The sequence below is a fragment of the Fundulus heteroclitus genome, unplaced genomic scaffold, assembly GCF_011125445.2.
Source record: "Fundulus heteroclitus isolate FHET01 unplaced genomic scaffold, MU-UCD_Fhet_4.1 scaffold_72, whole genome shotgun sequence".
Lineage (NCBI taxonomy): Eukaryota > Metazoa > Chordata > Actinopteri > Cyprinodontiformes > Fundulidae > Fundulus > Fundulus heteroclitus.
In genome coordinates, this window is record NW_023397165.1 from 83317 (window position 1) to 217517 (window position 134201).

General features: G+C 40.8%; 1 protein-coding gene and 2 long non-coding RNA genes across 7 annotated transcripts; 2 read left to right on the forward strand and 1 right to left on the reverse strand.

The window, feature by feature from the left end:
• Positions 1 to 27420: 27420 nt before the first annotated feature.
• On the forward strand, positions 27421 to 28436 carry LOC105915417. Of its 2 annotated transcripts, XR_004930274.1 has the most exons (3): positions 27421 to 27458; positions 27954 to 28047; positions 28252 to 28436. It is a non-coding gene; the product is annotated as an uncharacterized LOC105915417 (long non-coding RNA). The 2 variants fall into 2 exon arrangements; XR_004930273.1 differs by lacking the exon at positions 27421 to 27458 and having other exon boundaries at positions 27465 to 28047.
• A 626-nt stretch (positions 28437 to 29062) lies between these two features.
• Positions 29063 to 33154, reverse strand: LOC118561802. Of its 2 annotated transcripts, none has more exons than XR_004930270.1 (2): positions 33112 to 33154; positions 29063 to 29184 (listed from the first exon to the last, which is right to left on the reverse strand). It is a non-coding gene; the product is annotated as an uncharacterized LOC118561802 (long non-coding RNA). The 2 variants fall into 2 exon arrangements; XR_004930271.1 differs by lacking the exon at positions 33112 to 33154 and adding an exon at positions 29714 to 29759.
• A 599-nt stretch (positions 33155 to 33753) lies between these two features.
• Positions 33754 to 86944, forward strand: LOC105927986 (carbohydrate-responsive element-binding protein). 3 transcript variants are annotated; one of them, XM_036134034.1, is made up of 17 exons: positions 33754 to 34629; positions 35715 to 35821; positions 47442 to 47524; positions 47609 to 47698; positions 48766 to 48807; positions 53320 to 53494; positions 70664 to 70744; positions 72388 to 72539; positions 72675 to 73287; positions 73376 to 73452; positions 76600 to 76843; positions 79192 to 79307; positions 79642 to 79764; positions 80000 to 80127; positions 80322 to 80445; positions 85213 to 85342; positions 85485 to 86944. In XM_036134034.1, exons 1-17 carry the CDS (start codon positions 34313 to 34315, stop codon positions 85631 to 85633), a joined length of 2751 nt encoding a protein of 916 aa, XP_035989927.1. In that variant the 5' UTR covers positions 33754 to 34312; the 3' UTR covers positions 85634 to 86944. The 3 variants fall into 3 exon arrangements, with proteins under 3 accessions (XP_035989927.1, XP_035989928.1, XP_035989929.1); XM_036134035.1 differs by having other exon boundaries at positions 76603 to 76843; XM_036134036.1 differs by lacking the exon at positions 85485 to 86944 and adding an exon at positions 80873 to 80984 and having other exon boundaries at positions 80322 to 80402; positions 85207 to 85288.
• The last annotated feature ends 47257 nt before the right edge of the window (positions 86945 to 134201 follow it).

Sequence of the window (134201 nt, forward strand, 5' to 3'; positions counted from 1 at the left end):
GCATGGGAGGATAGGAAACTGCCACAGAGCTGGAAGGAGGCTGTGGTGGTGCCAATACGCAAACCAGGAAAAGATTGTACTAATCCAGGAAATTATTGAACAATTGCTTTAACGTCTAACATATGTAAGATAATGGAGAAAATGATAAATGAAAGGCTAACATATGGAAAAGAAAGGATATATAGCTAAATACCAAAGTGGGTTTAGGAAAGGGAGAAATACAATGGATCCAGCTGTATGTTTAGAACATGAAATTAGAAAAGCACAAGTTAACAAAGAAAGTGTGGTGGCTGTCTTCTTTGACATAGAGAAGGCGTATGATATGATGTGGAGAGAAGGATTGTTAATTAGACTGTGTCAATTAGGTATTAAAGGACGAATATTTTGATGGATTAAGGATTTTTTACAAGGGAGATTAATACAAGTTAGAATAGGGAAGAATTACTCGAGGAAATATATGGTAGAGAACGGAACACCTCAAGGGAGTATAGTGAGTCCTTTATTATTTTCTATATTAATTAATGATGTTTTCAAGAAAATAGGGAATGGGATGGGGTTTTCTCTTTTTGTGGATGATGGGGCAATTTGGAAGAGGGGAAAAATTTTGAAATTTATTATTAAAAAGTTACAGGATGCAATAACAGAAATAGAACAGTGGTCATATAAATGGGGTTTAAAATTCTCAGTAGATAAGACAAAGACAATGTTTTTTACAAAGAAAAGAATTAGTACAGAGATAAAACTAAAAATGTATAATCAAGAATTAGAAAGAGTAAATAAGTTTTTGGGGTTATGGTTTGATGAGGGGATAACATGGAGTGTACATATACAGAAAATACAGGACAAATGTAGGAAGGTGTTAAATGTTATGAGATGTTTGGTGGGAAGTGATTGGGGGGCTGATAGAAAAGCATTGAAGGCCATTAACTGTGGATTAATTATGTCAGTACTGGATTATGGTTGTGTGGTGTATGGATCTGCATCAAGTTCATCTTTAAAAAACTTAGACAACATCCAGTTTCAGGCTTTGAGATTATGTACAGGGGCATTTAAAACAACTCCAACAGCAGCACTCCAGGTGGAAATGGGAGAAATGCCATTAGAGCTGAGAAGAACTCAGTTGTCTCTGAACTATTGGGCTAATTTAAAGGGTCATAGTGATAATCATCCAGCACAAAGCACTTTAAAGTCTTGTTGGGTAATGGAGAAAAGAGAGAGAAATAGCTTTGGATGGACAGTTAAACAAAAAGCAACAGAGTTAGAATTAGTTGATTTAATGATCAGTCCGACAGTACCACTGCCAGCAGTTCCACCTTGGATAGTACCTGAAACAAAAGTGCACTTTAAATTATTAAAAAAAGAAAAACACGGACAGGGAGTTTATTTTGAATTCAGATACAATACAGAAATATATTAACAGTTATTATAGTTTCATTCAGATATATACAGATGCATCAAAAAGTTTAGTTAATAAGATAGGAGTTTCAGTTATTATTCCAGAGTTTAAAATTACAATAGGAAAGAGGATCAGTGATAACATATCAGTATACACAGGAGAAATGGTAGCAATTCTGTTGGCAGTACAATGGGTAGAGGAAATAAGACCTCTCAGAGTAATAATTTGTTCAGTTTCATCTTCATCATTAATCAGTTTACAGAGAAGTCATTCAGATAGTAGACCAGATATTTTAATAGAAATCCAGCAAACATTATTCAGAATTCAAATGATGGGAATTACAGTTATATTTTTGTGGGTACCAGCACATACGGGAGTAAAGGGAAATGAAATGGCAGATAAGGTTGCAAAGGAGGCTACAATTAAAGAAAACATTGATATCTCAATTAAAGTTAGTAAGATGGAAGTAAAGAGCATTATTAAACAGAAGATGAAGGAAAGGTGGCAAAAGCAATGGGAGGAAGAGAGGAAAGGACCGTGGCTGTACATAATTCAGAGGAGAGTGGGAGAAATGAGATGTGCAGGGAGGAGCGGAAGGGAAGAAATAATCATATCAAGACTTAGATTTGGGCACACAGGATTAAATGGAACATTATTCAAAATAGGGAAACATAACACTGGAAGATGTGAGTATTGTGGGGAACAAGAAACAGTTGAGCATATTATGATATACTGTAAGAAATATGAAGAAGAAAGAAGGGAAATGTTTAAGAATTTAAAAAGGAAAAGAATAAAATTTGATTTAATAGAAATGCTTAGAAGTAATTCAAGAGATAAGTGTTATGTGATTATGTTTCATTATCTTAGACTAAGTCATTTAATTGATAGGATTTAATTATATATATATATATTGGGTGTTTGTTTTGTTTTGGTAGTTTGGTTGTAATTTGTTTTAGTTAGTATAAGTCATTCTGATCCACACTCCATACCAGTTGGTAGCGGTAATGCACCATTTCGTTGCGTGTCAACCGCCAGAAAAAATCATAAAGAAGAAGAAGAAGAACCAATGAAACCTGGCAGAACCAGAATATTAGCCAATTAGAAAGAGAGTAGGGCGGGTCTTTGCAAAGTGGACATCTGCCAATCTGAGCTTTATCGGTGCTCAATCATTCTAACTTTTGGAACAGCATCTCAAACTGGCCACAGATGCATGAATGACAGTAGCGGTGATCAAAGGTTTTCTTTGAGTTTATTTAAACCAGCAGGTCAGGAAGTGGAGCGGATTGACCATCTGACAACAACTTCCATCGGTAAGCAGTCTGTCGCTGCTCCTGCAGTTAATTACTGAATTATTTCCACCTGTCGCCATGTCGCCTGTCAGCGTTTATTCACTGGCTTCCAGTAACTTATCTGATAAACGCAGCGACCAACCAGGGACCTCCTCATGGTTCGTTGTGTGAAACAATGTCCTGCATTTGACTAGGTCCGCCTTGGAAAAAGTAATAAAGAATAAACAATTTCTCCTGCGCTTTTCTGAACCAAAGAAGGCAGAGCTGCAGTCAGAGCAGCTATCAGTCAATAAACAACAGCGTTCATCTAACGAGCCGCTGCGCACCGGGACACTCTTGATAAAATGACAAAGATTTTGATTATTAAGGAAACATAAAAAATAATAATAATAATAATGAAAAAAAACTGTAGCTACAACATGGACTGGAGAGCGGGTTCTAACTGGGCCAGAGGGGATTCTCAGAGAGCTTTTATGACTCATTTTACTCCGACCCTAAAACACCTGCCAGACAAACAGTACTGCAGCCAAGATTGCCTTCAACAATATTTAACTTTACGAAATACATTAATAACATTTTGCTAATTAAAATATTAATATTCAAAAGCAAGTTATGTTTTTTTCTGATAAACCTTGAGCAATTTTATTAAACTTCTTAAAAATGTAACATCCCATCCTTTTCTATACTGGCTTTTCCATACAGGTGTGACGTCAAGCCGTATCTGATGGGGAAACGCAGCTCGACGTCACACAGGGTCGTGGGGGTTGTGGGCTCCAGTCTCCAGTCACTGGGCTAGGATTTAACAGTTTTATTAAACATCAAAAAAGCTAAATAATACCTTTTTATAAACTCATGAGCTGTGATAATTAATTGTTGAGCAACAACATGATACTTTCACACATGAATGTCCAGACCCTTCTGGCACTCACAAAAAAGGAATTTTGTGGATAACTGTTAGGGGTTTGCTGCAGGAACAATTTGTTCAGGAGTAGCCAATGTGCAAAATCCTGAAAGAGGATCACACTTGCTTCACCCCAAATGATGCACTTTTTTACATTGTCGCTGTGCCTACACCAATTTTTGTACAAACATAAAAATAGGCACCATAGTCCTCAAAAGCCTGCTGATACTCATGGTGAAATAATTATTTTGATATCTCCTATACTTTTCCAGCTGCAGTGATTTTTTTCGGGGCAATATTTCAGAGATTTTTGCATTTTCCTCAAAATTACGTTTGTTTCAGGATTTTTTTGAGCCTAAATTAAAATATTTCCAGCAAAAGCCCATAGCTTGTCCGGTTCCCTTATCCATTACAAAATAAATGCAGAAAAAATTACGTCTCTAACCATTATCGTTCCAGAGAAACAAAGTGCTGCTCGCGGGGTAAATCGCAGCTCAAACAGGATCAGAACTCCATGCCCCCAAATTATGTACTTTTTTACATCGTCGTTATGCCTACACCCATTTTTGTGCAAACATAAAAATAAGCTCCATAGTCTTCAAAAGCCTGTCAATAATGCTTCAGTATGCTTTAAAAGTCTGAAAAAAGTGCTGGTCACTTTTTATCGCTCCACTCACTGGGTCTCTGCAATCAGTTTTGACTATATTTTCCTAATCGTGCAGTATGATTAACCATCTCAACTTAACGAGCTGGAATGTTAAGGGTTTAAACCACCCTATTAAAAGGAGAAAGGTTTTTTCTCATCTCAAACACCTTAGGACCAAGGTAGCTTTCTTACAAGAAACCCATATTCGTAGCTCTGATTCCAAACGTCTGTTATCTCGCTGGTGAGGTCAATGTTTTCATTCATCTTTTGAGGCTAAGGCTCGGGGCGTCTCAGTTCTTATTGGTCATGATGTTCCATTTGAACCTCATAATGTGGTTTCAGATAAATATGGACGGTATGTGATTGTCTCAGGTAAATTATATAATACGCTGGTAGCATTAGTCAATGTGTACGCCCCAAATGTGGACGATGCAGATTTTTTCAAACAAGTGTTTTCTTTGCTGCCAGACCTAAATACATACTCTTATTTTTGGAGGGGATCTCAATTGTTGGTTAGACCCTGATTTAGACCGATCTTCAAAAAAACCCAGCTCAGTCAGTAGGTCAGCCAGTCACGTCCATGACTTCCTCTCTGACTTCGGTATTAGTGATATCTGGCGTTTCCTGCATCCTACTCACAGGGAGTACTCATTCTTCTCACAGGTTCATCACACATATTCTAGAATTGACTACTTTTTTTGTTGATGATCAACTTCTCCCCTTGGTCCACTCTTGTGAATACCAGCCTATTGTAATTTCTGACCAAGCCCCTCTTATATTAGCTACGTCTTTCCCTGGTTTTAGCCCTGGAAGCAGGCAGTGGCGATTCAATTCTACCCTTTTATCAGATGCAAACTTTAATAAGTTTATTGAGAAAGAAATAACCCATTTTATTGACACTAATACCACTCCAGGAATTTCTTGTCTCACCTTGTGGGATGCACTCAAAGCCTACTTGTGTGGACAAATGATCTCTTACACTGCTCGTATAAGGAGTGACTCAAAAAGGGAATGTAACGAGCTGGTCCGCCAAATTGGAATTATCGATAAGCAATATGCCCAAAATAAGTGTCCAAACCTATACCAGAAAAAGGTGGAATTAAAAACTAGATTTGACCTGCTTTCCACCCACCATGTTGAACGTCTGCTCTTGAGAAATAAAACCATGTTCTATACCTATGGAGACAAGTCTGACAAACTGTTAGCCAACCAACTTAAGGGCTCTAAGGCAAAGCAGGCTATTTCTAAAATACAGTCAGATTCCGGTCAAATCACAACTGATCCGTTTGAAATCAATACTTCCTTCAAAGAATTTTACACCAAATTGTACTCTTCGGAGGCGCATGTGGATTCCAGGGTAATTTTTAGCTTTCTTAATGGTCTTGATATTCCTACAGTTTCAGTAGAATCCAGGAAGAGACTGGAAGAGCCCATATCACAGGCAGAAATAATGGCGGCTATTAACGCAATGCAGTCAAACAAGTGTCCTGGTCCAGATGGCTTCCCAACAGAATTTTTTTTTTAAATTCTCCACGCTACTCTCATCGGTACTTTGCTCTGTCCTCTTAGTCTTGTAAATTGTGTCAGTTACCTCAGTCCCTTACTGAGGCCTGTATCACACTCATTGCAAAGAAAGGCAAAGATCCGACTAGCTGTTCATCATATAGACCCATCTCACTTTTAAACACGGACGCTAAGATCCTAGCCAAGGTCCTTGCACATAGGCTAGACAGTATTCTTCCCACTATTATTTCTACAGATCAGACTGGCTTCATCAAAAGCAGACAGGGATATTTTAACATTAGGCGGCTTTTTGACATTCTCTACTCTGCTCCTGAAGATGGGCCCGAATGTGTGATTACAATCGACGCAGAAAAAGCATTCGATCGGGTCGAATGGCCTTACTTATTTGCTGTGCTGGACAAATTTGGTTTCGGCCCTGCCTTTAACTTATGGATCAAGTTGCTTTACTCCCAGCCCACTGCAATGATCCGTGCTAATTCCCAAATATCAAGTCCTTTTAAATTGTATCGTGGAACCCGCCAGGGCTGTCCCTTGAGTCCCATGCTCTTTAATTTGGCTATAGAACCCCTTGCTGTAGCACTCCGCAGTTGCAACGTTATATCTGGTATTTGGAGGGGAGGTGTGGAGCACAGGGTCTCCCTTTACGCGGATGATCTTCTGCTGTACATCTCTAATCCAACTGACTCGCTCCCTTCTGCCCTGGCGCTGCTCAGTCATTTTGGTAGTCTCTCAGGCTATAAGCTGAACATCAGTAAGAGTGAGCTCTTCCCTATTAATGAGGCAGCACGAGCCTTGGATCTCACTAATCTCACTTTTAAATTGGAATTTAACAAGTTCACTTATCTCGGAGTCATAGTTACCAAAAAGTATAAAGATTTATTAAAAGAAAATTTTGCTGTTTTACTAAATCAGAATAAAAAGTTACTATTACAGTGGTCACCTTGTCAATGTCTTTGGTTGGACGTGTAAATTCTATCAAAATGGTCATACTACCCAAACTCCTATACCTTTTCCAAACCTTACCAATTTTTATTCCTGGCTCATTTTTTCAGCAGTTGGATTCTGTCATATCCTCATATATATGGCAGGGCAAGCGCCCTCGTCTAAACAAAACCTACCTTCAAAAAACAAAACAGCAAGGGGGACTTGCACTGCCGAATTTCCGTTTCTACTACTGGGCGTCCAACTTGAGAAGTCTTGTACATTGGTCCTTTTACTATGACCATTCTGATTGTCCTGACTGGGTTGTGTTAGAGCTCTGCCCACACAAGGACTTCTCTCCTCTGGCTGTTGTTGGCTCTGCTTTGCCTTTACGTTCTGTTGCATCATCCAACAACCCAGTGTTTAGACACTCATTGAAGATTTGGGCTCAGTTCAGGAGACATTTTGGCCTTGGCAGTTTCTCAGTTTGGAGTCCTATTGCCACAAATCATCTTTTCAAGCCGTCTATTTTAGATTCAGGCTTCCAGCGATGGCACCAAAATGGAATAATTCGTTTTAGAGACCTACTGATAGGTGATACCATGGCCTCATTTGAACAGTTGAAAGATAAATATGCCCTTTTAAATTCTGATTTCTTTCGCTATCTTCAGATACGGCACTTTTTCACTTCACAACTGCCCAAATTCTCAACTGCTAAAAAGACAGAAACCATTGATGAAATTCTGTCGCTAAATCCATCAAAGAAAGGTCTAATTTCTAAACTGTACAACATTCTGCTTGATCTTAAAACCCCCTCTGTGGATAAATCCAAGATGGCTTGGGAAGAAGACATAGGTCTCCCCATACCTGATGGCACCTGGTCCTCTGCTCTTGGACTGGTCAACTCATCTTCATTCTGCGCTCGGTATCGGTTGATCCAGTTTAAGGTGGTACATCGGGCCCATATTTCTAAGGCTAAGCTGTCATCTATGTACCCTACAGTCAGCCCTCTGTGCATCAGATGCAATCTTACAGAGGCCTCTCTTTACCATATGTTCTTCTCATGTCCTCAATTAAGCAACTACTGGAAGGCAGTCTTTAATACATTATCTTGCACATTTAAGACCAAATTGAAACCAAATCCAGTTGCAGCCCTATTTGGGGTCCTTGAGGGCAGAGCTGTTTCAAGTGCTGCCAGAAAATATTCTATAGCCTTTGCCTTACTTTTGGCACGTCGTGCAATCTTACTCAGATGGAAAGATGTCCCCCCCCCATCCCGTTCACAGTGGCTGCAAGATATCATATCCTGTCTAAAACACAAAAAGATCAGGTACTCACTTAAACAGTCTCTTGTTACATTTGAAAATTTATGGGGCCCTTTCTTGGAAACATTTCCAGCTCTCTAATAGTTCAGACATGCTCAACTGCACTGATTCTACCTAGGCGGGTCCTGAGTGTTGTGGAGTGATGAAATAGTTTTGGCAGTGACGGGTGGGGTGATGGGGAAGTGGTTATTTTGTTTTATTGTATTATATCTTTGTGCTTCGCTACCTGATTTGTTTTACTGTAGTTGTCATACCACTTTTTTTATTTGTGAAGTCTATATCTCTCTTGTATGGCACAACAAACTTTTGTATGAACAACTTGTCTTATTGGCTTTTACAAGCCCACCTTGTAACATCTTATAACTGTGCTCTGTTTTTTGTTTATGTAAAATTCAATAAAATATATCTTGAGTAAAAAAACTTTTTGAGCTACAGCCATTTCTTCGAGACAATGTTTCGGGATTTTTTTCATTTTCATCAAAATTAACTCTTTTTTTTCATTATTTTTTGTGCCTAAATGAAAACATTTCCAGAAAAAACACAAAAAGAACAAATTACGTCTCTAGCATTCACGGTTCCGGAGAAACAAAGTGCTGCTCGCCGCCATCTCTCACCCAATGCTCTTCAATGGCCATGTATACAGTTATCCTCCGCCAAATATATGACTGGGGTTTGCGATGTCGCGGGATCAAAACCCGCTGTGGCAGGTTAAGTGTATTACATTTTCACCCCGTAGTATACATATCAAAAAGTGCCTCTTCATCCAGTCAACTGCCCTTTTTGTATAAGCCCACCTGGGCATGTGACCTGGGTAGTCTTGTGGTTAATGCTCCCGCCTCTCATGCGGGAGAACAGGGTTCAAATCCCGGCTGGGACTGACCACAATTTTCACGTTTTAAATGTCAAAGTCATAAGCACTATGAGCCATAGTATTGACATGGTCCTTTTTTCCCTTTAATTTTGTTTTAAATTTACTCTTTAGTTGATTTTATCTTCCAGGGAAACAGGGGGGAAATGGAACATCTCTACCTGGGGCAAAGCTCCACTCTTTCCCTGCATGGAAGTGGAGTGAGCACATGGCCTGTCGCCCATCCCCCACCCACATACACTTCCACGGAGATATATCATACAGAATCACTATGTACAAAAGGATGCATTTTATATGGGACAGAGGGCAGCATTTTACATTGCAGGTCAAACTACAGCCGCTTCTCCGGCCCGTGTAGCGCCGCTGTCTGCTGCTTCAGACAGCGGCGGCTACGGCGGCTGCTATAGCGATCGTTACACGGGCCGGAGAAGCCGCTGTTGCTACTGTAGTGATCGCTACACGGGCCGGAGAGCCGCCGCTGTCTGGAGCAGCACCCGCTTCCTGCTGCTCCAGACAGCGGTGGCTCTCCGGCCAGTGTAACGATCACCACCTCCCCTCCGCCCGTTCACGGGCGCTAGTACTTCTGTGTTTACGCTGCAATGTCGCCGACACCCCCACCCATTTTAACAAGACAAAAACACCAAAATAATCCGTAGTGAGTGATGTTTTTTTAACCTACCAGGCGGGTCTTCCTCTCTGCTTTGTGCTATTGCACAAACATGTCTGAACATCCATCCATCCATTTTCTGACCCGCTTAATCCCTCATGGCGTCGCGGGCGTTGCTGGAGCCTTTTTCCAGATATAAAATAATTGCAGCCGTCCAGTGGTTTCAGGGGCTATCGTGCTCTCTTGTCCGTACTGGCCTGCGTGTTTATAAAGCAGACTCGCTCCGTCCCTTCAGGCTTTTGCTGTGTGGATCTGGCAATCTGGTACCACCAACCATCAACTTACTCTTAAAACGATCTTGTGATACGTTATCTAAAGAAGAAAAATACCTGGAGAACTCGTCATTTTGTCAAATGGCGTGCCAACCAATATGGCCGCCACGCAAGGGGTTCTGGGTAACGGAGTCACGTGGTTGCAAGGGGTCTATAGAACCCATTTGATAGCCTCCTGTCCTACCCAGTGAACCCTAGCGACATTCTCAAAAACATAAGGTAAGGCTGCCATCCAGTGGCCAATGCTCGGTATTACACCTGCTCCTTCAGGTCTTCCATGAGCCCTAGTGGCCCATTCAAATTAATAGCGAAATGGCTGTGCATGCTTTCCCTGGATTTAGTGAGCATGCTCCGCCATGCCATTGTATAATGCATGGGACACTAGGGACAGGGGGGACGAATCCTCTAACCAGAAGTAGCTCTAGGAAGGTCGTACAAACTTCTTCTTCAGAGTCTGTGCTTCCTTTAAAGAGAAAGCTCCACCACAAATTAGGGCCATATCAGATAAAGCATGTCTCTACAGACACCAAGATCACATAATCCACAATTCGGCGCTCACTGCGGGGGCTGTGATGAACGTAGGAATAGGATATTTGCAAGGGTAACTGTTACGGGTAGCACGATACGCACCACAAGGCAAGTGCCTTCTTAAATTTCTTCAGAAATGTTCTAGTTATAGTTTTTTTTCTTTCGTCACCGTTAATACAGCCCGAACCATAGGGTTTACACCCACAAACTACATATCAAAACGTACGTCTTGGCGCCGTGAACCGGGTTATTTGTACTTCACGCTATTTCAAATTACCATGGCGACGAAATTAGCTAAAAACCACGCCAAAAAGTCCCATACAAATCAATGGAGAAAATGCTGGAATTTTACAGGTGCCCACTCTGGCATTTTCAAAGATTTCACAACTCCGAACAACTTCAGCCTACTCACTCAATTTTCACTCTACATAGACAAATTATACACCAAACCGTAGGTATTTTTTGTCTGGATTCAGGAAATGTACCCCTCATTTGTCTCCCATATTTATAGATTTTTGTAGGATTTATAGATTTTTCGCAAATTACCCCGGAGCAGCACTAACTCAAAACCCTCCCCATTCATTTCCTATGGAGCTGTTTTCAAAAATGACACCTGAACATCCCAAACATCACACGTTTTCGCATCGCCACTACTCCTAAACTGTTTGATGTACAAACATGAGAATTTCACACATACATGTCCACCCCCTTCTGCCACTCACAAAAAAGGAATTTTGTGGATTACTGTTACGGTTTTGCCGCAGGAACAATTTGTTCGGGAGTAGCGAATGTGCAAAATCCTGAAAGAGGATTGCTTCACCCCAAATGATGCACTTTTTTACATCATCGCTGTGCCTACACCAATTTTTGTACAAACATAAAAATAAGCACCATAGTCCTCAAAGGCCTGCTGATACTCACAGTGAAAGAATTATTTTGATATCTCTTATACTTTTTTCAGCTACAGCGATTTGTTGGGGACCCTTTTCAGAGAATTTTTTAATTTTCATTAAAACTCCCCTTTATATCATAATTTTTTGCGCATTTATTAAAATATTTCCAGCAAAAACCGATAGCTTGTCTTCATCCCCTATCCGTTACGAAATAAACGCATTAAAAATTACGTCTCTACCATTTACGGTTCACGAAATATTGAGTGTCGTTCGAGGCAAAGTATTCCATTCTATTCCAATTAGACAGACTCTGACGCAAAGTGTCTGCATGCCTGCAGCAAAGGTGTAAGTAAGTTTCCATGACAACAGAGCTATGCTGGCCAGAGGTTACTACAGGCCAGAGACATGCCATTGACATTGCGTGGCAACTTTTGACGACCGCTGCAGTGGCTGTAATGAATGTAGGAATCTGAAATTCGCACAGTCACTTCCTCTTAACATTTAAAATTTTTTACAGTGATTGTCAGGCATGTGTCACTTTTCTGTTCCCTTTTGGAGTTCATATGCTTTCTTATTGGGCCTATGACTCCAACAGGACCTGGCAGGATGCCTAGACATGAACTCCCCCCCCCCCCCCCCCCCCCGGCCTATAAAGCACCACCCACCTGTGGGAAATGGCACTACACACCATTTTGGTGAAATGTTGAGTTCTGGGCCCAGATTTGGTGAGGCTAAATTGCTAAAGGAGGCCGATCTGACCCATGATCTTTGGTGACCTTTGTTGACATTAAGTATTTGCACCCTTTTTGAGGCACTTTCCAGTACAGGATTTGGACCAAACTACCATCACCCGGTGATACTGAACACAACCATGTTAGCACCTAATAGTCAGCATGTTGCTAACCGGAAGTAGCTCTAGGAAGCTCAAACAAACTTCGGCTTGACAGAGTTTGTACTTCCTTTAGAGAGAAAGCTGCACAACAAATCTGGGCCATGTTGGATAAAGCATGTCTATTTTATGACGTGTCAAACATCCATTTTGACCCCTATTTGCCTCTGCTACATGCTGCAGAAATGCTCCAAAGACACTAAAATCACACATTCTACTCAGTATCCCACATGATAAAGGTAATGATAATTAACACAGTCCTGCAGCTGTGAGGGAGTCTCAATGACAACGCTGCTAGTTAGATTCTCCTAGGAGGTCATGCTCCATTGACTTAACATGGCACCTTTGGAAAGCCGCTGCGGGGGCTGTGAAGACCGTAGGAACCTGAAATTTGCAGTCTTACTTCCTGTTAGTATTTTTGACGCTACAGTATGCCCCACGAGGCGGTCGCCTTGCTAAATTTCTTCAGAAATTTTCTAGTTCTACATAAGCTTCCTTTTCCACCATTTCTGCAGTTACTGCAGTTTTGCTTTACTTCCCAACAGCCTCTGATTTTTAGGAAAGTTTTTGTTTTAAGTGCATAAATAATACTTTTCCAGTGTATTTTTGTTTTAGCTCATGGTGTTCATTTCCCATTAATGTTGCATTCAGAGCCCTGGACTCAGGAACTAAAGCAGCACACAGTGGCAACCTTAAACTCAAATTAGTGATGGCAAAAGTCTCCAGATTATTTTTCAAGTCCTAGAGTGAAGTTTTGTTCAGACATTGGATGAATTCCTGCATCAAGGCGGTGTGGCAAGGAGGCGATGACTGGTTCTGCTGAGGAAGATCAGGTTGCTTTGATAGTGACCATCAGGCCGTCTGCATTGGCGGTCTGGTGCCTCTAATCTTCCTAACGAAGATACCCCATGGATTCTCTGTGTAATTTAGTACGAGACAGTTTACAGCCAATCAATTTGCCCTGATATGGTCCTCAAAGCAGGTACTGGAACTATTGGTTGTGTGGACAGGAGCCAAGTCCTGCTGGAAAATGAAATCGGCATCTCTATAAAGGCTTTAGATCTGTTGAGTAGGACAAGATGTTCTTATCCCAATAGATACCTAAGGCACCGACGAGACACTGTGGCCATCAAGTGGGTGATGGCATCCCTTGGGTTCTCAAGTGGACGCCCTGCTTCTTGGGTGTTTCGCTGATAGGCCCACGACACCTCCAGAGGGTTCAGCAATGAATCCCAGTGTCCGAGGTTCACTCCCATCAACCATCACACACATGAGCCCCAGGCCAGGCCCTTCCTCTTGGTCCACAGCCACTGGCTCCCCTTTTCAGCGGCCTTGAAGAGGTCCTCGATTGCCTGCCTGTGGGCCTTCCCTCGCACCCCCATCTCCCTGAGTAGCCTCGATCTTGAGCTGGCTATGAATCCCCTGCAGACTACTTCCACCGGGCGTACCTTCACGTTCCATCCTTGCTGTTGGGCCTCAGCTGCAAGATTGGTGTACCTCAGCTTCTTCCGCTCAAAAGCTTCCTCTACGGCACCCTCCCAGGGTACTGTGAGCTCAATGATGTACACCAGCTTGAGTGAGGAAGACCACAGAACGAGGTCTGGGCGCAGGTTGGTGGATGCAATTTACGGTGGAAAGCACAGCTTTTTGTCCAGGTCTGCCAGCATTTTCCAGTCCTGTGCACTGCCCAGCTGCCCAATGTCAGCCCTACTGGTGAAGCTGGCTTGACCCTCTCGAACAAAAAGTGATGGCTGCTGGTGGGATGGAGGCGGAGGGAGCGCATTTGCACTCATCCGCTGGCATTCCAGCACTGCTGCAAGACTTCTGAGCACCTGGTTTTGTCGCCAGGTGTAGCGACCTTGGGTAAGGCTGGTCTTGCATCCCACTAAGATGTGCTTTAGTGTTGCTGGGCTTGGGCACAAGGAGCATGTGGGGTTGTCGCCATACCATTGGCTTAGGCTTGCAGGTGACGGTAAAACATCATAAGCAGCACTGATGGTAAAGCTTGCTCTGAATGCCTCCATCTCTCATAGATCTTTCCAGGGGAGCTTTCTTTTCTCAACTCCTTCCCATGCCGTCCACCGCCCCTGCTTCGCCTGTGCCACGGCTTAAGTGCGCCTTGCTACTTCTTCTTCCCGCCGTACCTCTTGGACCACCAGCTTGTGCTTCTGAGCTGAATTGACCTTGCTCCAAATTGGTCTGCTAGTGCCAAGGCCAAGACCACTCCTCCCCTCCTGAACATGTCTCCCGATGTCCCGGTGTTGGAGTGCTGCCTTTGCCTGCTTTGTAGCAGCTAGCGGGGTCCACTTCCTTGGGGTCCACTTCATTGGGGTCCACTTCCTTGGCCAAGATGGGTGCTGCTTGGGACACAAGTGGGTCACTGGAGTCCTGGAGCGTCATTTCCAGTCTAACATTGGCACACTTGTACTCCTCTGCCAGGCTAGTGATGGGAAGTTCCAGCATTCCTCTGCCATAAAGCCCAATGCTACTGAGGCACCTGGGAAGGCCAAGCCACTTCCTGGCATAGACGTTGACCAGCCTCTCCAGTTTTTCCACCTTTGAGAGTGGAACCTCATAGAGGGTTAGTGGCCAGAGGAGACGTGGCAGGAGTCCATACTGCATACACCAGAGCTTGAGCTTGCCAGGAAGCAAGGTTCTGTTGATGTTCTCTAGGGCGCTGGCTATGTCCTTCCTGAGCTGCTCTACTTGCTCTTTGTCTTTGAGGGAGGCATCATACCATCCCCCCAGGCTCTTCACAGGCTTCTCGGTGACCGTTGGAATGGGTTCATCACCGATGTGGAAGCAGTGGTCTGACAGCCTCCCCTTGACCATGGAGATGCTTCCGGAGTTGCTTGGCTTGATCTTCATGCGAGCCAGCTCGATGTTCTGTTGGAGTTTTCCCAGTACCCGTACTGTGCAAGCCTTGGTCACAGTAAGTGTGGTGAGGTTATCCATTCAAGCCCTGACTGGAGGCAGCCTCAGCCCAGGTCTTATTTGCTGTCCGCCTACCACCCATCGAGATGCCCGTATTATGACCTCCATGGCCAGAGTGAATGCCAGGGGGGAGATGGTGCAACCGGCCATGATTCCCACTTCCAGATGTTACCATGTTGTGTTGTACTCTGCTGCCGTCACACAGAGCTGGACGTCCTGGAAATAGGCCTTGACCAGGGCTGAAAGGGCTGATGGGACTCTGACGTAATCAAAGGCTGTCCACAGGAGGTTGTGAGGGACTGAGCCAAAAGCGTTTGCAAGGTCCAGGAATACTACGTGGAGATCTGTCCCCTCCTTCCTGGCGAGCTGGATTTGATGCAAGATTATGCTGCTGTGCTCCACACATCCTGAGAAGCCTGAGATGCCTGCTTTCCGGATCGATGTGTCAATCAGGTGTTTTCTTTGCAGGTAACTTGCTAACCGATGAGCAACCACGCTGAAAAAGATTTTCCCCTCGACATTCAGAAGGCTGATCTGGCAGAACTGGTCGATTTCTGAAGAGCCCTTTTCTTTGGGGATAAGGATCCCTCCAGCTCTCTGCCAGGATGTTGGAATCTCCTTCTTTTTCCACACATTCTTCATCAGCTTTAAACACCTTGGGTTGCCCCAGCTCTTTACCCCTAGGGTGACCCCACTTGTACTTTAAAGTGTTTTCCAATTTACGACGCAAGAAACAGAAATCTGAACTTTAACTGGTTTAATCTAGCAAAGTCAGAGAAATGTTTAGACACATCAGCGCTGACGGGCTCCTGATCGAAGTGTAACCTTTTCCTGGTGTCGTTCATCTGTGCAAGTTCTTTTCAGGTGTTCTTCTAAGACAGCCTTTGACACAGAGAGACTTCCACTCTTCTCCTTTGTGAAGAGACTCTTCACAAATTTGAAGGGATCTTTGTAGAAGCGCGATCTTTCCTGCTCTTTCCTTCTGCGCTTCTTCAAGAGATTCTCTGTTTTTCTCAGAGTTACAAGCCTGCCCTTGATCTCTTCCAGCAGTATGTTTATTCTGTCCTTTTCCTCCTCCGTGGCCTTCCTCCGCTGCTTTTTCAGCTGCCTCCTCTCCTTCACTAGCTTGTCTATCTCCGTCTGCCTTCGGGACTTGGTGGAGATTGTCGGAGTAGATTGTTTGCCTTACCCATTCTTTCCAGCTTCTTCAAGGGGGTGCCTCTGACCACTTGTAAGATGTTGCAGAGATCAGTGTTGACCTCCCTCCACAGTGTTTTGTCGCAGGAGTTTGGCCACTTGACTAACGGCCTTCTCCCCAAGATCTTCTTCTCTGTTGGGGGGCATGATGTGCTGGTTTCAGGTTGCTCTGCAGTGCCTTGTTCTTCCTCCTCAGGGGCTGGGGTGTTGATGTCCTGCAGGCTGTGGTGTGCATCCTGCTGTAGAACTTCCATCGACTGACTCGGTCTGCTTCTCAAGAAGTAGTGATCGATGCGACTTCCCTGTTGAACCTTATTTAGGTACTTCCTCTTGCCCTAATATATTTGCAGGCCACGTGTGGTAGTAGCCTTTGTCCAGCCACATACGCAGTTCTGAAGTTTGCGTCCTGCTGTACCTATCGGAGCCTCAGTTATGCTGATCATCATTCTCGTAGTCCGTTCCATTCCTGTGTTCGTTACCGGGTTGTCAGTCAGTGAGCCATCTTCCACTCTTGCTCTCGCAGGCTCTGGGGGTGTTTTCTTCTTAGAATTCTTCGTAGCCAAGTTTCGGTGGAACCGATACACCACACGTGCTGGATCCCGCCACCATGGGTAAGCTAGCCCATGGTGGCCCCGGTGGGGTCTATTCCCTCCTGTCAACTGTCTTTCCATGCTGTCACAAGGTCTTCCCCTTGTTGCCAGCTGCACTTTCACAGCAGTCACTGGTTAACCAGATGATCAGATCTGTTGAGTAGGACAAGATGTTGTTATCCCAATAGATACCTAAGGCACCGACGAGACACTGTGGCCATCAAGTGGGTGAGAATGAAGTGATCTAAAACTTCCTGGTAGACGATTGCACAGACCTTGGTCTAAAATTAATACCAAATTCTGTGCAGTTGAATGCAGGACGCATAAAACAGACAAGTATGCTTTTAGTTATATTTTATCTAGGTAAAGACAGAGAAATAGTTACAGTCACACCAGCGCTGATGGGCCCCTGATTGGCAGGCGGCCTCGAGTGCTCATCACACAAACATTATAAAGGGATCTCGGGACACACCCATACAAGGGCGGTACACATCCAAACTGTGACATCAGCAGGGAAACTGTGTCACCTCCGGGGTGGTATCTGATAGATATGTGCCAATCTTTTGGGTCAGTGCCATGCAGTTCTGGGATAAACAGCTCGTTCCACTTGACCTTGTTGATATCCTAACAGACCCCCTGATGATGTGTCATTATGGCACATTACCAAAGATGATCAACCAGTGGAACGACAGCTCTCAGTCTGTCCCTCTCCCAGAACAGTCGGTCATTCCGTCCAGTCCAAGCAATCCAAGCACGTCAGCTTCCGGCTTCCAGAGTCCATCCATCCGTGATCTCCATGGCAGTCGATAGTGCGGCTCAGTCTCTGGGGTCACACAATCTCTGCTGGTGTGCCCGAAAGGCACTTTGTAAAAAACAGCCCAGTTGTCCGTTAGCCCCCCGTGTTGGTGTGCCCCAAAGGCACATCACAACGAAAACTGTTCAAAGGAATGGCCGGACAAACCACAATGGAAACATCTTAGCATCAATCAGCATGAATACTTAATAATTCAGCATTTTTTAGTCAAGACCACAGTCCAAGCATTTTATCTACAATTTAGGGTTCAACTATTTGAGCTAGGCCTGTTTTAGGTTCCTATGCGCACATTATTTTAAGTTTACTTTAGACCAGATAAGCTAAAGATGTACCTTAATCAAGGCCAAATTCGTCTACTCTACCCCCACCCCAAGAAACCTCCTACTCGGTCCTCCACTCTCCATTCCTATGGACAACAATCCATCACCTTCAAACCTCACAAATCCAAGAGTACCAGTAGGGGGCATCAGAGGGCAGGCTGAGCCTCAAGCAGGAAAACCCCATCTCTCTAAGAAATGGTAAAAAACCCGATAGAGCCCAGTCTAGGGGAATCCCACTCTGGGCCAATCTGAGCGAGAAGACACCCTGTATTGAATCTAAAAATTTGCCTTACCAAGTAATTTATGGATCTGTGATAGCCATCAGATCCTGGTTCTCCACATAAAGCAAAAGGATTGCAAGAACTGTAGGTCTTGGTGTGTGTGTCTGTAACAGAGAGTTTTCATTCTTAGTCATAAAGCCATAGCGATCAACATAATGCAACATCACAGTATAAACATCATAACACATAAAATCAAACATGGAAGTCAGTCGAAAACAGAAAGGAGAAAGAAAAGAGAAAAAATCGGTTTTGTGATATAAAAAGAGTCTGTACGTCAATAACGCAAGTAAAAAACCGTCAGGCCAGTCTGAGCACGTGGCAGACATGAATCTATTCGCGCATAAGTGGTCAGCTCAGTGTTCTCAGGCAACTGCTCCTTCGTGGCAACCAGAAAGAAGAAAACATAAAAAAATCATAGGTCTCTGGCATGTTACTCCCAAACTTCTTAAGTCCTCTTCTTATTCCTCAGCATGGACAAAAACAATTTAGTTGGATGGTAATGAGTGTCCTGTCCTTTTTCAGGCAATAAGCATTTTATCCCCAGGAAAATGCTCTGTTGAGATGGTTGGCAGACACCAGGCCTTGTTTACTGTTGGATAACAGAAACAAGGTGTAATTAGTGTTCTTATCAAGACTCCCAATCCTTCTGTCATTTACCTTCTTCAAACACTTTCACATCCAGATATTTCCGTTCACAATTATTATGCTCTTAGCTTAACCTCCTTTACTGTAATCATTAGATCTTGCATTACTCTTATATAAAAGGAGGAATCTGAAAGTTCAACATTATCTGCAGCAGCATTTCTCTATAATTCTTTCCCATGTGTGTCTCACCTTACAATGTCCAACAGTTGGAAAGATCTCTGCAATAGAGATTTATCATCATATGTTTCATGGCTACTGTGACACGGTTCATCTCAATTTATCTAGCACACAGGGAATTGTACTAAAACCTTTCAGAAACTTCTTACTGAACCAGCTCTAAAATACTTCACATTTTTCTAAAAAGTCCAACAGAAAAACCCTTAAGTTTGTAAAAGAAAGCTCTACTATATATATTTGCAGAATAATGTTGTGATATTAATCAGAAGCAGCCCTATGTACTTCTTATCTTATTTTGAAAAGCTCAGCTAAGAGAAAGGAAGTGTGTGCATGCCCCTCGCCCACACGGAGTTGTGATTGGTTGCTATTCAGGAAGTGGGCGTAGCCCAGGGCGGAGACAGGAAGTAGTTCTGTGAATCAGTTTCAGCTTGACGTGCATCAAACAAAAAGACCTGTAGTTGAATGCGCCCTTCACCTGATGCGAAGAGCAATTCTAATCCCATTAATTCTTGATTTTTTAATCACTTCTGCTTGTTTTAACAGACAGCTTTTGTAAACAACCCTGGTTTTATCGTATGTCCCCCTGTTTGAATCTTGTTTGAAACAAACCTTTAAACGGTAGTATGCTGTGAGCAGTAACTCCTTGTTGCTTATTAAACACATCGCCCCCTGACCATGTAAGAAGCTCCAAACTGCTCTAGGTCTTTAAACCTTTTTCAGTCTTTCAACATTAGTTAAATTGATAATACATCCAAGCATAATTATATCCCCAAGTAAATCAACCCTTCAACAAGTATCTAGTTCTTGTTCTCATGTGTTTAGTTTATCCTTGAAAAACTTTAAGCAGACATTACTCCGAGTGATTTTCTTTCCTTGTCATTTATCCATTATTACTACTGTTGCTTTTTCTACAGTTTGTTCAAATTTAGGATCTGTGTTTTGTTAACTTATATCACCCAGTGATCTATAAATCCGTATTTTATGTTTACACCGTCTTGTCCCAGCAGATTAAAAATTCCCATTCTAGAATTTGCTTGTTTGTTTCATCAATCACTGTCTGTTGTGATCATTGAAGAAATTGTGCAGTTCCTTTAAACCCTCTTAAATATTGACCACCCATTGGTAAATGATCAGCTTTAAGTTTTGCCCTTCTTCTAATTCTTTGTTTAGCCTTAGTATCTGCACCTTAAATTGACGAATAGTGGAATTCTTTGTATAAACACGTCTCTGTGTCCGTATTTGTTTTGGCCTCTATCATTTTGTTCTTTGCATTTTAAGTGTGAACCTGGTCAGGACAGAGAAAGTCATCTCCGATGCTCCTTTTGGCAACCCCAGCAAACCCAAAAACAAAAATGTTCACTGTCAGTGTTAGGTTACAGGTAATCCCTGTGGGAACACGACGTCGTCTCCTTGGTCCAACCTGGTTCCAAGCGCCTGGGTCATCGAAACACTCCACCACCTGCGACAAATCTCTGACATTTTCAAACCACAGCAGCAATTCCTGGGTGTCCACACCCCCTGTCTGAAATGTCTCTCGTCGTAAGCCCTGGCTTTCAGTTTATCTCCTCTTTAGTGTCCCCCTTTAGACCCCATTTACCCCAAGTTGCATATTGTTGAATCCCCATTTTCAAATGTTCTTTTTGTTGAGAGTCCAAGAGTGTGTTCTTGGTGCGTTTCCTGAACGCCAACCTCTCCATGTCATGTTCGTGAAACCTCGTAGTCGAATTCCATCACCTGTGAAGCAAAGCAGTCATGCATAGTTCTTTTCAAGATGTTTTTTAGCACAGCAGGAGTGTCACTGTCTGATGCCATTGCAGCTCTGATGTTCCTCAGAGCCAACCTTCATGCATTGATATCATGTTGAAGCTGTTATCCTCCTATCATCATCTTGTGTCCAGGAGTCGCTTCTGCTGTCCTGACCAGATACCAAACGTCCAACTAATCTAATTGACCTCATTACTTTTCTGCATGTACAAGAGGACGATCGTTAGATTATCCTGGTCTAAAAGACCACTAGGTTAATAGATGACTAAACTATATTTATGTGGGTTTATTTCTTCTGGATGTTTTAACATTTAGTTAAAGAACAACTATTGTGCTATTTTGTGTTCAAACAGATAGTTGTTAAGTCTCCTCACACCTTTTAGGTAACTGCGTATAATTCCAAACTATTTACACTGGTGCTTTAATCCCTAATTTACCCAAGTTATTTATTAGAATAAGGCATTATTCTAAACTTGCAGTTTTATCCATTTGAGTCCTTAACCTTTGTGGTGCTTTACATCCTAATTATTAATTTCTTAGTTGCGCCTCTGCTTACTTTAAGATACCCAGTAAATGCTGTGCTCACAATTTCTCCTTCGCTTGACCAAGGTTAAAAGGTTTAGAGTTTATTCTGCTTATATTGAAAAATTAGCTTGCTCACTCGTTCGTTCATTCGTTTATGCTATTAACTGTTGCTGTAATGCCTACTTTAACTTTTTCGCCCACTAGTTTTGTCATGATCATAATTATCGCTCATTGATGTAATTGCATACAATGTTCTTATCCACTTTCCTTTTATGTTTAAACGGCCCCTCTATGTATCCCACTCCTTACTTTAATCACCAATACTCATAAGTTGTTGAACCGGTTTTAGGTTTAGCATAATTTCTTAAACTTCTCTATGCTCTCATCAGGTAAATTAACATTTTGGTGCAAAATGGATGTCTTTTAGCGGTTCCCCCCTATTTCTTCTCATGCATGATGTATTTTATGAAGCTTATTGTATCTTAAAGGTGCCTCTTTGAATCTTATTCAAAACCCCCTGTGGGGTTAATAAAATTCCAAAACATATCTATATGTATTTTAAATGATTTAAATAAAAACTTTGTTAGAAAAGTAAAAGAAAATCCTTCTTATCAGCGGCCCAAAATCTCTACCAGCTTTGTTTCCAAACCAGTACCACTTGTCCGAATGCGTTTGACCCTCTTATTGCTCGCTAATAACAGCTCTGACTTAAAACAATTAACATCCTAGGGGTTTAATAATAATCTTGATTGCTTTTAATCTGAAAGTTTTCTTCTAAGCGCATCCGCCAATGTGTATGTTTCTAATGTGTGTTTTGTGTTTTAATTATGTGCAGGAAAATCTGATGTGAAATGCAGAAGGGGTGTCTGCCAACTCATCTTTGTTTCGTGTTGCGGTCCATTGAAGGTTATCCGATGCCTCTGTCTTTGCCCCTGCAATTAGTTGTCCATTTTCAGTCCTCATGTCTCAGTTCAGCACCACAACATCGTTCCAGGACGAGCTTTGTCCATGAATCTTCTTTCTCCAATCGTTGTGTCTGAAACCACAAGGAATTCTGCCAGCATTTTGCCAATATGGATTTTGTCCAAAATCAAATTGTCCAATACAAGAATTGTCTATCTTCATCCATAGTGTAGTGTAAATAAGTCGAAAAGAAAAAATCAAAACAAAAATTACAAGAAAACTGTCTCAAAACAAAATCAACCACAGCGTTCCCTCTAAAACAAAATTATTCTTGAAGTTCTTCACCTTTACCCCAGATCTTGATCCCTTAAAAATGTATCCAAGCAAAATATTTTACAGACAGTTCAACCTCTTTGTATAAGTTCATTAATAAAAAACATTTCTCTTAACCTTGTAGCATCACATTCCCCATTAAACCTCTATGCAGCTTCTGCAAAAATTACTGATTTTTTTTGTCCAAAATTTGATTAAAAACTGGATTAGGCAGGAGTCAAGTACATCACCTTTTTCTCCGTCCCCTGGACCACTGTGGCACCGCTTGGTACTAACTTGTCTCTGAGAATGCCTAAGAAAAAAGACTAAAATCTCTCCGTTAGCACATTCCAATTATATATGACCAGGTTTCCTTGCAAGAAAAAAGCAGAAAACAGGATAGAAATGTTAATGTGAGTCAGTGGAGAGGGGAACAGTGGGAAGGGGTACATGAACAATTTCCAAAGCCACCTTCTTACCGCTAGAAGGATACTGAATACTGAATTGTACTTTATAACTAAATTTGCCTTGCCTTGCCTAGAAGGTCTCAATATTACCTGTCATAAGTTTGTTAAACTTAGCATAATTTAGTCACTTTTGTCAATCCCTGCACGTCCATTTTAGATCATGACTTCTTACCATACGGCCTGAAAGAGCTCACTTTCCAGAGTCTTCTGTTGGAACAAAGGTGGCTTTACAGTTTCATCTCACATCATCTGAAAGAAGTAACTCAGAGAAAAACAATTCTGTTAGTGTATTAGGTGACAAAAGAAAACCTGGTCTTTTTAGTGTCTTGGTTCTTAACGTGATGTGTCTAAGTTCTTGGTTGGTCCAGGGGAGGTAGGAATCTCTCGTTCCTTTACTTTCATCATTTTGTATTAAAACTTCTCATCTTCTTAAATTATCTGCCGAACAACCTTAAATGTTGTCACTTTTTTGCCACTGGTGATGCAAAAATTAAAGCAAAGGAATCATTTAACAAAGAAATAATCAAAAATGCACAAAACAATAAAAACCCGAAAGTAAAAAGTCTCCCAAGGAGTGCATTATGTGTGTTCCAATATCTTATAGCATTCTTTTGATTTCTTTCTAGCTCTTTTGATCATGCAAACTTAGTTATTAATGCTTTTCAATCTTAAATGGTCAAGGGTGAAACTTTAAAGCAACCATTTTCTCTTTCAGGCTTTTGAGCTTCTGGTGTTTTTCTATACATGATAAGAGTTTTCCCCGTAATTCAGCACATTGAGAAGGCTACCCAAAAACAAAGAGATTACAAGTAGAATCTAACCCTTCATAAGCTGGCTTTATTTTATTTTTTCCCTCTGACATAGTTTTCGTGCCCCCAGGCCAGAACACACAGACCCAGCCTTGCCATAAACATTCAGATGTTTACATCATGGTCAGATTTGTTTATCATATATATTGTCCTGTTTCAGGTTAAACTGTCCCTCAGCTCAGCATAACTAATAACATCAGATGCTTTTGTAACTGATGACATGCTTAATGTGGCCTTGTGATATCTTGACACTTCTCAAAATTTCTCATTAGCTGCATTCAAATCCCAAGTAAAAAGAAATAAAATAAATTAATAGAGAACCCTTAGAAAAGCAACCATATTTAGTCCCATACAGTTTGTTTAAAGCACAGTTTTTCTCATCTATTTAAATCAAAAATCATGTATATCTTAATGCTCTTAAATTCTTCTCTTTAGGCAGCTGTAAAATCCTTAGTTAAAAATCTCCCATTAAACATATCCCATCCGGTTCCATTTCTCCCAAACATTCTCCCATATGATCCCCATATGCTGTTTGCCATTTTATTAATGTTCTAAAATTACAATATAAAAGCTTTTACTCTGTTATTATTTCAGCTGTCATGAATTCATTGACAAACACAAGCCAAACGCAATCTAATAGCATAACTGAATACAGCCCTAACGCCTCTGGTTGCTGTACTGCATATTTAAGCTCCAAACAACAAAAAACCTTTATCCCCAGTCCCAAGTATTTCCTACAGCCCTGGGATATTTTCTGTTTAAGACACGTTAGCATATCTCAGTGTAACAATTTAATTTGGCCAGATATTTAATGTTAAAAAAACAAACTTTGTTATTTAAATCTCTCTTTTACTTTACCTTTTTGTTAACCTAGTCCATGCTTAAAATGTCATTTGAATTACGGAGCTGCAGTTCTCCCAAAACAAATGATCATTTTGAAACCATGAACAATAATTTTAACCGAATTAATTAATTCACACAGAAGAACGTTTAGTTACATACGATACACATTCACACAGACAAACACGTGCAGGCCTGCTTTTTCTGACTGTCTTAAATAGTTCTATGTTTTTCATAGTTTTTAAACGTCTATAGCAACGCCGAAAGATGTATTTTCAACGTGTTAAGTTCCTGCTTAGTTTAAAAGTGGAGAGCTTGCGCTGGCTACGACCCCCGAATGTTTCGTCCAAACACGGTTTTACTCTTCAGCCCCGCAAGGATACAACTCTGTGTCCCGCAGACACCTGGACGCTTACCCCTTTTTGAAAGTAATACGTTGCATTTAATAGTTACGAACAATTTTATCCACAACGGAAGTCCTAGTCTGTCCCCACGTAAACGCTTCCCCGGTGCAACGCCCTTTTAGTTCCGTTTCCTTTTTTTATTTTATTTTATTAAACTTTCGCTTTTCTTTTTCTTATTAATCCAACTGCCCCGACCAACTGGTTGCACTTTGAACACCCCTTGCACCAAAACCCCCCAAAACAAAACAAAACACAAATACATCGATCTGTAACCTCACTTACACACAAAGACCCAATAGGGGGTTTTCAGCTGACGTCACGCTCACGTGACTACTCAGCGCGTCCGCCATATTGGGTGGCAGTCGTTTCGCACCGTTGACCTGCATTGTATGACGCCTTAGGCAGTATTGGAAGTGAACAATGGGGAAAACGTGTTTAATGGTTGGTTGCACGGTCCGTGGAGGTGGAGATCAACGCTTTCTATCGCCTACCAGCCGTAATAGTGAATCAGTGTGAAAAAAAAAAAACAGCTGTCTGAACAACGCCGTCACCTATGGCTGACACGGATATCCAGGTCCGATTTGGACGGTGTTAAGCTGGAATACGCCAGAGTCTGCGGTGCTCACTTTGTCACAGGTAATTAACTGTTAAGTATTTAAAACATATAAGAAGAATATATTAATAATAGGGCTTGGGCGTTATGACTTATTACTTTCCGCGGCTGTCGTGTTGACTGCCTCCGCCGCCTCTACTGCCTATTACTACCGCGTACTGTACTCCCTCTCTCAGCCGTGTTTTAATTTGATTCATTTCACCTTAACTTGATTTCAACCATGGTAAACCGTTGCTGTATTGTGGGCTGTAACAGCGCAACACATGATCGCCATGGGAAAAACATAGAAACAGATTAATTTTCCACCGCTTTCCTGCCTGGAGGCGCAACCACGGAGAACAACTGTTAGCGATAACAAAGAGTCGGCTCGCTTGGATCGCGGCTGTAAGTCGACCGAACATAACTTTCCACAGTATCCCGATGTCAATGAGAGTGTGTTCTAAACGTTTGAAACACATAGCAGCTAGTTAAAAGTACATTACATGCGCGAGTGGTTGTTAGCGCTAACGGTTAGCATGAGCCAGAGCCCGGCTGAGCGCAGCTTACCTTTGAACGAGTTACAGAGATAAAGAGATCGTCGGCTCGCTTGGATCGCGGCTGTAAGACCGAACATAACTTTCCACAGTATCCCGATGTCAATGAGAGTGTGTTCTAAACGTTTGAAACACATAGCAGCTAGTTAAAAGTACATTACATGCGCGAGTGGTTGTTAGCACTGGCGGTTAGCAGCTACTAAACTAGCATGGGCCAGAGCCCGTCTGAACGCAGCTTACCTTTGAACGAGTTGCTGTGTTCCCACTGTTTGCTGGCTTTATGATCTGCAGCTCCTACCGGCGCCAATACGGTAAATACAACTTAATTTTGCACTGGTCATTGTTCTGCTTAAATAATTAAAGCCGCAAGCGGCGTCGATCGGCCTTGCAGCCAATGTCGATCGGCCTTGCAGCCAATGTGTTGCACCGCCCGCCAGTGGCGGGCGGTGCAACACATTTGCAACACATTTGCGTCGGATTGTTTACATTTTTACCATCTTATTAAAACTCACCCGTCCACGTATGATGGCGATTTCCTTGATGTACATAACCAGATGTGAACTGGTTGTGAGCCTCTAGATCCTTGTAAGCTCTCATTTCCTCAAGAGTGTGCAGAGGGTTTTCACTGAACACCAGGTAATGCACTATGTCGCCGTGCTCTACATTTGGCCAATCATCTGGATTACGGCTAAACAAGGCACCGTGGAGGGCATAGGGGTCCATATGGTCGATCACGGAACATTTCCTCAGATATACGTCCTTATCTGGTCGCTCTAGCGTGCTGGCGTACTTATCCATTCGCGATACGATAATACGTGTAAGACAACTAGAGATAAGGAAGTGTGCCACCCAATATGGCGGACCGGAAGTTGGCCAGTGACGTCAGTGAAAACACCCTATTCGGTGGCTGCGTCCTTCGAAGGACGCATTTTAAGGCCGGTGACGTCACAGCGATGCGCGGAGGCTGTCCCATTTGGCCAAAATTTTGAGGATGCTTAAAATGCAGCCTTCAAATGCGTCCTCCTTTTCCCCGAATTCTGAGGATGCACCGGTACCATCCTTAGCGGCCTCGCCTGCCATAAAATTTCCCGAGGTGCTTTGCTCGCTTTTTTTTTAGTAGTAGTTGAAGAAAAAAAAGAAAGAAGGCGGATTTTCATCAAGACTGGAAAGCAGCAGCAGCGCTGGCAGTAGTGCGTAGTACAGCTTTAAATGTAAGTAGTTTGTTTTTATTTTATTTTTTAACTGAACGTTATTAAAATACATGACGGTAACGGAGCCACCGGAATTTGTAGGACCAGCTATAGCTAAAGCTTAGAGCTAATCTGTTGATACGAGACGTTCAGCAACATTAAAAGCCTTCATAAAAATGTCACAATTTTTGATTTTAACCTACATATTATTGTACTGTGCTGATAGCCATGTCCCTCACAAATCCGATCAATTCATTCTCATGCAGTTTATTACAAATGATTAGAACTGTCAAAGCTTAATGCAGCTGAAGAAATAACATCAGTCCAGCTGTGCTGGGCTGTCAATACTGCAAACGTTTTGTTTGAATACTCAATAGCGTATAGTTAATTTACAGTACAGTATAATAAGGTTTAAAGTATAATTCACTTGAAGAACAACACTGGCGTAATTATACAGAACAGTCATTTTGCCTGTTGACATTACAGAAATATGCTTTACATGTCATTTTGTTCTAGGCAGCAGGGAGCATACAGAGGAGTTGATAAAACTCCGTGGGCAAAATAACCACCTCTTTACCGGGGCCAAAAATACTGCCGCAGTCTGATGAAGGTAAGAGTTGAGACATAATTCCATATACATGTTGCATTTGTATGTAAAATTCACACAAATTCAAAGAAGTCCTGTTCAAACACCAACGTACAAATATAATCTTTTGATCACATCAAATGATGCCCAGATGTCACTTTTTTTAATCTTATAGTTCTGATAGTAGTGACCCTTGTGTGTTTATCTCTTCTCATTTCTCTTGTTTAGAACAATCCTGCAAAAAATGCATCTGTTGACACAAATTGTTTTCCTCTACTTTATGAATGCAAAGATCCAGGGACAGGGCAGGGGGTCAGTGGGAAGCCTACTGCTGCCACCTGGCCATGGTTTGTCCTCATGTTCTGTGTTGCTGTTATTGTTAAATTAAATTATTAAATTGTTTATAAAAGTTATTGTTGTCTGTGTGTTCTTAAAGTCTTTTAACCTTTTACATTATCTGTTTCATCACTTCTTTACAATTTAAGTAAACTTAGAACAACTTCTCAGTGACAACATTAATTTATTTTTAGAGAAACAAGTATTTACAATAAACTATCAAAAACATTTTAACTATTTACAGAAGATCTAAAATAAATATTACTAAAGAACATTATATATATATATATATATATATATATATATATATATATATATATATACACAATTTTGACTGAGCAGGAGTCCCTGGTGGTGCTGCTGGACTGGATGGGATGCCACACAGATGACCTTGGAGTCTTCTGACTGCGAGTGGGACATCATCTGGGGGGTGGGGGATGCCTCTCTCTCCACTGTTCACCACATCGTCCATCAGGGTTTGCAGGGCTGACCCAATCGACGGCTGCCATGTTCCTAAAAATGTTTAAGAAGATGCAGAAAATGACTTTACTACAACTGTTTTCATAACCCTTACATAAGAAAAGCTAAAAAGTGATTATACTTGCCATCTAAATGTAATCGTGGTCGGGTAGAACCTCCTCCAGGGCAGACACCTCGGCAGACAGCTGGTCCCGCCAGGGAGCACCACTGACTGCCTCCAACACGTTCTCCCCCTCCTCATCCTCTGGCATGTCGTCCTGCACTTCATCGTCTGGGGCCATGATGTCACCGGCTCCCAGGCAGATGTTGTGCATTTAAGTTGATGCAGCAGTACATCAGCCTTGTCTGGATAGAGACATGAACATTAAGAACAACAGGATTAGATGATAGCAATGTCATTTTAGCTGATATAATTCTAGTGTTGCTAATTTGTGACGAAACAATTCTGGCCCTTACTTATTTTACTTCATCTAGATCCACTATTTAACTTTTTTTTTACGTTTTTATATTTAGATTTATTTTTCCTGTATTATTTTTTCGTTATATAATTACAAATAAAATCAGGCAGTAAGGGGATAACAATTTAGACAAGTAATGATTTATTTCTCAATATTAGTTTGGCTTCTCAACACAACATTAGTGATAGTGAAAGTAGTGATTTAAGTCAGTTATTTACAGGGTTTGTACACATTTAACTTTTCAATTCAAATGACTAAAGTTACAAACATAAGCCTATATCAAGTCTTACAAATAGATATAACATTTTATATTTAAACATATTCGTCAATCTGCTGACAAGCGTTTGTTTAATAACTGGTATATTATGATCATTAGCAGGTCCCTGTGGCTGAAAATAATAGCAGGTAAATGTTACCTCTCCACTGCGCTCCTCCAGCCTGAGAAAAATTCGTCGCCGGTTTTGCTGCCGCCGAAGCCGTGTAAACCGACTCTCCTCCTCCAATAACAAGTAAATAAAAATAATAATTCAATATCCATTTTTTTGCGTCGTTTATCGGCGCTGGTGCTGTTTTCGCCGGGCTTGGGGTAGACGTGATGACGTCGTGTCGCAACCAGGAAGTGCTCCAAAGGCTAGACCGTCCCATTCATAGACATAATATAAGAGTAGACCCCGCATTGACTGTCGCTGCGCAGGAATTACGGGCGCCACCTTGGGGCGGTCGACTTGATACCTAATCCTGCTGATTCAAGCTGACACACTAATGATGCCTCAGCACTGCGCGGCTCATTTTTGTTTAAATCGAGGGACTATTTATGTCAGGGCTCGAGGGATAACTTTTCACAAGCAAGATGAAAATACATTGTTTATATTTTTGATCAGAATGTAAGTTTTCTAATACTATGAGATACAAAGTTGTTGTTAAACATTAGTGAATAAACAGCATATATATATATATATATATATATATATATATATATATATATATATATATATATATATATATATATATATATATATATATATATATATATATATATATATATAGTGAACCCTCGCTATATTGCGGTTCACCTTTCACGGTCTCGCTGCTTCACGGATTTGCATTGATGAGCCGTTCATTACAGTTCTCATCAGGTGGCGTGTCGGTTTATAAGAATCTTTTTGCCCAGAAGAAAAAAGAGTGACAACTACCGATAAAAATGTGTTCTTCTCCCGAAAAAAAACTCACCTGCACCGCGGGCTTTAGAGGAAAAAACGCTACAGAGCGGAGTCACGGATGCAGCGCCTCAGTCAAAAGAGCAGTGAAATACACACTTTGTATTTTTTTTATAATAATTTTTAATTTTCTCCCGTTCTAATCCAATGACTCGGGTCGCGGTGGGCCGCGATGATCTCCGCAATTTGAAGCCTTCAGTTCGTATTGATTAAAATTATTATTTTACAGCTTATTTGTAAATAATAATAATAATAATAAAACGTTTATATAGTACTTTCATTTGTTAAACAAATGCTTGGGCCGGTAAAAAGGTTTTGTTCTATGGTTTCAATATACTACAGTGTATTTAATTGTATATAATAATTGTAAAAAAATAAAGGTTACTACTTTACAGATTTCGCCCATCACGGGTTCTTTTTGGGAAGTATATGTACATATGTACATGTACAAATGTGTTTGTTTATATAGCAATAAAAAAATTATAAAAAATGTGTGCGTTGCTGTGTTTTGAAACATACATACATCATGTCAGAATATTCTATTTTGTTTTAACCCCACTAAGATTATTTAAACGCACTGGACCATTTGTTATAATAGCTATAGTTTTAAGCTAAACAAATGTGAAAATTAGTTCAACAATAAACGAGTTATAGTTGATTAAAATGGATTCTGCACCTGGTTAACACATTAGACTGAGCGGAGTTGTCGACCGCCCCAAGATGGCGCCCCTAAATCTCGTCAGCGCCTATAGGCGAGAGCGGTCGATGCGGGGTCTACTCTTTATATATGTCTATGGTCCCATTTACCAACGGCTGAGGATCCTCCGGAGCATCCTCCGATGGCTGGGTCCTCCTAAGGCTGAGTAGGCTGGGTCCTTCGAAGGACGCAGCCGCCGAATTGAGACACAGCTACTGAGCTATATTATACACTGGAGCATAGACATAATATAAGAGTAGACGCGTCATTGGGCGGGTTCTGCCTATGCTGCGATGCGTCAGAGCGTCCGCCATCTTAAATGTGGCAAATCTGCAGTTACTCAGTCACTTAAACAGTATCAGAGGGACTTTAATCTCTGAATATACTTTGTATTCGTAGTATTTCTTTTTTGTAATATTACAAGTTTATTTTCGTATCCCTTTAGCTTCATCCTCCTGAATTTATTCTCCTAAAGAATAAAAATATTTAAAATAATCTAACCTGGCCCTATTACTCCAGGAGTGAAATAATTCTGCAAACTGTGATTATTCTGGAAATGTTCCCCCTTAATTCTCATAATATGATGTTTTTATCATAACATTATCACTTTTGTGTTTGTTAGTTTATTTTTACTTTAGGACTTTTTTTTCCTCATATTATTAATTTTGCCTCTTTAATACTCACCCAAAAAGTCTGTTCCTAAAGGTTCACATGTGACACGGTTTTATGAAATAATGAAGACCACAATGTTTAGATTTAACAAATTTATCCTTATATTCATAACACATAAACACACACAAACATATATATATATATATATATATATATATATATATATATATATATATATATATATATATATATATGTGCGTGTGTGTGTGTATTTATTGCAGCACAGGAATGAGGCATCTTCTCTGATTCACGTTCACAATAACAGAACTCAACTTTTTTCTGCCACATACAATATGGCGGTGACGTTGACGTGCGAACCTGCGCCCTATGACGCGTCTACGTATATGATGTCTATGCACTGGAGTGCTAATCACCGTCTGTTTGAACGAGTCGCTTTGAAGCCACCAGCCGCCATATTGGTACTCCCTATTTCCCCCCAGTAACTAGGGAATATGTGCGCTACAGCATCGAATGACGAGGATTTTCTCATGTTCAGGGGGGGGGCTTAAAACTTTTAAAATGTCAAATGCCATATAGTTTTATGTTATGTTCTAAAAATATGAAGTACTGAGAAAGTCATGTGCTGAAATATTTTGCATTTTATTCATTTAAATATATATGTTTAACATTTATAAATATATAAATAACAATATACAAAAACATATTTACATATGTGTATACATATATATACATATATACCTATACACATACTTATATATACATATATATATATTTAATATGAATAACATGTAAAATATTTCAGCACTTAATTTCCTAGTAGTTGATAGTGTTAGTACATCCACTGACTGTAGAATTACCAGTGAATGGTTTTCATACAGCCAGAAAACTGCTTGTTGTTGCAACCAAATCCTGTGGGATTCTGTGAGAGTAGGGAGTAGCAAGATGGCGGCCAGTGACTTCAGTTTTTCGGCAAAATCAGCACTCCAGTGTATTATACAGCTCAGTGCTGGCAGAGGACTGTTTCGGCTGCAAACTGTTGTAAATAAACCCACAGCTATAGCTGAGAGTCCCCCCTAAGCAACAGTTAAACCTTGTAGTGTGTAAATGGAGAGTACAAAGGCAACGCAAACCTGTTTTCACCGTGTAAACAGAGCCAGAGAATGTACTACAGTAATGCAAGTGTATCCAAAGCAGAGTTGTTAACTATAAATAACTGCCGAATTGGTCAAATTTCAAGTAGAGGACTTGCTGTATATTTATGACTTACCTTGTCACTCCTCAGTGCAGAAATACATCTCTCCGACAAATGACGACTTCTTAAAAAGTAATAAAAGGCGCCCCTCCGTCTCTCCTCTTCTCCATGACACTGAAATATCCCGCGAGCTGATGGGTCCGAATTATGTCGTTTAAGCAAGATAAGTCTCTCATTAAAACAAGAAACTTTGCCGTTAAAGGGAGAAAGTTATATAGTTATAGGAAGTTGCCTTGTCAGCCGTCTGTGCGGCATGTTTACAGTGTCCTCCACAGATGGATCTCATGGCTGATCCAAGGTCGGTGGTGTGGGCGAGAACCCGATAGGGGGCGCGGTCAATTTCCATATTTTCGAAACATTTAGATATAACATTTAACATTTAGATATATATTTAACATTTAGATATAGCTTTAACATCTAGATATAGATTTAACATTTAGATTTAACATCTAGATATAGATTTAACATTTAGATTTAACATTTAAATATATATTTAACATTTAGATATAGATTTAGCATTTAGATATAGATTTAACATTTACATTTAACATTTAGATATAGATTTAACATTTAGATTTAAATTTAACATTTAGATATAGATTTAGCATTTAGATTTAAATTTAACATTTAGATATAAATAAAACATTTAGATATAGATTTAACATTTAGATTTAACATTTAACTATTTATTTTACTTTATAAACATATTGTTGACAATTGCATATAAGATCTTGTTTATTGTGAATTTCTGTCTTAAATGTGAGAAAAGGGAGTTAAATGTGAGAAAAGTGAGCTAAATAATCAAAATATATCAGCTATAGAATTGTATCTGAAATTTTACATTTGGCACCCCATAGAAGCCTCGAATGTTTCAACACCCTAAAAACCTTCTGATGCAACTTTAATTGTTGTCAGTCTCATAGAGTGAGCGCCAGCTCTGCTAGGACCACAACAGGAGAAACAAGTCTAAGCCACTGTTTTGATCATGGCTAATAATTAATGATGTAGCGTTCGGACTAGCGTTCCTCCTAGTGCGCCCCCCCGTTGATTTCACTTGAACGCTGCTCGGATCAAGAAGTCGCCTCGGCCGACAGGTGGCTCGGACCCAGAGCGCAGCGGTGCAGGCTGAAGTGTGTGGCGGCTGCTGGGACCAGTCTCTGCCACGCAGGTACAGTCATCCAGCGGGGGCGCCAGGTCCACGGAGCCGCAGCCTGCCATGGCGAGCAACGGCAGCCAGCTGCAGGACTTCTCTGAGTCGGACTCGGAGCCGGAGGGGGGTCCTGCCCGGCCGGCGGGAGTCGAGCCCTCGATCGGCTCTTTCGCCCGCACCCAGGTGATCCACAGCGGACACTTCATGGTGTCGTCGCCCCACAGCGACTCGGCGACGCGCCGCAGGAAGAGCGGCGGCTCGCTGAGATACGACTTCGACACGGTGAACAGGACGTGGTGCCAGACGTACCGGTACCACTCCGGGAGCCTGAGCATCGACCCCACTCTGACCCGCCTGTTCGAGTGCATGTGCCTGGCTTACAGGTGGGTCCCGCAGCGGAGCGGACAGAGTATGTGGAGTTATGTCTTAGAAACGCGACTTTAACTACCTTTCATTCCTGATGCGCACGTTAGTGCTGAATTTGGCATAAACTGAAGCGCCCCAGTTTTAACAAAAAATTCAGTTCCACATTTAGCTCTTGCAGAAATAGTCACTTTATTCTGCAGACTAGAACGAGCCCACGCTTTATTACAAACAGAGCCCCGGGCTCTGCTGGTAGTGAAGAAATGCTGCACAGCAGAAGCTTTTCCAACAGATTTCCCCTTTAAAACTGATCACCAAGGCTGCTGGATGTGTTGTCAGCCTCTTTCACAACAGCCTGGAAAGTCTTCACTGTAAACTGGACTTTGATTCCAGTTGGCAGGAATGGAAAGATTACAGAGGAACCGAAGCAAAGAGGAATAGGTCATGGAAAGATATCCCATTACTCTTTATTTTGCTTCTTTTCTTTTATTTAAGACACACAATTGCTGGTGTTATTGTGCACCAGTGTGTGTTATTGAGCTTGATATTAAGACACAACACAGTGCAGTTGCCACTGAAAGTAATTCAGTTGATGGTAATCGGGAGCCTTTGCAGATAAAGCTAAACCTCAAATATACAATTTTATAAAAAACCTAGACATTATTTAAAGAGAAAACTATTGTAAACTATAATATGCCTAGCTTGCATATGAATCAGAGATTTGCTTCTCCCCTGTGTGTAATCTGCCTTTTTTTTTAAGAAGTAGCTTGTGGGCATTTTAACCCATTAAAAGCATCCTGAAAAGGATTTGCTTGGGCTTCCTAGCAACACTTGGAGCACCTCACATTAGTCTTCGGAGCACTGTGCATGCAGAAAGATCTTAGAGTGGGGAAAAAAGGCAAACATCCTGTCGGAGTACTGAGAAAGCAGTCAATTGGGTGCTATTAGTCAAATTCAGGGCAGGTTTCCCGTAGCGGCGAGGCGCTGAGGCAACAATTTGTTTTCCAATGTTCTTCTTCTAAGATATAACTCATGTTTCCCTTTTTAGATACACCCCATGTGTATTTTGCCGACCCTGTCCTTTTTCTTCTTTTTTTCACCACAGCGGAAAAATAGTTTCTCCCAAATGGAAGTCTTTCAAGGGCCTGCGCTTGCTTTGGAGGGATAAGATCCGCCTGAACAACGCAATATGGAGAGCTTGGTTCATTCAGTGTGAGTCTCCATGTCTTCCACTTCCACCCGCTGCTCATTTAATGTTAGTTGGGGAAAATAAACACAGCTCAACAGCCTATCTAACATGTCTGGTGGTTGGAAAAAAGGGCTCCCCATTAACAGATTTTGGCTGATTTGGGTTATTTTTTTTCACATTTGTTTTTCACACTTTCACATTTTATCATAGCAGACAAAGATAACCCGAGTAAAATGCAGTTTACAAGTGATCTAATTTATGAAGGGAAAAACAGCTGTCTAAATCAACCTGGCCTCACATGATAAAGTAATTGCCCCGCTAGACCTAATAACTGGTTATAGGCTTACCACCCTGGGCATCAAAAATTGCCATCACATGTTTGTGGTACATGACCGGTGATATGTTTATATGGCACTGCAGAGAAACTTTGGGCCATTTTTCTTTGCAGAGTTGTTTTAATTCAGCCACATTGAAAAGTTGCCACACTTCCAACTCAGTCAGTTTGAGGTCATGGCGCAGCGTCTCAATTGGATTTAGGTTGGGATTGCGACCAGCCCATTCCAGAACGTTTGGTATTTATTTATTTTTCGGCCATTCAGCAATTGACCTGCTGGTGTGCTTTTGATCATTGTCCTGCCGGATAACCCCAAAGCGCCATAGCTTGTGGTCCATAAACTGATGGCTGGACATTCTCCAACAGCAGAGAGCAAAAGTCATGGTTCCAAGCGGGGTACTGCCAGGAATTATGGGCCCCCTGACAAAAATAACTAAATCATCCCAAAAGCTCACACGTATATACGTACATTTTCCTGTTTTGGGGGCCCCTGCCAGTCAGGGGCCCTTGGAAATGTCCTACCCCCCCCCCCCTTTTACTGCATCCCTGGTTCTATTTCTTAAAGCAAATCATGCAGATCCTGAAGCAGCAAATCAACCCCAGACCATCACACTACCCACACCCTGTTTGACTGTAGGTGGTTCTTAAACTCACCAAAGCCTTAGCAAAAGCTATATGACTTTTTTTTCCAAATGGGTATTGGGTAATAGCTTTTTTTCTCACCCTTTCTTGAATTTCTTTGGCTCTCTCAGCCCTCTTTATGTTGTCAGACAGGTTTTCTTTGAGTGATTTCTTCATCGCACAGCGACTGGCAGCGACGAGGCCTGGCAGCGACGAGGCCTGGGCATGGGTCATAAAACTAACTTCCAAAAATGAAAAAAGTTTACTGATTAATCACATGTAATTTATAATTTATCAAGGGGATCAAATAGTTTTCGCAAAGAGCCAGGTGTGTTGGCCAGCTTTTCTTCTCTCGATAAATTCAATCATTGTTTGAGAGCTGCTCTTTGGATTTACTTTATTTATCTGACTAACGTTAAAACTGGTTTGCTGATATGGAAAGAGATAAAATCTGCTAGAGGGCAAAGGCTTTTTCACAGCACTGTCCAGGAGGAGCTGCAATCGCTTTTTAAATGATCAAATTACTGATACTATCAGGTGCTTTTTTTTTTCACCAAGGACTGATGACTCCCAACAAAAACCCAACTGGGTAATGAAGTGTGGATTTCAACGACAGGACCTCAAAAAATACAGTTTTTCAAAAGTGCAATGAAGAACAAAAATTAACAGTTCTGCGTTGTGTGTATTTGGGTTGATGACCTCACAAGAGGTAAGCTTATCAGCTGGCAGTAGTAAATATTATGGCAGACGAGTGAATTTTGACAGATTTCAACACAGCACCTGAAGCATTCGGTTTGCTCTTGCATTCCAAGTTGGTCAACCTTTTTTTTTTTTTTTTTCCCCAGTGTCCTGTCTAGCAATATGGCAATAGGAATTGATGTCTCAATGCCAGATAGAGCTCGACAGATTTTGCTTTTACAAGTGGAGCGAACAGCTTTCGCCATAGTGCTCCACTTGATTTATGCTTGTAAATAGCTTTATTATGATTCCTGCAAGGAGAGTTTCAAATTATATGGACATGACAATGGGAGAGTAAAGGAAGAACAAAAAGTGAAAGAAAAGAAAAAAAAAGAGTAGAGATGAAAGAAAGAGGAGATAAAAGGGAGAGAATGATAAAACCTTCTTTGTCTGCTCCATCACCTGGAAAGAGACACAAAAAGAACAGCACAACCAACAGACATAAAGCAACAGATACACTCGAATAACACCTAGATGCCATTGCTAAATCATATATATTATTATGTAAGCTGACATGTGTAATGTGATATTTGAAAAAAGAAAGTGAAAGAACATAAATAAATAAATAAATTAATTATAAGATTACTGTATATAAGTGAACACTTAATACCTGGGACCCAGCACCTGTGGGAGATGTGAAAGTGCACTAGTTTAGGTGAAGATTATCCAGAAATAGCTTGATAGTGATTGTGGAGAACCGAAGACCCACCTTCCCCGAGCACAGAGGCAGGCGTCAGGGGACCCGTAACCCCGGACTCCCAAAGGGGTCCCTAAAGCAGGTCGCCCAGGAGGGGCAGACACAGGATATCTGCAACCCTCCCCCCCCCAAGGAAGGGGCAGAGACGACCCCGAGGAAATCCCCCAGCCACCGCAATGCCGACGCCCTCAAGAGCCGCGGGGACGAGCCCGTGGGCTCCGCCGGCAGCTAGCCCCGCTGAAGTGGTCCCGGCCATGGGCCCTGAGGGCCAGAGGCCCCAGGGGCGCCCCGCCCCCGCGACGGGGCCCCCGGCCGCCCGCGGGGGGCCAGGCCCCGCGAAGAGGCCGCCGGGAGTGGGCCGGCGCACGCCCGGGAACCCGCCCCAAACCCGAAGCCAACCAATGCGCCAGGGGGCCAAGGCGCCCGCCAACGAAGTGGAGGAGGGCAGGACGTGGGGGGATGGGCTCCGCACCTAGCGGAGACTTGAGATGTTCTTGGGAGAGGGAGCGGACCACACCCATACCTGGAAAAAAAAAAAAATGGAAAACTCATTCACACCATCCATCCCTTGTGCCCCACTCACCACACACAGAGAAAAAAAAAAGACGCTGTACACACATTCCCACATAACACTCACATCCAACACTGACCAAAGGGGGGGGGGGGTCACCCCAAATTGACTATACGACTGCTTGTGCCCGACCCCCGGCCCCAGACCAGACGCCCCCCGGACCGGGCCCCCCCAAGAGGGCGGGCCAACACGACCCGCACGAGCCACCCGGCCAGAGCCCCCCCCTCCCCCTAAATACCTAATAAACCCCCTCCCTCCCCCCACCTTGCCATCCCTGCCCCCCGCCCCTCCTGGGGGGAGCGGAGGCATCAGCCCCAGACCTGGCAAGCCGCTGACTACACACCGCAGCCCCCCGCCAAGACCCCGGACACAGTGGCCCGCACCTCCTCCAGGCCCCAGACTCCTTGCCGCCATCGGAGAACGGGGGTGTGCAGAAGACCCCGATCCTCCCTACGCCTGCTCAAATGTTGTGTTGTTGCATGTTGTTCTCAAGTGCGTTTAAAAACTGGGAGCGCCGAAGGGGATGCACGGCACAGCCCACCCCCCTTCCGGAAGGTAGCTGTTGCCAGCGCACCCCCTCCGGGCTCAGAACCCTCAATGTCTAAGTGGGAGAGGAGGTGAAGGGAGCCGTCCGAGGTGAGGCCCACACAACATAAGCCCCCCCAGACGTCTTCCCCCCACCCCCCCCTACCATGGCCTATATGAGTGTGCGATGTGAAAAATGTTTGAAGTGAAAGTGTCTAAGATGCATGATAAAATTTGGGGAGAGGGGCGTCACCAGAAAGTGGCAACCTCCAGTAACGCCCCCTCCCTCAGGACCTACATGTGTGGCGGCGTGATGGAGCAGGCAGAGGGAGGAGTCCGGGGATGGGGAGCAAATGACTGGGAAGCCAACCCAGGGAGCCAGCTCCCCTACTGACTCCAATAGGCACCCCCGCTCCCCGAAAGCCCCACCCAGAGAAGGGGTCCTCGCCAGCGGCACCACCGTAGACCGGGGGCCAGGGAGAGGCCGCAGGGCCCGCCAGCCAACCACCCACCAGGACCAACACCTCAACCCCCCCCAGCCCACCCACCAAGCCTACTTAAACTAAATAAATAAATAAATAAATAAATAAATAATAATAATAATAATAATAATAATAATAATAATAATAATAATAAGAGGCGGGGACTCTGGCCAGCCGGCCCGCACGAGCCATCCCAAACCCCACCCCCCAGGTGAAACCCGCACCGGAAGATGACACGGACCAGGACCGGGACAGGGGGCCGGGCACAAGCCCACCAGAACGTCCACCCCCCCCCCCCCCCCCCTACCCGTAGATTTAATCCCTCCCCAACACTAACGTTCAAACAACTCACCATACATTCGACAGTAGACATCCAGGCTGGGTAGGTCCCTACTCCCCCTCCTTTCCCCCTCCCCCCACTGGCAGAGTGCCTATCCAATGAAGGAGAAGAGCATCTGCCCAGAGATGTTAATGACCATGCCCCCCTACCAGCTCAACGGGCCCCGAGGCCCCCCAGCGCACCAGAGGCCCCGTGCAGGGGCGGACACCCGGGCGCGCGCCGGCCCACACCAAAAGCGGCACACCCCCCGGAACCGGAACCCCCGAGGCCCCGCCGGGGCCCCCGCCCGAGGGCGGCGCGCCCCAGGGACCCCAGGCCCCCAGACCCACCCCGGCCCCACCCAGCGGCAGCACAGCTACCAGGTCAGTAACCCACGTCCGTCAACACGCAGCTCCCAAAGAGCGCCGCAAGCGGCTGCTGTAGGCCACCCGTAGGCCTCCCAAACTCCTCTCAGATGGGGGCAACAGACCCTGGAGCCGGATCCACCAGGCGCCCTACTCCAAGTGCCCCCAGGGCCCCAGGAACCCCTCCATCCAGCCACTGCGCCCTGCAGGAAGCAACCCACCGCCCCCTATTCCACTAAGTGATGCCGTTGATCAGAGGAGCCCAAAGAGACCAATCAGATGTGGAAGCAGATGCTGTCTCTAGATTAATATGATCCAACAAAAGATCTCTATACTGATTGATACTGAGATTTTGTTTACTTTTCCAATTCATGAGGATAGTTTTCTTTGCGATACATAAAGCAGTAAAAACCATGTAAACTATTTCTTTTTTCAGAGGACTTTCCTCAAAATTACCGAGCAGGCAAACTGATGGGGAAGGTGTAATTTTACAGCTCAAGCATTTTGATAAGTCCTTACATATCTGTGTCCAGAACCTCTGGACTGGTGTGCATAACCATAACGCATGAAAATAATTATCAGGATGATTGCCTATGCAGTGTGGCCAGATATTAGATTGTGCCAGACCCATCTTGAATAATCTTTGTCCTGTGTAGTGTACTCTGTGAAGGATTTTGTATTGTATTAGTTGTAAGTTGGTGTTTCTAGTCAATTTGAAAGTTCTTAGACATGTCTCAGCCCAGAAATTTTGTTCAAATGTGCCTGATAAATCCTTTTCCCACTTCATTATAGGAAGAGATATCGAATCATCTATTTTAGTCAGTGTCCTGTATGATTTAGACAGTAGTTTGGGGGGGGGGGGGGGGGTTAAATCTAAGAACTCTAATATATTAGTTGGGACTTGTAAACCACCATTAATATGCTTATATTTATTTTTAATTATAGATTTAAGTTGTTCATATTCCAAGAATTTATTTTTACTAATGCCATATTGCATATTTAGTTTAGCAAAATTGATGAACTCGGTTCCGTCAAGTAGATGTTCCAGATATTTAATACCTTTATTCTTCCAGTATGTAAAGTTTATCATTTTATTATTTTGTAGGATATCAGGGTTATTCCAGATAGGTGTACGACTGCATGGGATAAGGGATGACTTTGTCATTTTGAGGAACTCCCACCATGCTGTCAGAGTAGAACTAATGTTGATATTTTTGAAGCATGTATGCCGTTTTATATTTGAGCTAATAAACGGCAGATCTGAAATCATGATATTATTGCACATTTCCTGTTCTATATCTAACCAAGGCTCATCTAAAAGACTATTTTTTATCCATTTAGTGGTCAACCTTGAGTCAGGGTTAAACTCTGATCCTTCTCGTTGGGCTCATCATATGTCTGTCTGCCTGTTGGTTCTGCAGCAAACATGGAAATTAGGGATGCACCAATTTAAAAATCTGGGCTGACTTTGATATCCAATATCAATACTGCAGGCTGCCCTTCTCAAAACTTTGCCTTGAGAGGGACGAATCCGTCACTGAATGGGTCATGTGACCTAGAGGTCATGTGACCTAGAGAGGCGCTTTACGCAGACTGAGCTCTCCTTAGACCCAAGAGCTAACCTAATGTGGTTCTACCTTTCTCATTCTCGAGTCAAAGTTTGTCATGGCCGAGGGAAGCAACAGAGGAAAACTATGGCTGAGGAGGCCAAAAAGAGAATGTGAGAGAGGGATCGCTCAAGGAAAAACAAGAGGGGATTTTGCAAAAGAATCTGCTCGCAGGTGTTTCATGAAAAAGCTTTCAGGATGCAAGACCCATTCTCTATTTGCAATTATATTATTAGACTGGTAAGTTATCTTTTTGCCTGTTGTTTAAAGAATGTGTCCGAGTCTATCTCTTTCAGTTTTGTAGGAGCTAAATGCTAAGCTACTAGGCTACACAGCATACTATCGTTGTTTTTAGACAACAACACATACGGTATTTTTCAGACTATAAGTCGCACTTAAAATCCTTAAATTTTCTCAAAAATCTATAGTGTGCCTTATAATCCGGCGTGCCTTATATACGATTACTGTAGTTGTTTTGCTTACTGACTGAGTTTATGTAGTACAATGCGCTCAAAAATGTGTCAAAATGTGCAAGTACGTCTTTGGTAAGCAACAAAGCCGCTCCACTCAGTGGATATTCAGAGCATTACGGTACACTGTGTCACTACCTGATCGGCCCCATAACAGGACCTCTGGTCAGTCTACAAGATTGCCTGTCTGTATGGTTAGAGTGGCTCATGTTACCCTGAGCTACCTCTATAGTTATGCTGCTATAGGCTTAGGCTACTGGAGGACATCAGGGCCTATTTTTCTCACTCTACTGATTTCTACTGTTCTACAGTCTACTGTTCTCCACTTTTGCATAGCATTACATTGACATGACTGTTGTCATTTCAGCTTTTAACTTTTTGCTCTCTCTCTTTTTTCTTCATAGGTACACCTGGTCTGGTGTTCTGTTAGCTGTGACATCATCCAGGGAAGAAAGATCACTCGCTATTACCATCTAATGTAGAACAGATTACTGGATCAATGTGTGCTTCTGTGCTTTTTGTCTGTCTTGTTGTGTCTCTGCTCTGTCTTCTGTAACCCCCAGTCGGTCGAGGCAGATGACCGTTCATACCGAGCCCTGTTCTGCTGGAGGTTTTTCCTTCCCGTTAAAGGGAGTTTTTCTTTCCGATGTCGCTTCATGCTTGCTCAGTATGAGGGATTGCTGCAAAGCCATGGACAATGCAGACGACTCTTCCTGTAGCGCTACGCTTCTCCAAGAGTGAATGCTGCTTGTCGGTACTTTGATGCAATCAACTGGTTCCATTATATAGGAAATTTTTGACCAATCTGTATAATATCATTGAATTTTACTTTGTAAAGTGCCTTGAGATTACATGTTTCATGAATTGGCGCTATATAAATAAAACTGAACTGAATTGAATTGAATTAATGTCTAAACTGTCTAAATGCATTCATGTAAGGCAGACGGCGCCCGGAGTACACGCTAGCAACAATACACCAAGTAAGTTAATTCAATATAACATTGAAGTTTATTTTGGCCTTTTCTTAGAAACAGGGCAGTATAGTCCAACTACTCTGTCCTCCTGTCAGAGACGTATAGCTCTCCCTCTCAGGTAGCATGTGTGTACTGTTACGCCCCGACTATTCTTCGACTTTAAATTCCTCCATAATTTCTTGCTACTTCCAACCACCGTTACAGGAAACAATGAAACCCCGATATTTAAATGCAACTTTTTATAAAGTCAAAAGAAAGTTCCGCGCTCCCGGACGTCGAGCCCCCACTTGTTATGCCCCGCTACCTCTCACTCTGGCTCGTTTTATCTGTCTTCTCATTGAGAGAAGATAGGGGTCGTAATAAACATGGTACTAATGTGAATAAGAGGAAACGGTGAACAAAAAAACAAAACAAAAAAAGCGGGCACCTGACGGAACACACAGTGTGGTGGGGACTTACCTTAGATTTATGATCAGAGTCCCCCAACTGATCCTGAGGAAGGGCGAGCCCTAGCGATCCCTCGTCCATCAGACGCTCCGTTAAATAGTTTATTTTCTTTATTCTCTTTGGTCTTTAATATGCAGGTAGTTTTCTTCTTTTCCTTAAAATACACCACTCGTGGTTCTTCAGTGGTTATTCCTAGCTGGAGTGTAACTCTCCCGGTGCTTTTCCTTGTTAGCGTCCAGCCGGTTTCCCAAACAAATCGAACAAAATGAAACAAACTTAATAACGGCCAAAACATCCGACGCTCCTCTCTGGGTAGATCCTTCCCGAGGTGAAGGTACTCCTCTTTTTTTCCAGAGCCTTCCCGCACCGTCCTTTCAATTAATCTTATTTTTTCAAAAGTCCGCTGCTGCTGCAGCCTCCTTCACTGCCTCGCTTGTCACAAGAATCACAATCACACACAGGTGTGACACCAGCCCGGCTAAATGCTTGATTGGCAATGCCCCGCCCCCTCCACCAGTGAACCGTCAAAGGTGCAAAAAATAAATAAATAAAAATAAAAACAACAAACAAGTCATCAGGAGACGAAGAAAAAAATAGTAACATGTAACAGTACGCGGAGGGGCAGAGTGATATTCAGTGTTGTATAGTAACGAAGTACAAATACTTCACTACTGTACTGAAGTATATTTTGGAGTACTTTATACTTTTCTTGAGTATAACATTTTTTGATTACTTTTACTTTTCCTTCACTATATTTCTGAACTTAATCGCATACTTTTACTCCGATACATTTTCAATGTTTGGTTTAGTTACTCGTTACAAAAAAGCGAGGCATCAGCATGTTTTTTAACCTCGGAGTGGCCATCTTTCAATTAGTACTATCTATGATGTGTCAATCATACAATTTAACCAATCAAATCAACGACTGAAGGCAACATGCTGGCCAATCACAGTTGGAGACGGGCGGGTCGCTGGGTCAGGCGTTCAGAGAGACACTGTGGCTCGGCTGTGGTCACCGTCAGTGTTGGTAGAGCAGGATGGATATTTGGTCTGATTACCAAATAATTACATGAGGAGACAAAGAAGCAAGCGAAAGTGAGCTGGAAGCAGCGCTATTAATTTCTGTTTGAAACATCAGCATTGAAGGCAACACTGGAGTAAACATTCACGCTAGGAGGGTTGGCTAGAGAGCTAAGAGCACAAGGAGCATAAGCAAGCAGGAAAACTGCTGAACTGAAGAAACTTGGGTTACTTCAGGCAGAAGGGAATTCAGCTTTGTTCTGATCCTTGTGCTTCCTACCAGCTGTAATTACAGAACCTCTGCTAGTATGAATTTTTATTTCAGTGTTCAGCCTTACGTTAGCGCTCATGTTTATCAGCATGTCTGCTTATTCTTGACTTTTGAGTCATAAAACAGCTCTACAGGTTGCCGTATCTTACTGATGGTTTCCAGGCCAAACCAGCATAAAACCTGCCCAACTTAAAAGAAAAAGACAAGCCCAAATTTCAAACTCTCATGTTAAAAGTACAGAACTATTAAACACATAAGAACACGCTGTTAGCACACTACTGTGCTGAAGCAAAAAAAACCAAATTTGCGCTTACGACTCCGCACAAAATGTACAATCAGTCAACCAAATAACACACAAGATCACTTTAACAATCACGATATATCAACCGGAAAAAAAGAAAACTTTTAGCAATAGCTTCCCAACATGAGTTGTAAATCTACCTTAATATAAACTTAATTTCTCTCACAGAATATAGCTCAATCAAACATTTCTCTTTCACAGCCATGAAATATTTTTAAGTTGTTCAGTAGAACTCAACCCCTCTTGGGCGTTTACATTGACCAAACACTTGATTAACTATTATTCTTTTCTTGTTTTATTATAACAATCAATATTATTCATTATAACTATGATTCATTGATTATGTCAGATTCGACAGATTCGACTTATTTAAAAAATAAAATGATCAGTAAAATTAACTCCCCCACCCAAACATAAAACGGTTTGACCATTAGGACAACGGCTGGCTGCAACTTTGAAAGTTCATTCCGATGCAAACTAAGAATCACAGGTGCACAGAAAGGGGTAGTTGGGGCGGCACAGTGTGTGTTTGAGGAGGAGACAGAGAGAGCCATTCCTAGCGATAACAGACAGTGCAGGTGGAGGGGCTTACTGCTCGAATGGATAGTCTGAGCATAGTGGCTCAGAGACAGAACACAGCATTCATTTTAATGATCCCACGTTATGGCCAACAAAATTGACTGATTCTGATCGAATGAATGTTGTGCGTTTAATGGCAAAAAGGAAACTTTTCTCAGTGATGGCAAATGAACCGCCAGCAGATTCAGAGGGCAGATAATTCCCAAAGTATCTAACATATTCTACCTCCTGCAATGAAAGGGAAAAAATTGTTAGGGTCTGGCTACTATACAGCAGGTCAAAAAAGGCCATATTTTGGCTGCAGTGCTTGCTGTTCTCTTATGAAGAAAAGATCAACTAGTGCCCTAAATTCAATAGATGGGTTGAAAATATCCAGTATAAAATACAGAGATTTCCAGGGCATGAAGTATACAGTTAAGTTGACTTTTTTTGGTGTGTGTATGGTGTGGTGGCAGCAGGCGTAGGGGGGTAACTAAGCCTGGTTTATCAATTAACCATGTTCTTAGTATACAGCCCCTTTGCCTGCACTTGGTTGTGTACTATTTTAAAGTGTATAGCACTGACCTTACTTGAAGAAGGAAAACTTACAAAATGGTTGTATTTTCTGTCTAAACTTGGTCTAAATGTATACCAATTTATCACCAGTTATACAACACTGGTGATATTGCACACTTGGGAAGAATATTTAGTGTGCCTTAAAATCCGGTGCACCTTATGGTCCAAAATATATGGTAAATGACACATGATCCAACATATTCTGGTTCTCTGATGTAGGATTTAATCTAGAGGGGTGAAGGTGGTCTTGTCTTTACAAGTAACTCAATATCTTCTCAATCTACTGGTCCAAAGTGGTCTCTGTTATCAGATTACAAAACACGGAGGGAGTCTGATTCATTTTACTAAAGTGCAGTGTTTCAGGTGGACTTCAGGGGTACTAAACCTGGAAGTGCATGCAAAAATTAAAAGTTTGATTTATTTTTTTAATTGTTCAGTGTGAGATTCTGCTACGTTTTGGGAGGTATTTTACCTTGGACGCAAATAAATGGCACCATCTGTATTTGTTATATAATATTAGCTTCCCATAAAATCTCTCAGCTGTTTATTTAGCATAGTATTATTATCAGTCTTTAGCTACTTATTACCAGCTTCCTGCTACAATTTACAGGTTGAAAGGCAAACGTTGATTTTTGCTAATGTGTACAATCTTATTGGGTTCTTCTTACCGGAATGGACATACATGTATTTTTCTACCATTCTAACTTCTTCTGATGCACTCAATGTAAACTAAGTCTATAAACCTGCTCTGTATCTTCTGCGCTCAGATGTGGAGAAGTGGAAGAACCCAGTGTGTGGGTTTGTCACCCCGCTGGAAGGCTCCGAGGCAGAAGCTCATCGAAAGCCTGAAGTCAGTCTTTTAAATACATTTTAGAACCCGTTGAGCATCTCTTCTTTGCTGAACCTTTGGTTTTCTCTGGTGTTGGGTCAACAGGCAATCATTTTGGAGGGCAGCTACTGGAAGAGAAGGATTGAAGTGGTGATTAAGGAGTATCACAAGTGGAGGATTTATTATAAGAAAAGGGTGAGAACTAATCTTTTCCACAGCACAGTCTTTGCTTGGAAATGTTAATCTAAACTTTATCTGGGAATCACACAGATTTAGTTTTATGTGTTTTTCCTAAATTATATTCTGCACATTTTGCATCTAATTTAGTAAACATTATCCTACATTGATTATACAGCAGTTGGACAACACCTCATTAAATATTCAGTTTGGTAATAAAATGGTTCATTTATTGATAATCTTTTTTTAATCTAGCTTTTGAATATAACATTATTATTACATTTAAATAACAAAAATGACAATCTTTACTCAATAAACAAACAATAAACATTTTTTCCTAAAAATGAGGACATCCCAACCCTGTTGCCAAATAACCAGTTAGAAGCGTTTTGTAGCCATCTGCCAATCTCTGACATCAGCCACTCCTTACCTTCTGCTATGAGATGTTTAAGGGGTTTCTTGCATGTGGAGCCTGTTTCAAGTCAATCTGCACGATTTCATTGAGATCATGATGTGGGTTCTGACTGGGACCAGGACTTCTATTTTTTCAGCCAGTTCTTGGTAGATTTACTGATACGTTTTGGGTCATTGTCATGTTACAGGGTCCAGTTCTGCATCAGCTTTAATGTTTTTATAGGTCCTTCTGATTTCAAACATCCCCAAACCATGGTAGCTCCACCCACATCTGTCATATGTCATAAGGTTATTTAGTTGGAATTCTGTATTTGGTTTATACCAAACATGTCTTCTGTTCTGGTGTTTGAAGGTCTCAATTTTAGTCTACTTCTCAGTTATAAACAAAGAAAAGGGACATTTTTTTAAGTAAAAAAAAACAGCAATATGACATCAGTGGATATGGAGGAGAAAAAATAAAGAAAAGACCACAAACAAGACTAATTAAAGGTTTTTCTTAGCAGAATTTGCTCTTCAGCAAAACTTTGTCAGCAACCTCTGCTTTAATCTATCATTTCCTCAAAAAAGCATAAAGAATCAAACAGAGAATATGCATTTTTGTCCTCCTGACTTACTTTCAGACTTATTGCCTCGGAATCAAACTGTACCACTTTTCTGTTTCTGTCTTGCAGCTTCAGAAGAAGAAGGATGATATTCTGTCAATGCTGCAGGAGGTATGTGATCTGGCGAGTCATTTTCTATTCTTGCTTCAGAGTGTCTCTCTGTGTGTTCTGGAAGTGCACCCTGGTAGAGGGTATTGATTTTTGTCCATCAGAGACTAAAGCTGGCTGACTGACCTGGTCCGCTTTGTGTGGTCTGATGACCTGCTTACTATTCACACCTGAATGCATTATAAGAACACGAGGACTGAGTTTCCTTCTGTTAACTAGATGAGGAAGAAAATACGTTTTAGAAAGAAAGATCCACAGGGGAAAAACATTTCAGCTGTGCGTCAGAGCCTGACATTTATAGGCAATTGACACACTGATTGCCATGAGCTCTCACCAACTCGCGTGCCTTTTGGGGGACTTAATCTCTATTCAAGTGAAATAGCTTTAAAATATGTCTTTTTGTTAAATGTGACCTACTTGCAGCAGGGCTTTGTCAGATTTGAGCAACAGAGGTGCAGTGGGTTTGTTAGTGAGACCATGGGATGCAGAAACCAAAACTGTAAATGTGTGTTAGAGAGGCAGCCAGAAAGCAAGAGGGAACCTCATGAATGACAGCTCAGGTAAAAATATAATCCTCTAAATTCAGCAGTGGATAACAAAAAGCGCTCCCCTCCGGGGCGGAAAGCCTACATTTACCTGAGTTAAAAATTAAGAACCCTAGCACCTAGCATCCGGGTGATCATGCTCTGTGCGGCACTTGAAAAGGGAAGGTATCAGCAACAGGTCAAAGATCGCTGAGCTGGGTGTTTATGCTCCATGCTCCCATGTGTTATCTTGCCTTCCACGTAACATGTTACATCCGGAGCGTGGAAAAAAACACATGCAAAACCAAAGGACTATTATTGCCATGAAGTGCTGTGTGCAAGTTGGAATGACTTGCTGTCAGCCATCACTCGCCTTCAGAGATGTTTGAGCGGTTCCTTGCATGTGGAGCCTATTTCAAGTCAATCTGCACGGCCTCGTTGAGATCATGATCTGGGTACTAAAGTCCAGGGCTTCCATTTTATTTTTTATTATTCTCAGCTGGTCCTTGGTGTTGCAGGGTCCAGTTCTGCATCAGCGTTAATGTTTTTACTGATGGTCACCTGTTTTCGTCAAGTTCTCTCTAATACACAGTAGAATGGCGGACCGTGATGGTAAGATGGTCAAGTCCTTCTGATGCCCGACATGATGCTGATGCTCCTGATCTTATTGAGAGTTTTCCAAGGTGTGAACTCCGGCATGTGGTGATGGGTCAGGTTGGTGAGGGCCGCCTGAGACACTCTCCTGGCCCCTAGACGGCAGCAAAGAGTGAGGATAAAGGGTGGTGCCAGTCAAATTGCATGGCTAGTTGTTCCTCCGGTCTGTACCACCTGCATCTGCAGAGTTATGTAGCTGGTACTCTTCATGGCTGTTCCCTGCAGCAGGTTGGTGCAGGACTCCACTGTGGTCAATCTGGGGTCCAACACCTCCCACGGGGTCTGTGGAAACACTCTCTGTAAACTCAAAATTTGGAGGCTCAGTCTCAAATTTTGGAGAGATTGACTCTGTTGTGGGTTCTTCGTTAAAAACTGCATGCCTGCTCTCTGATTCCACGTCATGCCATGTGTCAACCTGCTGGGGTTGATCATGTGATGATTTCACCTGGGGGGGGAGGGGGGGGGGGGGGGGACTTAGCCTGACATGGTCATACTCAATTCTAGTCAGAATTTACTAAATAATCACTGCTCCATAGAGCTGTGATTATGGGGCGTGTTTCGAACGAACCAGGAAAAAAAATGCCTCTGCACTCAATTGGGTAGACCTACAGCCAATAAGAACAACGGAGTGCGTGACGTATGTTAAGCGACGCATAGTTGTTGTCAACAGAACTCAACTGTTAGCCTAGAATAAGAAGATGAGCGTGAACGAGTTTTGCCGGTGTTGCAAAAAGAATGTAAGAATCCAAGGAGTCATTCAACACACGAAGTTCTCCAAACGCCATATAAATCGCATCGCATTTGTCGGTCCTGTCAGAACGTTATAACACGGTTGGAACGCGACATGCTTGTGTTAAAAAAATGGGCAGACGACGAAGGAGACCAACCTACTATGTTCACAACATGGGATTCATATCACGACATTGCGAGTTATTTACTAAGTCAGACAGTCAGATGATCTCTTACCATTTGTAAGTTAGATGAACTTCGTCCAAGATGATACCCATAACGTTGGCTTGAAAAACATCGAAGCCTAGCATGTCCCTCCACTGGTTGTTCAGCAGCCAGGATTCCGGGCTTCCGAAAAGGAGCTGGCAACGACCGCTGGCTATATCCACCTCGTCGTTCACGCCGAGTTGTATCGCCGTGATGCCCATTTCAGTTGCTTCTTTTACTTGGTCCTCCATGAGTGCGACCAAAGGCGAAACAACAATGACCAATGGGTTTTCATTGTGAGAGATAGAGATAGAGAAAACTTGAAAAATATGACCCAAACAGAATATAAAAATATCCACGCAGCACCTGAACAGACTATACTCAACTTTTCTGCACTGTTACAGACTCCAAGTAGCAAGAAAATGTGGGATAAAAAAGTTAATTTTGTATGACATGTTCCCATTAAAACATCCCTGTATAGAGAGAGCTGATTCCTCAGCCCAGACTTTTATACCTTGGGTCCATACTTTTCTCTCTTCAGAACAGTTTTACAAGTGAGCAGCAGATGCACACTGTAACACAGTTCTAGTGTCTTGTCCGATCTTGTTGTGCGAGAGACTACTGATAATAGTTTCTTAATATCTTATTAAGAGACATGATTTAAATCACCTTAAAAGACATTTGGTGCATCCAAGATGGACTTCAAATTCTGCACTGCATAAACGATTGTGCTGAAGCCAGAGATGAGGTCAGCTTTTGGATGAAAGTATACAACTGTAGTAAAGAGTTGGAGGAATTCACGGGGTAGACAAAAAGGTGACACTGATGATAGTTAGTGCAGCGTGCAAATACGCTGGCTTAATGTCGCAGATGAACAGTACCAAACCTTTGTTCGACCTGAAATGACTCATTTAATCATCCAAAACGGTATGGAACACATTAATTAACTGAAAAATGTTGCATAGTATGCCTTTAACAAATTGCACATGTGGTTTCTTGACCTGAAATGTGGCTGAAGTGATGAGCCACATTTCCCTTTGGCCGAATCTGGAAACAATATCACAAATATGAATGGAGGTGTTTGCTGTAAACTTGAGGTTATATTCGAGGTTTACCTGTAAATTGCAAACATGATTAATAAGTCAAGTCTATGAGCTCCAATTAAACTGATAAAAAATACTTTTACTGTAGCTGAATTATCGAGACGTTGATGTTTCATCAAAGATGAATTCATCCATCCATCCATCCATCCATCCATCGTCTTCCGCTTATCCGGGGTCGGGTAGCGGGGGTAGCAGCTTCAGTAGGGAGGCCCAGACGTTCCTCTCCCCAGCCACTTGGGCCAGCTCCTCCAGGGGTATCCCAAGGCATTCCAAGGCCAGCCAAGATACATAGCCCCTCCAGCATGACCTGTGTCTCCCCCTTTATAATTTAAAGGTGTGTCTTTTGTGGTGATATTGTGATCAAAAAATTTAAATAATTTCTTATTTTTTGGATATGCTCTTTATTGTGAGGTACCTCTCGGAGGCAGGGAACCCAAAACATGTAAATACGTGCTTTCGGAAGTGAGACATTTTGGGACTCTTGTGTGTGTATGTGTGTTATCCCCACTTAACCAACCGCAGTTTGGCTTGCCGGGGCCTCGGGTCTTCGTTTTTACATTCACGTGTGTGCCGCTCTCAGAATTAGGTCAGGGACAAAAGACTGCCGCTGTTTTCGAAATGTCGAGACGTCAAAATGAAACCACATAATGATAACCTGTTTGGAGGCTTGTGTTTATTTTTTGTGACAATGTGGGGAAAGTGTTATTTTTCATAATGGACTCCACACACAGATATATGCATGCAAAACTCAATTCTCTCAGAGGGGATGTCGTCGGCTCAAACGTAATCAAAACAGCTTCCGGCTCAATCTGGGCTTCCCTATAAGAGTGGCTCCAGATCTGGAGTAGTGGGTGAAGAGCAGAAAGAATATCAGGGTGAAATAAAGCGCTGTGTGCAGAAGGGAACGGACCGAGTCATGAGCTGCATCTTCTGTGAGTTTTCTACTTGTTTACCAGAATAAGGTGGTTCATTAGTATAAAGGGGGCATTCAATTATGTAAATTTATATTGAGTCTTGAATGAAATTTAATGAATCAAATTTAATGAATGTATTCAGATACATTGAGCTTTATTTAGGACTATGAGATCTAGTAATTTGGCTCAGTGTTACCAACTAAGAGTGATTTCTTGGTGTGGTGCAGCTACAATCTATCACAGTATGCGAGGCAGATGCCATCAGCGCATCGCTTTGGCCTCTTCTCTTTTTGGCTCTGTTTGTGGCTTCCGATGGCGAGACATTGCTCTGTGGCTTGATGTCCCAGTTGTAAACATTTTAAATTTTCAGCTGATATGTTCCAGGGACAAACCTGCCAGGCCATGCTGGACAGGCGGTCCAGTCATCCCTACCAGGAGCCTGAAGTTGCCCCAGTAGAGGTTCACATGTTTGACCTGGACTGCCTGCTATCCGACATCTCCGACACGCTGTTCACCATGACGCAGAAACCCTGTCCCTGGACCAACGACCGACACAACAGTGAGTTGTCCACACCTTCAAACTTTCAGAACATTTAGCTAGAATTTGTCTTTGAAATGTGTGAAACTGAAGGAAATCAAGCAAAGTGTTTAGACATGGAATATGAGAGAGCCTCGTGGTATTGTATCATTGAGTGCCATGCATTTCAAAGTATCATGGTATTATCACAGTTCAAAACAGAAATGTGCAGTTTACAAATAAATGTGCTTTTGTGCAGACAGTCTTCCCTGTTTTTCCATTCTTCTTTTCATAGAGCCACACTGGGAGTATAACGAGGTGATATTAGCTGATTAATTTGTCGGGCTGTTTCACTGGGTAGAGCCGTGCAGTCAACTGCTTTACAAACATGTTGCTTTTAGCTTGGACCAAGTAGCCCAAGTCACCACTAGTTTAATAAGAGTGATGGGTGTGGTCTCACGCTGAGGCTGCTGTTAGTTTTCTTTCAGCAAAATGGTCCTGGATTAAGATCCCGGCCACAGCCATGCAGAGTTTGCGTGTTCTTCCCACACATGTGTGTGTTTGTGTTTTACCCAGTGATGGACTGGTCCAGGTTGAACCTCGCCTCTTGATCAGTGACTGCTAGAGAGAGGCACCAGCTACAAAGTGACCTTGCATAGCTAAAGCGGGTGTGAAAGATGGATGGATAGAGTAATGGATGGCAGCGCTTTAGATTCTACACATAGCTGCTTTTGTTTATTCATGACCAAATGTATACTTCTAATGGTTGAGCAAAGTCACTAGGGTGATTACTGTTGTACAAGGCAAAACGATGTATTTCTCTGCATTATAGACATTCAAGCATTAAAGAAACCTGTTAAATAAGAAAGTATTTACAGTAACTTACTTTAGGTGCCCCTGATTTAATGAGATTATAAGTACAAGTACATCTCTACTTTTGAGGTCAAGCTTGATGAGAAATCTTAAAAAATCCAAGTTAATATAAGAGCACTTATGTTTATATTTTCCTACTAGGAACACAAAATTACCAACTATTGATGGAATAGCCTATCCAGCTGAACAGTGGCTTAGCTTTACATAAAACTGGACACAGGTGGTTATCAGTTTGCTTGAAACTGTAACTACCTGTTAGTGTTTCAACCAAAACAGAGACTATTTAATTTGAAAATCCAAAACAAGATTCAGGACAATAATTCCTGATCTTCAGCAGTGCTGTCTGGCAAATCTTGGCTGCTCGCAGGTCTTATGTACCACCAGATTTACCGGTCTTTAGTTAATCTAAGTTAGAAGTAGTGTCAATAGGTATGAGACAGATTTATTATTACTGACAAATTACAAGTCCAGGAAGTTGGATTTTTTTAAGCAATACCTGTTTTACTTAAACATGTGATTTGTAGGTTATTTTACAGTGGATATATCTTGCATTTTACAGTGGATATATCTTGCATTTCCACTTTTTTTTAAAATCAATTTTGTTGTGTACTTGGACTCTCTAGGAGTGCAGAAAACTTGAATGCAGTCAGTCCAGGTGCTGCGTAGATATCTTTATATTATGTCTGGGTGATTTTTTTCAATTCATTTAGTTTTCTTTATTCTTTGTAACGATTTTTGAACCATTACGTCACAGTAATAATGCGCAATTGCTAAACAAGGTCATGGACTAACAACTTACCAATTTTGCAAATCCGACAATTTTATTTCTTGCTTCAGTTTTTATGTCCAAGCTGAAGGATGCCAAAGCTATAAGTGGATAAGTGAAAATGTTTGGTTGTTGGGTGTATTAACCCACTCAAATTATACCGTCCCCCAGCAAACTACAAAAATGGTCAAAGGGGGTGGAGTTGAATGCTCTGCAACCTGGAGGGGTTGAGATGGGAAGTGCCTCCTTTGCATTTAAAGAGAAAGCAGGGTTTGTGAGGTGGGCTCTGGGTGCTGGTGCCTGGACCTGAGAGTATACAATGTGTGTGGTGAGTGCGAGTGTGTGTACTGCGTCCACTTTTTTTTTTTTTTTGATTGGAGTGTTCGCATGTGGGGGCACTAGGGTGGGAATGTGTGAATCAGACTGTGTACGTGGTTTTCTGTTTGTCTATTTGTCAGGTTGGGTTTGAACTGCCTTCTCTCCTGGGAGAGTCTTATGGGAATTCTAAACAATAATAACTGAATTCCCATCTTTACTAAATGAAGAGACGGTGGTGATGAAGTTCCAGCACTTTTATTGAGAAACAGAGCAGAAATCACATAGATCAGTGCTTCCCAAACTTTTTGCATCGCGTACCCCTTGGAGCATTTCATCTCCATCCGCGTACCCCCCCCCCCCCCCCCCCCCCCAAAAAAAAAGAAACATTCAACATAGGGATCAGAGTTTTAATAACTTGACTGCAGATACTAACAGTGTTGGGCAAGCTACTTGTCCAGTGTAGTGAGCTAAGCTATCAGTTACTCAACAATAACTTAAGCTTCACTACACAAAAGCTACCACCTATAGAAATATAGCAAGCTAAGTTACACAAATGTGTTAAAAGTAGCTTAACTACATCAGTAGCTACTTAACGTTGTACCAACCTAATGTCAGATCAATTGAAAATGAGTCTGATACACTGGTTAAAAACATTTATTAAAGATCAGCCAATGCCCTAACCCTACGTAGACATTGCTTTATGAGCAGCATGATAAAATACAAACTGAAGTAATTACTGCTAGAAATAAAACAAAAAGGTTATTTGCCTAGTACAGTACCCAGTACTCTATGAAACAAACTACTGTTATTAGTACCAAATTAAAGGTACTGTGTAGTGTTCTCACTCTGTTTGTTCACTAAATGTTGAAAAGAAATTAAAAGCTAAATAATTACGCGAGTGCGCGTTTTTTTACGTCACCGCGCGTTCTGGCTGGAAACGCGCGGTGACGTAAAAAAACGCGCGCTCGCGTAAAATACGGGTTGGAACTGTGCGTTATTGTACGGACGATAATTTGCCTAATCGGCTTGCCATAAATTCCACTGCCGTACGCATGTGCATGTTTCGATAGATACAGACAGGAGAGGCAAAGTAGAAGCTTGCGCTTGAACATGTCCAACCAACAACTCAGATTGATTGTTCACTCTGAATGTTGTTTCAAAATAGCAAACCTGGTTTCATTTCTTAGTTATGTCCTGGATTTTGTAGCGTTTGTGGACGCTACGTCGCTACTTGATCAAAAAATAACGTCACTACAGGAAAGTTACTTTATAAAGCAGTGACGCTACGGTCAAGCTACTGGAAAATGTAGTTTAACTAATAGCTTCGCTACATGTAGCGGCGCTACTGCCCATCACTGGATACTAACTACATCTGCATTATAAAAGGGCATAACATAATAACATGTAACAAACAAGAACAAAGACTATAACGAGCCTGTTCAGAATACAGCCAAAACTGCAGAGCGTGACGGAGTCCTTGTGACTCTAATGTGAGGGGTGTGCTTGAGAGGACGCGCATAACCCCTGTATGTCTGGCCGAATCGGCGACAGTTTCAGTCTTAAATCGTCTTCCACACATAGTCTGTGTCGGTATTTAGTTTTCAGGCTGGTCAGACATGAAAATCCTCTCTCACATAAATATGTAGTGGCGATGGCATTAATTTCTTGACTGCGCGTGTTGCCAGTTCAGGGTACTCAGTGAGCAGCCCTATCCGGCTCATCAGCGACACACCGGACGCAGCGACGGGACCAGGCTGTGAAGACCGAGGAGGACCTGGAGGGCTCTCCCAGCCAGCCGCACACTCCGCTGCGCGCAGCTCCTCCGTGCGCTGAGGCGCTCGGCTCCTCTTCACCGGTGTTACGTCAATCCGCGTTTCCCCATCACATACGGTCCCCCCTTCGTCTTCTTGCCGCTCCGCCCCGCCCACGCGGCAAAATAGGCGCGTGCTCGTGATGAGCACTGAGAAAGCACGCGCTTGTTCGGCGCGCTTGTCTGAGGAACTACGGACACCGTGAAAGCTCAAACAACATGTTTCGGCAAAGTTGTCACACTTTCTTCACGTTTTTGCGGGAAACTAATAGTAATAATACTAATAATTATAATAAATATAATAAATATATATGTTATACATATGATTATAATAAATAATATATATTTTATACATATATTATAATTATAATACATAATATATGTTTTATATATATATATATATATATATATATATTATAATTATAATACATAATATATGTTATAGTTATAATTATAATTATAATATGTTGTATATATTATAATTATAATATGTTGTATATATTATAATTATAATAGATAGATAGCATAATGCTATATGAATTAAAAACAGGGCAATGCAATTTAATGCTCAATATTACCCATCAGATACCGTTTTCCCTGTTTTACAATGGGGGAACGGTATCTGATGGCCATAAATTTCACATCAGATAACGTTCCCCCTGTTTTACAGTGGGGGAACGGTATCTGATGGCCATAAATTTCACATCAGATAACGTTCCCCCTGTTTTACAGTGGGGGAACACTATCTGATGGAGACATTTCACCCATCAGATAGCGTTCCCCCACTTTAAAACAGGGGAAACGGTATCTGATGGGAGATTTATGGCCATCAGATAGCGTTCCCCCACTGTAAAACAGGGGGAACGCTATCTGATGGGTGATTTTAACATAGGGGGAACGCTATGTGATGGGTGAAATGTCTCCATCAGATACCGTTCCCCCACTGTAAAACAGGGGGAACGTTATCTGATGTGAAATTTATGGCCATCAGATACCGTTCCCCCACTGTAAAACAGGGAAAACGATGGGTAATATTGAGCATTAAATTGCATTGCCCTGTTTTTAATTCATATAGCATTATGCTATCTATCTATCTATTATAATTATAATATATACAACATATTATAATTATAATATATACAACATATAATATTATAATATACTATAACATATATTATGTATTATAATTATAATTATAAATATATATATATATATATTATAGTATCATATATATATATATAGATATATATATATATAATCATATATTAGTACTTATATATTATACATCTATTATGTATTATAATATAATATATGTATAAAATATATATTATTTATTATAACATATGTATACATATATATTTATTATATTTATTATAATTATTAGTATTATTACTATTAGTTTCCCGCAAAAACGTGAAGAAAGTGTGACAACTTTGCCGAAACATGTTGTTTGAGCTTTCACGGTGTTCGTAGTTCCTCAGACAAGCGCGCCGAACAAGCGCGTGCTTGCCACGCGCGTGCTTTTTCAGTGCTCATCACGAGCACGCGCCTATTTTGCCGCGTGGGCGGGGCGGAGCGGCAAGAAGACGAAGGGGGGACCGTATCTGATGGGGAGACGCGGATTGACGTAACACCGGCAGGTGTCGTGCCAAACTAGTTATCCCCGCCAGAATGTGTATCCCCTGCGTCGGGAGCGCGCATTCAGCTTGCTGAACGTATAGTCAACTCCGCCTCATTTCCAGCCAATTCGGCGTGAAAATCAAGATGTTTTATTTCTCTTAACGAAATATAGGAATAGTCTCGTTAAAATTGAAAATGTAACACTTGTTAGTGCGATCGTAAGGGATTGCTATGTCGCTTAAAACTAGACTGATCACTTAGTATAACACGTTCTGAGAAAGTAAACGGCTCTGTGGTCATCTCAGATGTGTCACGAAAATATTAGCTTTATGTCATTAGATTGTCGCATTGTCTGTCTGCTGAAACTAAAAACCCACCTTCCTGAGTCCATCACAGCTGTCTACTTGTTTGTTTATTTATTTATTTGTATTTTTGAGATAGACCCGCATGAATGGATCATATAAAGCTGATTCCAAGTGTGATCAAATGAACACAAAATAAAGTTACTACCAAAATTATCAGATGTAATGATAATTTAATTCAACCAAGAACCATATTAAGAAAAAAAGTGTCGCTTTTTAAAAAAATAGAAAAATGTATTTCATTTAAATTTTATTAGAATAGTGTGTTATTAAATATTTGGACTTCACATTAAACGTTTTATTGATTTCAAGCACTGCAGCCCATTGTTATAAGTGCTGACCACACAGTTTGGTCTGAAAGTTTTCATTTCTAAGGAAACCCAGCAGGTTGCATCAAGTCTCTCCAAGCAGCATTTACTGATACAAAAGATATCGGGGTCCAGCCTGCCAGAATATGTATCCCCTTCCAAAATGGACTAAGAGTTTCCCACATTCTTGAGTTTTGGCACATAAACATTTCTTATGATCACCAACAACTGCAGAAAAGTTGAATCTGTTTGCTCTTTAAATGAAGAAGTTACAGGGGGATACAAAAAATATCAGGGTCCAGCCTGCCAGAATATGTATCCCCTTCCAAAATGGACTAAGAGTTTCCCACATTCTTGAGTTTTGGCACATAAACATCTCTTATGATCACCAACAACTGCAGAAAATTTTAAGCTGTTAGCTCTTTAAATGAAGAAGTAACAGGGGGATACAAAAAATATCGGGGTCCAGCCTGCCACAATATGTATCCCCTTCCAAAATGGACTAGGAGTTTCCCACATTCTTGAGTTTTGGCATATAAAACTGAAGCTGTTAGCTCTTTAAGTTTCTCCCAAGAATGTGGGAAACTCTTAGTCTATTTTGGAAGGGGACACATATTCTGGCAGGCTGACCCCGATATTTTTGTATCCCCCTGTAACCTATTAATTGAAAGAGCTAACAGCTTAAAATTTTCTGCAGGGGCTTGTTGTTATAAGAGGTGTTTATATACGAGCCCTTGTTTCTATTGGGAAACAGAAACAAGGTGTAATTAGTGTTCTTATCAAAAAACCCCATTCATGTGTCATTTATTTAAAAAATCCTCCAAGCACTTTCACATTCAAGATATTTCTGTGCACAATTATTTAGCTTCCAGAATTATGCAATTTAATAATAAATTAAAGAGTAATCTTTAAGTTCAAATGTATTTGCAGTAGTTTCCCAGTAATTCTTAACAGAATGCATTCAATGTGTGTCTTAACTTTTATTGTCTGACAGTTGAAGGTTCTCTGCAGCATAATTTTATCAACATATTCGATTCATGTCATTTTCCGTTTTATTTTGAAAACTTAGCTGTGAAAAAAGAAACCTTTCCATTTGGAAGCCTTTTCCAACTTCTTTTCCCTTTTTTAAAAAAAAGAAAGGGAGGTGCAAATCTTCACAGAGAAGACAAAATATGTATACCATGCTGGTATCTGTTTAAGGATGCCAAGGTTCTTCACAACAAAGCGGTGAGCAGGAGAGGTAGAGAACAGGAGCTTTTTGAAAACGTTCTAACATTGTTGAACAACCAAAACTACTTAAGCAAATCAGAATTAGTTCCCAATCTAATCCTAAAATAAAGTAAACCATACATGTGATTATTTGCCATTTTTTAACTGACGATTAAGGACTTTGATTAAGAAGTTCTTGGATGAACGCGTCTCTGCGTTCCTATTTGTGTAGGCCTCGGTAATCTGATCTATGTGTTCTGAGTGCCTGGTCAGGAAAGGTTAATGGTCCTCTGAAGCTTTCTGTTTTCAGCAACCCTGAAAACCCCAAACCCTTTACAGTCAGTGTTAGGTGTCAGGTAACCTGTGGGACTACCTCGTCGTCTCTCTGGGTCCAGCCTGGTTCAACCAGCTGTGACAAGTTTGCAACAAGTCCAAACCACAGCAGCTTGTCCCTGGGTGCTGTGCCCCAGAGGTCTCCACACCCTTTTGTGTGAAATGTCTCTCGTTGTAAGGATATCACCTTATGTCCTGTTCAAGATGTTCTTTGTACAACAGGCGTTCCAATGTGGAAAACATTGCAGCTTTGATGTTCCTCAGAGAAAACATTCATTCATTGATATCACCTTGAAGCTGTTACCCTTTTATCATCACAGCCCCCTTAGCAATCCTGACCAGATCCAAAATGTCCCCATAATTTAATCTAATTAAATTAATATTACTTCTTTTCTGTATGTAAGAGGATAACCACTAATTATCCTGATCTAGAAGCCTTCTAGGTTAATAGTTAGCCAAACTCAGTTTTATGTGTTTTCCTCAGGATGTTTTAACTTCTAGTTAAAACAAACTATTGCGTTATTTGTGTTCTAGTTGAGAGATATTAAATCTCCATAAATATTGTAACAATTGTACACTGGTGCTTTAACCCCAAATTTACCCATGTTAGTTAGTAGGATGTGTCATTATGCTAATTTTGCAGCCTTATCCATTACTTTAAGATGTTCTTTAAATGCGGTGTTTGCAATTTCCTTCGCATCAGCAGGTAGTTTAAAGGTTCAGGTTACTCTGCTTATATAGTGAAAACTAATTAATTTATTTATTTATTCAACTGTTGATATAATACCCACTTAATTTATTAGACTACTCTTTGATTCCATCAAGTTGCGTCTTTAAAGGTTTTCACCTGTATATAATCTTAATGTGTTTCATAATGTGTGTTTTGTGTTTTAATTGTGTACAAAAATATCTGAAGTGACGCAGTGATGCATTAAGTCGTGTCTGCCAAACTTATGTTTTTTTGTCGAAGGTTGTCCGATGCCTCAGTCATAGTCCTTGCCATTGTCCATTTTCAGTCCAATGTCTGAGTTCAGCAGCACAACGTTCTCCTTCCCTTCAAGAGTCCATCCTCCAATTCTCACGCCTGAAAACAGAATGAATTCTGCCAGTATTTTTTGCCAAAGAAAGCTCCATAGGTTGAAAAGAAAAAAAAACAGCAAAGAAGTCACAAACAAACATTTTAACTATAGTGTTCCCTCTAAAATGACAAACATAAAATAAATAAAAGAAAAAAAATAAAACTAAAAGAAATAGTAATAATGAATTTTTTTACAAAAATAAAATAAAATAAAGAAATAAAAAAATTTCTCTCACAAAATAAAACTCAAAACTGGATCAGGCTAAACTCAATGACATCACCTTTTCTCCTTGTCCCAAGTATCAGCCCCCATGTCACTGTGGCACTGTTTTGGTATTCACTCGCATCTGAGAATGTCTAAAAAGAGACTAAAATCTCTCTGTTAGCACATTCCTATCATATTGACCAGGTTTCTTTGCAAAGAAAAAGAGCAGAAAGATAGAACTGTTAATAGCAGAAAGCAACAAACATTTTTAAAACACCACCTTTCTCCACTGGGCAATCTCCTGGCATAACTTGATTAAAACTTAGCATAATTTAGTGTCCAAATATGATTATGACTACAGCACTGCTAGAACTGTCTTCTCAGAGTCTTCTGTTGGTAGAAAGGCGGTGTTTCCTTTAATCTGAAAGCAATAACTCAGAGAAAACAAAAGTGTTAGTAGCACACAGTCAAACCCTGGTCATTTTAGTGCCATTTTAATGTGATGCTCTTGGCTGAAAGGTTTATGGTTTATAATCTGGGAAACTAGATCTATTCCTTCCTTCCCTTTGAAACTCTGTTCAAAACACCTCCAAAAGAAATGAAACAAAGAAATAACCGAAAAACAAAAAATCAAAATGTCTCCCAAGGAGCACAATTATGTCTTTGCCAATATGACATAGGTTTTTGACTTATTACAAACTTTTGATATCCTTCTGGTCCTTTGGCCATGTATATTTACTGTTAGTAATTATTTTATTAACATATAACTTTCCAATCTCAATTGGTCAAGGGTGAAACTTTAAAGCAATGATTTTCTCTTTTAGTTTTTCTAACTTCTAGTGTTTCTCTATAAATGATAAGAGTTTTCCCCGTAAGCACATTGAGAAGACTGCCCAAAACAAACCGAGATTACAATTAGAATTTAACCCTTCAGTAGCTTGCTTTATTTTGTTTTTTTTCCCTCTGACATACTTTTCCTGCCCCCAGGCCAGAACATACTGAACCCAGCCTCACCATAAACATTCAGATGTTTACATCATGGTCAGATTTGTTTATCATATCTTTTGTCCTGTGTCAGGTTAAACTGTCCCTCTGAGGTTCGACTCAGCTCAGCGTAACTGGATAACATAAGATGGTTTCGTAACTGATGGCGCGTTTAATGTGGCCTTCTGATATTTTGACACTTCTCAAAATTCCTTTTTAGCTGATTTCAAATTCAAAGTAAAAAAAGAAATAAACTAAATGAATAGAAAACCCTCAGCAGAGTAATTCATATTTAGTTTAATACAGTTTTGTTCAAAGCCTAAGCACAGTTTTACATCTATTTAAAATCAAAGTTCATGTATATCTAAACATCTTTCAAATTGACTGGTTTGTGATGAATCATTGTTGTTACAAGCAATAAGATCTCAGTAATTTTATATTACTTTAGGGCTAAAAACAAGTGATAGGATCTGTACCTAATTTTGTAAATCAGTAAACTCAACAAGCTTTATGTACAGCTTATTGCCAGTTCTAACAAAGCTGAAATATTTTCGTTCAAGTCATGTTAATCTCTCCGTGTATCAATTTAATTTGGGCCGGATATTTAATGTGGGGAAAACACAAACTTTATGTTATGGAAGTCTCTCTTTTCCTTTATTTAGCTTTTAGTTAACCTATTTCATGCTTAAAAATTTCATTTGAATTAGGGAGCTACAGTCTCCATAAACAAATGAACATTTTTGAAACCATGATATTTATAATTTTAACTGAATTGATTCACACTGACGAACGTTTAGTTACATACGATACATACATACATACAGTTACAAAGAAATGATAACATTTGGACAAACAAACACATGCAGGCCTGTTTTTTTCACTATCTTACACAGATCTGTGTTTTTCATATTTTTTCAAAACGTCTATGGCAACGCTGAAAGATGTATTTTCAACATGTTAAGTTCCCCCTTAGTTTAAAAAGGGAGAGCGCACGCTGGCTACGACTCCCGACTGTTTCATCCACACACGGTTTTACCATTCAACAAAAAAAATTGTATCCGCAAGGATACAACTCTTTGTCTCACAGACACCTGGACGATTATCCATTTTTCAAAGTTATATGTCGCTATTAGCAGTTCAGAACACTTTTATCCATAGTGGAAGTGCCTAGTTGGTCCGCATGTAAACGCTTCCCCGGTGCAACGCCCTTTTCGTTCCTTTTCCGTTTCCTTTTTTTTTTTTCATTTTATTCAATTTTCGCTTCTCTTTTTTTATTTTCTATTTTAGTTTTATTATTTATTAGCAGTACCGCAATAAAAAAAATTAACCCTTACGTGGGAAATCTGCATGTTTAATTCAATCATTTATGCATGTCATGCTTTTTGGCCCCTACCTTTCCAGCATGAAATCGAACGTCTCACCCTGGGGCAAGGCTTGACCCTGGTAACTGCCTTTGACCCATTATACTGACTAATGCTTCCAGACTTTCTTTTCTTCTTTTTTTATTATTATTTGACCTCCGCGAGATCGACCAACTAAAATGAAAGGCCTCACATTTGATGGTCGTTTAGGTATAATTTCAAATCTACGTACGTCTACATAGAAGTCAGGAACTTAAGCATCCCTGCCTGTCAAGTGTTCTATAATTTATTGGCTTCCTACACTTGAAAAGGAGGACTTGAAGACTTCAGGAATTCACTCAGTCTTTTTATTTTCACCAATGAGTGAGAACCAATGAACAGAACAGGTGAAAAACCTACAAAACACATACAAAATATTTTAACATACATTTTAGGCATATTTATCTTAATGTCTAATTCCATTTTTAACCTTAAACATACATTTCTTTTACAATTTTAACCATAAACTCACAGTATTAAATTATTAAATTCCATGTCTGGTTGTATTTGAATGAAACAAATCCACACATTTTAGAATTACATTTTTCTTTTTCTTAGGACATAAGGTTTTTTACATTAGATATCTTAACATACATTTAGTGGAACCAAACTATAAAACTAACAGTGCAAACTGTTACTTCAATAAATTCTTCATTTCATTTCTCAAATGTGAAACTACAGTCAAATTTCATTCAATTGAACCCAGTTAGTGGCTTACCGGTAGTCCTTATAAGTCCTTTTCCATGAGATGCTGCTTTGGAGGCTCTGTTTGCCTTCCTCAGCTCTGTTGCAAAACCAGCAAAGTGGTTAGTGGATTCCTTATATACCTGAGTTGAGGGTGCTGCTGATTGGGCCAGATTTCTTTCACCTGCTGAGAAGTGCTGCAGAGTGGCATACTAATGTGTGTGTGTGTGTGTGTGTGTACACACCCAAATGTCTATTCATGCACCCACATCTAACCAATGAGCAAATCTGCGCAACACTGCCGCTTTCACCCACTACACTAGTGGGCAGCCTCTGTGCAACTGAACAGAAGGACTTCCATTGACCAGCTGCAAATCGCTCAGCCCGGTCTTCTGTTCCCCAAGTGAAAATCATTCTGCCCCTCCTCCTCCCAGCATGAGAGTCTGTATTTCAGCTGAAAACGTATTTTAATTAAATTTAGAATTTTAGTATAATGTTAAAACCTTAGTCACTGTTCTGTATTGCGAATCCTGTTTTATTTGCCTCTAGGAAAATATAATTCATTATTTCTACCGGTTTTTACTTATTACTACTTTTGTAGGTTTACAGTTTTAAATTTTCAAATTTCTGGAGGTATTCTTTAAATGGGGTGTAAATTGTAAAAGCTTGCAAGCATTTTTAAGCAATTGTGTTTGTTTTTAAAAAAGCTGGAAAATAATCCTCTTACTGTCTAATGAAAGATAGGTTCGGATCTTCGTGCCAACGCCCCAGAGACGCTCCGAGACCAGGAGCTCCTTCACATCCCTTGAAAATCCATTCGGGGTACCAGAGGTCGGATAACCTCTCTGGGCTGGCCAAAGCTGCTCCTGTCCCCGGACCCCCTGGCTTGTCGGTCGGAGATCCTGTTCATGACGCCAAATGTTATGGGAATTCTAAACAATAATAACTGAGTTCACATCTTTACTAAATGAAGAGACGGTGGTGATGAAGTTCCAGCACTTTTATTGAGAAACAGAGCAGAGATCACATAGATGCAAAGTAATCGCACCCCACGGTCCCGCTGCAGTCTGCGTCTGCCCTGTCTCTGCCCTGTCTCGCTTTTTGGCTCTCCCTAATACTGCACAGTGGCCTTGGCCTGAGACAAAACAAAGACAGTCTATCATAGACAATAATCATTCTACGCAGCATTCGGCCTTGCAATCAGCAAACAGTGGATCTTATACACAGCCATCATGTCTGTAGGCCCCCTATGTACCCTATGAGTGGTGCGAGGCCATAGTGACTTCAGAATAGTATTTCTTACAACAGAGGGAAAGGGAGCACTAAGTGTGGAGCCCACCCCTGTCCTGCTCCCCTCAGTTGGCTGGCGCTTTGTCCCACTGGTGCGTTGGTGATCCTCAATGTCCGGGGCTAAGCGGGCGGGCAGGCGCCAGCTCACCCCTGGCGGATGCTCTGAGGGGCCTATCAGGGCCAAGCCGGGGGACAGGGCACACGTGGGCCTCGGGTCCCTGGGGCCCATGGCTGGATCCACTCCGGTGTTGCTGGCTTCCCGTTTGAGAACATGAAATAGTCCCAGCATAAAATCTAATAAAGCTTCTTGCATATATAAATGAAGCGGCACATTATGGGAAAAGCAGTAAGGCTTGACTTGTGAAAGCAAAATCTGTTGGGCTTTTTTTTTGGCATCAAGAAAAAAATTTTTTATTGCCACACTGCCAGACAGGACACAAAAAAAGACACCAAAAACAAGGAGGAATGTGGGAGTAAATTAACAAGGAATTTAGACCAAATGTTGCAGTTCCACTTTACATGGACCACAACGGAATGATTTACATGTGTAAAGGAAGACCTGGATAACATGATATGTTTCCTTTAATATAAAGTCAATCGTAGAACATTTCAGTTCTTTAATTTACCAGTGAATGAAAAGAAAGATAAACATTTTAAATACCACTTAATTTCTAAACTTTTGGCAGAACCCAGTGTTGTAGTCAAGTCACTATGCCTCGAGTCCGAGTCCAGGTTCGAGTCACCAGTGTTCAAGTCCGAGTCAAGTCCAAGTCATTAAAAAAAAAATCCGAGTCGAGTCGAGTCCACTACTCATCAGAGTCAAGTCCGAGTCGAGTCACTATTGATCCAAGTTCGTTGTAGGAACATGCTGTGACGTGTGATGTATGACATGAAGCAGTAACATTCCATTGCACTAAAAACTCTTTTGCTGTAGTTACCCTTGGTTTTACTCGGTAAAACGGCTGCTTTTTCCAAGTCTAAGACGTCTCCTAACCATGGTTTTTAAACATTGTTGTTATGGAACGTGCAACAGCAACTCGATGTTAAAGCCACAAGCGGCGTCGATTGGCCCTCGCAGCCAAGCGCACTCCGGCCTATTGGCCACCGCCGCGGCTCCAGCCGGCCGGCGGGGTTCGCGCACCGCCGGCCGGCCGCCACCGCAGATGCTGTCACACATTTTCCTCGCCCGTCCACCTGGAGATTCCCACAAACGCGTTTGGCAGCGTTTCCTCATTACTCACAACAAATCTGGTGCAGATCGGTCGATGCAGCAAGGAGATACAGCCGTTTAATAATGATAATGCATTTGGCCACCGGACCGGACTAAATTGTTCGGCGGGCCGGACAATTTATACCGATTCCTGGACGGTGACTACAAATAGAAAAAAAAAAAAAACGGCCGATGACGCCATTAACGCCGAGCAGGAGAAAAACAACGACTTACCTTTCTATCAACTCAGCCCGTTTTCCAGTCTTTCCGAGCCCTCGACACTCAAGCCATCGTTTGAACTGAACGCTGGTATGTTGTTCCACAGTTCTACCAGTAAACTGGGCGCCTTGACATCCTTTTGTGAATGTTTAACAGCTGTAAAGTCGGTCATATCGTTGTATCTGTTGCATGTGTAACGGCTGGTTGCTACATGCGCTCTCACACTGTTTGCCCAACCTTAGCGGCAAGGGGCGTTGCTCATAAGATGGTGACGTCGTGTGCGCGGTACGCCATTTAGATATTAAAATCATACACCAAATAATATTCTAATGACATATTAAAATTATAGCCTAATGATATAAAAAAAAGTCGAGTCTTTTTCTCAATTTCCGAGTCAGAATGATCTGAATGTAGGAGTCCGAGTCCAAGTTCGAGTCATCAGTGCTCAAGTCCAAGTCAAGTCACGAGTCTCTAAGTTTAGCTAATGACTCGGACTCGAGTTCGAGTCTCGGACTCGAGTACTACAACACTGGCAGAACCATACTCTAAGTTATTCATTGTCAATACAAAATTTCTAAGACCCTTTTTGGATCCAGTTGTTCTGTGTTGGAACCCCACATACAGGCATTATATGGATAGAGATTCAGCCCTTGGGCGTGTTTTAAAACCATGCAGAATAGAGAGAGTAAATTTCAGCTGAAGCTTTATTAGACGAGGTGATAAGTAACAGTTCACATCAGAAGCACAAAAAAACAGTAGCCTGCTGTTTTGAGATCATTTTGCAACCACAGTCATGCTTACATTTGGGAAAAAGTATGTTATCACTCAAAGTTAGGGTTATTTCAACAAGATAATGCCAAATACCCTCTACACCAGGGGTGTCAAACTCGTTTTGGGCTGCATACAGCTTAATCTGATCTCAAGAGGGCCACACGAGTAAACTCATTGCAAGATTAAATAGAACTAATAAAAGTGGACTTTTTCTTGATTTTTATATTAAATGAATTTCACTTTTACACAATATATTATGAATAACCTCAGCGTTTTTAAGAAAAGTATGTGCAATTTCAACAATACTTTTACTCAGTTAAACATTTACTTAAGTGCATCGTGCTGGTGAAGATTCTCAGTCATCCAGGGCATGGTCATTCCAAAAAAAGTAAAAAACAAAGCAACTGGACGTTTTCTGTAGTTGAAGACGTCCTCTCCAGGAAGCTTTCTCAATTCAAAAAGTCTGGAGTAATGTGGAGTACCAAGCTTTATACTACTGTCCAAATAAATGCCTTGTAATGGCTTAGATAACATGCAAATATACAAATATTAAGAGCATCATGCATAAGAACTGATCACAGTGATTGTACAATGTTGAAAAACATTTATTCACATTTTTTGGAACTTAAAAACACTGTCCTGCATGACAAAATACATCAAACAGATAAAAATTAAGAAATTATTTAAAATCAGTTTTCCACATCTGAAGCTCAGTGCTACCATGTGCTGATTAAAACACAGCGCCCCTCGTGGACAATATAGGAACTGCAGATTTTCAATTAAACTAAGTACATATTTTTTTTTTCAATAATTGTTTTATCATTCTCTTCCTTTTATCTCCTCTTTCTTTCACCTTTTCTTTTGTTCTTCTTGTTCTTCCTTTCCTCCCCTACTTTCCCATTTTAGTGTCCATATCATTTGAGATATTCCCTGCATGAATCATAATAAAACTATTCACATTCATAAATCAAGCGGAGCACTATGGCAAAAGCAGTACTACTTCTCTTGTGAAAGTAAAATGTGATTAGCTCTTTTTTGCATTAAGACAACAATTCTTATTGCCACATTGCCAGACAAGACACTGGATAAATAAATAAATAAATAAAAAGATTTTTTTTTTTTGAATAATGATAATGCATTTAGCCACCGGGCCGAACTAAATTGTTCGGCGGGCCGGAAACCGGCCTGCGGGCCGTATGTTTGACACCCCTGCTCTACACCATCCTGAGAGCTACTTTGCTGGTACGTATAAAGAGCTACCAGTACCGACCTGTGAACTAGAAGTGTCAGAGTTCACTTTAAGTTTATAAAAATAAAACATATTAAATGCTTCTTTTAAATTTTGTCATTTATATATGTTTTGGGTGCAGCTCACTGGTTGGTTGTGGACTACACCTTTCAACAACATTGCTTTCTAGACCCCAAGTGCTTGAGCTTGACTGGCTTCTCTGCAGTTCAGAGCTGTCTGAGAATTTATTTTAAAAGCCTCTTAAATTTCCAGAAAAAATTTGTCAGTAAAAAATGAGGACCATCAAAGTTAACATGTTAATGTGTTTAATTCCTGCTGAGTTTAATGCCAGAGGGGGATACGTGTGCTGTACTTATTCAGTAATAGTCTTAATCAACTTGCAGACTGATGTAATTGTTTATGTAAAGTTATTTGTCTGGCTGATGAGTTTGGGAGACATTTATTCTGTCCTGTAAAAATGAGGAATTTGCCTTTAATGAAACATTGAATTTGTATGCCCCCCCCCCCCCCCCCCCCCCTCAGCATACACAAGCAATGCCGACATGATCCAGCCAGGCCTGACTCCACTGCAGCCTAGCATGGATGATTTCATGGACATACCAGGTACTCTCTTCACATCCAGCTGTTTTAGTGTCTATATAAACAAAAGCTTGGTGCCTTGTCTGGAAAAGCAGCAAATAACTTTTTTCTAACAAGTGATTTCTTATTGCATAAATATTACATTACAGAAGACGGTTAGGTGAGAGTCTAGTTAATTTGATTTGACTAGACCTGGGGTGTTTAAAATGCAGCCCACAGACATTTTGTAGCAACTGGAGGGAATTCTGTTTTTAATTAAAAAACAAACAAACAAACAAAAAAAGACATTTTAAGGTATTTCAGATTTTGGCAAAGCGTTTGGACACAACTGTGCAGTAGAATGCCAGATTTCAGGATGCTACACTCTGCTTTCCGAAGGCCTCAGAAAGCTCTTTGGATTTCACCGCAGTGTTCACTCTCACTTCATCAGTTCCAATCGTTTGGTCCTATTCCTTTAAAATGTCCTTATTATTAAAATGTATATAATGCAGACAAACAAACAGGATTGCACAGGATGTCCTAGCTTCTTCACATGTCAGTAAAAATAAACCCAGGTACATAAAAGACAAGAATAATTTGAGACAAGCATAATTGGAGAAAAATAATATGGATCATCACTGACATCTATAAAAAAGGATGTGTCTGCATGAATGATCAAAAGACAAAAGGGACAGAGGTCAGAGATGCTAACAAGAGCCTGACAGCAAATGTGAAGGAGCTTGTGGCAAGTAATGATTGTGTTGTACAGGTGACAACAGTCTGCCGTGTCCTCTATATGTCTGGATTATGTGAGGTTGAGAAACCCATTGGAACTTTTAGATGCAGTTCCAATGGGGAAATTTGGCAGCAAAAACAACAAAGCAAATTACCAAAAGAACAACACACTCCCACTGAAATATGGTGGCTGCAGCAGACTTTTTGTCAAGATGGATGAAATCATGAACTTTTACAGTGTGGTCTGTTTTGACCCAAAATCTTTGGGTGTTTGTTGGAAAGCTAAAGACGTAGACAGATTTCATTTGTGAGCATTATAGTGAGTTCAAGCGCGCATCGAAATCAACAAGAGAACGGCTCCATGATAAGATAATTAGGATTTTAAAAATGCCTTGCCAGAATACGGAACTAAATCTGATGGAAAATATTTGGGGTTAAAGATCGTTCAGATTTAGAGAGCTTTTGCAAGGCAGTGCAACATCTTGACATTGCCAAGTCAAGATGTTGCACTTTGATAAGCTCCTATTAAAAAAAGTCTGAATGCTAAATCAAGAAGCACTTATTATAACCTTTATTTAATCAGATAAAAGAGATGCTTTAACAAAGTATTAATTTGAGGGTTTTTATACATTTTATTATTTGTTTTTTTTCTGGCTTTTTGCCTCTAAATAACTTGCTTGTTGTTCTGATGAACTGTACCCGATATATTATCCTGGTCCCATCTTGTGTGTCACAGGACCTCGACAACACTCGTACGCTTATATCCACGAGAAAAAAGTAGTAGAGCATATTTTTTTCTGTGACATTGAAAAACTCAGTTATTCCACCAGAGGGCATTGTTCCACTTTCTGAGCATTCTGCCAAACTGAAACAGGTTATTTGAAACAAGCCAAGTTTTTGATTAAAAATGGCGGTTCAATTAACACAAGTAACAGTGTGTGTTGGGTTCACAGATATCTTTCTGAACTATCGAGGCCAGCCCACTGAGCAGAGTGGGTATGCCGACTGTAGCTATTTTGAGGGCCCACCCAGCACCGCTTACGCTCCTGTTCCCTCTCCTGTGGTGACAGCCCCTCAGCTACTTATTGACACCCAGCTGGCTCAGGTTAGACTTGCTGATTGCAGCGTCTCCTGCCTCTTCTTATCCGACAAATTCCTGTGGAGTGTTTTATTGATGGACGTTGATGGAATGAACGTTAGCATTGATTTAGTGAATAAACAGAATGTTTCTTTTCTGCAGCCCAGCCTGTCGTCTGACAGTTTACCTCAGCCTTCAACATCCAGGCCTCGCTCAGAGCAGACAGGGGCAAGCCAGGATTGTGGAGAGTACCATTCATCCAGCATGATGTCGGAAGCCGTGCCATATGGACAGCAGTCATACCACAATGCGTCTGCTTCTACAGCGTACATCAGTAACACAGATCAACCGGATTCTGCAAGCAGTCCTTTTTTGAACCCACTGCCGTGTCACAAGTTTGGGTTCTACACAACAACGAATGTGACCTCCAGCGTCATCACTCATACAGCCTCCACCATGGGAGCCCAGGGCTCTGTGTACCAGGCTCATACGTACTCTCCAGCAGCGGACCCATACTCCCAGACCCACTGCCACTCTCTCAGTTACCCAGCTGCCACGTCCGGCCCAGTCCACACAGCGCTGGCTCCTGTCACAGCGACCTATTGCCTTTCTCTTCCAGAGCAGGTGGCTGTTTCAGGCGTTAGAAGGAAACACAAGCAAAAGACAGGAGGACTGCAAACAGTTGGGTCCCCCGCTTTGCCCTCCAACCCCCAATCCACCAGCACCATGCCTACCAGCTGCTTGGCTAAACTGCTTTCCTCCAGCACACATGAAAGTGAGTTGTTTCAAACAAGTGCTTTATTTCCTACTGGAGTTAATAAAAAATGGCACAATAGATTAATTTACCTTTTTTTGTGTTGTAGGAAAACCAACACTTGGATTTAATAGTACTAATCTGATGACAACCAAAACTCAGAGGTCAACATCTAAGAGCTCCGTGGTAGGCGTTAAATCTAGTCAAGTGTTTATGCTTTAGATAACGTCTCTAAGAAATCAGGAGAAATTGTGTATTTTCAAACAGGGGCCCCTGCTCATTTTATCACTACCCCTGTACGCTAAACATGAACTAACTGGTAGCTAGCTGGTATTAGCTTAGCTTACCTGAATATTGCTTGCATTGGCTAAGAAGAATTTCAGCTTGTTAGCTCACATAGAGCCAAATAACGTGGAGTAAATTGTAAATTTGTACAAAGGAGTTCCAGCAGTAGATATTTTTTTCTTGAATCTTTTTTCTTGAATGCCAGGGAGCATGCAAGAAGGAAGAGGTTGTTCTTAGCCACATATTAGACTTTTCCTTTCATGTGTAAAATAACTCCTGTCAACTAGTTAAGGTTTAAACTGAGTCCTGGTGCAGTATAGGAGAATGTAAAGTAGCTTAACATAACGTTGATCTCATTTTAGCGAGAACTCAACTCATTTTTGTTGAGTTCTGCCTACTATAGTTTATCTTTTCTTAATTTAGCATATTTTATCCTATTTTATCTTAGATTAGTTTAGTTTATTGCAGCTTGTGTCGGCTTATTTTACCTAACCTTAGCTAATTCTCATTAGCTAATCATGAATTAGGCTACAATAGCTTATCTTAAATTATTCTAACTGTGCTCATGTTAGCTTATCCTTTTGTAATTTATTTTATTTGCGAGTCAGTTCATCCTTTAAAAGAACTGCTTGTAAATTCAATTCACCTAGGTCAAAATAAATTACTTCCTGTTCATAGTTCGCTACCTAAATATTTTAAGCGAAGTTCAAAGCTCCAATATTAGCTGCTTCTTGATTGTTTATCATATTTTCATTTGAATTAAAGTTTAAAAATAAAAATGTAGGTTATTAACGTCTTTACTAATTACTTTAGTGATTATGTAATCGCTAAATCTTTCATACTTTTATACTCTACCCCACATTTAAAATTGCGGCCAATTGTAACCCCTTTTTATTACCATCCACTCAGCTCAGATGGGATTTGGATATTTTTGCATAACTGATCATTCTGGAGCTATAAGATCTTAAAAGCATTTTAATAATTTTATTCATAAGTTAAAAATGTCAAAGTTGTTGCTTTTCTTTAATAAAATCCTGATTATGTTTACGCACATTAAGTATGAACATTTTTGTTTATGCAAATTAAAGACCCCGTCTGTACTGTTAATTGAACTACTTACTCTACAAATTAGAAACAGTAAGCTGCAGGTTCCCTATCTTATGTCTGCTGGGATTTTCCACACTAATAATACACTTAGGGGGCCAAAATACCCAAACTCAGTTTAATTTATTATTTCTGATTGTTAGGGCATGAAACCTCTGTTCTTACTCTGAAAACAAAGCCAAAGGTATCTATTTCAAGTGGAAAGACAGAAAGAAGCTAATGCTCTCAATGTCAGGTCTCCAGAAAGTTGAGTTGTCTATGCTTCCTGCCTGCACACACACAGACTCAACAGCCACCCAGTTCACCTCAAGGGAAAATGTTGAAGATGTTTCAAAATCAAATATTCCAAGTGTGTTGATGGAATCATAAAACTTTAATTTTACTCCAAATAAAGCACTGTTAAATGCTGTCAGAATCAGCTGTGTTCACTTCTAGATTATCTAAAAGTAAACTCCACATACACAAATCTGGGTTTATCTCACTTTAGCTTAGGTAAAATCTTGGGTCTCTCATTTGTAATTGGTTAATTTATCAAGATTTCTTTTTACCTTTTATAGTGTTTTAAGACATATTTCTTTATGTTAGCATATCTTTTGTCATTTTATGTAAACCTAGTAGGTTTATCTTACTTTTTGCTTAGTTTAGCTAATCATAGTTCATTTTAGCTAATCATTTTCTTAGTTCATCTTAGGTAAACTAATTCATGTATGTTAGCTTATTTTATTTTATTTTATTTTGATTTTACCTATCTTTGGTTCTGTTAACATTATTTTAGATTGGCTTATTTCAGTTTAATTTATATTAAAGGTATACTATGCAACCGGGGTTGATTTTCCAGTGAGGCTCCCCCCAGAGGGCGAAAGTAAAAGTGCACTGTCATAAAGATGCTCAGCTGTTCTGGTTTCTCCGTCAAGCCAGGTGCAGTTGTTTTGAGCTTAGCAGACAGGCGAACGCAACGAAAAGTTGAAAAAACGGCAGTACAAACAATGACTAACACAGTGAAAGTATGAACATCAGGGTTTCCCGCAGCGCTATCTTGACGAGGCGGCCGCCTTGCCAAACTCACGCTACTGCCTCGCCAACATAAAAAAAAAATCAAATAAAAAAATAATAATAAAAATAATAATAATAATAATAATAAAATCTCGATATGCTTGCATGTTTATTTGACGTTAACACGCGGTTCTTTGTTGTTGCTTTCGTGCGTGCATATAGTGAATGGCAGGGCAAAAACACATGGAGTTCTCGTCGTAAAGCAAGACCGACTCTCGCGGTCTTGCACGAGACTTCTAAACCTGTGGGTGCGGGCCGAGGGCTCTTGCAATTGCAAGTACGGTATTTCCCCCACAGACCACCAGGGCGGCCGAGAAAACCTTTGTTCGACCTGAAATGACTCATTTAATCATCCAAAACGGTATGGAACACATTAATTAACTGAAAAATGTTGCATAGTATGCCTTTAATGTGGTTTAATTTAGCTTGGTTTAGCTTTGCTTATTTTAATGGGCTAAAAACAAAGGTTGAAAAGCAAGAATGCCGCAAACATCAATAACATTTGTCTTTTGTACTTTTAAAACTCAGCTAACTTGTTAGTCGAATCAAGGATATGCCTTTTACTCTTTCCAATAAATTTGTTTATAAGTTTAAAATAGTCTAGTATTTGTAACAGAGTATATATATATATATATATATATATAGTGCCATCAAAAATTTTCTAGCACATATTTGTGATTTATATAATTGGTTAGCCACACTTCCTGTCATCACTGTTAGGTTTTAAGTCTTAAAACGCCTAATAGTTACACTGTGGTAGATTTTTTTTTGTTGTTGCAATATTTTGGCTCTTGATCTAACCTCAATAATAAAAAAGAAAATTACAGTTTTTCTTGTTTAGACATAAATATATTTTCTCATGCTCAACATCAGACAACATGTGTTGTTTAGCAGACAAGCCGGGTTGCTCAAGCTGGTGGAGTGTCCTCAGCATTACAGCATGGAGCCGGCTGGCCTACAGTGATGACACCTCTTCCTGGCAACAGTGGAGCCCATGCCAGCACCTCGAGAGGCTCAGCGGTGTCTGCTCTCCTTACCCATGGGTCCATCAACAGCTCCACAGCCTTGCTCATTCCCAAAACCGAGAAGCTATCACCTGTGCCGCTCTACGCCATAGACAGGAGCAGCTTGAGTGGTACGCCCCTGCAGCACAAATGGAAAATATCTCACTTTGCAGGGAAAATACATACAAATACACACACACACACACACACACACACACACACACACACACACACACACACACACACACACACACACACACACACACACATATACATACATATATATAAATATATATATACAGGTGTTGGACAATGAAACTCTTAGACCACAATAATTTATTAGTATGGTGTAGGGCCTCCTTTTGCGGCCAACACAGCGTCAATTCGTCTTGGGAATGACATATACAAGTTCTGCACAGTGGTCAGAGGGATTTTAAGCCATTCTTCTTGCAGGATAGTGGCCAGGTCACGATGTGATGCTGGTGAAGGAAAATGTTTCCTGACTCACTCCTCCAAAACATCCCAAAGTGGCTCAATAATATTTAGATCTGGTGACTGTGCAGGCCATGGGAGATGTTCAACTTCACTTTCATGTTCATCAAACCAATCTTTCACCAGTCTTGCTGTGTGTATTGGTGCATTGACATCCTGATACACAGCACCTCCTTCAGGATACAATGTTTGAACCATTGGATGCACATGGTCCTCCAGAATGGTTCGGTAGCCCTTGGCAGTGACGCCCATCTAGCACAAGTATGGGGCCAAGGGAATGCCATGATATGGCAGCCCAAACCATCACTGAACCACCCCCATGCTTCACTCTGGGCATGCAACAGTCTGGGTGGTACGCTTCTTTGGGGCTTCTCCACATCGTAACTCTCCCGGATGTGGGGAAAACAGTAAAGGTGGACTCATCAGAGAACAATACATGTTTTAAATTGTCTACAGCCCAAGATTTGCGCTCCTTGCACCATTGAAACCAACGTTTGGCATTGGCACAAGTGACCAAAGGTTTGGCTATAGCAGTCCAACCGTGGATATTGACCCTGTGGAGCTCCCGAAGGACAGTTTTGGTGGAAACAGGAGAGTTGAGGTGCACATTTAATTCTCCCGTGATTTGGGGAGTCGTGGTTTTGTGTTTTTTGGATACAATCCGGGTTAGCACCCGAACATCCCTTTCAGACAGCTTCCTCTTGTGTCCACAGTTAATCCTGTTGGATGTGGTTCGTCCTTCTTGGTGGTATGCTGACATTACCCTTGATACCGTGGCTCTTGATACATCACAAAGACTTGCTGTCTTGGTCACAATTGAGAAAGAAAGTAATTGAGATCTATCAGGCTGCAAAGGGTTATAAAGCCATTTCCAAAGCTTTGGGAATCCAGCGAACCACAGTGAGAGCCATTATCCACAAATGGCGAAGACATGGAACAGTGGTGAACCTTCCCAGGAGTGGCCGGCCGCCCATAATTACCCCAAGAGTGCAGCGACGACTCATCCAAGAGGTCACAAAAGACCCCACAACAACGTCCAAAGAACTGCAGGCCTCACTTGCCTCAGTTAAGGTCAGCGTTCATGCCTCCACCATCACGAAAAGACTGGGCAAAAATGGCCTGCATGGCAGAGTTCCAAGGAGAAAACCACTGCTGAGCAAAAAGAACATCAAAGCTCGTCTCAATTTCTCCAAAACACATCTTGATGATCCCCAAGACTTTTGGGACAACATTCTGTGGACCGATGAGACAAAAGTGGAACTCTTTGGAAGGTGTGTGTCCAAGTATATCTGGCGTAGAAGGAACACTGCATTTCAGAAAAAGAACATTATACCAACAGTAAAATATGGTGGTGGTAGTGTGATGGTCTGGGGCTGTTTTGCTGCTTCAGGACCTGGAAGACTTGTTGTGGTATGACCTTAAAAAGGCCGTACATGCTTGAAAACCCTCTAATGTAACTGAATTAAGACAATTCTGCAAAGATGAGTGGGCCAAAATTCCTCCAGGATGCTGTAAAAGCCTCATTGCACGTTATAGCAAATGCTTGGTTGCAGTTGTTGCTGCTAAGGGTGGCCCAACCAGTTATTAGGTTAAGAGGGCAATCACTTTTTCACACAGGGCCATGATGGTTTGGATTTTTTTTCACCTTTAATAATAAACGCCTTCATTTACAAATTGCATTTTGTGTTTACTTGTGTTGTCCTTGACTATTGTTTAAATTGGTTTGATGTTCCAAAACACTTAAGTGTGACAAACATGCAAAGGAACAGGAAATGAGGAAGGGGGCAAACACTTTTTCACACCACTGTATATATATATATATATATATATATATATATATATATATATATATATATATATATATATATATATATATATATCAGCAAACCATATTTATTTCATTCTAGCACATATTTTAACTAAAATTATTGTTGACTATTTATGTATTCTAGCTAAATTCATAAGTTAATGTTATTATTTCTTTTAGTTCAATTTACTGCTCATCCAGGCCAAATATCTCCACCGAACCCTCTAGACAAGGCCTCCAATCCTGAGTCCCCACAGTCTGGATTTTCAGGACAAGGAAAGCTAGAATCTACCAAGGTAGGACATTTTGTTGTGTTTACATTTTAAATAAGGTATTTCTTTTTATACATGATTACAACCAATTTTATGCTAGGGGCTACATAGGGAAAATATGTGCACATGAGGAAAAAGACACATTTTTATTGATATCTTAATTTAGTAAAACAATGTTATTATCTGTTCTTTAACTGTTATTAAATCCCTTCCTTTTCCATAGACACAGAACAAGACATCAATATGAGAAAAAATTTCAATAAGGAGCTGAATATTCTTTGGGATGTCCTAATTTTTCCACATGACTAGTGCACATGTAGGACTGTTATTTGAAAAAAAAATGTTTTCCTGTCTGCAGCAAACAGAGACCAGGAGGATAACTCACATCTCTGCGGAGCAAAAGAGACGTTTCAACATCAAACTGGGATTTGACACATTACATAACCTTGTGACAACACTCAGCTCCCAGCCAAGCATAAAGGTACACTGAAAGATGTGCAGCTGCGTTACAGTTAAAGGTGTTAAAAGGCTGAGGTGAAGCGCATCAAAGAGTGGTAGGGATTCTGCAGGGCTCTGCCAGACAATGGCTCTATTTATGTCTTCTGAATAGACCTGATGAAATGCATTTGCCCGTGTAACTGAAGTACTAATGACAAAAATGTGAATAATTGCGCAGCATGCTTTATGGGTTGTAATGGCTCCCTGTGCTTGCACAGATCAGCAAAGCTACAACGCTGCAGAAGACAGCCGAGTACATCAGTAAGATGCAGCAGGAGAGAGCTCAGCTGCACGAAGAGGTTCAGAGACTCAGAGAGGAGATCCAGCACCTGAACTCTGCCATCAAGTGAGATGCTTACTCAAGAACAACCTCTGAATGTGTGCTTCCTCATCTACCAGGATTAGAGATGGCTTAGCCACTCTATTCTAACCCCCTCCTTTCCAAATTATTAACTTGTCCTTCTTAACCTGCTTGAAGATGAAGATCAGATGTAGATGAGTTGCTCTGCTCTGCTGACTCAGTGTATGTGTTTTGTGCAGTGCTTGCCAGCAACAGCTTCCAGCCACAGGCGTTCCTATCACACGGCAGCGATTTGACTACATGAGGCAAAAGTTCAGAGAGTATGTCCGGGCCCAAACTCTGCAAAACTGGAAGTTCTGGATTGTATCCTTACGAGTTTAAAAGCTTGTTAAAACCTTCAACTAAATGTTTAGGACTGCGGTGCCTTACAAATGTATCCAAACACCTTGAAGCCATTGATATTTTGTCACCACAGACCATATTGTATTAAGTTTTTAGGTCATAGACCAACTGAAAGTAGGAATCAACTGTGAGGTGGAAGAAAAGTTTTACATTGTTTTCATTGCATAGATACGCCACCGAGAGTCAAGGTTTTGCAGAACAACGGTTGCATCTAGACTGTTTTGTTTTCTTACTTTTCTGCAAAATAACTCATAATCAGTCAGCTTGGATAGAACAGTTAACAATACTCTTCAAGTCTTGCCACAGATTCTTTACTGGATGTTGGTCTGGACTTCAACTAGGCCATTCTAACACATGAATATGGTTTGATCTGGTGGTATGTTTTTAGGGTTGTTGTCCTGCTGGAAGGTGAACCTTTGCCCCAGTCTTTCACTGGCCCCAACAGATGTTCTTTTGTAATGGCCCCGTGTTTAGCTCCATCCATCTTCTGATCAACTCTGGTAAGTCTCCGCCATTTGATGTCACAGTGGGAGGGATGTGACCAGGGCAATGTGCAGAGTTGGAGAGCTTTGCATGCAACCCAAAAGGTGGAGGCAGAACACCTTTTTACTCCTACATGGCTTGTGGCAAACCCGCAAACGGGGCTTTTATCCAACAACGGATTTCTCCTTGACGCTCTTCCAGCATGGCCAGATTAGTGGGGTGCACTAGTAACACTGATCTGTGGAACTCTGCAGATCCTCCAGAGTTACTGTGGGCTTCTTGGCTGCTTTTCTCATAAATACTCTCTCTTTCTAGTTCAGGTGGATGGCCATGTCTTGGTGGGTTTGCTGTTGTGCAATACTCTATATTGCAGTGGCGTGCGGTAGGGTTCATAGCTGGTGAGGCACTGACGTCATCAGAGTCAGATTTACAAATATATATACTCTACAGAGTAGACTCATTGCAAAGTGCTGAAGGAGACTGATTGAGCCAAATCAATTCACCAAGATACATGGAAAAATATTGATTCTTTGATGAAAACAAATTAAACTAAATTATTTGTCATTTGATTGGTAACAGTTTATGAGTTATGATAGATTTTTGCATTTGTAACACATTCTAAAAATATAACACACATTACGCACATTTCATTACAACAACAAAACATGAATAATTATCGCTGTCTTACATCTACCTATATATTAAGTCCATGAGGCGCTCTTTCTGCACACAAATATCAGTCATTTTCCGGTAAAAGTCCTCTTTATCTTCTTCAGTTTTAAAAGTCTCTCAATCTCAGTGGAGCTCACTGCCAGGGAGGAAAGCCTTCCTTGGTCAGTCCTGTTCCGGTGCGCAATTCTGTTCCCCCGTGAAAATCTGTTCCCCCTGTCACGGGAGCGCGCTTTGCAGCCATTTTCATGGCGCTTGTAATTGATTTTTCGGTAAAACAACTTCTATAATCATTTCAAGGTTGTAACATTCAGTTTAATCGGCAGCTGATTACAAAACTGTAAAATAAAAATAAGTAAACGAGGTCTTCTTACGCTGTTTTGTGTTATTTTAAATGGCAAGATAATATGTCTTTTTCCAACTTTTGTCACTTTACCCTTACAAATAAAAGTAAGCCGCGTTCTCGTGAATTGAGAAACAGCCTAAGACTTCCTGAAAAGACGAGAGTGCAGACTTCCCTGTAAATCCTGTTGTAATGTAAAATATGACAGTTTACTGGATTAAGGAAAGTTCTAGTATACTACATGCTATCACACATAATTTTTGAGAATTTGAAAACATTTGCTCTTTATTTCCCAAAGTTTTTGGGGGAGGAGAGGAGATAATGGATATTTCAGATGTCTGAAAGACCCCGTTTATTTATTTTTATTTTACAATTTTGTAAACAGCTGCCGATTAAACTGAATGTTACATCCTTGACATGATTATAGGAGTTGTTTTACAGAGAAATTAATTACAAGCGCCGTGAAAACGGCTGCAAAGCGCGCTTCCGACACAGGGGGAACAGATTTTCACGGGGGAACAGAATTGCGCACAACACCGGCCTCACCTACAACCCGTTCTTTGCCGTTTATAACCGCCCAGCAGCACACGAAAACATGTTACCTGCACACAGTTTGATGACCAAAACACAATTCGTAATCCACATACATGAAATTGTGGAAAATCAGTTCATAACTGTTTGAACAATTGAATTTATGATCTAGAGACAGGAAGATGCATTCACAGAATGGAAGCCAGCGCAGTTAACATGGGATTGCACAATCTCAGGGGAGGCCAAGATCGCTGCGGCCTCACCGGCTTCGCTATCAAGCCAAGGATTTACTTAAAAAATAGCGAAAAGTTTGCGATTTTAAATAGAATATGATAAAAAATGTGGAAATTCGATAAAAAAAAAACTTTTATTACAAATGACTGAGTGAATCATAATTTATATTATATTATCATTAGTATATATTTTCTTTCTTTCCATGATGGAAAGGCCTCACTTGCCTCCCCTGATTGCACGTCACTCCTATATTCAGATTAAACAGAGCTAAATGAGATATTCACAGCTGGGGTTAGTGTTTTATACCCTAGCCCTGCTTTAAACATCTCCACAACGTTCCCTCTGCTGTGTTCCTTGGTCATCACCATACTGACTGATGTTCTCTAACAACCCTTACTGGCCTGAAACAGAACAATGCCATTTTCACTCGATGCACTACTATGTGTTGATCTAAACATCTATTTGCAATACAGTATCATGATGTGTGTGGAAAAATGTAAAAAAAACCTAAAAAAACAATAAAGTGAAAAGGAGTGTGAGTACACTTGCAAGGTTCTGTAATAAAAACCAAATTGTTGCTGTAATTTAGAGATTTATTCCTCTGCTGTCTGTGGTAGCCATAGTTTTAGTTGTGGACCAGGCTCCTGCAGGCCGTTTAAGAATATTAAAGTAATGATGCGGTCCTATGCCTTTTTCATCAAATGCAAACGAACAGGCTTCATGCCTTCCAGTATAGCTGGGAAAATTATTCACTAAATGGAAAATTTTGCGCCATTAAACTTCCACACCTGGGATTTGTACTCATTAAACGCTGCAGTTTTAGGTCAGGAAAAGCTCTACACTCTTTAGTCTGGCAGGCAACAACCAGACATTAAACACCTGTCTGTTGTTTGAACCAAAATAATGCTTTTTTGTAAATTCACCACTTCCCTGTAAATATCAGCACCACTTTTTGAAAGTGTTGAATGTAAGTGTAAAATATTAATGAAAGCAGAATCCTCTAAACTCAGTATATTTGATAAAATATACTACAAAGATTACATCAAAGACTGAAGCTGAGACTTGATGCCAGAGGCATGTGTTAAAGAATGAGAGGTGCAATAAGAAGATTTGTAAAACATCTATAACTGCAACACAAATACGAGCAGGTTCACATCTGAGATCTCCTCCGTGGGAGTAAGGAATGGTCAGGGGATTCTTGGATTTTTTTAAGCATTGAATATTAAGATCTGTAAACATAAAATAGCAAACTATCTTGTTGGTCTTTGAACAGATGTGATATTGATGGTTGGTTGGCATTTTCTTTGGAGGTTGAAGCTAGCAAATTGACAAAGGCACTTCTGCAAGCTCTTTATCACAAAGAGGGAACTCTGCATTCACCAGAGCAAGTTCAAACACCCCCTGTCCTTTGTCTGCTTCTTCTACATGTGGTCTGCCTGTCTTTGTCGTCTGCCAAGCAACCTTCTTCCTGTCTTCTTCCGTGGAAGGTTTATGTCCAAACCATCTGTGTGATACGATGCGATACACTAATCCTGTTCTCTTTGGTCACTCGTAAGAAAAGTCTGAGCATCTTCATCTCCGCCATATCCAGCTGTGCCTCCTGTCATTTTGTGAGTGCTGCCTTTTCCGAACCATACAACATGGTAGCTCTCTCTTCCATTTGGTAAAGCTTCCCTCTCATTCTAACAGTCGTCCTAGTGCCAAAGATCTTCTGCATCCTCTCCTCCCTGCTAGCACTCTCTCTTTCACCTCTCATTTACACCGCTCAGCAACTCGTGTGGTGTAATCTCAGATCCCCAAACCCATCCTCCTTGCAGCTTTGCTGTTCCACCTGACTGCTTCTCGTTCACAAATCTCGCTTCAGCCTACTTGTTTTCCTGTTCTCTACAGAATTACTCTTCTCTCCGGAGAAGTTCAGAAGAACTAAATATCCTCATTTTAAATTAATTTTAAAATCAGGAAGAACTTTCTGGTGTTGGATTTTTGAAGTACTGTCTTTGAATTAGTTCCTGTTTTCCAAGCTTTTTACTGTTGCTGCTTAATTTTCCCATATAACCTTTGAACAATGGCGCTGTGATCTTGTTTATCTTCAAGGTTAATAATGTTGTGTTTTGTTGAGTTTGTTCATGCAAACTCTTGTATAAGATGATGTTTCCTCATCAGAGTTCATCTGAGCACTGTAGCTTCTTAGATCGTATTCCATATACTATGGTACAAGCTGTTGATAACTGCTAGTAGTTTTAATTTGCATTATTCTACAAATGATTTAATCTTCAATTAAATTGGTTTCGATGCATGTGAAGTATTTCTGTCTACCCTGGGAACATGAAAGGGGTTTGGGCCATTAGAGACTGAGAAATGCTGCATACATGGTCAGTTTTGTAATTATGGCGGGATTTATTGACTGTAACAAAGCTAATAAGAGCCCCAGTAATACTGAAACGTGTGATTCTTTAACTCAGTGTCAGTTCAGCATCATCATTGAGCCTCTGTTTGAGTCCTATAATGGAATGGTTTCCACTGCCAGCGTGGAAGACCTGTGTCGATCCACTCTGTCCTGGTTGGACCAGCACTGTGCCTTGCCTGCGCTTAGACCCAGTGAGTCCATCGCAACTACAACACAAATCCCATCAGAGGCTTCTACAGTTACTTTCCATTTGTTGATATCTCCTTCTGTGTGATCAGCCAAGCTCTAACCCACATTACGTCTTGTTTCTCCTGTCCTTGCTTGTTCTTTCAGTGGTTCTGAGTTCGCTCCGTCTCTTAAGTACGACAACAGCAATTCTGACCGACCCAAGCCTTCTACCTGAGCAGGCCACCCTTGCAGTGACCCAGGGGGATCCTGCTCCTGCTGTGGACCACTCCTTACAACCCATCACGCGACAGTAGTAGCACAACCTATGGACCATTGAAGAATACAACCAGAAAGGAAATCATGTTTAGTTAACCAACAGAAGTACGGAAAACTGCTCCGGACTTTATTTGCACGCTTTCCGCCTGGTGTCTTAAAACACTGTTAAGAACCACATTTATTATGTTTATTATGCTCTACTGCAAGCTTAATAACTGCAAACAGACGTAAAAATAATACTTTTTAGATCTATTTGTCTTGTCTTTAGCTGGGAAACTGTGCTTTTTTTCCACATCATTTTCTACAACTCAAATCAACATCTAATAGACCTCCAATAGAATAAAATGTATCCATCTTTTTTTCTAAGGTTTTATGTCTTTCTTTATTTAAAAACCTGAAAATAGAAATAGAATAGAAATAATTACAAAAATAATTCCTCTGGGATATTTTTAACAAAAATTGTCAATTGTCTTGTCCAAAGGTCATGTGACATTTGTGGCTCTAAATGCTTATTATTATTTCTTATTATTTTTATAGCTGGACATAGGGGGAAATTGTCCTTTCAACTGTACAGGTTGTGGACCCCTGCTGTATACCTTTGATAGTGAAGTCTTTAATTTAGCCTCTTTTCTTTACTTTTTCCTTAAGAGTACATATATCTGAATTTTCTCTAACTGAAGACTAAAGATCAATGCTCAGTTTGGAAGGTCTTGGTTAGCTTTTAACTCATTGGATAAGAGAGCTGGTTAAATCTTGGCTGTCAAAATCAGAGAACGGGGTTTCCATTTGCATACCTAAATGATACCCGGTGTGATTAACGTCAGGTGTTTTTTTTTTAATTTTTAATTTTTTTATTTTTTATGACGGGTGTAGTGGGGCTTCATAAACACCAGGTGGCGCTTTTAACAACATTTATTGGGCACCAACTGACTGGAAAACACGATTAATGCCAAAAAGAGCTTTCCATGCCGCACCGCCACAACTGCAAGGTAAGGTTTGCTCTAAGACTTCATAATGAATAAAACTAATCATATTTTCAACAAAACTCAGCAAGAAACTTTGGGAGCAATAGACCCAGAAATGATACCAACTAAATATTATTGATACTGAAAAGTTTACCATATACATGTTACATTTCATGGGTACATGTAACATGCTGTACGTTAATCTGTGCCCCATGTGGAGCTGTCAATTACTGTAGAAAATGTGACTTGTAATCTTATACGGATATTGTGCGTCTTAAAATTGTGTTTAACATCAGTTGCATTATGCAGTTACTCTCAGGCTGACTTTTGCATCTTTAATATTTGATTGCTCTCCATTCTTAATAAAAAATCCTGCTGACATGATTTTGTGCTCTACTTGTAGCAGTGCCTTACAAAGTGTTCATAGCCCTTTAACATTTTTTTTTAATTTTGTTACAATGCTACCACAGAGTTCAATGATTACAGCAGGGTTAGGCTATAAAAATCTCAACCGTTGAACATCTCACAGAGCACTTTTCAACTGTTCATCTAAAAATAGAAACAAGATGGCACCTCTACAAACCTAGAGATGGTTTTCAAACTAAACTGACAGACAGTAAGACCTGAGAGAAACAGCCAGTTGTAACTGTGGAGGAGCTGGAAAGATCCACAACTCTGGTGGGAGAATGTTGATAGGACAACCGTTAGTCGTGCAATTCTGCCCTTTATGTTTGATAGGTAAGAGAAAAGGCACTGTTGAAAAAAAATCAATAAGAAGTGAAATCCCGTTTGCAATTTTTCACATGCCACATGAGACAAAGCCAAAATTGGTTAGGAGGTGCCCCAAATTACAATTTTGGGCCTACATGACAAATGTTATGGTGTAGATGAAGCACTACACATCTCCCCAAACACATCATCCCTGTGGTAAAATATAGTGCACATGGCATGGCAGCATGACAGTCTGGTGACAGGGAAAATGGTCAGAGTTGATGGAAAGATGAATTAAACTAAATATACAGCAATCTTAGCCAAAAAAACCTGCATGCAGCAGTGCCACCCAGCCTAGGTGGGCTTGTTTGGATAGTTTTTTTCCCCCTTAATAAATTAATTCAGGTGAAAACTGCTTTTTGTATTCAGGCAGATTATTTGTTTCTGCCATTAAAATATATTTGATGAACTGAAATATGTGTGACAAATAAAAAAAAACTGTATGCCTTACAGATGGTACTGTTTCCACGCCAATGTATTTGCACTTTAAAAAAAAAAAAAAAAGAAAAGAAAAAGAAATCCTGTTCAACATCCAATTTTAGCTCCCGTCCCTGTGATCTCCTGTGGAATATTATTTTCCTTCTTAGGATGATCGCAGTTTTCCTTTCATTTTCCCTTAATTCTATTATTTTTGGCTTTTTCAATTGTCTTTTATTTCTGATTTTTTTTTAGAATCCATTTAAACTGAGTGTGAACCATTCTACTAGAAAGAATAAGCAAAAATGTCAACAGATGTTCAGAGCTAATAAACATATGCTCCAAAAGCCTTGCCACCACAATTAAAGTTAAAAGGGGTTAGGCAATGTAACTCCAAGTCAATCACACTTCTGTGAAATCAAACTTTCCACATAAGAAGCAACACTGATTGCCAATCATTTTCACCTGCTGTTGTGCAAATGGAATAGACACCAGGTGGAAACTAGAGGAAATTAGCAAGAACACAGGAAGATCGGACTTGACGAGAACGCGAGCACGCAGCACGTATTGTTTTTTTTTTTGTTTTTTTTTTGTTTTGTTTTTTTATTGATAATAAAGGGGTTTACAAACAAGCAAAATTAACAATACAAATGAGTAATAAAACAGACAAGACAGTAATGCCAGGGTGTTACATATCAAGCACAAACAAATCGAAAAGCCAATAAATAAATGAAAAATTAACTCAGAAAGATATTAAAGTAAGAGCACAAATCCATTGTCTTAATGGCTTTTCTATTTTTTGAATATTCGAGAGATCTAATATATTGTTTGAATTCCTCTCTAAAGGCTGCAAAGCGAGGTTTCTGATTTGAAAATTTAGATTTATGTATATGATATTTGGCAACGAATAAAATTAGATTGATAATATAAAAATGTTTAGTTTTATTAGTGGGATAAGAGAAGAATCCAAACAACACATTTATATAGTTAAGAGAAAAGCCATCAAGAATTGTTTGGGAAATAAATGTACAAATATCTTGCCAGAAAATATATGAGAAATTACATGACCAGAATAAATGACAGAGATCTTCTTCATGGAGTTGGCAGAATGAACAGTTTGTGTCAATGTCTTTTTTGTATCGTTGCAGGAAAAATTTACAGGGATAAAAACGATGGATAATCTTAAAAGATACTTCTTTGATCTTATTAATAATCAAATATTTAGATGGAAGACACCAGATTTTTCCCCAGTCCAGGTTGGAGGCAAAGTTATTCCAATACGAAATAGCATTTGGAGCAGAGACAATGTCCTTCTGGAATAAGGCACGTATATCACGGTTGTTCTTTCGTTTTATAGTAGAAAAACAGATTTGACCAACATTAGTGTTAGCAGGGTCCAGATCCGGTGGAGTCAGAGCAGAAGTTCTAGAAGATTTAAAAAGCATTATGACACCAGACGGGATGGCATCAAAAACAAGTGCATATTCTTTAGGAGGTATGGGGAGACCAAACTTTTCTAGAAGTTCAGAATATGACATTAAGACTCCATCAGGACTGAAAAGCTGCTGAACTAAAATGATTCCATGTTCAAACCAATTTTCCAAGAACAAAGATTTATGTTTGTACAGAATGTCTCCATTGTTCCAAATATAATAGCGATGGGGCGAAAAATTGTGTTTGTAAATTAGAGACCAGGACAGAAGCATTTGTTTGTGGAAATTAGATAACTTTATAGGGAGTTTTTCAATGTTGTAGTTGCAAAGAAGAATAAATTTAAGGCCACCAAGTTTTGAGAATAAATAGTTTGGTATAAAATTCCAGATTGAGGATGAATTTTTAAGAAACTGTTTAATCCAATTTATTTTGAATGTATTGTTTAAGGTCGAAAAATCAAGAAAATTGAGGCCACCAAGTTCCAATGAGTTCATTAAAACTGATTTCCTGATATAATGAATTCTATTTTTCCATACAAATCTGTAAAGCATTTTATCAATGATGTCAGATGTTTGTTTATTTACAGAAAGACACAAAGCTGGATAAGTTAAACGGGAGATACCTTCTGCTTTTGCTAATAAAATTCTTCCTTGAATTGATAAATCTCTTTGGAGCCAAGAATTGAGTTTCTTTTGTACATTTTCTATAATAGGGTTAAAATTCAGAGCATTTCTAGAGATTTGATCTTTGTTGATCTTTATGCCGAGATAGGTGACAGAGTCTTTTACAGGAATATTATAGATGGAGGATGTGTTACAATTTATAAGGGCTAAAAGTTCACATTTACCAATGTTAAGGTAGAGTCCAGACGCTCTAGAAAATTTCTCAACTGTATTAATTGCTAAAGAAACCTGAGAAGCATCTTTTAGGAATAAAGTGGTATCGTCAGCTAATTGACTAATTATAATCTCTTTTTCAGCAATAGTGATACCTTTCAAGTGGTTGAGTTTAATGAAATCTGTAAGTAATTGAGAGCAGATCAAAAAGAGGTATGGGGACACCGGGCAACCTTGCCTCACTCCTTGCTTAAGATCGAATCTGGGAGAGGTACCAGTATGAAGCTTGATTGAACAATTAGCATTTTTATACAAGGTTTTGATTGCACGCAGCACGTATTGTGCATTGGAACAGAAGTATACTCGTGACGTCATCACACCCACAGCGCTTGAGCATTCCTTTAACGTTCAAAACTATTTATACACTACACCATTATATCTTATTGAAAACGTTTTTTATTTAAATAAATTTCTAAAAAGTATAAAAAATATCTAAAATAATTACAGAACTGTGGGTATAAAACCAGCAATAGCGGGAATTTCTGGGGAGTTGTAATTGTTGTAGCAGAGGCGATTGAATCTTCTTTAAAAATCAGCACTTTGTAGAAGCAAAATGAGCGATACAAGCAATATTGCTGTTGCTTCGGTCGTTGGTCAGCTTTACCAGCAGGCTGAAGAGGAGGTGATGCAGCTGAGGAGACAAATCCGAGCAAGGAGAAGATTGATGCAGAAGAGGAGGCTCAGAAGGCAGGCTTTGCTCACCCATCTATTGCCAACTGGTAGGCATTTAAAGATTGACAGCCTATTTCCTACTTTTATCTTTAAAAAGACATTGAAGATGGTATTAAAAACGTGATCAGGTTGAAATTGTGACTATTTTTCTAAAAATAATTAAAATGAAGACCCAATTTTAACATTAGAAACAGTGTGACAGTAAAGTTAAGCTACTTTATTGCACCTACTGATCTTCACAGCATTGATCATTAAGAAATGGAAAAAAACACATTTTTATGTCTGTCCACCTTTACAGTGATTAATCTATAAATTATGTGCAGTTATTTCAGCTCATTTTTCAGTGAAATGGTAAAAATACCAGAGAAGGGAAGCCATTTGTTACATTTACTATACTTGACTAGTTTTACAACACTATACATTTTACCTTTTCTTTCTTGAGAACTATAATAATCTGCATGTTAAGCAGTTATAGTTTTATATTGTAAAAAGGTGAGAATTGAAAAAAAAAATTATGGTAACATTTGGCATTTTTTATTTACAGGAAGAAACAGAAACAAAATATGTGAGGATAAACCCCTCTGTGCCAATCCTCCAAATATTTTTTAATGAAGGGGACCTGAAACCAGCCTTCTAGCTAAACAGAGCCACCATCGTCCTCCTCCTTCAGCTGCTGTCCATCCAGAAGGTCCATGGATGGCTACAGGAGATAGAGGTGCTGGTCACCCTCTACTGGTTGGCCTGTGGTGCATCCTATAGGGAAACAGCTTGCCAGTAAGATCTCTTACCTTCTTGTCCTTAAATAGAGCCAGCAATGACACACAATTGATACATAGATTATATAAATTGGATAGAAGATTAAGACATATCAGCATATTACCTAAATTACAAGTTAATTTTATATTTGGTACAGGTCAAGTGTAGGAATGCTACAACAGACACCATGCCAAGGCTGATAAACATCACTGAGCGTGTCTTTGGTGCTCTGAAGACACAGTGGTGTTCCATCTTCTTAAGGGCGCTGGAGGTCCGCCCGACATTTGCCCCAAAAGTAATCGCCGCCTGCTGCATCCTTCACAATATTAGTATAGAGGCAGGGGACCAGCTGGACGTGGAGGATGAGGAGGTTGACCCAGAGGAGGATGACCATCCAGCGGCTGAAGACAGGGAGCGGCTCCAGCTGGCTGCATGTTTAAGTGAACCTGACTACACCTGACCTAATGTAGATCAGTTGGAGTCATGTTCACATGCTGCTTCATTTGATTTTTTCACCACCTGTGAAAATACATTAAATAATCGTTAAATAATTTCCATTCCAACTATTTTTAATTGTAAGTTTATAAGCATTGTCTATTTGTATGAGATCTTAATAGGAGTTATTTCTTTGTTTTAAACCATGTTAATAACTTAATAATTTATTGAATATATTACACCTTCATTCTGTTCCAAAGATAAAACATTTGTATAAAATAAATGTCTTTTTTATATACTATTATTACTATTGTTTTCTTTCCCTCTTTCTCCTCTCAATTATTTGTGTCCTGACTCAGAAGAAACTCACTTAGATAGGAAAAACATTTATAGAATGTATTTATTTATTTATTTTATATGCTGCTGTCATCCTTGGCAGACATTTACAATTTATTCCAGCAAGTATTGAGTTAATAAAGCAACACACGTCAGTCAGATAAACACAAAACAAATAAATCATAACCAGCGGTATTATGCACACTACTTTTTTTTAAATTACGCACTAACTCTGTAAACAGGCCACATAGGGAAGCTTAAAAGTATAATGTTCTCGCCTCAAACGATCTTAAAACGTACTTTTGAAGAACAACAGCAGCAGAAAAGGGAATTTTTAACTTACCGCTGTGAGCTCTGTTTGCGCTATCTCGAATCAAGCTGCGGCCGCGGTGCATTCTGGGCAAGCGGTCAGTCTGAAGAACGCACAAGTCTGCTCTGATGCATGCTCGATAAAGAGGGCGGGCGAGAACAACATCCGGGGAATTCGGCGCGTTCTCGATTTGGCGTTCTCAGCATTGGAACAGTGCTCGGGCTGAGGCTGATGACGTGTCACGAGCACACGAGAACGCTCAAGAACGCATATTGAGAAACGGCCTACATCTCAATTCCTCTGCTTTCTGCCTGATGTTTTGGTCACTTCCTACACAAGTGGCTCGGGTAGTGCATCTCAGAGGTTATGCTTACAGCCCAACTGGATGTTTAGCATTTTCCCCACTGGTGCCCTGTGCTCTTCATAGATGAAAGCAGGTTTACACTGAGCACATGTGACAGACATGACAGAGTCTGGAGATGCCATGGAGAATGTTTTACTGTCTGCAACATCCTCCAGCATGACCGTTTTGACAGTGGGTCAGTAATGGTGTTTGGGGGGGGGGGGGGTTTCTTTGGGGGGCCACAGAGCCCTCCATGTACTCGCCAGAGTTATGTTGCACCACAGACTGTGCAGGAGTTGGCAGATGCGTTAGTCCAGGTCTGGGAGGAGATCCCTCAGGAGACCATCCGCCACCTCATCAGGAGCATGCCCAGACGTTGTAGGCCATACAGGCACGTGGAGACCACACACGCTACTGAGCCTCATTTTGACTTATTTAAAGGACACCGCATCTAAGTTGGATACACCTGTAGTGTGTTTTTCCACTTTAATTTTGAGTGTGACTCCAAATCCAGACCTCCATGGGTTAATAAATTTGATTTCCATTGATAGTTTTGATGTGACTTTTGTTGTCAGCACGTTCAACTATGTAAAGAACAATGTATTTAATGAGAATATTTCATTCATTCAGATCTTGGATGTTATTTTAGTGTTCCCTTTTATTTTTTTATTTTTTTTAGCAGTATGGTTGAGTCAATGGAAACTACTAACAGTCATTCCAGTGAAATTATGTGACAAGCAACGCTCTAAAATGTCTTTGAATCACAATATTGTACATTGGGTTGAGTATTTGATAATTTAACCAATCACAACAAAGGTATCTCTAAAAATTAAATCCTTATAAAATCGGAACAACTGTTTCCTCGTGTTCAATGTCACCTTTGTACTGTGAGCACACCTCCGCTCTGACAGGGGGCGCTATGCACGGCAGCCAGGGCGGAGAAGCCCAAATAGGGGGTTTTGTTCCCGGAGCAGCTCGAAGCGCTGTCCACTTCAGCACCACAATCCGAGCGGAGGGACCGAAGCTGCGGCTCACCATCAGCACCAGCGCACACCCGACTCCCAGACACTCGAATATACAGAGAATACGCACCGATATCAGCCAGAGACACCGACCTCAACCGGGAAAAGGAGCCGAGACACGGTAAGAGTTATTAACAAAGCTCAAATAGGATTAAGCTGGGGGCACGGGATTCTCATTTTTTTTTTCTCCTTTGCTTCGTAAGTACTGGACAGCGGCATAATGAGATGTTTACGTGCTGGCTGCGGTGGCGTATATTTATTTATATCCTGGTTGCCTGAAGTGAGGCTAGGAGGAACGGTTTTATGCAAGGCTGAAGGGAGTCCGTGTTTTAGCCGGGCAGCAGGCTCTACGAGCGCTGTGGATGATGCTGAGGTTTTATAACTCCTATTTCCGTCCGTCGACCCCCCCCCCCCTTGCTGCGAGACATTTAATATCTCCGGAGCCATTTTTGTTAATGTGGACGAGGGCGCGTCTTGTGTTTCCTTGAACTGAATCCCCGCTTATTATTATTGTTATTGTGGAGTCTTATATTACCGTTTTATTTTATTATTTCGTTTTATTCAGGGTCAGATACACTTACTGTAATGTCCGTCAAATGAAAGGGCGATTTTGACACTTCGTACGGACTATTACAAAGTCTCTAGAAGATATACCATACAAAAATACCACCACGGCTTTTATGTTTTTCCTTTTTCAGTGAAATAACGTTTTACCTCACAGCTGTATAAGAAACAAACTTCAGCACTATGTTGATTATTCGGCTGAAATAAAGATAGTGGGTTTTGATTCATATTTCATAATTGTAATAGAAAAAAGTAGCTCAGTCTGGAAAACCATAGAACGGTTTTTTATATATATATATATATATATATATATATATATATATATATATATATATATATATATATATATATATATATATATATGTAGGAACAAGGGTGGTTTTACCCAACAATGTTTGCAACAAATTAAAGGTTGAAGGATAAAATTATTCTCATCTTTCATTTTTTTTTTAAACATTTGTCAAAAAGATTAAATAAAATAAAACAACCCAGTCTTTGAGCATAATCACAGAGACAGAAAAGGTGTATGTTGAAGCAGAATTTATTTCAGCATCTTTTAAAAAAAAAAAAATAGATCCTATACACTCTTGGCCGGTCTTAAGAAGCCAGTTTAGCGCTCCCACACACACGGGTTTCTTTTACTCATTCAAATTACTATTGATTGACAGTTTGGTATGCACCATCTTTAGAAAGGATTTGTTTTAGGCCTTATCCACGTTTCTATAAACTTTTTGTAAAATTTGTCCATTGTAAAAATGTCTTATAGAAAGGTGATTCTGTAAATCTCTCAGAAAAACACCAAATAAAACAAAGGAAGCATATGGAGCATGCGCTTAAAGCTTCTTGTTAAGTCTCCTTGATGCCTGATGCTGCCAGCACCATGGCTCCCTGTAGAGATCCTGTGTTCTGTGATTTTAAAAGAAGTTTTTTAATCAGTTTGCAGCATGCATAATCTCATAACCTTAAAAAAATAGTTCATATAATATTTTGAATGGGATTTTTTTCTCCCTCTTAAACGGTTATAAAATGTTGTTTTAAAGTAATGCAAGTACAAAGAAGTTTTGCTAGCAAAATTAAGTCTTGTTTTTTGAATCTTGCTGTGAAAGTGCTGCATTATGCATGTTAGTAAGAGCAAAGCTACAACGGAGTATTTGCTGCTTTCCTTGTTTGTTTGTTTGTTTGTTTTATTAGGATCCCGATTAGCTTCAGCATCAGCTAAAAGCTATTCTTCCTGGGGTCCTTCAGTCTTCCACGTGACAATACAATGTATTACATCACATTACACACTATACATACAAAACATTTACACAAAACGTAATTCATATTTACATTTAACGCCTTTTATCATTAAAAAGTAACATAAATAAATAAACATAATTAACATAAAATTTTGCTACTCCAGATAGATCTATATCAAAGAACTAGCTAACAAGAACCCTACACAATATCTCCTTAAAAAAAGTAACATTAACTATCCAAATTTCTTTGAAGGTAATATTTCTTAAGTGCAGTTTTGAAACCATAGAGAGTGTTTTGTTGTATGATAGTCTTTGGGAGTGAATTCCATTCACACATTGCCCTGTACCTAACTGAACGTTGAATTGATTTTGTTTTAACTCTAGGTAAAATAAAACTACCTCCTACTGCATGTCTTGTTAGATAATAATGTGTATCAGTACTAAAGGATAGTTTTGTATATAAAATGAAAGGCGTTTTATTTGTTATAACATTATATAGAAATACCATTACTGAATACACCAATCTGTTTTTAACTTTTAACCATAAAAGACTATCATGCATTTTGTTCACATTTGATCTAAACCCACATGAAAGGGCAACAAGTGCAGCTTTATTCTGAATTACTTGTAGTTTTTTTTATATTAATTGATGAAGTATTTGACCAAACCACTGAGCAATAATCAAGATGTGAAAAAAACAAAGCATCAAGTACTTGTGTAACAACCTACGGTGTAAAGTATTTTGAACACCTTTTAATGACCGATAAACTATTACCCATTTTAGTTAACAATGGAATTTATTTCATACAGGGAAATGATGAACGAGTTGAAAAATAATTCATGGGAATTTGAGGTAGAATAATAGAAAAAAACTTTCCTTACCAGCGTCTTTTGTTCAGCTCTTGTTAAATGCAGGCAGTCGGCTCTCCAAAGCTTGTCTTGGATCAATGTTGTGCACATCCTGTTTATTTGCTGACTGATCATTTTTAAATAAAACATGGCTGATAATAGAACCATTACAGTCTGGAAATAAAATTAAGATATGGACAGCAAATCTCTGCAGCATGTCTACATACTAGCTGATTTTATGCTGCTTCTTTATGAGCACCTGTGAATCGGTAATCAGTGGTTGGTTTGTGACGTGTTGCTCAGCGAAAAGGAAAAAGTCAGCAGCAGGAGCCGTGTCAGAAGGCAGGGCAGTAACATCCCTGATGTGATCCACTGTGCCGGCCTGGCTGGGCTGGGCCAAGGCATGGAGTGTATCTTTAAACGCAGCCTTCCATTTTGTCACAGTGCCGCTGGTGGAGAGATAGGACCAGGTGAGGTGAGAGGCTGATAGAGGGATTAGGTTGCATTAGGATGTGGCTGCTCATGGAGGTCTGTGAGAAATGGCAGTCACTCGCGGTTTATCTTCCGCTGCCTCCCGCCTCTCATCCGCTTCTTGTCCTCAGAGCATCTGTCTCCTGCTTGCTCCACATTCATATTGTTCCTAGATGAACAGTGCCCCCCCCCCCCCCCCCCCCCCACACACACACACACACACCCACACCACGCCACACCATTGCTCTGCAGCATCTCAGTGATTCTCCCCACTGTCCCTCCTTTCCCACATTCAGCCTCTGTCGGCGCACGCCTCGCTCTGCTCACTGCTCTGGCAGACACTTGCACAGCTCCTCCTCCTGTCCTAATTCCTCTTACTTCAGCTCCCCTGAAGGGCGAGGCCCTGAGGTTGGCAGAGAGCACATAGGGGCACATCTGAGGAGGCGGCCGAGCAAAGGAGAAGGGTGTTGAGATTGCTGTTGAGTCAAAAAGCACAACTGCCAGACATTTTACAGCCTATGGAGACAATATTAGAGACAATATTAGAGCACAGCTGATCTATGTCTGCTTATTCAAAGAAAGCCTTTTTCTAGATTGAGTTGGATTCTAAACCTGCAGGAAAGTCAGCTGGAAAAGATACTCTATAGTATACAGTAATTCAGATCTTTGCGTTCTTTCTCAAGTTTAAACAGAAGGTCTAATCATTTTAAACCTGGATTTTACAATGAAATTTACCCCTAACAAATGTTACATTCTCCAAAAAGGTTAAAAATGTTAAATGAAATTTTATGATATTTTGCATTACCTACCAAGAAAGGCATTTCATATAACCCCAGTATAGTGCCTTGCAAAAGTATTCATAGCTATTAAACATTTCACATTTTGCCGTGTAACAACCACAGGCTTCAACATATCTCATTACAACAGAATGGACACACAAGACATCCATTTTAGAATCTGCTCAAAGATTCTCAACCAGAGTTGAGTCTAGACTTTGACTAGGCAATTTTAACATCTGAATGTGCTTTGATCTAAACTATTCCGCTGTAGCTCTGGCTGGATGTTTGGAGTTATTATCCTGCTGGAAGGTGAACCTGTATCCCAGTCTCAGGTCTTTTGCATCCTAGCAGGTTTTCTTCCAGGATTGCCCCATCAGCTCTCCCCCATACTGGTAAAGAAAAGCTTCTCCATAGCGGGAGGTCACTGCCGCCATACTTCATCATTGAGACTATGAGCTCAGGGTGATGTTCAGTATTAATCTTTCATCTCATCTGACCAGAGTGCCTTCTTCTATAGGTTTGGTTTGTTCCCTGCAAGGCTCAGAGAAAACAGCTAGCAAGACCTCTTATGGTTGAAGAGTAAAATTTCTGCAGCATTGTGCGGCCAGTTTCATATTGTACCTGGGTATCAGGTGATGTAATATGTGAGAAAAGGAAAGGAAAAGTCTTTCAAAAAAATTAAATTGAATAAGTATGCCTCATTAGTAACCAGGTGAGTTTTGAATGCTTCCTTTTGCTAAGTTAATGAAGCACATATCTTACAAAATGCAAGGCTGTAATTAACTCTGCGTAGTTTGAGATATACAACTGGTGAAGATTAAAACCCAGTGATCGTCTGCAGCCAATTTACAGGTTTCATCCTGATCCCTTTTCCTTAATAAATGAAAATAAAACCATCTTTGCTGTGAATTATTTTAATATTTCTGTTGCTGTACTCATCTGAAACTCAAATAGGAACCCTCCCTGTTAAAATTGATCTTTTTAATTCACTGAGGCTTACCTGGAGCTTTTCCCATAAGGGACTCCCCCCACCCATTCCTCTGCTTGTGTGACAGTACTCCTCCTGCTCTCCGAACAATAAATCTCCTCCACTTTTACCCTGCGCCTCTGCAAGCACGCACGATTGTGCGCCCTCTCCTACTTTCTGGCCGATTCTTCGAGGAGGCGACGTCTGATACTTCGCCCCATTTCTCTCCGCGTTGCAGCACTTGCAACACCAAGTGCTGTTTGTTTTGTTTCCTGCCATTCAGATTCAGTCCAGTGTGGGAGTATGTGTTGTCTTTGTTCCGTTCTGCTGCTTCACTGCGAGGTAACTCTCACTGCATCCACAACATCTATTGGGGCGGGCTCAAGGAACTGTAGAGTGTGACTCATTTCTGAGATTCCAAGTTCAGTCTGTAAATCTCCTCGCCAGCATTAGCCATTCTACAACTGCGTGGGGCCCTTTCATCTCTTCAGCATCTACAATACACCCACCTACCACATTAGCAGAGCAAATCTATACTGGCCGGCCTCCAACGAAAGAAAAATGGAACCCCTGTTAACCAGCCTGTCTCTTCTCTCTCCCTACTGCAGGTGTTATTCAAGTCCTTAACAGTTGGGTAATACAGATTATGTACAGCAGTGACAGCATGAGAGGACCTGTGCTCTAAATGTCGTTTACTAGTGTGGGTTTAACAGACAAGGAAGAGGAAGAGGAGCTAAACCAGAGGCTCTTTTCTATAAGCTATTTCACTACCTACAGGGAGCGAGTAAGCTTGTGAAAAAAGATGGAAAATATATGGACCTACTTTTATCTCTTCATCAGAGTAGATAACTTTTCATATTTAAAAGGAATATGTCTTTCCACATCTATGAAATTTTTGGAAATACCATCATATCACTGGTCTTTAGCTATACAAACACTTCAACATGTTTGGATGAATGCCACGTAGCTGGTTGTAGAGAAATCACATACTTTTAGAAGCCATCTGCAAATAGTTCTAAAAAAGGGGAAAATCTTTCCCGTCAGAAAAGGGAAACTTCATTTAAACTATATTTCTGGGAATGGATCAGGCCTTTTTTTTTTGCCTGATTCATAAATTGCATGGGTTGAGATTGTAGCCATTCCATATGCTTAATGTCGTAGCTTGATTTATGCATTCAGTGTACCTCTCCTGTTATACGTTTGAGATAGCTGTCTTAAGTAGAACACCCTACTTTGCGGTAAAGAGCTTTCCATTCACTTTGCACCATTTATGAATATCGCTGACCGTTGAATAGCTGCTGCATGATGCTGCCAACGCCAGGCTTGACAACTGGTATAGCATGTTCCTAGGTCTAAAAGGTTTGCCTTGACCTCCTCCAAACATGCTTTGGGCGATTTTTGATCAAACAGCTCAACAGGTGTCTCTGCTGAGGAGAAAATATTTCTCCAAAGGGCATTAGGATTGTCCATGTGAGCAGCTGTCAGTCAAGCTTTAATGTCTCTGTTTGGAGCAGGTTTTACGGCATTTGCAGTGAAGAGTGACACTGTTGTACCAGAGGTTTGCAGAGGCTTGGTGCCTTTTGGTTTTCTCAAGAACATCGTTGCCCTTTTCCCTTCATTTAAGGGTGACAGCTTAGGCGAGATTACTAAAACGTGGACTCAATTGTGTATTCAAACAGCACAGTCGTCCTGAATACAAATGAAAGCTTGTTTTGGGCGGCTTAAATTAAGCCTACTGAATTGCCTCTCCAAATCTCACCCTCAGCCCTACTGTCCTTTAAAAGCCAGATCCGCCGCTTGAAAACAACCAATTTAAATGACTCCTACGATAACGGCTAAGTGGAGGGGTCAAATATCCAGACAAAATTATGGCAGAAACCTGTTGACAGCAACGAAATGCATAGATGCACGTATACATCTGGTTCTGGATGTATACTTTTCACGTTGAGGAAGATGAAGGAACGTCCACAATAACTTCAAACCTGTCCATTTATTTTAGCTTTCAAAAACTACTAAAAATCTTCCCTGCATCTTGTTCTGTGAAACAAGAACAGTTGAAACATCACAAATCATTACAAACTCAACTATAACAGAAGATTTCTGTGTGAGACGAAGTGCAAATAAATCTCTGACAAACATTTTGTTACTTTTCTCACCAATAGATGGATCTAAACATTTCCTTTTCAGACTGAACACCAGCTGTGAATTTACTGTAAAACAACAAAGTCAGGCATAAAACGTCTTTAAACTAATGCCTCTCTTCATTCTCCCTTTCCTCCTGAGAAGTGTTGTTTGGCCAAGCCTAAGTGTTGATAGTTGACATCATTAAGTGTCAGCAGCAGCATCATCCAGCAGGGCTTAATGGGGTGTTTAATTCACAGCATTGGAAACAAAGCTTTAAATCCACGCCGGCAGGGAAATAAAAAACAACATCAGTCATCAGTGCCGGCCCGAGTCTCTTGGGGGTCCTAAGCAGAATTTTATTTGGGGGCCGCCCTCCCACCACGCAGGATCACCTATGCTAGAACATTACTGACACAAATGTCACCCTATAATGTTATAGCGAATATTATAAATTAATACAGTGAGGTTATGTATTAATACAAAATAAATAGATAAACAATACTTAACATACTTCTCTTTTATTAAAACTTCTGAATACAAACATATTAACTAAATTATTTGCAAATGTGCATCAAATGAGCAAACTTTTAAATAAAACCAAAATAGACAAACGTTAATATAATCAAAAATAGAATACTACAAAAAATTAATATAAATAATGAAAGCAAACATAAGAACAGCAAGGGTTCAACAATGACCTCGTTCCTTCCTAGCTTTTCTGGAGGCAAAGTCACTGATGACATCATTGTATGGTACTGCTTGGCCAACTTTGTTATTAATACTAATGACTGCAAGTCCACTTAGTCTTTCCTGGGCCATTGATGATCTCAAGTATGTTTTATCAATTTGAGCGTGGAAAAGCTCCTCTCTGCTGAGGCAGCTGTCACAAGCAAAGTGCAGGCTATCCTGAGAGCTACCCAAAGATTTGGGTAAAGCTCACACATGTCACTTTGTGAGAGGTATGTGAGAAGCTCAAAGGTAGTCTTCATAGTTTGGGGAAGTTCAGGAAGATTCTCTATCTCTAATGCCAGTGTGCTACCATCAATATCAGCCTCCTCTCCACAAGAGAGTTTTTCCCCAAGAAGCTCACATTGTTCCTTTTGGACATTTTGATCAAGCTCCCTAAAATTGAGCAGCACTCCAAAGTTATCTTTAACCTCACTTAGAGATGTAAATCTATCCTCCAATGACTGAATGCTACAGTCCACTACAGCATTAAAAAAATGACACTTCCAGCCTCTTCGTAGCATCCACTATAGGCTCATCTGCAGCCTCATAGGCAAAGTGTCTTTTTGTAGAATGCAACCACTTCTCTTTCAGCACTGCTTCTGTGTTCATCCGCTCACACATTTCTTTAGCAGATGTCTGTGCATCACAGAGGCCTGTTTTTTCGGTAACTGATAAGTTGGCCTTTTTTTTTTTACGAGGTTAACCGCTACATCAAGCTGCATGTTGGTTGACTGTTGAAGCTTGCTCGTGATGTCAATTTTAGACAAAATGTCACACCAGACAACACAACAAATCTGGAGCCTAAATGAACCTCGCTCTTCCGCAAGGGAGTTGGCTTCAACAGCCACTACAGGGTCAGTTGCTTTACTTCTTACTTCTAGCAGGGCTTCCCTCACCTTCTCTGACTGGTAGCGCAAAGCTTCAATACTTTTTATCCGGCTTTCCCAGCGTGTCTCACTCCAGGACTTGAGGGTGATGTCAACAAATTTCTGTAAGATGTCCCACGTTTGAGTGGACCCAGCGAACAAATTGTACACCTTCTCCACATTTCCAAAAAAGCAAGAAGCATCCATTGATGCGTTAGCCACATCTGAGACGGTCAGATTTAGTGTATGGAAACTGCTAGGCACATAAAAAGCTCTTGGATTTTTAACCAATAGCCTAGCCTGCACACCTTTGTTTTTTCCCTTCATATTAGCCCCATTGTCATAGGACTGCCCCCGACAATCTTGAAAAAGGATGTTCAATACCTCAAGCCTGTTAAGGATTAGATTGGACAAACCCAGGCCAGTGGATTCTGGAGCTATCAGAAATCCTAAAAAGTGCTCTTTTATTTCTGGTGTTGTGCCCAGAGTGACTGTGCGCACCACAACAGACATTTGTTCATGGTGACTGACATCAGGTGTACAGTCTAAAATTATTGAATAATATTTGCAGTCCTTGATTTCTGCCACCATTACCTCAAGTATTTTGTCACTGACACACTATCAGCTCATTCAGGATACTCTTACCCAGGTACTTGTTGTGCTGCACTCCACTATCAATTCGTCTGATGTGATCTTTTAACAACGGGTCAAATTTTGCCATCAGTTCCACCTCTTTAAGGAAGTTCCCATTGTTGGCCTGATGCAAAGTATTGACAGACCCCCTGAGTGCAAGATTTCTCTCTGCCAAAGATTGAATGATACTAATCAAACGGATGAGAACATCTCTCCAACGATTTCTTTCTGCCTCCATTTCTGTTGCATCAATAGTCTTTTGCTTAGAAAGACGGAGGGCAAAGTCTTTCCAATTCACCATATTATTGCAATGATCTTTACTATTCTCATGCTGTTTCAGCAAAGCCCCTACATTTACCCAATCACGCTGTCCCTCTGTTGACAGTTTTGTGGACTTTCTCGAGAATAATTTGCAACAGAAGCAGTAAACCGCATAATTTTTCGTTGAATATATTAGCCAGCTTCGCTTGATTTTTTTCCGCATTAACTAATTGTCTGTATGTATAATGGTAGTGAAAGCTTCGTCCATCTGATTTTTTTTGGGGAAGGTAAAGGTGTCACTTATTGGCACTGGCCCTCTTCTTACCAGATCAGTTCTTTCTGAGTCTGACAGGAATGCTGACCATTCAACTGGGTCAATTGTAGGAGCTGTTGATCTATCTTGATAGCTGGAGCTTGTTGAGGGAGTGTTCAGGGATGGGAAATCTATAGCAGTGGGTGCAGATGTAGAAGGACCTGTAGGGACATTATATTGTTTAAAAAAGAATAGTAAAATAACAACAAAATATTTTATAGTAAAGCCAACACAAAACAAAACCTTTTAGATTAACTGACCTGTCATGCTGCCTGAGTTTGAAACCGATGTATCAGTGAATGTAAGTGCTTGTAACCGCTCCTCACTTTCAGTCGCTTGTGCAGTGGATGAACCTGTAATGATAAAACAAACAAACAAATAAATAAAAAGCTAAATGTATCATGTCATATTAACAGACTATGTAACCATTTGCCATCAAGAAAACCCTCACCTGCTGTATCATCAGCTGTGGAGGCACTGACACTCGAAACATTTAGGAGCAGGTAGAGTTGGTTGTCCTCCAAAGTACTTCAACAATGTTCTTGGAAAAAAATAGCATTGAATATGTGCATAGTTTATTGAGCAGAATGAGTTTATTTTGCCATCATTACTTGCACCACAAGAAATTCCACACCACATCTAACAATTCATATTCTACTAGCAAATGAGGCATAATTGCAGGAAGGTTAAAACCCTTAACATGGTGATCTACTGCAGCCTATAAATATGAGGAAACAACTGCTGCATCATTCACCACCATATTAATAAAATTGAAGTCTATTTTTATTTTTTGGTATATTTTTTCATAAAAATAAATACCTTCACTCACCAAAGATCTTAGAGCAGAGAGCGCACGTGCTTTGCTCATGATGAAGGTACATTCTAGCCTCGTGAGACCATCCTGATCTCACGAGCTTTCAAGGTTTCACTCGCAGATCAGTCTGGCTACCCTCCGTTGAAGAAAATTTGGAGCCGTTCACCAAACGAACGTCCAATCAGCGTTGGCTTTGAGGCGGGTTGAGGTGTGACGCAACGGGAAGTGCGACAGTTCAGTCTAAAGAACATGGCGGCTTCAGCCGATGAAACTAGCGTTAGCGTGGCTATCGAGCAAGTTTTATCGGAATTACAGAATATTTCTTTGCTGAGCTAACGAGCCTTTACCTGCAGCAGCAAGAGTAGCTTGGCTTGTGGTTGTGTTTTCGTCGTCGCTCGTAACAGAGCGACGAGGAATCTGATTGGTTTATTTGGCCCGTCTATCACCAACATAGGCCAATCAGCTAACCAGTATTTTCGCCCCTTCCCAAAATTACTTCAACGGAAGGTTTCCAGATGGATATGCGGAGCAAATCTATCTGGCGGAGTCAGGTAAGGTACATTCACTTCAACACAAACAGCGATGCTAGCTAAGATGGCATCGCTGTTTTCTCCAACTTAAACCGGTACCTATCAATACGTGAAATACACACCTACTACCTAGATAAATGTATATTAATAACGGGAGATATTTCACTGTTAATGGCGGGTTTTCGCTCTGGTGATGGATGGCTGATAAATATCACGACACGAGTCATGACTAGCTAGCTATTACCTCAAGTGACGTGAGCACGATTTGCGCTGCTGCTGCACAAAAACATACCGTAAATAATCATGCAAACAAATCTTTATCTTACACTTTTTCTCCTCCTCTGTCTTTTTCTTTTTTCGGCACCAGAGGGATATGTCCTTTTTTGTGACATAGCTTAGGCTTATTTATTTTCTTGACGTGCCGTGCGCACCCGTATGAATTGTCAATGCACACGGCAGCCGTCGCGAAGTGTATGCGCATGAGCAGTTGGAGACAAATCAGATTTTTTTGTCTTCAATTTTTCATTTATTAATTCATATTCGTTCATTTATATCATTTTTTTTACTGTTTTTACCAGCCAAACATTTATTTATTTTTTATTTTTTTTTTTAAAGGAAGGACAAGAAGAGAGTAAAAAAAGAAAGAGAAGAGGTGAAAGAAAGAAGAGGTAAAAGGGAGAGAGTGATAAAACATTCTCCGTCTGCTCCATCACCTGGAAAGAGAGATGTAAAAAGAACAGCACAACCAACAGACATAAAGCAACAGATACAATTGAATAACACCTAGATGCCATTGCTAAATCATATGTATTATTATTTAAGCTGACATGTGTAAAGTGAAACCTGAAAAAAGAAAGTGAAAGAACATAAATAAATTACAGGCTTTCTGTATATAAGTGAACACTTAATACCTGGAACCCTGCACCTGTGGGAGTTTGTGAGAGTGCACTAGTTTAGGTGAAAATTATCCAGAAGGAAATAGCTCGATAGTGGTTGTGGAGAACCAAAGGCCCACCTTCCCTGAGCACAGAGGCAGGAGTCAGGGGACCCATAACCCCGGACTCCCAAAGGGGTCCCTAAAGCAGGTCGCCCAGGAGGGGCCGACACAGGATATCTGCAACCCCCCCCCCCCCCAAGGAAAGAGGAGACACGACCCCGAGGAAATCCCCCAGCCACCGCAATGCCGACGCCCCCAAGAGCCGCAGGGGAGAGCCCGTGGGCTCCGCCGGCAGCTAGCCAGAAACCAAATATAACATAATGCACATTAGAGGCTTTCCTGACTTCTGAGTAGCAGATATTATTGATGCTCTCCAAGGCTTTGTCCTCTGACGACACTGCCGTGACTGGCGGGGTCGGGCACCCAGACGACTGAGCCGAAGCGCACATTACTTTGATTGGCAGTGAAGAAGCAGTGCAATTTCAAACAGAAGCAGCAGATGAAATGCAAGCTCAGAATTAAACCTTTTACCGTTGAAGGAGTGGAGCCATCCAGGGACAGCTCCTCGTAAGCCATTATACTCTTGGCAGCAATGCACTCAGATATATCCCAACGGCTTTGCTGACTCGCATTACCTTGTATTAAGCTAGAAGATAGCTCTCCTGCTTGGTTTGTTTTCTTTTTTTCCCCCCTATAAGCTTTTTCACAAGAGGCTTTTTGAAGAGATGCACCAGTCAGCCGTGCAGAGAAAGGAACATATTTTTTTTCCTTGATGGTCAATTAACACTGATCATTTAGCCAAATACTAAAACTGTATTTTAAGTGTGTATTAAATGTATCCAAATTCACTCAATTTTAGTATATCAGAGCACCAGCCAGCAGCTTATGCTTTGAGGCACATCTTTGAGTTTGATAACACCAGATAGAGGTACTCGGTCGGTATGGGCCGGTTACCTGTGTCAAGGTGCACCCAGGATTAAAAGTTCTGCTGTTGAAACTGAAACAGTTCACATTGGCCCTTTTCTGCGGTTTAACGTTCGTGTAAGTGGTTTCTCTGGTTGTATGGAAGAAACGGCATGCAACAATTCCCCTCCCCCACCTGTTGCTGCACACCTTTATCAGCTGGCTGATTAAAAACAGCTGCTGCATTTTGTTATCGCTTAATACAAAGACAAACTCAGTGACATGGAAGTTGTCAAGCCACAAAAATGACAGTGATGGTGTTAAAAGGAAACTGTAGTTTCCTTTTAATGCCTGCTTTAAAACTACAGTTAATAAGATACAGGCGGCATGTAAGTCATGCACCTTACTGCAGGCTGCCAGATTACCCAATTGATTAACCAGATAAAAAAAAACTGTTATCCATCCAGGGTTATTTTATATAGTTCAGAATTTCAAATCTGAACACTAAGCATATTTACTTTATTGATAAAATCATTATAAGAAAATTCATACTTTGTGACTTTTTGCTGCTGTTTTTGCCCAGTGTTTGTCTTACCATGAGAAACTTGTACTGCTCCATGCCTATCAGGGATACATGATTTTGGGGATAATCGGGTGCAGTGGTGGCGGAGGCGTAGAGAACATGACCCATGTTCTCTACCCCTTCCTTCCTTTGCACGTCTCTGCCCCTCTCTCCCAGATCTAGTTCCTGTCAGCTTGCTGTCAGATAAAGGCCACCAATGCCAAAAAATAAAGACAAACGAAAAACCGTGATAATCTTGTAATTCACCAATTTTCAGATATTCAAAACTACTACCTCTGTCAACCAACCTGCAGCTCATCTTTCCCCTTTTGATATGTTATTATAGTAGAAAACCCCCCAGAATTGGGCTGAATCAGAATTAGCAGGTCAGACTGTTAGCCTGGAAAAAGCCTGATCAGTGCCACTTCAACTGTTTCCTTCTTTATCTCATCTTCAACTATAAATCTTTACATTTTAGTCTTCCTTCTAGTAATATAATATAATAATAGTAATATCATCTTTATTATCATTGAAACATACATTACAATGAAATTTGTTCTCTGCTTTTAACCCATCACCCTTGGGGAGCAGTGGGCTGCCATGTGTGGCGCCTGGGGAGCAATCTGGGGTTAAGGGTCTTGCTCAGGGACCCAGAGTGCAGGTGCTGGGGATTGAACCGGGTACTTGCATCCTTCTCTGAGTGCAAGCGCGCTGCTTTAACCACTTGGCCAACACTCCCCCATGTATCTGACCCATCATGATACGTCTCTGCCTCTAACGTCTGCACAAGATCACACCAGTCATTTTGAGTTCAGTGAGTTTCTCTTCCAGCAGCTTTCAGCAAAGAACTTGTGCTTTCAGGTCAGCTTTCCGTCCGACTGTGTGGAGTACTTAAACCCATTGGAAGATCAAGGGGATGCCTGCTTCATCTCCTGATCAAAGACAGCTCAGTCCCAGATTCATCCTCATCAAGAGGCAGAAAAAAATTACATAAAAGTTAAATCAGGCAGTGATTTGAATAATTAAAGTCACATTTTCTTTTCTTTTTTAACTATTTTTCCCACTGTTACCAGTTAAATAATTACCGTCCACTGATGCTTTATTGCAGAACTTAATATTAGTCTTGCTGTTACTACTATCTTTGCCCCCCCTCCCCCCCGCCAGTAGACCGATGTTCTTTCTGTCAAATGTTCTGTGTGTGGGCATGGAGATGTCTGTTTTTGTGTGTTTGCTATAAAGAGCGCATGAAACCGCATTGTTGAAGTCGACCCAGCGGAGAAAAGAGGCCGGGGCTCATCTGCGAGTCGAGCCCTTCTGAAGCTTTCACAGTTACTCCTCAAAGGGCACGGTCCGACTGCTTGTTAGCAATCTTCAGGCTCTAAGTGTGTCTACTGTGTGTGCGTGTGTGTTTGTGATACATTCCCCGAAGGACCCCCTTACTCCATGCAATTGACTACAGAGCTGCTTTGAAGTTGAGAGGAGAAGTGAGGGAGGGGGATAGGAATGAAGGAGGAGGCTGGGGGGAGACAAAGATAAATGGATGAGGGGGGAAAGCAGTTAAAAGCTTAATTCCTTTTATTCCAGGAGTCGTTGTTCACAACTGAACTTTTTGGCCCTCATAATTTAGGAACATGTCACAGTGGGAACGGCGGCTTTCTCCGGGGAACTACCAGAGGTGAAGCTGTGTATCCGGGGGCGATCATGTCCGTGGGCGATCATGTCCGTAGCTGCTGTCAGTTAGCCGATAAATAATGGAGGAGAACGGTGTCCAGTTACGTCAGGTGATCGCAGCGTACTTTTTAGGAACAGTTTGTGTGTTTGTGTGGGGGTGTAAGGGGCCTGACGGTGAAAAGAATAGAGAATGGTGCAGTGGCAACAGCTGCTGCACCCAGCACACCCTCCACACAAAACCATCTGCTCACTCCAAGGTATTAAAACACACACACACAAGTTAGTATGTACATCATGTGGACCTTCCATTGACCTCCATTCATTTACTATTGCTTTTTGTGCCCCAACCCTGAACCTAACCTAAACTAATTTCCCACCTTAGCTATAAACCTAAGTGCCCAATTGTGTGCACCTTGCAAAATGTCCTCACAATGCCAATTGTCCACACAACGTTGGTCTACTCCCAAGTTTTTGTCCCAATGATAGACATACATGAGCACACACGCCTTACTATATTGTCTTTTACGTAAACAGCACAAAACACATACAGAATACAAAATATTCTATCTGTATATTCAAATACTTTCTTCAAATCCTGCTTTTTTTAATTCATCCCAGGACTATAACAAACTGTCAATGCAACACGTATAGAAAGCTTGTTGTGGTTGAGGATCACCATGAAATATTCATCATTATGCCTGTAATGATGGTGTTAGAAGGTATTGTAGAAACCTGAAGTAATCAGCAACATATTCAGTGTTTGCTTTTTCCCATTTCGTCAATGTGACAACCACTTCTGTTTATTGTTGAGATTGCGTTCTACGGATCAAAGGGTAATGTAATTCTGACTTGAAGGAGAAAGGTTACATAGTTTAACATTTAAGAATAAAACAGCAGTCCGACCATTCTTATGATCACTGACCAACCTTGCTTAGATTTTTGGATGTTTCAACAAGATGTTGATAATTTATCTTTGCTGACTAGTCTTTGATGTAGCCTGCTTGCCATCACCATGGTTTAGATGGTTTAGATGCAATAGCAGAGCTTCTCCAGGGCAGCTAGTCAGGTTAGCAGTTCTCTGAAGACACCGGGGCACAGAGCAGAGCTTCTCCAGGAACAAACAGTAGAGTAAAGAGTCTTTAGAGAGACTGGCAGGACTAACCTTAAACAAGAGAGCAAAAACAAATCTTCCAAGGCAAAACGGGGACTGGCATGGAGAGGTGGATAACAGAAGACGGCTCAGTGCTGAACTTCTTCTTCTTCTTCTTGTTTTATGGCGGTTGGCAAGCAACTTAATGATGTGCATTACCGCCATCTACTAGAGTGGAGTGTGGATCGGGATGCTATGTATATATATTCTCCCACAAAAAATAAATAACTAGATAAATAAATAAATATAAATATAATGATAATAATAATTACATAAATATACTTATATCCTTTCTATCAATTTTGTTTTCTTAAGGTATCTTATCAAATAACCAAAATACTCAGAATTAGAAATTTTTCCCAAAATATCTTTTAAATTTAACTGTAATTTATTTTCTTGTAATTGACGTAATAATTCTCTTCTCTCCATAGAATATTTATAACAAACCAACAAAACATGCTCCACCGTCTCCTCTTGATAACAAAAGTCACAAACTCCTGTTGGATGTTTTCTCATTTTAAATAGATTTCCATTTAACCCTGTATGTCCGAAACGTAATCTAGATATAATTGTTTCCTCTTTTCTATTCCTTCCTGTTATCCTCATTGCACCAACTTTCCTTTGAATACTATAAAGCCATCTTCCGGTTCTATCTTCTTCCCACAGCTTCTGCCATCTTTCCTTAACCTTTTGTTTAATAATAGATTTAATTTCTTCCTTACTAAATGTTACCACTATATCAATATTAATATTTTTTGTAGCTTTTTTTGCATATTTGTCTGCTAACTCATTTCCTCTTATTCCTATATGGGATGGTATCCATGTAAAAATAACTACTAAACCCATTGCCTGAATTCTATACCTTAATAACTGAATCTCTAATAAAAGGTCTGATCTACTAGTAGAATGATTATTTTTTATTGAATATAATGATGAACTTGAATCGGAACAAATTATGCTTCTCAAAGGACGAACTTCCTCAATCCATTCTAAAGCTACAATGATTCCCATCATCTCTCCTGTATAAACTGATACTCCATCAGAAATTCTTTTACATTTCTTAATATTAAATTCTGGAACAATGAATGACACCCCATTATTGCTATTTGAGTTTTTTGAAGCATCTGTAAACAGTGCTGAACTGAAGGCAGAGGGAGGTTTAAATAGAGCACTAACAGGTGGAACAAGGGTCTGACTAATTAACTAGTAAATTGTTATCAGGTGTGACTGACTGCCGAGGAGGTGAAGTGAAGATGACAGAAAATAACTAATGACAATGAAAACTAACAATAAATAAAGTCAAACCTAACCCAAATGAGATGAAAAAATGAAAATATCAGAAAAACGAAGCCAAACCAAAACTCAACCATGACAGTTGAGAGTCTGTGACAAGCCATCCAAATGCTTTCAGCTGTTTTGAAAAATGAGTTGGCAAAAACTATCTAAAGTCTGCATGTAGAAAGCTGGTAGAGAGAAAAAAACTGCAGCTGGAATTGTAATGGAAGGTGGTTCTACAAAGTACTGTCTCAGGGGAGCTGAATACAAATTCACACCACAGGTTCTCATTTATATATTAGAAACTGAATATAGGCAGTTAGGAGTGGGACAGATCATTAATTGTGTGCAGCTCTGAACTGGGTCAGCAGAACAACTGAATAAAAGACCCACAGTTACCAGTTCTGTCCTACTTGTAGCGTTTAATCCTGCTGTTTTGCCACCGGACGGCTCTCTGAGAAAGGGGAAACTGGAGCTGTTGGATCGTCCTTTGTTTCTGGAAAGCGATTAGACCGTTCTGACTAAAACTCTCTGACTGAGCATGAGACCTTTGGCTGTGCACTGGACGTTTAGCCTCGGTAAACTTTTGACTTTAAGGCATATTGGTTGTGTTTCACTAAGGGAGCTCTAATGCAGCACACAGTGATCATTATAGTCTGGGGATGAATTAATCATAAAGTCTTCAAACACTAACAAACATCACATGAACCTAGTTCTAAGTGTTCGGCACACAGATTATACCATGATTAAATTTATATTCATAGTTTATTTTTTTACACCGTCTGTGCTTAATCCCCTTGCCACAACTTGAAGTAGTGAATGTTGCATCACTCTTTCAAAAGTTAATAACTCTTGTGAAAGGACTCATTTGATGTGTCAATCACTGTATAGTTTAACACGTTTTGGAGCATGTGTGTTGGCTCGTCTTAAATGTGCAATTACAATACAAGCGAAGACAGAAATCCCGCAGTGTCCCAACCCCTGTGCTGGTATCTGTTAACTGCAAACTGATATGTGGATTAAACAGAACAGGATGTTTGACAGAACTTGGCGTGCAGGAATGCATGTTTTCAGTTTTGATGTTTCAGCCACAGGGCTTTTGTCCACATTGTTAAGTTGAAAGTGAGGGGATAAGAAAACGTTTTATTGAAAGCTTAGCGGTCAAAGCAATACTAATTTCTATCTTGACTTAATTACCTCATAATGCAGTAATCTGGTCCCAGGTTATTCAAATCACTTTGCTTCTCTTTCTGTTTTTAAAGGAGGCATACTATGCTTTTAAATTCTTCATTTTCACATTCAAACCATTTAGTTGCGGTCAATATAAAGTTGAACTGCAAAGGTTTGGTCTGAATTCCTCGTCATTGTTGCCCTATGGCCTGTCTTTTGTCTCTGTTCTGAGGTGCGTCTGAGAGCAACTCGTTTTGATGCTGTCTCTTTAAATCTAAAGAAGGCATTTCACCCCCCCCCCCCCCCCCCCCCCCCCCAGGTCGCAGTGTTCCCCTCCACCCTGAGAAGCAATTTTTTAAGTATGCTGGGGACGGTGTAACGAACTGCACATTTTAACATATTCACTTGTAGCTTCAGCATCCTTCAGATTGGGCTACAAAATCACTGCAAGAAAAAAATGACACCATCGCAAAACTGGTAAACTGAAAGGGATTGACCTTGTTTAGCGGTTCTGTAGCAAATACTGTGCAATTATGTCATAATTATAAAAAAAATGTAACAGATAATAGCAAAAACTGAGAAAACTTCTACAAAAGCATTCAAACCTCTGTCTAGGTCAGATAAAAAAAATATTTAACTAGGAATTTTGTTTCTGATAAGAAATTAAACAGGCAACTGTCAAAAAAATAAAAGAAGAAAAAGAATAGAAGGATGAATTTTCTTTTTAAAAAACGGCATGGGGAAAGTTATTTATACTCTATACAAAAATCTGCAGAAAACCTTTGTTAGCATTAGAGTAATCAAGCCCTCTAATTGCTGATCAGTTTTTTTATGTTTCCATAGCCATTTTTGATCATTTCTCTTCAGCAATGAGTTTTAATTCTTTGTGTTTGGGAGGCCTCTTTACCAGCACCCTAACCTTTTGCTCCCTTCATAGATTCTCTGTCAGATTAAAATCTTGCTGTCTGGCTGGGCTACGCCAGAACGTCAATATTACTTCCAGACAGAAGAAACATGTTGGTCAAATTGAACCTGAATCCACCAGACTATGAACAATTTTGGGCTCAACCGTATAACTTTATTTCCTTTGGAAATTTTAAGCTTTATTGGCTATATTATTGATTACTTCATAAATTCCATGATAACAGTTGCTAAATAGTATGGGTATAACTGTATACTCAGCTCAAAACATTGGATAATACAGGACACTGGGTTAATCAAAACAAGCACTTGAGATTTTAGTAACATCTATTGGAAAAATTTTAAATCCTCCTTTAAATACATTTTTTCCCCCCAAAGCGTTAAGTGTTTCACAAATCTGTTTTCTAAGACATCTGCAATTAGTTTAGAATGTTTCAATTCAGGTATTTTAGATTTCAAACTACGAATGGTTAACTCCAGTGCAGACTTATTAAAAACTGTGAAATAGCTCTTTGGTTTAGCTCCAATAGGAATCTCCAGAGCCGTGTTCACAAGTAGCAAAAATGTTGCAAGTTAACGGTTTTAAAAGTGGTGAAGGAAGTCAGCCAGACTGATGATAAATGACGAGTAATTAGTAAAATCTGTCACCAACAATGCAATTTAAGGACTACTTCCATTCTTACATCAAAATAAGAAAAGAGTTAGTCCAAAACCGCTGTTGCGCTTCTGAGCACTCACACTCAAGCTTTTACTTCAGCAGAAGATGTCACATGCAGACAGCAACTAAATAACGCAAGAAATGCTGTGATCTCATGAAATAAGATCATATGAGCTCATTACCCTGCAATGTTGCTGTGCAGAACTTTAGGATTTTCTAAGATCCATGTCAAACGGGCAATGTAAATCAACAGGCTGAACCCAAGCTGCTTCAAAGCATCTACAGGCACATATTAACAAAACACACAAGCAGTGGATGCCCTGGTGGCGCTTTACGGCACGCATTCTCACTGTAAATGGCTGTTGATTGTTTTTGTTTCCCCGTATTCCTCAGGGAGCCTGCCAAAGCCTTCTGCCGCGAGAGAAATTAGAGATAAAAAAAAACAGTGAGTGGGAGAAACGATCCTCTCAGCAGCCCCTACCAGTGTCATAATCCTGAGAGGGTGATGTGGTGAAGAGGATCGGGCAGAGATAAGATGATGACTCAGGGAGCATCTGTCACTTCAGGAAATGAGACAGAGTCTCAGTAATGGCCTGTTTGGAGAATACTAACCTCTCTAGCTCACCCATTAAAACCCCCTATTTACAACAGCAGACTAACATAATCTCTTTATAGTCCCAATTTGCATTTAATATGGTTGATCTGAATCCTGCTGCATATCTGTAGCTCTCATTTAGAATCAGAATCGGCTTTATTCGCCAATTATGCATACACATACGAGGGGTTTGACTCTGGATTGTGCAATGCACACAGTCTGCAGTATAGAGAACACATGAACACACAATGAACAAACGGACAAATTGAGACAATAATGCAGTGGTGCAAAGGATGCAGGAGTAAATTATTGTTATTATTATGCAAGGCAAGTTTATTTTTATCTCACATTTCAGTAACATGACAAGTCAAAGTGCTTTACATTAACAGAGCATAGGAAAATGAAAATATACTGAGGACAGGACATTGCAGTAGACAGTATACATGTCAGAGGTGGAAATGATATGCAGGCGCACATACACATACAAACATGCACGTCCAGAGGGTGATGGGTGTATAAATAAATTAGTATTATATGTTATGTACATGCGGTAAGTGGTAGCCAGTAAACAGGTGGGGAAATAGAGGACTATTGTAGTTACTCTTACATAAACACAGCTTTAATTTTTTATCTGTGTCTCCCCGCCCTCGACCAAAAATTTTATGAGGGGGGAGACATCTTTCAATTTAGTTTAGGACAGAATACAACACAAATTATGAGTCAACACTTATACATAGAAAGATTACAAAAACCTAAAACAACACACAGAACAGCTTAAACCTTAAAGGTGCAGAACAAATAAGTAAGATGCATCGAGAAATTAAATGAAAGTAGTCCAAAAAATCTGCGCAAGAATCTGAAACGGATCGTATAAAATGTTCACAGTAATAAACAGCCCCCCCCCCCCCCCCCCAAAAAAAATAAATAAATTATAATCTCATATGTGACGTTGTCATATGGTTACATTACATTAGCGATCTACATTTCTATTATGGTTACCAAAAAACTTCGGCCAGAGGAAGAGTCTCTTGTGCTAAAGATTTAGATAATTTAGATAACCAGGATTTTAAATACAGTCTAACCATAGATTTCCAGGATCTTTCTATGATTACAGCATTAATTATTAGCAGGAACATTGTGTAGCCGTTGCTCATATTCAGCGAGAGGTTCAGGTGACCAAATGCCATCAGTGCTGAGATTCACTGAGTGGCAGAAGTCATTTTATTTACCCCAGAGAGAGAGAGGCGGAAACAGGCCAAGGACGCAGAGGGATAAAAGCAGGAAAAGGTGATGCTGGGAGCAAAAGCTCGGCTGAAAAGACGAACGCCATCTCTGACCTTCTCTGTCTTTTCATTGCAGAGCACTCAGGGAATCCATATCGGCGCAGCCTGATGCGGCCCTCACGGTGCTTTCTGCTATTTAGAGCCGGCCAGCAGTGAATTAACAGCCTGTTCCCTGTCTCCTCCGCTCAGGGCTGGTGCACACCAGCGGGTTGTTGTAGCTGAGGGAGCTCGGTGTAAAACCGAAACCTGCGTGTGGATTTGGAGTGCCGCTGCTTGCCGTGTCTTGTGGTCAGAAGTGTGTGTGCTCGGAGCAGCCAGTCTACTCTCTGCAGGCAGCCTGTCAAACAGCTGTCAGAGGGGGAAGGGCCAAACGGCCTGTCTGTCTGCGTGAATATGTTAACCTCAATTGAGTATTCACGCAGCGCTATTAGATATTTTTCTGAATGCTAAATAACCTGTTAGAGTAAAAGACCTGAGTACTTACTGTTTATTTATACAGTGATTGTTATGGTAAAATCAATGGATTGATTGAGAAGCTCTCCCAGCTTAATGTGCACGACTCCACCTGCAAGTGGATTACAGACTTCCTGTCTGACAGGAAGCAGCACGTGAAGCTAGGAAAGCATGACTCTGACTCACAGCTCATCAGCACTGGTTACCCCCAGGGCTGTGTTCTTTCTCCTCTGCTCTTCTCCCTGTACACCAACAGCTGCACCTCCAGTCATCAATCTGTCAAGTTCCTTAAGTTTGCGGACGACACCACTCTCATCGGACATATCTCTGATGGTGACGAGTCCGCCTACAAGTGGGAGGCTGACCATCTGGTGAACTGGTGCAGGGAGAACAACCTGGAGCTCAACGCTCTAAAAACAGTGGAGATGGTTGTGGACTTCAGGAAGAACTCAGCCCCAGCTACCCCTATCACCCTCTGTGACTCCACAATTGACACTGTGGAGTCTTTCCGCTCCACAGTGTCTCTCAGGACCTAAAGTGGGAGCTGAACATCAACTCCCTCACCAAGAAAGCCCAGCAGAGGATGTACTCCCTGCGGCAGCTGAAGAAATTCAACCTGCCAAGGACAATGATGGTGCAGTTCTACTCCTCCATCATTGAGTCAATCCTCACCTCCTCCATCTCCATCTGGTATGCTGGTGCCACCGCTAAGGACAAGGGCAGACTGCAGTGTGTCATCCGGTCTACAGAGAAGGTGATTGGCTGCAATCTTCCATTTCTCCAGGACCTGTACGCCTCCAGGACACTGAGGCGTGCAGGGAAGATTGTGGCTGATCCCTTGCACCCCAGTCACAGACTATTTCAGACACTTCCCTCTTGTAGGAGGCTGCGGTCCATCTAGACCAAAACCTCACAACACAAGAACAGTTTCTTCCCATCTGCTACCGGCCTTATGAACAAGGCCAAGAGCCGCCCTTGACACTGGACACAGCCTCTCTCCCCCGTTCAGGACTTAACGCACAGTTTACTGAGTGTATATAGCTTCTGTATATATATATATATATATATATCTACTTTATTTTATTTTTATTTTATTTTTTGTCTACACCATCAACACCAAGTCAAATTCCTTGTAAGTATTTAATTTAAAAAAAACTTTGCTCCCGGCTAATGAGGGAAATGCAATTACATATATGTCAGTCATTACTATTTGGAGCATGAACAAAAAAGTCTTTATTGAAAAGAAAACAGATAAGTGTTGTCTAAGACACATAAAGTTACCAATCAAATATCTGATCTGCATCTAAAGCAGGGTCGAAGTAGTGTTTTAGTTTTGAAACAAAGAGGAGAAAGCGTGATGCACTCAAAGACAATTTCTGAAAAGGATTTCCAAACTAGTTTTAGGGCTTTGTTTTTCTCTCTTTCTGTTCAATAGGAAAGGCCAGGCGGTGAGTGCTTTTCATGATCTGAATCTACAAATGTTGATCTAACAATCAGGAGCCAAGGGCTTCTCTGAGCAGCTGCTTGGTTCTCTGCCTTTCTAACAAAAGGAGGAGAAAGGAAGCATCCAAAGAGCTTCAAACGTGGTAACTGCAATAATGGAACAACAATTCCATGAGTCTGATTTAGTTTTTTCGTCCAAGAGAAAGAAAAATCCTCCATGTACTTGGTGTTTTGAGTTACCATCGCTGTTTTAACTGACCTTGCAGCACAACATACAAACATACTGGTAAAAAAAAAGAAGTCGCCGGGCCCAAAAAATTCACTTTTTGTCACATGGTAGAACAATCGTGCTTTTCATTTTCATTTCAGATGAACTTTTTTTTTTTTTTTTTTTTATATCGATGGCATCAAATCCCATGAAAACAAGTGGCTCTAAATTAGACTTGGTCCGTTAAGTTCAATCAAAACAACCATATTCACATTTCATCCAGAGCCTAAACTGAGCCAATAATCACAATGCATTTCAAAAACAGTCTGATTCAAGCAATGAGTTAAAAAGGGTTCCAACATGATTTCCCATCGTGAGCAAGCACAGGGTGACAGTAGAGAGGAACATCAACCCTTTAACTGGAGGAAGGCTTCATCAGGCTGGCGCTCGAGACGTCGGCCTTGGCTGGCTGGGGTTTTAGTGACAGGATGGAGTTATGGAGAACCTCTATTGTAGTCAGCAGGTAGAAGTCCAGAGAGCTGTGACTGTAACAGGAACCAGTTTGAATATTTTAACTTAAAGGATTGCAGAGTAGCTTCCGTGTAACATGCACTAAGGAACCAGGACATGCTTCTCTCCTTACTAATTAGGATAAGTAATCAAATTTTTATCATTTGATTTATGATATTATCACATTTTCAGGCATAGCAAACAAATAACTTAACCAGACTAATTAGAGAATAAATTAGTTTACCCAAACTCCAGACGGATTTCCTACAGGCAATTTTCCTTTAAGTTCATCTCCTGTAGAAGGCAAGGTATTCATTAAATCTGGAGTGCCCAGCCTGTGGCATCCAGCTGTAACAGAGCCGCTAAGGTTGGTTTTGTTTAACAAGGTTTAATATTTTGTGGGGGGGGGAATAATTTGCTAGGCCTTGCTGGATTTCTTTCTACTAGGTTTCTGGGAAAGACAAGGCAAAATATAATTTTTTTTATTTATTTTTTTAGAATACTTGTTTGCCACGCAGAGGTCATTTCCAGGAGACATTTCCATCGGTATACAAGTGCATCATTGTACTGAGTTCAGCTGCAATACCACAGTTAATGAGGGGGCAAAAACAACCTAATCTTTCTGAATTATTCTGCACAGTCTTGAGAAATCTTTGAGTGGGTCATTTTTCAAAAACTCTAGCCTTTTCCTTTCAAACAAAAATAGATTCGGTTTCAAAGACTTTTATATTGGAACTTAATTGATTTTACCAGCAGCATCTCTACAGGCCTAGCTGCGCATTTGAGTTGAATTCGATAAAATGAGCTCTACAAAGAATAAAATAGGGGGGAACTAAAAGCCCAACACCACTCTACCGCTCAGACAGCGGGGCAGGCTGCCCATATCTTCTCAGACAGAGCTTGCACGTATCAGCCATGGATGGTGGATGGTGAATTATTTAGGAGCTCTATCAGACAGCCTCTCCCAGACAAAGTCTCTGAATTCAAACCTGATATTGGGCTGATTTGCAAGGAGAGAAGAGGCTGCTTGTGGTAGCCCCCACTGAGCCCTTTATCTACTAGATACAACAGACCCTCTGAGGGGAAAATCCAAGATGGATTTTAGAGCTAAGCAGTTATATCAGTTCGGCGTGAGGAAACATGCTCTGTTTCATTCCTATATCTGAAAGAAGGTTATCTTCCCGGAGCATGTACGAGCACGTCATCTACTGAGGGTTACATTTACATTTGGCATGGTGAAGTCACCCATTAGTGCTGCAGCAGAGGACATCCTCTTAGCGTCTCGTCCTTTCATGTCTTTAAACCTTTGTGACCATGTTGATCGAGCTACCACAAGCAATTACTCTGAACAATTGCATCTAATACCTAGTCCGAAGGAGCTGGCTGCATGGGGGGGGGGGGGGGGGGGGGGGGGGTCCGCTCATCAGGTCCTCTGGTAGAAAATTTAAGCTGCCGATAGTAATTGTGTTGGTAATTGTTTACTATCATATCAGGGACAGCTGTCGAAACATAAAACGAGTACAGTAATTAAAAAAAGCTCCTTTCACAGGGAGACAGTTATATTAACAGTAAAGCCAAATGGGATGCTTTTTGTGGTTATTTTTGAAATGCAACGCTGATTGTCTTTATTGCCAATTCTCTATGTTGCTGGTGAATTTGGGATTTGGGTTTCCTGAGTGACCTTTAGAACTACAACCTAAGTGTTTATCTCAGCAGTTACAGTAAATATGCACGTTTTTGCTGCTCTAGCGCCAAATATAAAGTGCTTTATTTACGTTTTTACAAGAACTGCACCAGAGACCGTTCAAGCGAGGCTTGGCTGGTGGGCTGTTTTGTTCCATCTGGTTGTTCCGTGCACGTATCCACATAAATGTACAGTAGGAGGAAAATGTGTTGGTTTAATTCTGTTCCGACACAGTCAAAACCTCTACAACATATCAAATCCATATTGTACTTCTGAGTTCAGGGTTTTTTTCCTCTAAAAAGAATAACTCCAAAACGCATCAAAAGTAGTTTTCCTGTCATTCTCCCCATGAGGCTTGTCTTAATCCAGTCAGCAGCATCATTTCTGCAATCAGAAGTTTAAATTAGAGTAAAATTGTGCCATTCCCTTCATTGTGTTAATGTGGCTGATTAAAGCAGATGCAAGGATTTGGTGCTCCTCTTTACGATGCTCAGTTCATCTGCATGTACCAGACTCAAGAGAGGAAAAGAGCTGCAGTAATGAACAGGCCAACTGGAGATAGTGATGCTTAGCAAGCGCTTTGGAAATATCTGGGACAAAAACACAGCAAGGCCAAACACAAGCACCAGGCTGAAGTAATTTACACAGCAGTGCGCTTTTTTCCTTTAACCTCACTCCTCCCTGTGGACCTTAACTAGCAGAATTAGAGATAGGTTTGTTTGTTGCACGCTGGTGCAGAGGTACGAGGGGGAGAGCACGCGGAGACTGGCGAGTCTCTACTGTCAGGGAGACGGGACACAAGGCAGAGACTTCATCTAGGAGATGGAGATAAAGTGGAGCATTTTACTGCTGCTCTTGTATTTGAGTCAGAGCTGCTGTTTAACACAGGGGCCCACTTATATTAACCAATCCAATAAAATAGACAGCCCTTTTGTGTGAGGGCTCCCAGTAGCCATTAGAGCATTTCTACTGGCTCCCATTCTGGGGAAGCATTATTCTGAAGATCGACATTTTCAAGAGAGAGAAGTTACAGGCTCTATAGGCTTCTTACATCAGCAGCTTAGGCCTCCTAGTCTTCTGGTCCTCTCCAGTGCTGTGATTAGTTCCTTCTTCTTTTGTAGCAGAGAGAACACAAGGATCTTCTCGTGGATGGAAACACAGAGGTGAAGGATCAAAAAGAAACATGCATGTACGTTTCAGAGGCACTTGTTAAAACGAGCCTGCTGCACAAATGCTGGTTTGGCTTCATGTTCAAATCTGTCCGAACAGTGTTTATAGGGAAAATATGTTTTAGCTAGCAGCAGCAACAGACCATCACTTTTTAATATTCAAGACTTTAATAGAATAATTATCTAAAAACATGTCTGAAAGAATGACAAATTAATTTGTTGTTGAAGGAAAGCCGTGTCTCTGTTTCTCAGTTTCCAGTGAACATTTTGGCTTTAGAAAACCACCACTCCACTAAACCCTAAATTACCTCCAGTAAAGCATGGTGGTGGCAGCAGCATCATGATTTTTTCCTCTGCAGAGATAGAGAAGCTGGTCAGAGTTGATGGGAAGATGGATTGAGTTACATACAGGGCAATCCTCAGAATGTATGTGTTAAAACGGTGCCTTAAAGGTCCAAACTGACATCTGATTGAGAAAACATGGCAGGACTTAAAATTTACTTTCCACAGAAGAGCTCAGTCCCAAATGGGTAGCTGGTACACAGTTTTACACTACTTCTTCTTATTCTTCGTATAAAGCTCCAATAAAATTCATTGACGGTTGTAGTTGTCAAACTGCGACTGCGTTCCCAGGTGTATTAATACTACTGCAAGGTATCATAGAAGGCTGTGTCATTAAAAATAAGGCTTAGGCTTGTTCACTAAAGAGAAAAGGGGGCATAACTGAACAAGTGTTGCTTTTTGGACCCCGCCTTCTTCCAAAGCTGTGGTACATGAAATCTTGATGACCATTCTTCTCTCAGTCAGAACAAGCGGTCACTAGATGCCAACAAATACCATTACTCGCCTGGTTCACTACCCTGTAAAGCTTGATTTATGTAAAAATGCATTTAGGCTGTTTTTGTTGCATATAAAGGTTTGTCATTTTGCTTTAGGATGTTTCATTTCTCTTCCCTTCATCCGACTCATCTCTATTCTGTCCCAGGGCCGTCCGATTGATTAGAGCAGATCTTCTGCTGGTTTTAAAGGGAGCCAGCTGTCAGGGGAAATTTCATGCCCAATGCCTTTTCCATTTGGGAGAAGCGGGAATATCCCCCTCGGTGGGGTTACGCATCTAAAAACTAGGGACCATGAAGGCTATAGGCTGTTTTGAAGCTGCCATCTTGAGTCGGAAAGTGTACGAGGTCACGCAACTCAGACGAGACATAAAGGAAACACAAAATGCTTTTGGCCATTCTCTTAGCAACTTTGGGATTAATCTGCAGCGTCATTGTCGGCGCCATGGAGTGCTAAAGGTGTTCCAGCTTTTTGAACTGCGCAGATGTTAAAGGGCAGGAACTGACTGGCTGTAAATATGCATTTACATGGACAAGATTAGTGGCGAGAGAAATGAGCGCGTGATCTTTTTAATGTCAGGATATGTTCTGGAGTCCGACATCACATTTGACCTGCGAATGGATAGAAATGGGCGGCATGAGGCATGGCGTGATTAAATGTCGCTGCCACTGGAGCTCGGTTTAATCTGAAGCAGTGGAGGTTTTAAACACTGGTAACATATCTGCAGCAGAGGAGAGCTAAGGGATTGTCCTGAGCTGAAATGAGGGAGCTGGCAGAATTTGAGCAAAACACCCAGAGAGCCAGAATGTCAAGAGCGCATTTTCCCCTGCTGTTGGATTAGTAACAGAGCCCCAAGGAGACGCATCAGGGAAACAAATTATTTGGGGGATTTTAAAAAAACAGCTTGCAACGTCCACACTCTCTGTGTACTATAATTCATTACCCCCGAAATAAACATGGTCAGCTCCTAACAGGAAGAAGAGGTCAAATAATAGAAAATAAAATTAGGACTGAAAACTGAATATCTAATTTTCAGGTTCCACTGAACTCTCCATGGAAACCAGAAATCTTTTTCTTGCTGCAGCCGCAACTGTCAGAGTGACGTGCACGCAGCACAACTTGCGCATGTTTGATATTCAAAAGCGTTACATTTAAATGCCAAAAAAGGCTGATTGCAGGAAGAGCAGGAGAGACCCGGGCTCAGCAGGGACTTAAGCCAGAGTGCTGGGCAGGAAACAGATGGCAGCGGGTGGGGGTGGGTGGTGCATGGATATACTCACAGAGAGCCTGGACAAACTCATCTTCTGTCCACTGCCTCCCAGGGGATTAATAAGCCCATCATGGCTGCTGCCCATATGGGGAAACACAGACAGGAAGTGACACTGAGGGGGTAATTCGGTATCTGGTTAGCCATTTTGTCTGCTAATGCTTGGGGACAGTTATTTTTTTTCTGTAGATGTTCAAATCACTTTGTCTACAATTGAAGTCTGAGAAAAGAGTCCTAAACTGAGAACAGATTATTAGCTTTGAGTTATTTTTGTAGCACTAGAACTGAACAGGTGGCTCTGCATATAATAAGCGGACCAACACAGGGCACCATCCCGTCACTGCTCTAACCCCCTCAGTTGACGGAAATGGCTCTGGGACAAAGACTCTGTCGCTCTGTGGAGCAGCTGCTGCATCAGTATCGACTTCGTCTGGGGCTCCGTTGGTGTCGGTGACATTTCCAGCACTCTCACGTCATCTCTGCTGCGGCTGAGGGCTCTGTCTAACCTTTGTGGCGCCGAATGGCAGCCCACTGGAGGAGAAGGAGCCAACTCACCTGACCTTTATGAGTCCCTTTATGGAGAGCCCCACCACTCGCCCCTTCCAATCCCCCAATACTCTGAGGGTGCAATGGCTCCACCACACCCTAGTACTGACAAGTTGGCTCTGCTGCTGTCACCAGCTCCCCAGAGACTTGGCTTGCAGTTACAGCCCATCTCTAGGTGTATGCTTCCAAACATGGTGTGACTGCATGCTCACGATGAAAGAATTTCATAACATCAACCTGGGTCCTTTCCATAATCAACAAAAAAGAAAATCAGCTTTGAAATAACTTGAAATCAAAATGTCTAATGACTTGCGTTATTACTTGTTTAATGTTTCAGATTTTAAATGAAAATGGCAGGGACAAAAAGACCCAAGATTTCCATATTTTGCTGCAGGAAGTTGACGCAACGTTTGCAGCAATCACTGCTAAAAACTGATCTCTGTTCTTCACAATGAGTCTGCATTTGCCAGCAGGTATTTTGCGATCACTCTTCCAGGGCAAACTGCTCAAATGTTCTCAATTTAAAAAGTGGCGATTTAAATGGGCATTGGATTTGGTCTCGAAAGGGTTTGGATGGTTTCCTTGGCTCTTTCCCTACCATCAGCACCCACCGTCTGATCATCTTAGACTTGCTTTTCTTCCTGCTTCCGCATCCGCGGAGGTTGGCTTCAGTCCCATCCTCCTCCAATCTCATACTTCTTAATATTGTTGGTAACTGTGGTCACAAAAACATGAAGCTGCTCTGACTATTACCCTGAATACCTCTACTAATGTTTTTAGCTCCCTAGACAGCTCTCACCTCTGCCTTCTTTGGTCTAAGTTCAGTATGAGACACCGGATCCCTAACTACCCAGCAGCATGTTTGTTCCTCTTAAAAAAGGATGAATAGTTGATGAAAAACTTGAAAACAAAAAAGGTAAGCACTTCATTTCAAGCATAACTGTACTAATATATACCACTACAGTTTCTTTCAGGTTACCAACTAATCTGTTGATGCCATTTTAGCATGTGTTGAAATGCTGGAAGCAAATAACAATTTCATCAATCGTCATTTATTTGTCACATACTAAAGGCATGCAGGTATGCACAATACAACTGCTCTTATTTAAATCCCTTTTTTGTGGAGATGAAACATTTTTTCAGGGAGCCGTGATGGTAGCTACAAATTTGACAGTCATAGAAGTGGCTCCAAACTCATGATTTGAGTTCTCTTCAAATTGTACTCCTGCATCCAATTAACTATTGTGATTTAGTGAAAAGATAGAAATTTTGTGTCTTTGATTGAAGGAAGAAAAAAAAAATACCAAATACTCACTGACTAATTTTGTTGTTCTCATGAAATGTCAAACAAGATGTTGACAAAGCTTTCCTCCAGTAACAGCCAGTCACATCAGCTCCCTGTGACCGTGGTGATCATAATTAAACAAGCTGCAGTCACTGAGGGTATTAACAATAGAAGCAGAAGGCACACAGCTGACTGCCGCACAGAGGCCCTTCCTGCAGGTTCCAACAGTTATCTGCTTTGAGAAATTAGCTTCATTAGGTTCAACCTGCCTGATTAAACAATGCAACTATCTAAATTAAATACAAATGTAGGTTATTTTGCATGGGGTTGGTGTTATATTTTTGGGGTTGGACCGATAGAGGACAGATCAAAAGTTAGCACATAGCTTCAGTCGCTTCAGAAACCACTGATCAGGCCCGAAACCTGGGTGTAGTGATAGACTCAGACCTGAACCTCCAGAAGCATCTAAAGACAATTACAAGGCGGCTCTCTATCACCCGAGGAACATTTCCAGGATTAAAGGACTAATGTCTCAGAAGGATCTGTAAAAACTAATCCATGCATTCATCTTTAGTCGAAATGATTACTGCAACGGTGTTTTCACAGGCCTGCCTAAAAAGTGGATCAGACAGCTGCAGCTGATACAGAACCCTGCTGCCCACGTCCTCACTATGATCAAGAAGTAGAGCACATAGCCCCAGTTCAAAAGTCATTACACTGGCTCCCTGTGTCTCAGAGAATAGATTTTAAAATACTTCTGTTTGTCTATAAATCCCTGAATGGCTTAGCACCTAAATACATCACAGACTTGTTAACAGTGTATCAACCCTCCAGACCACTAAGGTCTTCTGACTCCAGCCTACTCTGCATACCTAGAACACAAACCAAACACAGAGAAGCAGCATTTAGCTCCTATGCTCCACTTATCTGGAACAAGCTTCCAGAAAACTGTAAAAGTGTGGAAAGCCTGAGTTCTTTTAAATCAAGATTAAAAACACATTTGTTTAGGATTGCCTTTGACTATTCTAGTTAAACTGTTTTACTGTTTTTAATGTTCTTTTTTTTCCTACATTTTATTCCTACTTGCTTTTATTCTGTTTTATTTTCCTATATTTTAATCATGTAAAGAACTTTCCCTTGTCTCTGTACTGAATTGTTCTATATAAATAAATTTGCCTTGCTTTTTGCCTTGCCTTGCCTTGACTTGCCTTATACAGTATATGCAATGGATTACCAGTTTCACTTTTACATAAATCATACCTTGCCCTCCTAATAAATTCAACTCATGCACAGCATGACCTACAGCTGCTTTGCTTCCTAAGCTTTGTAAGAACATTTAAATTCCTGTTTGTCCTCATACTTGGGCTTGTACTGGAACACTATTATCCTGATAGCCGATTTGAAGTTTGTGCTTTTTGAAGATTTTCTCCATTATCAGCTGCCTCCAAGGGTAAGCTAAACACTTTTCAGCTCTTATTATCCTTCCGGTACTAGAAGTACTGCTGTCGTGAACATCAAAGAAATGCAGTTTACATGTTTACATGAATCTTCAACCAGGGTGGTGCTGTATTCCCTTTAGTAAAACTGGAATGTATCCAGCTCTATTGCTCATTTGCACTTAATTTTCTCTGACAGCCAAATGTGTCATTACGCATGTTTTTAAAGTCATTTCATGTTTATTAAATAACTCTCTGACTGTTAGATATTGTCCAGTGAATATGAGCCCAAACAGCTGATATTATGACAATAGTTGAAAGGAAAGATTGGAGCCCTGGCATTCTTCTAACAGCAAACTTTGCACACATATGGAATAAATTAGCAACAACTTCTTTTAAAGTACAAGAATTTATTCTTACATTAACAGAGATAAAAATGAACATCCAGAGAACACCACTATAGAATGCTGTTTATCTATATTAATACCATATTTCAATCAACAAATCCTCTCTGCTAGGCTAATGAAACATAACTGAACTAAGCAAAATCAAGATAAAAAGAAACTAAGGAACTATGTATACACAAGAAACAAAAAAGACAAATAACCATAATCACAATGATTCAGTGAAACTTGGTTCACTGCAGATCCAAGTTAGAGAACCAAGGTTCATCTTAAACAATATGGAATGAGATCAAATTATCTTACCTAATTTAGAACAAATTCTGGTCTGCGTTCAACCCATTCACAATGCAAATTCTGTCAAGAGCCGGAACAGAACGGGTGGACTCAGTATTCAGACTAAAAAGCAGAGATTTCGGGTTCAGATGTTTTATTGCTCTCAGACAAGCAAGACAGGAACAAGCAGGCTCAATGGTCAAAATGGCAGTCCAAAAACTGGTACACAAAAAGCAGTCCAAAACAGGCAGAGGTACAGACAGGGCTAAAGCAAGCTCGGATAATCCTGGGACAGAATCAGGTCGGAAAAAAAAGGTAAATCAGTCAGACAGGGCAGGAAAAACAGGTTCAGGGATCAGACTGGCTCAGAATCGAAAATGATCTGGCGGAGAACTGAAGACCAAGGGAGAACTATATGGTGGAGAGCACAGGTGAAACGGAGTGAAACTAATTACAAAAAGGCAGGTGAAACTACTCAGGGCAAGAGAGCTGACAGATTGCTGAGGGGAGACCAAACAGAGCTGATAAAGTGACAGGTGGAAAACAGGTAACCTAAACAGAACAACACGTCTAAATCAAAACCAAACAAGTAAGATCCCAAAAGCAGAAACTTAACTAATAAATCCGATAACATAAACCAAGACCAAACCCAAATCATGACAAATTCTGAGTTTGAACAGCAAACTTCATTATTTTGCTGTTATTAAATAACAGCAAACTTGTTATTTCCTCAAACAAACAAATATTGTAAGTATTTCTCCTGGAAATAATTTAGATTCAAATTAGTAATTTAGGAAGCTAGAGGGCACTGTAGCGGACAATCAACTGGAAATTACGTATCGGGTGCGTCCTGGCCGTGTTTACATTACCCTGATAAGTTAATCCTAATGCTACATGAAATCAACATTAATCTTCCCTATTAATGCTGTACTAATGCTCATAGCACAGTTGGACAATGGCGGAGTGAGACGAGAACAAGTGCCTCATTTGGCAGAACAAACCTGTGCCTCTGTGTCAGTTCGGTTGACTTTGGGCCGACCGGTTGGAAGAAGTTGCTTCAGAGTGAAGCTTGTCTGGTTGTGGCGACAGGGCAGCCAGGGTGAAAGCAGTTTGGGCCGGCTGGTCTGTTAATCCCAGTTCGGGATCAAGAGGGTCCTTTCTGGGTCTCTGGTGGGCTGCACTCGGCCTGTGAAGGGGCAGCGTTGGGGACTTTGCACTAATGCAGGAGTGTTGCTCGGCTCCCGGGTCAGCCTTCTCCTGCACAGCTTAGACAGACCAGCGCTGATTTGATTTTGATGTTTCACAGAAAAGAGACTTTACTCAGCTTGGTCCACCCTGCAGAGTCTCCAAACCCCATGCGGGCCCATGGTGGCTTGTCTCTCCAGTGCAGACACTTTCACTTGTCTACGGCAAAAGAGAAAGATAAGCTTGGGGAAGCTAGGTTTATAATAGTGGCCCCTTGATGAGAGAGCAGTCACTTGGGGAGGGGGAGTGACTCTGCTGCTTCTTAAAACACTCCTTGTGGCTTCTGCCTTAGAGTTACAACATCCCTCTCTGCTCTGATGTCACAACACAAAGAAGAAAAATCTCAGCTGACTGTGAGAGGTGCGTAATGGTTTGTCTTGTCTTATTTCATCTTTTGCCATGACCGGGCCATTTCATGCATTGCTGCCCATCCAGGAGCGCTACAAATTGAGATATAAAGCACAGATGGGCATATATGGGTTAAGGTGACCCAACTCGACTCGACAATCTGAGTGAATCGGCTAACATCTGTCTTTGAAGAAGTCCCTATAAAAGCTGCAGGATGTAAACATGGGTATCAGTTCCTTTAGATCTTTAGAGGGCAGTAAAGGACGATGGCCATCATCGCTGTGGGAAACATAAGGGTCCTCATGTCCTCAGATTGAGACAGATATATAACCACATGCCCAGCTCATGAAACAATGATGCACCAGATATAGAATAATTTTGGAAAGATTACAAGTCCTTATTTTTATTTTATAGTCAGTTTTGGAAGTCAGTTTTGGAAGAAATACTGCAACAAGATAAAAGAACATGAATTTTAACTTTTGGCAGAGTAGCAAAAGTTTTACTTAAGCAAGAGCAGTATTACCTTAATATGGTTTTACTCAAGTAGAAGTAAAAAGTATTTGGTCAATCTGTTTCCAAAGGGGTGGAGGCTTCACCAGCTTACATGGAGTAAAACCCAGAACTTCTGCCAGTTCCCTTTGTTCTTTTATCTGCCTCCCTTTACAATTAGGCATTGTAAAAGGCATTGTCGCCAACAAAAAAAAGTTACAAAAGCCATATTTAGCACTGTTGATGGCTACCAATGTTAAAGGTGACTGTGCCTTTACAGTGCTCACATATGGTTTATATTTCTATATATGTTTTCTGTCATTCTGTCACCATTTCCTTTTTCCACATAGAACTCAGCCTGCTACCAGACAAATGACCTAAAACAGGGGTGTTCAAAGTGTGGAGGTCATTTGCGGCCTTTGCATTGACCTTGTGTGGGCCTGATTCTTTAAATTTTGTCTCAGGCAAGATTCATAGGAAACACAACAGGGTTTTTTATCACAAAATGTTTTGCTTTTATTTGAATTTCATAGGGAGCAAGTAAAAAAGATCCACTTCTTCTTTCGCTTATCCAGAATCAGGTCATGGGCATAGCAGCCTAAGTAGGGAGGCCCAGACATCCCTCTCCCCAGCCACTTGGGCCAGCTCCTCCGGGGGAACCCCAAGGCATTCCCAGGCCAGCCGAGAGACATAGTCCCTCACCAAAACGTCCTCTAACCTGTCCCCCAACTATTGAACATATACAGCTATACAAGCTGTAAGAACCAGCTCCATGCCTTCTCCATTCTTGGTGTTTCTCAGTGGACCTGTTGCACATACTGACCTGGCATAGTTACTGTACCATTCTGGATAATTTTTTGTACGGTCAAAGATATTTTCAGAACTGAGATCATATTTGTGAGGAACTTTGGACACCATGTTTACAAACCTTTGAGGTTGACGTCTGCTTAACAATCAATTTACACGAGTAAGAGAAACTTATTTGGTTAAAGCCCCAACACTAGTTCTGGGGCCCAGACCTTGTTACACTCTACACAGAGGTATGATTCTTCTCTGAAGTGATTCATTTTTGCCCTATGGGGTCCGGGATTTAAGTCCTGTTCTGGGCATGTTTTCACTGTGAATGCATGGTTGTTTCTTCTGTTTGTATCTGTATTGGTCTGGCGACCTGTTCAATGTGACTGCTGGAGGTTGAGGTACAGACAATCGATGGATGGATGGTATAACATAAATCTGAGAAAAAAAAGTGTCTTATATGTTCTCTTAGTCATCTATCAGTCAGTTAACTTCTTTTCCACCGACCCGTCTAACCTTTCTCTCTTGTTTCTACCATCAGTCATTATCAGTGTCAGATAAAACATTTTCTGACTGCCGTCCGTTCCTGTCGGTCTAGTTGCATCCATTGTGTCTGGGTGACCAAGTCCATTACTTATGAATCTTGTCAGAACAGGGCTTTTATGTAATTTGGCCTTGATTTAGTGGAAGCTTTCTGCACTTTAGTGTTCATTAATCACTGTGTGTCTCGGTGCTATAAAGAGGTTTCCTCCTTATCATGACACAGGTAGAGGCCCTGTCAGTGAAAGAAAAGCAAAACAAAAAAATGAGGCAAGGTGGCGCATTGCAGAGTTCAGTCACTGTGCTATGGGTAAATAGTATGTTTATGAGCAAGTAATAGCTGCAGAGATTTCCTCTGCTTAAGTTAGTGCGTCTTATCTTGGTGAGGAAAAGGGCAGCCTGCCACAGCCGACAGTGAAATCCCCCCACAGTGACACTTGTTCTCTCTCATAGCTTGTCTGCTCTGTTGTTGTCATGGAAGCTGACGTGACTCCAGCTATCACCAGCAGTCATCTTTAATTGGAGCGTGGATGCACATTACACCCGTTTGTTCCTATAGCTAAATGCACTCCCAAGCACTCAGGCGTGAAATCCAAACCTGTACACCGGCGGGTAAGACTGGTCATCTCTGGGGGATTGCAGTGAGGGTACACCAGTAGCGCTGTAACAACTGTGACCAACACTAGCGGCACTAACTCCCATATGGAAGCCTCTGCTACACACAAAGAAAAAAAGAGAACCACACGTTCGGACCACACAAATGATCAAACGGGCCCAATCACGTAAATCGCTGCAGCAGCTGCATTTAAATGCTGGCTTTCTGATTTGAAGAGACACGCTGAGCGGAACGCTCCCTAATGGACTGACATCTTGGCCTATGTCTCTTTGCTCCACTTCAAGGCAGAATGAAGGCTTTGCAGTGAGCTCAATTTATTGAAATGCTACTGTCCAAATTACTTTAAGATGAAATGCTGGTGTTGCCTTGGAGACACACTGAGGAGGGAGGGGGGTGGGGGGATTCTCACCTAGGACGTGACAAAAAAAGCCTGCCTCTGGTTCCAAGAAATGTAATTGTCACTTAAATGCAGGTTTTAATAAGGAGGGTGAGTGGTGATGGAGAACAGTTTGGGTTTAAGATAATCATTGATTATCCAAGGCTTGCTGATTTGAAGTGCTCAAACACCCAATCAAGGATTAAAAGAGATGGAGATTCTTCTGAGGCAGGGATGGATTTTGCAACACCTCTTTGGCGTGTTGTCTACTTTTGCAGAACATCTGTTGGCTTGTATTCAACTTTCTACCATATACATTTTTCTCAGCAACCAAGTCTTTACAGTTGAAGCTATGTGATCTGTGAAATTTGTCAACTGATTATAAAGAATAAATAAGCTAAATGTCGTCATTTGAACAAATGACAAACTTTCTTTCAAGCAACTCCCAACCCAGCTTTCAGTTGTGTTCAAGCTTGTAGCAACAAGAGTTGTTCATTTGCTTTTCCCAAAATCAGGAAATAAGTCATTTTGACAGCATATTTTTATTTAGTTTTAGTCATTTTAGTTGTTTGACAAAAAATTTTGTTGTAATTGCAATTCCTTTGCCTGAAGTTAGTTTTGTTTTTAGTTACGTGTCTGTCCAATTTTAGTTTGAATTGTGCCATCTTTGTGTGGATTTGTAGGAATGGACAACAGAAGGAAGGATAGATGAATTTTATTTCCCTTCAATTGTTTTGTCTCAGTTTTATTTTGTTGATGAAAATCTCGCAATATTTTGGTCATAATTATTGTCATTCTAAGTTAGTTTCTCATTGTTTTGTACAGTTTTCATATGTAAAAAAAAAAAAGGTAATTGACAAAATATTTTTGTCATATTTTTAGTGGTCTGTGTGGCCAGTAAAACACCAGATTAGTTCCACAGATTCATGCATTTCTGTGTCAGAATTGGCTTTTTTAAATTTATGAAAAACAACGGAAGACCTGATTGCAATTTATTCATACTTAATACCAGGTGTTTAGTTTTTCTGGCTCAGAAAATGTGATGAAATGTGCTCTTAAAATACCCTTCAGTCTGAGGACATTGTCTGAAATTGTGTGTAACTCAGAATAAAAAAAATAACAGCTTCTTGTATTTTCTCTGACAGGTATTACACTGTAGGCTGACATGTTATTTTTCCCACCAGCAGTCCTCTCTGTTCATAAAATTTAACGTGAATAATTTCAAAATGCAGTAAATGCATGCATCATCTTATTTTTCATTTTCCTTATTGTCCCAACAACTTCTTGATTTGTGACGGCATAAAGCTGTTTGACTTCCTCTGGGCTGGACTTCTGTATCTCATACAGTAGCTTTCCAATGTGTCTCTCTGCAGCATCCTTTCCTATAATTCTGCATCAGCTGACTGCTCTACTAAGGTTTTCTGCTGAACAGACACATTTCCTCTAATTATAAAGAGATGCCGTTTCAGCTGCTGTATGCATGCTCATGCATATAACCTCTGGTTATGCCTGTTTGTCTGTGTTCCAGGTGTTGTGGTCTCCCATCCTTACCTTGGTGTGCCTGGAGACTTGAGTGTTCTCTTTTTAGCAGCTTGACACACTGCTCTCCAACTAGCTACGTGTAGCTTAGTTTCAGCTTTCACAAGCACAGTTCACTTTAAAACGTAGTGTATGAAACCTTTGTGGGAATGTCACCAACACTAAACTGCAAATCCTGCTTTTTGTTGGTGTTTTGCTGAAACCGAGCACCTTCTCCTTTCTGTATTCACTTTTTTGGGCCCCTCTCCTACTCATTTTTATCTTATCTTGCCATCTATGCGTTGCTCAGCAGACACTATACTTTCCTTTCAACCTTTTCTAAGTGATACATATCCTTGGCCAGTAATCCTGGGGATTCTGCCCGGGCATGACCTCCGTGTTCCCTGTGCTCACTTTTAGCTTCTTTTTTTGCATAATGGCTTGCTGTTACTGACCTGTGAGAGGCATAATTCTTTCAGGTCTGAAATGTAGGTGGATTGTTGGATTAAGCCCGTTTTTTACAGAATCTGATGTGAAAGCTGAT

Coding starts and splice junctions, on each gene's coding strand:
- LOC105927986 (XM_036134034.1), top strand. CDS start 34,313: ATGGCGAGCAACGGCAGCCAGCTGCAGGACTTCTCTGAGTCGGACTCG. Junction 35,822..47,441: donor GAGAGCTTGGTTCATTCAGT/GTGAGTCTCCAT, acceptor TTCTGCGCTCAG/ATGTGGAGAAGTGGAAGAAC. Junction 80,446..85,212: donor AAAACTGGAAGTTCTGGATT/GTATCCTTACGA, acceptor ACTCAGTGTCAG/TTCAGCATCATCATTGAGCC.